This window comes from Panthera pardus, unplaced genomic scaffold, assembly GCF_024362965.1.
Source record: "Panthera pardus isolate Hobbes unplaced genomic scaffold, ASM2436296v1 HiC_scaffold_8, whole genome shotgun sequence".
NCBI lineage: Eukaryota > Metazoa > Chordata > Mammalia > Carnivora > Felidae > Panthera > Panthera pardus.
Window position 1 is genome coordinate 121,288,375 of NW_026527013.1, and position 144,179 is coordinate 121,432,553.

Here is a 144,179-nt window from a genome sequence, read left to right on the forward strand (position 1 = left end):
ACTATTCAGTGTATCTATTTTATTTGGGTAAGTTTTGATAGTTTGTTGCTTTTGGGGCGTTGGTCAGTTTCATCTAAATTGTTGAATGTATGTGCCATAGAGTTGTTTGTAGTAAGTATTATCCTTTTACTGTCTGCTGGGTCTGTAATGTCTGCTGACATCTCCTTTTTCATTCCGGATGTTGGTAATTTCTCTTATCTCTTTCTGGTAGACATGAAAATGCTGTTATCCATTGTGCCCATCTCTTTTAATTCATGTATATAAACTGTTTACATTTAATGTAATTATTGGTATGTTAGGATTTAAGTCTGCTATTTTATTTTTCTGTTTCTTTCTTCTGTTCTTCATTGATCTTTGCTGTCTTTCTGTGAGTCACCTGAAGACTTTTTAGTATTCTGATTAGATTGATGTATAGTGTTGATAAGTCTATCTCTTTGTATAATTTTGTTAGCAGTTACTGTACATTTGCATATGTAACTTATCACAGTCCAGCAATATCAACCTTACTCCACTTCAGATGAAATGTAGAAGCATACCACTGGATAGTTGGGATTTTGTTTCCTTTTTGTGCTAAGGTACCTATCAAATGAGCAATTTGCCCATGTCAGATTTCCCCAAAGTGACCACTGCTATAATACCTAATTGTCCTTGATGCAATTGTGCAACTTAGGAAGTTGTATGCAGGATTTAGCAGTATAACAGTATATCATGAAGGAAAAATTATTTGGTCTGACATTGAATGCAGACTTAGACTAAAAAGACCTCATGAGCATCATTGCACTGATAATATGTTGTGCAGGTACATAACCTCCAAGAATCTGGCCAAGGACCAGCTGTAGCCAACTGAGAACTCATTTAAAAACAAAACAAGAACAGTTCTAGGAAGATGAAACTAAAAGGAGTAATTCTTTTTTTTTTTTTTTTTAATTTTTAAATTTAAGTTTTAGTCAACATACGGTGCAATGGTGGTTTGGTTTTAGGAGTACAATTCAGTGACTCATCACTTACATACAACACCCAGAGCTCATCACAACAAGTAGTCTCCTTAGTATCCATCACCCATCTAGCCCATTCCCCCACCCACCTCCCTCCATCAACCCTCAGTTTGTTCTCTATGGTTAAGAGTCTCTTGTGGTTTGTTTCCCTCTCTCCTCTCCCCCCACCCCATATGTCCCTCTGTTTTTGTTCCTTAAATTCCACATATGATTGAAATCATATGGTATTTGTCTTTCTCTGATTGACTTATTTCACTTAGCATAATACATTCTAGCTCCATCCATGTTGTCGCAAATGGCAAGATTTATTTATTTGTTTGTTTGTTTGTTTATTGTCAAGTTAGCTAACATATAGTGTATATGGTATGCTCTCGGCTTCAGGAGTAGATTCCCATGATTCATTCTTCTTGATGGCTGAGTAATATCCCATTGTGTATATATACACCACATCTTCTGTATCCGTTCATCAGTCAACGGACATTTGGGCTCTCTCCATAGTTTGGCTATTGTTGATATTGTTGTCAGCATTGGCATGCGTGTACCCTTCCGAATCTGTGTTTTTGTATCCTTTGGGTAAAAACCTAATAGTGCAATTGCTGGATCGTAGGGTAGTTCTATTTTTAATTTTTTGAGGAACCTCCATACTGTTCTCCAGAGTGGCTGCCCCAATTTGCATTCCCACCAACAGTGCAGGAGGGTTCCCCATTTTCCACATCCTCACCAACACCTGTTGTTTCTTATGTTGTTAATTTTAGCCATTCTGACGGATGTGAGGTGGTATCTCATCATGGTTTTTATTTGCATTTCCCTGGTGATTAGTGATGTTGAGCATCTTTTCGTGTATCTGTTAGCCATCTGGATGTCTTCTTTGGAAAAGTATCTATTCATGTCTTCTGCCCATTTCTTAACTGGGTAATTTGTATTTTGGATGTTGACTGTGATAAGCTCTAGTATAGATTTTGGATACTAACCCTTTATCAGATATGTTTGCAGATGTCTTCTCCCATTATGTAGGCTGCCTTTTAGTTTGGTTGTTTGCTTTGCTGTGCAGAAGCTTTTTATCTTGATGAGATCCCAGTAGTTCACGTTGGCTTTTGTTTCCCTTGCCTTTGGCAACGTGTTAAGTAAGAAGTTGCTGCGGCTGAGGTCAAAGAGGTTGCTGCCTATGTTCTCCTCTAGGATTTTGATGGTTTCCGGTCTCACATTTAGGTCTTTCACCCATTTGGAGTTTATTTTTGTGTATGGTGTAAGAAAGTGGTCCAGGTTCATTCTTCTGCATGTCGCCGTCTAGTTTTCCCAACACCATTTGTTGAAGAGACTTTTTTCCATTGGACATTCTTTCCTGCTTTGTTGGCTATTCATTTCTGGGTTTTCTGTTCTCTTTCATTGATCTGTGTCTGTTTTTGTGCCAGTACCATACTGTCTTGATGACTACAGCTTTGTAATATAACTTGAAATCTGGAATCGTGATGCCTCCAGTTTTGCTTCTCTTTTTCGGGATTGTTTTTGCTATTAAGGGTCTTTTGTAGTTGCATACAAATTTTGTGATTGTTTGTTCTAGCTCTATGAAAAATGCTGGTGGTATCTTGATAGGGATTGCGTTCAATGTGTAGATTGCTTTGGGTAGTATAGACATTTTAACAATGTTTGTTCTTCCACGGACATGGAATACTTTTCATTTCCTTCTGTCCTCTTCAGTTTCTTTCATGAGTGTTCTATAGTTTTCAGAGTGTTAGATCTTTCACCTGTTTCATTAGGTTAATTCCTAGGTATCTTACTGGTGTTGGTGCAATTGCAAATGGAATCAATTCCTTCATTTCTTTCTCTGCCGCTTCATTGTTGGTGTATAGAAATCCCACAGATTTCTGCATGTTGATTTTATATGCTGCAACTTTGCTGAATTCATGTATCAGTTTGCACTTTTGTGGTAGAGTCTTTTGGGTTTTCTACATAGAGTACCAGGTCATCTGCAAATAGTGACAGTTTGACATCTTCCTTGCTGATTCGGATGCCTTTTATTTCATTTTGTTGTCTGATTGCTGAGGCTAAAACGTTCAGTACTATGTTAAATAGTAAGGGTGAGAGTGGACATCCTTGTCTCGATCCTAACTGTAAGGGAAAGGCTCTCAGTTTTTCCCCACTGAGGATGATATTAGCAATGGGTCTTTCAAATATGACCTTTATGATGTTGAGGTATGTTCCATCCATCCCTACTTTGTTGAGGGTTTTTATCAAGAATGGATGCGTCTATTGAGAGGATGGTATGGTTCTTATCCTTTCTTTTATTAATGTGGTGTATCATGTTGATTGATTTGTGGATATTGAACCAGCCCTATAGCCCAGGAATAAATCCCATTTGATCATGGTGAATAATTTTTTTAATATAATAAAGAGTAATTCTTAAAATACCTTGAAAGGTGACTGTTGTGGGTAAAATTGTTTTTCCAAAATGTTATGTTGAAGTCCAAACCCCAGGTACCTGTGAACGTCACATTATTTGGAAATAGGGTCAAGTTAAGATGAGGTCATATTGGATCGTGGTGGGCCCTAAATCCAATGACTGGTGTCTTTATTAGGAGAAGGAGGTTTGGAGATGCAGAGACCACAAAGAGGGAAGTAGGCCATGTAATGACAGCAGCAGAGATTGGAGCACTTGCTGGTACAAGCCAAGGAGCACCAACTAGGTAGGATTAAAGCAACTACCAGAAGCTGGGAAGGATTTTCCCTTACAGCCTTCAAAGTGGGCATGGCCCCGTTGCCACCTTAATTTGAGACTTCTTGACTTCAGAATTACGAGAGAATCAGAATCTATGGTATTAAGCGACCTAGTTTGTGGTAATTTGTTGTGGCAACCCTAGCAAACTAAGAGCGACCCAAGGCAAAGTCTACTCTAAAGATGCAGGGCTGATGAGATGTCCTGAACACCTTGGCCATCAGGACCGGCCTCACTGACAGTTTATCTGGCCTGTATCCCTCACTATAGGCGTTTCTCTTACAGACGAGTGACAGTTAGGACAACAGACAACCAGACAGATAATAGGAATGCTGAGTTAAATGCTTAGAAGCAAAATTTCACCAAAGAACAGTGCAAACTGATCAGAATTCAAAAGCCCTAGGAACGAAATAGAGACCAAACAGTGAAGGGCTCAACAGATTATTTGGAGTTCGTACTCAGCTGCTGTCAAACAAGGTGAGGTTTCTTGGGCTAGCTGAGGAACCCAAGGGGGCGTCCCTGTAAGAAAATTGGACAGGCGTGCAGGTTTGGACTCGTCCTAGGTGATTCAAAGAAGGGTTAACGGGAGTGGAGACCAGTCGTGATTTGGGGCTATTTGATTGTGTACCTTGGTAATTTTCTCTCAGAGGCCGTACCTTTAAAGCCCAGCTAGAATCCTCACTGGCAAAAAACTGTGTCAGAAGAGTGGGGGTTATAATTACATTTGGAGCGGCAGTTCCGTTGGTTCAAATGTGCTCACAGAGTGGTTGTGCTCTATCTTGGTTCATTAGAGCCGGGTGGAAATGTTACAGTCTTCCTATTAGCTGCCAAGGCCATTTTTCACTTTCTGAGGGCCCGGCCTGGAGAGAGCACATAGCACTTTTCGCCTACAGTCCCTTAGTTAAAATGCAATCGTGTGGCCACATTAAATGCACAAGAGGCTGGAAAGTAGACTTTGGCTGTGTGCTCAGAAAGAAATGTGAACCAAGTTTTACAGTTACATAACCATACTCTTCGTTTTGGGTTTTTCATGGTTGTTGTCCCTTTTAAATTATGTTTTGCCTTTGTCCCCATTCCCACTCCCGCAGACCTACACCCTCGTATATTTAACATATGCCCTTCTGATTGACCTTCTATATATTAATTTGAAGTTATGAATCTCTGAAAAATATATAATTGCTTTGAATATGTTTTTAAATGTATATAAATGTTTGTTGTCTGTATGTCATTCTGATTATTCATTTTTTCACTATATGTTTTTGAGATCTATCCACGCTGATACCTGTAAACCGAATTCTTCCCTCCTGATTGCTTCAAAATACTCCATTTATTCATATTATTTCAACATTTTATTCTGCCATGTACAAAAGACAAAAATGTTTTACTAACTTAATAATGTCGTATTTACTTTTTTTTATTGTTTTTAAAATTTTTAAATGTTTTTTTATTTTTTTGAGAGAGAGAGGGAGACAGAGTGCGAGCAGGGGAGGGGCAGAGCGAGAGGGAGACACAGATTCCGAAGAGGCTCCAGGCTCTGAGCTGTCAGCACAGAGCCTGACACGGGACTCGGACTGATGAACTGCGAGATCATGACCTGAGCCGACGTCGGACACTTAACCGACTGAGCTACCCAGGCGCCCCTAATAATGTCATATTTATTCTTTATTTTATTCTCAAATGCTCAATTTGGGCTGGGATTGCAGGGACAGTTCATCTCTGCTCCATGCATTATCAGCTGGAGCTGGCAATGACTCAATGGGTTGGGGTCAGAATTAGCTGAAGGCTCGCTCTCTCACACGTAGTGGTCAGTGTTGGCTATTGGTTGGGACCTCAGCTGGGGTTGTTTGGTGGCACACCTATACATGACATGTCCGTGTAGCTGCACGGCTTCCCCGTAGTGCAGTGGCTCAGTTCCAAGAACTGTTGTCCCAAGAGGGCAATGCAGAAGTGCGTGAGTTTCTTGTGACCTTGTCTTGAAGTCACGTGGAGTCACTTCCATTGTACCCTGTTGGTTGAGGGGGACACAGGGTCTTCCCAGGTTCACAGGGAGAAGACATAAAGCCCACCCCCCAATGGAAGGAATGTCAGTGTTACATGGTTAAAAAAAACCCAAACAAACATGTGGGAATGTGGGATGGAGTATGTTGTGGCATCTATCTTTGGATAGGACAGTCTGCCACATTTGTGAAAATAAAAAATCTGATTTGGATATGACGACATGATTTGGATACCAAGGCTGGTTAGCAAAGCTTTTTAATTATAAAAGTTATATTCCAGTATGCTCTTTCTTTTTGGACAGAGTATTAGACTGTAGTCAATAATTGCTTGCTTCCTGTATTCTTAGACTTTTGTTCTAAGATTATCAACACCTTTCCCCTCAGTCCTTATTTTTTATGTGATCGATATAATGAGATCAACCAGTTCATAGGACATGATGATGAAGAATGTAATACAGAGAAATTGATTTTTTTTTTTTTCTTTAAAAAATACATCCTATAGTGAAATGATGGCAATCATCTTTCAGGACTGACCTGCGATGAAGAGAGTACCCATTGCCCACCACTTGGTTATTTAGGGGGAAAAAGCTTAGAAGAAAGAGTAATAGCTAGTTCTCAACCTCTTTTTTTTTTTTTTTTTTTTTTTTTTTTTTCCTGGAGCTTCCCAGAGAATCTCTTAGGTACTGGATATTCTGATTAGATACCCTTAATGCACATGTGACTATTCTGAGCTGATGGTCTCCATCGCTAGAAAGTAGGTCTGTAATTTTTGTAGTTCTCATGCTTGCTTTCTCCGATCTGTTCTCTCCTGAGACTCTGTTAAATATGATGGTGCTTAAGGACAACACTGCCAAGATCGCTCTACCTTTCTTAAAGAGATACAATGTGAGAAGAGTGGGGAAACGTTCTCGCAATCAGCAAGGCCAAGAAAAGGTTATAGTTGAAATCATCCAACCCTGTGCTGATGTCTGTGTATCACTTTAGCCATTTCTCTCAATCCAGAAAAACCATGGCCAATCAGATGGCAGTGGTGATCATGGCAGCATTTCCCTTTGGGTACACAGAGTTTTCACCAACGCAGAAAGTCACTGCTTAAAAAATGTGACGTATGGTGGGCCAGTCAAGTCTGTCCCTCCTCCTCCTTGATTCTCTAGGTCAAGATGAGATCAGTCTTGGGCTTTTGTTTTATTTGGTTTGTTTGTTTGGTGGAAATTTCCAAATGTATACAAAAGTAGAGAGAACAGTATAGAGAACTCCCATGTACCCATCCCCTAACTTCAGCAGTTACCAACTCAGGGCCAGTAGGACACGCTTTAAAAATATAACCATAATATCCTACATTTGAAAGTTAGCAATTTTTGAGGCTGTTGAAACATGCAAAGGTGTGCCATTGGAGAGAATGAAGCAAAGATACAGGTAAGTGGCATATAGCATGACAAAGGAAAAGAGCTCCAATCGCTGAAGTCTTGGAGAAGGCTCCAGTTTGGCAGGTCTCCCCTTGATGTGAAGAGCTACGCCCTGTTATTCTATCCTAATAAATCCCCTCCTCCTTTTTTTTTTTTTTTTTTTTTTTATAACATTGGTTTGAGTTAGACTTTCGTGACTAATGTTACTGCTATCTAGATAGCTTAGTGTTACTCCTCTCCATGTTCTTTGATTTTTCGCACCACTCAGCTTAGTTTAGCAATGGTAATGCTAACAGCTACCATTTATTGAATGCCTACCGTGTGCCAGACCCTCTTACCAAGTACTTAACCTTCATTCCTTATAAGGACCCAGCGAAAACAATTATTTCCCTGTGTTGTTGATGAAGAAAAGATTTACATGGCTTAGGTAGTCTGTGCTCAGGTTACACAGTTAGTAAGCACGGAACCAAAATCCTGCTCAGATCTTTCTAACCCTCAACCTCTGTTCTCACTGTGCCATGCTGCACGTGACGGACATGATTTTTATTTTCTAAAAAGCTAACCTAAGTCTGTAGCATTAAACCATGAGGTCGGCAGACCGTTGCCTCGCCTTTCTAGGCACACAGCTAGACTCCTTTGCATTTAGGGTTGGCCTTGTGGTTGGGCTCTACCTTTGAAATGTGAAGAGAAGAGACGTGCCCTGTTTCATGACTGGGCCCATAAAGCTTCCCGTTGGCTGCCCTCTGTGCTCTTTCTGCTTCTGCTATCTGGTTTACACTGCCGAGGGTGACCTTGGCGACCACATGTTGAAGATGGCAAAAGCTGACAGCCTGGGTCCCTGAGTGACTATGCAACAGAGCTTTCTACCACCAGTCTGAAACCTTCTGGAACTGTTTATATGAATCATAAAGTCCTACTGTATTTAAGCCATTGTACATTTAGGGGTCATTTCTTAACAGCTAGCCTTCCTTAATTTTTATGTACTGTTTCGGTTATTCAGTATTTACCTGTGAGAGAGAGGGAGGGAGAAATGGATGGATGGATGATGGATGGATGGGATTTCTCAGCTCTGCCTAAGACATTGCAGAGGTCAAGCCCTTTGAAAAGAGCCCAATATCTTCTGGAATTACTCTGGGGTAGTGAAGGAGATAAATGAGCAGGATAATGATGGGGGAGGTAGGCACCCTGGGGTGAGCAGAGGCTTGATTCTGTTTCAAAAGGGGAATTGTGGACATGGGTGGGTCCCTTGGAGGCGTTGTGAGGGTGGGGGAATTAGGAAGTGAGAAAGGGAAGTGGGACAACAGCAAAGGCGAAGTTGGCCAGCCCCAGGCTCTGCCCAAAGGCCTGGTAATGGTCACAGAAGTGACCTTCAGAGCTCTGAAGCTGCTGGCGCCAGAATGCTCCAGATAGGAATGACCCCTGTTAGGACAGACTGTTCTCCTTTTACCATTAGCGGTTTTTAAAGCAAACGCAAGCAATGTTTTTGCACAATGATTAAAATTGTTATAGGACAGATTAAAAAAGTGACGAGAAAGAATGAGAATGTTAGAGTTGTAACTACTAAAATGTATTGTACTGGAAGATAAATAATGTGTAAAAAGGCAACTGGTAGGTAGGGTGGTGGTGGGGTTCTCGGAGATGGCAAGGGTAACAAGAATCATCTAGGGTTTGACTGGATCCAGCATTCTCACCCAGGAGGATATCGCCCCTAAGAGGGTGAAAATTGGTTCATGGGGGAGCAAAAAGAACTTGGATATTCAGTGGTTTGTGGCCCTCCAGGGGGCCATAAAGAGAAATATATCTGTGGTGTTAGCATTTCATGGTGGGAAGGGGGAATTAGGAAAAAATGTCTAAATATCTCCTTAAAGGGGTGATGATGAAAAAAAAAGGTTGAGGCACACTGGACTAGATGATTCCAGTGGAGGAATTCTGTTGACCATCCATGGGTCCTCCTGGGAAAATCAATTAGAAATAAGTGCATTATCTTGACGGAAGGAAAAAGACCTTACACATGGCCTAGGAATGTGGGAAATATAAAATCCACGGGGAAATATAAAAGCAGCAGTGGGCAGCTGGGCCACCCCCACAGCTGCTCAGTAGATGATCAACTGCTCCCTCCGTAAATGTCAGTGTCCAGGACGCTGGGCTGAGGGCCTGAGACACACGGGGCCATTTCCCAGACAAGGCGATAGGAGGGGACAAGGCAGGGTGCAAGTCAGGATTCAGGAATTAACCCGCCCACCTCCCACCTTCCCGATTTGTTTTGTTTTATTCCCTTGTCTTCTGCCTCCTTCCCTGTTCTCTCAAGACGCCCATCATTCATTTTCTACAGGCTGGGGAATCAGTAGCAATGTTAATGAGTGAAAGAAAAGAATGCTAGAAACAGCCGCAGGCTGACATCAAAGAAATGAACTTCAGCCCTGTGATTGTCATGTGGAAGGCCTGGAAATACACGCGAACATCTGTGAAATCAAATCAAAACGCAGACAGGCTTTTGGCCTCCCTACTCCATGTTTCCAGATATGATTTGGATGCACAGTTCCTTAACAAAATAAAAATGAAGGACCATGTCAAGTATGGGGAATGGTTCTCATCCCACGGGTGTTCAGCCGTGGAAATGGCTTCTGGCTCTAGGCTGCTTGAAAGTCTAGAGTTTGCTATCAGTCTGAAAATAGCGATGTTGTTTCAGAGGGGCTCTGAAGGATGGAAAGGAGGGCCCAGCACAGGCCACTCTTTTCTCTTGCCTTCTCCCTGGTGCTCATTAAGGAAAAGGTTCTGATCAAACAGTAAGAGTTACTACTTCTGGAGCCCTTACTACAGGTCAGGTAGTTTTAAGTGCTTTACATATATTAATTTACTCCTTTAACCAAACAGCCCTGTGAGGGGAGTACTATTATCACAATGGGAAACTCAAGCTCCGAAAAGCTAAGTTGCTTATCCAAGGTCACACAACTACTGGTGGCACTGAGATTTGAGGCGATAGGAGCCCTGGGGCCAACTCTCAACTTGTCAATGATGTCTTTGAGCACAAGAGTGAATGGGCTTACACTGAAATTGCTTTTGACATTACATCCTTGGTATGGAGTCTTATTTAATATTTTTAAGTCTACATTCAAATTAGCATATAGTGCAACAAGGATTTCAGGAGTAGATTCCTTCATGCCCCTTACCCATTTAGCGCACCCCCCCTCCCACAACCCCTCCAGGAACCCTCTGTTTGTTCTCCATATTTAAATGGACTCTTAAAAACTGAGAATAAACTGAGGGTTGATGGGGGGGGGGGTGGGTGATGGGCACTGAGGAGGGCACCTGTTGGGATGAGCACTGGGTGTTGTATGGAAACCAATTTAACGATAAATTTCATATTAAAAAAAAAAGTCTCTTATGTTTTGTCCCCCTCCCTGTTTTTATATTATTTTTGCTTCCCTTCCCTTATGATCATCTGTTCTGTGTCTTGAAGTCCTCATATGAGTGAAGTCATATGATATTTGTCTTTCTCTAATTTCGCTTAGCATAATACCCTCCAGTTCCATCCGTGTAGTTGCAAATGACATAGAGTCTTCTTTAAAGAACAGTGTGTCAATCAGCAGGCCTCTGGCGCAGTTGAATCCTTGGGGGGCACTGACAGGATGGACTAATTGCTTACCGGACACATCTGCCCTCTTGTGATGAAAATTATTCAAATAGGATCTTCTCCAGGTCTCTGGAATGCACCTACTTAGTCCTTTGGTCTAGTTCCGTGGTTGAAGGATGGAGGATGGGTAGCCAATGAGGAAGCTGACTCAAGAGTCAGACTTATGCATCTCCCAACCTTCTCCAAGATGTTCCTAGCTTTGTGACTCTCAGACAGGCTTATAAATGTGACTCCAGAGTCCTGTAACTTTTAGCACCAGGGATAAGGGGGAAACCGGTTAGGCTTCCTGAAGAGTCCCAGGGATACTGAGACCCCATCTGTGTCCGTAGGGAAGGAGTTTATTTTGTTTAAGTGGCCCTAGTGGATTAGGACCAGATGTACAAGACTTGGCAGAAAGATGGCCAATTGCAGAATGAACTGAAAGTCACAAACTATCAGAACAGAGAGGAAACAGAAGCAGACAGGCCCGTGTTCTAGTCCGTGCTCTACCGGTGACACGCTGTGTGACCTTGGGCAAGTTGCTTTTGTTTGGCACCAGTTTCCTCAGCGGTAGAGTGACAGAACTGAACTACATGAGCTCAAAATCTCAGGTGTCGCCAAGTGCGTCTTTCAACATTCACCAAAATCCCTTTCCTGATGGGCTCCCCATCACACACACATTTTTATGCACATTATGATTAGTAAGACAAGATCCACACCCATCGTCACCGGTTTTCCTCATTCATGAAGTAACTCCTACTTCTCTGGGTTGTTGGGAAGTCGTTTCCATTTGATGCAGTGTTAGGGGGTCCCGTCAGACTAGGTTTGTTTGGGCGAAGCAAGGACACATATGCACAGCTATATATTTTTTTAAGTAAGGAAAACTGATTTTGAAGATACTGATGCCTATGCTGATGAATTATTATGCTGCACAGTGCCAGCTTCAAACAGAGGCTGATTTAGGGATTATTCATTCTCCCTGAAATTGTGGTGATTACCAGTGCCAGCCTGTAGCTCTAATCTGTAGCGTGGGGGTCCAGGGTCAAAGGAGAACTTACTGGCTTCACTTTACATTACAGATTATGTTCTGTAACTTCCATCTGCTTCCAGACCATTTAGTTTACCCCTAGACTTCATGGGCTGACATAGGTTAAAAAAGAAAGAAAACTTCATAGCAAAAATCTTTGATTGATAATCCTACTCCAAAGAAACAACCCTAAAGAATGTTCTACGTCCACAGAAACGTCATATGAAATAATCACCACCACAACCAGTCTGGAAGACTGGATCTCTAACATTTGGAACATAAGTAAGCAAATTCTCTAACCAACAGAATTCAAACGATAATGATGAAGCCTATGTAACAATGTGGGAACATGTCTGATTGAAAGAAACCACAAACGTCCACTGTGATCATAACCATGTAATTTTCCAGAAGGAAATCCTGACGCATGGCTACAGCATGGATGGACCTGAGGACATCATGCTAAGCGAAGTGAGCCAGTTACACAAAAAGAAATGCTGTGTGATTCTACTTATATGAGGTACTTAAAATAGTTAGAATCCTAGAGACAGAAAGGGTGGCTGCCAGGGGCTGGGAAGAGGGGAGAGTAGGGAGTTCTCTCATGGGTCTAGAGTTTCAGTGTTCTAAGAAGAGAATTCTAGAGATGGATGGTGGTGATTATTGTGCAACATGACAAATATATTTAATGCCACTGAACCGTTCACTTAAAAATAGTTAAGATGGTGGGGGCGCCTGGGTGGCTCGCTTGAGCATCCAACTTTGGCTCAGGTCATGATCTCACAGCTTGTGGGTTCGAGCCCCGTGTTGGGCTCTGTGCTGACGGCTCAGAGCCTGGAACCTGCTTCAGATTCTGTGTCTCCCTCTCTCTCTGCCCCTCCCCCCCTTGCTCTGTCTCAAAAATAAACATTAAAAAAATTAAAAATGAAAATAGTTAAGATGGTAAATTTTATGTATATTTTACCACAATAAAAACAGTTGGGAAAAAAATGTCATGAAGTAGGTAGAACGGGAAGATGGGATGCAAAAATGAACTGTTACTATTGTGTTCTGTATTCGCATTATCTTTAAAATTTCCTTTAATATAGCAACACTACTGCTTTCATAACAGAAAGCACTGACAGAAAAAAAAAATCAGGGGAAAAATTTTTGAGATCTTTGGGTAGTTGTTATTTGCCCCAGGAAGTACCCAGGTAGTCATGGGAAAAACTTGCTTAACATCCTCGCACTTACTTTATAATTTGCTATTGTTTTAAAAAATTTTTTACTACAGATCATTGGGGGCCCATAACCTTTCCAGTTTTAGGTTTTAGTTTAGGTTTACGTTTTAGGCCGGTCTTGGGTACAGTCCATTCGATTTTCAGGCTGAGGGACTTGTGCCGGGATGGCCCCCAGGGCCCCGCAGCTCTCCGAGAAGCGCATCTGTGTGGTCACAGGAGCCCTGGCCTCCTCACCAGCTTATTCCATTTGCACGAAAACTCCTCCCCATGGACCTGGGATAGTGATCCTGGTTTTGTCTTTCAACTCCAGGGCAAGGGTGGTTTTTTTTGTTTTTTTTTCTGTAAGTGATCAATTAATCACTAGAAATAGACATGTGGAGCACCTGGAAGTGGACCAAAATATCCGGGAGCCAAATGCTTCCAGTCTGGCAGCAGAAGGGGACGCCTGGCGAAGGCTCGTGGGCCCAGCTTGGTGTGGAGCAGGAGACGGGGGCTCCTGCTCCCGTCTCGACTGTGTGAGGAAGACCTGGATGTGCCTCCCGCTGTTCAGTGAGTGACACTTAAATGGGTAGCGCTGTTTGGGGATAACGATGAAAACTAACGGCTATGCTTTTCACTGACAGAGCTAGACTGTTCCAAGAAGCTTGAGGTGGACTATTTTTGGACTTGACTTTGAGAACTTCCAGGCCCATATTTGACCTTGTTGGGAAGTTCCCTAAGCCCAAGCGTTGAGAAGAGAACCACCTGGGCGGTCCATCGTGAGCTGAAATGAGCAATGTCGGTTTCACGATAACTGGCGTATACTGAGCAGGGACCCTGCGCCGGACGTTGCTGTGCTGCTTACCATGCGTCAGCACGTCTGGTCCTCGCAACCACTCTGTGAGCAGTACTCTAGGATTCCCATTTTTCAAAAAGCAAATTAAGATTCCGATAGTCTTAGGTGCTGGCCCAAAGCCACCTAGTGACTTGACCTGGCTTTTTTTTTTAGAAGTTCCAAATCAGCACAGACATGCCATAAATCCAGGTCTGAAATATGGGAACTGTCATTTCCCTAAACCAACCAAAATGTCCTGTGGGAGGAAACAGTCCTAAGTCTGTGGCTTTTTTTTTTTCCAATTTTCAATGGATTTCTTCTTCTTGATTAGGAAAGGTCTCCTCTTCTTGTGCAGAAACTCACCAGTGAGTAATGGAGAACCTTTCCAGCAAATTAGGAGACTTGAGAAATAGAAAATCCTTCATTTACCGTTGGAAGACCAGAGCATTTCCAAATAGACTTTAAGCCAACACTACATAAATTCGAATTTCCTTAGAGGCAGCAGTTTTAATGTTGATAATCTCTAAGAGCAGTACTATTGGGTGGTTTCTGAGTAAACTTTAGACTCTCAAAAGTTTAGTTTTAGTGGTTTAATAAGACCTGAATCTGTATAGTTCTTTTAGTCGGCAAGTCTGAGGTCGAAGCACCCCTGGCCATCAGCTCACCACGCTCATTCCACATTGGTTGCCCAGAATCTCTGGTAGAGACAGTCACCCCGTGAAGCAGCCACTCTTAGGTGAGTAGTCGGGTCTGGGGTGAGGGCAGAGGTGGGGGGCAGCTACCAAAGCAGTGCCTTAGGGGGACGGCCACCACGTGGCTGAATGGCTGGATAGGATTTTCAGAGTTAACTTCCTAAATTGTACTGGGGCTGCTGTACAAAGCCAGACTGGGCCTCCGAGAACTCAAAGGTACTGTCAGTAGGCACCCCCCTCGCTTCCCCTCTCCTGTTGGATCTTTATCTTGCCACAGTGGATGAAAGGTCCACCTGGATCTTCCCCGCAGCAGTGAACAGACCCAGAAAGGAGTCCGTGTGGAACATGGCCCGCCAGGGCCCACTAGAGCGCGGGGCGAGGGCCCAGGGGCCATATCCTAACCCCAGCCACCCCTGACCAAGTCTGTTCCTCTAAGAAGCCAGCTGTGTGGATTCACAGGTCAGATGGAGGGAAAGGCCTCAGTTACTTCCTCGGCTTTTCTTCGTCCCTCGGTAGGTGGAGAGGCCTGCGAAGGACCATACCGATGACTGCTCTGGCCTCCCTCCCCGGCCTCTTCACAGCACCGCACCCCAGGGCCCTGTCTCTGAAGGGAGTCAGGCATGCAGTACAGGGATCCCAGGCTGAATCCCTTTTAAAAACCCCAGACTCGGGCAATTAGAAGGAGTGTTTTCAATATTTTATTAACAAATAAATTGGTAGAACAATTTCTCTGGTAATCTCACCGCCGCCCCCCCCCCAACCCCCATTTAACGTCCAGCATGTGGCCGCCATGATGGTCGGTGTCTAACCTGCTCTGCTAGCTGGGTTCTCAGCAGCCCCCTTGGCCTAGTTCAGTCATCCTCCCAAGGACTTTGGGGCAAAGAGAAAACTCCCCTCCTCAAGAGGGCGAGAGAGAGACAGAAGCTTCTGCTTGGAGGCCAGGGCCACAAAGGCAAGCCAGGCCTTATTCCTTTTGGAGGAGGGGCACAGGTTCTTCTTCCTAGGGCAGAGCACTTGTGCCCGCGCCCATCCGCCTTCCTGAGGAGGTGAGCCCAGCGTGAGAAAGCCCTGAGCGGAAACTCAACGTTACGAGGACACCACTCTTTTCTCTTAGACCTGCTAAGAGGGCACCCGGTGATCTCTGTCAGCAGAGTGAGACTCCAGGACGAAAACAAAAGCCTAGGAGGAGCCCTTGCCTTGGCAAAACCTTGGGTGGATCAAATCGCAACACTGCACAGACCTAGTAACTACAGCGGTGAGGTGAGCAGACCGTCAACCTGTCGGGGAGTACGGAGGAGGAAGAGACTATTCCAGGTAAAACACTTGGTCGTCGAGCACCTTTTCTCCAAGAAGTTTGGCACTAACTCTATACCATCAATTCTTCCACGAAGATAGCGTGACCAACTCATCTCCGGGGTCCTCAGGGCAGGTGTTTGAGCTCAGTCTTCTTCCTCTAATGTCCGATAAAGATAACCCTACACATGCATTACGTCTCTTCATAGTGTATTTACAGTAAGTAAAACGGCCTGCCAGGCACACTCACGCCCTGCAAAATTGTAACAGCTGCTCAGGGATGCTCGTGCCCGTCACCAAGGCAGCAGGGTCCCCTGAGACTCCGAGAGGGGCGAATGCACGGGGCGGCTGGCTCTGCTAGTGGGCCGCCCGGGGCCCACACCCCGTGCACAGCAGCGGCCTCTCAGAAGCAGATGATCCGCTTCTCGTCTTGGAAGACTTTGGCCTCCTCTGGCTTTATCAAGTTTCCATTTAGGCTGTCGGGGAGAAACAAAGAACACAAAACATTAGCGGTTTGTAGGAGCCTTTCCGGGACGTGTTCCCGACACCCTCCTGTTCTTCACGTGGCCCAGAAGTTCCGGAACGTGCTCCATTCAGACACTTGCTTGGTAAGATTACTCCCTTCCAGCTGTCGTCGCTCTATGAACTGGGTCTCACTAAGGTCACCAATAGCCTCTAGGAGCCTGAACTTAATGACCTTGTCTCAGGCCTCGTCTGTCCCGTCCTTCACGGGCGTTTGGCTGTTCTCTCCCCTGCCTCCTTGAACCACCACATTTGCTCGGCTTGATTTCTTGCTCTCTGGTTTTCTCCTGTGTCTGCCACTCCACCTCCGTCTCCTCTCCCATGTTCTCCCGTATGTGGCCTCTAGATACTGGATTTCCTCTAGACTGGGGGCTTGGCCCTTTTCCCCAGCTGACCTCATCCCTACGTGAGTGGACCTGCGGCCCAGACTCTCCCGTGTGGCTCCACTTACTTGACATCTTCACTTGGACGCCACCCAGGGACCCTGGCTCAGTGCACGGGACCACTCTTTATCCACCTGTGCAAGGTAGCGACCTGGGGGTCGGCCTTGACCCCCTCATCTTTGTAGTCTATCTATCACAGAGTTCTATCTTATTCCCTAAACATCCCCGGAGTGCCTCCCTGGGACCTTTCCACGTCCTCACCACCACCATGGTGGTCTGAGCGCCATCGTCTCTTCTCTGGAGCACTGCAGTGCCCTCCTGCCTGGTCCCTTTACATGTACTCTTCTGGTCTCTTCAAATCCATTTTCCTGGAGGAGCCAGAACGGTCTTTGTAATGCAAATCTGATCATATCCCTCTTTGCTTCACACCCCTCCACGACTTGCCATTGCTTTTAGGATACAGACCCGAATACGTGGCACGACCCACAGATCTCTTATGGTCTAGTCTATCCCCTCTCCTCTGCCCCCTGTTGCCCCTTCTCCCGCGCCTTCTGAACCCCAGGGCCCACGGACATCTTGCCGTTTTTCAAGGGCACCAGGCCCCTTCCTGCCTCCGAGCCTTGGCATTATGCTATTCCCTCTACCGGTCAGCCAGTCAGACCTTCACATTTACTCGGCTGAATTTTGTGTAACAGACTTGGTGGCAGCGTTGGGATCTGAAGCGAACTTCCTCCGGCCTCCGGGGCCAAGGAGACCCACAGGCAGGGCGCCCTGCCAGCGCGCTTCTGAGTTCAAGGTCAGCCTCGCCTGTTTCCCCATGTTTCCGGGGTGCCACCGGGGAGTCCCTCTCCATTCGTACTCCCCTCCTTGCACCGGAGCTCCTGCCCTAACAGGCTTGTCAGTCTAGGGTTAACGGGTCAGCACAGAGCAATGGGGGTGGGATGGGGGGTGGTTCTCACAGAGCGCCAGCCCTTACCCTTGGGTCAGCCCGCCAGTTCACGTAGGAATTCATCCTCAGCTCCCATCCGCAGTCCCCATTTCCAGTCTGCAGTCTCCGTAGTGGAGACCAGTGGGTGGGTCCGTGCTGGGAATGGCTGGTAGTAGGCATAGCCTTCTCTCCGCCAGCCCAGTCCGAGGTTAACAGGTTTTGGTTACCGCTGGCGTGTGAAGGTTTGGGTTGTTTGGTGTAAACAAAGGCTCAGCTAACGGGATCCTTAAATTTTACAGACATGCCACCTTCCAGCCCACCTGCCCATTTTATGTCTGATCACGATGGCGCCAGGACCTGTGAATACCTACTGAAATGGCAAAACGTTACCAAAAACCACCTAGAAGTACAACGGCCACTATGGGGAACGTTCCCATTAGGCGTGAGGGCATTTAGAAGCGCATCTGAGAGCACGGCTTCCCCAAGTAAAACGCATTGGGATACCTGCGTAAATTGCTGCGTAAAGCAGCAGCTCTGAAAGGTTTCACGATTCCAAAAACAGTTTCATTAAAAGGTTAATTAAAAGATTTAGCAAGAGACTAAATACGACACCACAAATATTAGTAATGTAGGGTCTTTGCATCTGCGTGTTTGTATGTACGTTATAAACACGACATATTGTCCCACCTCTGGATGGCACTGCTGACGTTAATTTGTAAAAGAGCTCTAGTTAGTTGGTTTTATAGGGGCCAAGGACAGGCTGCTCCAAAATGTGCTGCGCTGGCATCCTGAAAAAATTTGTCGTAATGTTTTCCTTTCTTTTTGGGAGAGAGAGAGAGAGCACAAGCAGGGAAGGAGCAGAGAGAGAGGGAGATACAGAATCCGAAGCAGGGGGCTCGAACTCATGAACCGTGAGATCATGACCTGAGCCAAAGTCGGATGCCCAACCGACTGAGCCACCCAGACGGCCCCATGGCATACTGATTATTTTAAATAAAACTTATTTAAGAGACAGCCTGCGCAAGAAGGGCATTCGGACCCTCCTCTGTCCCCTGGAAGCAGGAAGTAAATCTCCCATCTGAAAGATTACCCTCCCTTTACCAGGGAGGTAAAGAGACCTTATTACCAGATAGGAAATTTAGAGGCAAGAAAGCTGTATAAACACCCCTTGTTAATTTTTACTAATATATATCACACCCCAAATTCTGTCGACAATTCCTTACTAATTGGAACTCCTGAAGTTAATTGAGTTTTCTTTGTCCTGCGGATTTTTTTTATGTTTATTTATTTATTTTTTAGAGAGACAGGAGGAGACACAGAATCAGAAGCAGGCTCCAAGCTGTCAGCACAGAGCCCGACGCGGGGCCTGAACCCATGAACTGTGAGATCATGCCCTGAGCCCAAGTCGGTCACTTAACCTACTGAGCCACCCAGGTGCCCTGACCTGTCAATTCTTCATGGATTCATTTATTGTCTCTTTGTCTACAATGTAGGAAAACTGCCTGCCTTGGCCATTTTGGCCCACTGTGCACTCATAATAAAACTCTGTGGTTTTTTTCCCCTGGTTAATCTGTTTTATGCAAATTTAACTCTTAGCCCAGCTGGAAGACCTTGAAGGGTAGAGGACGAATTTCTCCTTCCCTTTGGTTGGCATTATCGGCAGGATACTAACTCACGGGACAGGTGCTTGCCTGGTATTGCTGCAGCTGAGATCCTGGGACATCTGACGTGCAGCCAGCAGAAGGTGAGATTTCTGACCACGTCGGCCTCCAGGCACCTCTGCCTGCGGGGTCTGGTGGAACGAGTGTGGTAAGAATCCTTCTGTCTCCAGATTTAGTTAGCAGGAGAAAATACTGTAGAACCAGTTCCTTGGGTGTAGCCACTTCCGGTAAAAACGTGGTAGAATACTCCTTGGCTACTGATCATTTCCTCCCAGAGACGGTCACTGTTTTGTCTGTGTCTTCTGTGTTGAGTGTCACGGAGAGGAATTATCGTATGACAGAACACAGGTATGGGCCCTGTAAACCCGCCGCTGGGGCCCGCCTCACAGACCAGCGAGGTCCCAGTCGCATCGGACCCGTGGCCATTTACACAAACTTTGCTGTGGTTAACGCGCACATGGGGTACAGGCTGTTGCTAGGAAACATCTTGGAAGCCAAAGCCACGAGTGGTCACAAGTCAGGCACCTAAAAGCTGTTAGAGTGCTTGTCATCTAACTCAAAGAACCCCCAGTAGGAGAAATTGGTCATGGAACGGGGTAGATTAAGCAAACATCTGGGGGGCAGGGTACACTGTAAAACACCGAAGGCACATCTCTCCTACGGATTAGTTTGGCCCCAGAGACCCAAGGTGTAGGCGGGGCTGTTAATATGAATATAAGAGAATTTTGCTTTCATCTTGTTCTGTGTCCTAAGAGCTTGGCTTTGTGACCTTTCTCTGGTTTCTGTCACGTGGAGGGCACACCTACCAGGGTGCACCGTGGTGGCCAGTCCGACAGACCGGGGACCCAGAAACACAGTTATAAGCAGCGTGCTCTGTCGGGGCCATGCCGCCTCCCAGGAAAGTGTCAGGAGAGGTCCGAGCCCATAAGGGCCTCTGTTGCCTCAACCGCTTGCTTGTCAAGTGCTGGGAAATGCCACTCCATTAGCGTCTGCCTGCCCCAGATGAGCCTGGAGGTGTCTCACATTCTGGGGAGACCGGAGACACGGCACACGTGACCTCATTCTTCCGGCCGGCACAGTGAAGCTGTCTGCTTTCTCAGCCTGGTCCTGGAAGTAAACTTTTGGGTCACGGGGGCTGCCTCGTCTCTGCCCCTCTGGGACACACCTCTTTGGAGTTTTCGGTTAAGCCGCTTATGGTTTTGAGTTGCTACTGAAATTAGTAACATCCTATTTATCAATGGCCAGGTACCAGATCGTTTAAATTGGCTATTGGAAAAAAAAAAAAAAATTCTTTATAAAAAGCTCTCAGTTATCTTAGAACGGCTAGCCTTAGGGATTCCCTTGACAACATAAAAGAACAAAAATTAGACTTAAGACGGGTAAGTGTCCACCTCTGATGAAAACTCCCCTCTTAACATCCAGCCTGACCTCTAGGTTCAAAGTATAAAGGCTACTCTTTATATTTACTCCTTATATTTACTCTTTCAGTAAATGCTGAAAGCCAGAAAGTGACTTTAACAGAAGCACCAAGCACCTACGACGACACAGGAGGGCTTAGTTTACTGTAATTGACCTCTGTCGGCCTTAGACTTTTTTGGACGATTGCCTTTGCAGATGTCTCCTGCCCCAATTCATGCCCCCCAAACGGCAGGAAATCTTCTACAAAGCCCTTTTTCCTCCACTTTCAGAAGATCCTACCAAATTTAGAGAAACATTAAAAAGATTTGACTATTCACCCACCTCCCCTTCACAGAGGAAAGAGATGACCAATAACATTTCTGCTTGGCCTTCTGACAAATGATCAGAGGAAGGCTGGTGTTCAGAGGCTAATAGAAGCCAAGGTTGACGTGTGTAACCGTGAAGAAGGCTTTTTGTTAAAATGCTTTGTACCATTCTGTTCATTCCCATTAATCCCCCTGATATATAGAAGCAAATTTAGGGGCACCGGGGTGGCTCAGTCAGTTAAGCCTCTGACTCTTGGTTTCAGCTCAGGTCATGATCTCACAGTTTGTGAGTTCAAGCCCCACATCGGACTCTGTGCTTACAGCACAGAGCCTGCTTGGGATTCTCTCTCTCCCTACCCCTTCCTGGTTTGCTGTCTCCCTCCCTCTCCCTCAAAAAATGTATAAAAATAATTTTTATTTTTAAAAAAAAATTTTTTTTTTTTTAATGTTTACTTATTTTTGAGACAGAGAGAGACACAGAATCGGAAACAAGCTCCAGGCTCCGAGCTGTCAGCACAGAGCCCAACGCGGGGCTCGAACTCACGACCTGAGCCGAAGTCGGCCCCTTAACCGACTGAGCCACCCAGGCGCCCCTAAAAATAATTTTTAAAAAAAGAAGCAAATTTAGTTAAAAAGGTGGGCCTGTCTCTTGACATTCAGGCTGGAATCTGGTTCTTTGGAATCGATCTTTGTCTTACAAATCTCTACAAAACCAGACGTGCAACTCCGCAAACAAATCAAAACCCACCTATCTTTACCAATCTCCAAACCTCTCTGGTTCCTCTCAAAATTTTTGTGGACATCATCAACGGTCAGGATATTGGGACAAAATTGCCATGTACTTAAGGAAAAAAGAGTACATTTTTTCCCAGATGAATCAAGCATTTTATTTAATTATAACCAAGTACTCATGTATTCTCTCTTTAAATGCTGCATGTAGGCAGAAATAATATTCAGGCCCCTATTGAAAATACTGCCCTACCAGTTTCCAGAACATAATTCACCATTCAGGACCCAAGGTGCTGAGACTTAAAGTCACATTGGGCAGTGTACCACAGGATGCTAAATAAACAAGACTTCACTCATATCACTTTGAATTTCTTGATATCTTGCCCTGTGTTCTATCACCCAACAGAACAATTAATTCGGCTTCCTAGAAACATTTGAATAATAGGGGCGCCTAGGTGGCTTAATAGGTTAAGCGACTGACTCTGGATTTCGGCTCAGGTCATCATCTCACTGTTCATGGGATTGAGTCCGGAGTCGGGATCCTTGCTGACAGGGTGGAGAGACTGCTTGGGACTCTCTGTCCCTCCCTCCCTCTCTGCCCCTCCCCTGCTCACTTGCTCTCTTTCTTTCTCAAAATAAATAAGTAAACATTTTTTAAAAATTAAAAAAGAAACATTTGAATAATAGATATATGCCCAATAACCCCTCCATGTTTTCAAAAGTGAAGAATGTTACTAGCGCAAAAAAGAAGTCTTTGCATTCTTTCTCTGTCCCTTAATAGGTCTTTGAAATGTAAACACAGAGGTCTTCTTAAAATACAAACTGCTGGGGCACCTGGGTGGCTCAGTCTGTCAAGCGTCCGACTTTGGCTCAGGTCATGATCTCACAGTTTGTGGGTCTGAGCCCCGCATCGGGCTCTGTGCTGACAGCTCAGAGCCTGGACCCTGCTTTGGATTCTGTGTCTCCCTCTCTCTCCAGTCCTCCCCAACTCATGCTCTGTCTCGCTTGCTCGCTCTCTCAAAAATAAACAAACATAAAAAATAAATAAAGTAACATGCAAATTGCTAACAGGGATCTTGTGCCCAGACTCCAGCACCTCTGGTAACAGGCAGATAATGCTCCAAATCACCTCGGACAAAACTTAGATACGTTCTCTATAAATTTTCTACCCCCATCTTCTCTAGCACCTAAGAGCCCTTCTTTGAAATGCAAACTTTAGAGGGACGTTGTTCACCAAAAAGAGAGAGAGAGGGACGTACTTGGAAATTGGGCCCATCATCTGTCTACAAACATTAGTAAATCTGAAAGCCATAAGAATTTGTTTGCATCTGTTCTGTGTATTTGTATGTATGTCCGTGTATGTTGTAAATGTGTGATATTTTCTCTACCTCTGGATGGTATGGTTTGAAGGGAAGCGCCAGTAAGGATGGGGCATTCTAAAACTCAGAAAGCTAGACAGAAAAAACATTTGGGTTAAAGTGAGCTGGGAAAATATTTGGTGTTAAAGCTAATTTAAGGTTATTGGTTTAATTAAAATAGACCTGTCTTTAGAGTTATCAGCATTTAAAAAAGTTTTTTTTCTAATGTTTATCTTTTTTTTCTAATGTTTGTTTCTTTTTGAGAGAGAGAGACAGAGCTGAAGCAGGGAAGGGGCAGAGAGAGAGGGAGACACAGAATCCGAAGCAGGCTCCAGGCTCTGAGCTGTCAGCACAGAGCCTAACATGGGGCCTGAACCCACAAACTGCAAGATCATGACCTGAGCTGAAGTTGGCCACTTAACCAACTGAGCCACCCAGGTGCCCCTGGAGTTATCAGCATTAAATATGAAACTTTTATTCTGCTTTTGTTTACTGAAAGTCAGATTAGTTTCATGATATCTCTGTTGCAAAATCTGTCAGAAAAAAAAGAAAACTAAACAGAATAATGGTTGAGTTTGCCTATGAAGTTTTATGGGTACTCCACATATAATTGTTAAGAACAAGTAAATTAAATAGATGTAAATAAGATAAGAAAGTTTATAAGTAAACTTTTAAATAGCTTCCAAATTCTTTTTTGGTGGTAACCCAAAACGTTAAAGTTTTGCTAAGTTACATGGTAAGGTAAATTCACTGAAAATCTAGATCACTTCCAAATAAGAAAACACTAAGTATTAACATAGGTTTATCCACTTTTCTCTTTAGTTTCTCTGTATGCAACAGATTTGCACATGTTAGCAAAACCTGTTTTGTGCTCTTGTACCAGGAAAAAACACATTTCTAACTATGAAATGTATTCATAAATTCACCAATCTAGGGGTGCCTGGCTGGCTCAATCAACAGACCATGTGACTCTTGATCTCAGGGTTGTAAGTTCAAGCCCCAGGTTGGGCATGGAGCTTAAAAAATTAAAATATAGGGGCACCTGGGTGGATCAGTCAGTTAAGCGTCTGACTTCGGCTCAAGTCATGATCTCGCGATTTGTGGGTTCGAGCCCTGTGTCAGGCTCTGTGCTGACAGCTCAGCACCTGCTTCGAATTCTGGGTGTCTCTCTCTCTCTCTCAAAAATAAACATTAAAAAAAAAAAAAGGCATCTGGGATCCCAATTAAAAGGGTCCTGTTGGTCACAGTCTAGAGCCTGGTGGTGATTAGGTATTTTGGAAACATCACCAGAGAAAAACAGCTCTTGAGCCCCATTGGAAAGGACCTTACAAAGCACTCCTGACCATGGACAGTGCTGCACAATCAGAAGGCACTGAGCCTGGGGTACATATCACATGGCTCAAGAGGGCTCCTCCTGAGCCCTGGTCCCATGCAGACGCTGGAGACCCACAAATCAAACTGACAAGGAAAAGAAACAGCCGCCCCCAAGGTAGACGGCTTCTGCTCAAGACACCTGATCAAGGCTTCATACATGAACTGAACATGACACGCTTTCTCCTCTTTCCTTTACTCTGGCATCGGCTAGGAAAGGTAATGCCCTTATCTTTATTTCCCAGGCCACTGGGACACCCTCTGGACTTTGGAGCAAACTTTTATTTCAGGCCGGGAGAAAATCTAACTTTTATCGTTGGTCAACTCCTGTGAATTTACACCATGAGTTGGAAAGGACCTCCCAGGAGGCTTTCATGATTCAGGACTCTGTTTGGCAAACCTCTACTTCTCTGTTTAGGGATAAATACAAACGAAGCTATGATCAGGGACTTCTCCTTAATTCTTGAAATTCTTGTCACATCGCCACTAAAGCAACAACTGCCCAACAACGATCCCTAGACTCTCTGCCCAGTGTTGTTCTTGAGAACAGAATAGCCCTTGATTATCGTTTAGCTGAGCAAGGAGGTGCCACCTGGATTACACTCCTGGGAAAGTTGAAACTCGATTACATCATATCCCAAAACAAGGCGCTTGCCTTAAGAAGATGACTCCTTCCACAGGGTCTTTTTTTGATTTATCTGATTTTGATGGCATTGGGTCTTGGAGACCAGGGCTTCAAAGCACCCTGCAAACATTGGGGAGGACCCTGCTTATCATAAGAATCTCCCTGGTGCGTTATATTTTCTTAAATGCTTTAAATGCATGTTTGAGGCCACCAACCGCTAAGCAAATGGTCTCCCTCAGACTGGACCGTCCAAAAAGGTGCAAAGAGGACAAAGTGACTTAACAGAATGTAAACCTGAGCTCGTAACCTGTGACTGTCACAGAGACAAAATGAAAACATCATGACCTGAGAATGCCACGCACAGGATCAACAAAGGCTTCGAGAACTACAGAGCACTAGCTGAGAGGGGCGCTAATGCCCTAAAGTTTGATCACAGCTCTCAGCAAAGCGGAGAGGCCGGTCCAAAAGGGGACCACTGTTTTTTATTTTTTTTTTAATGTTTATTTATTTTTGAGACAGAGAGAGACAGAGCATGAACGGGGGAGGGTCAGAGAGAGAGGGAGACACAGAATCGGAAGCAGGCTCCAGGCTCCCGGCTGTCAGCACAGAGCCTGACGCGGGGCTCGAACTCATGAATCGCGAGATCATGACCTGAGCCGAAGTCAGACGCTTAACCGACTGAGCCACCCAGGCACCCCGGGGACCACCATCACACACACAGGCCCAAAATAGCATCGCTTAGGTTAAGGCCCCAAATCGGTAAACCAGTTAATACCTAACCTAATCCAACCTAATTTTAACACCCCAGGAATGAATGTAGCCTTTAATCAGTCAGCATAGAATTTCCTGGTCAACACTAGGAAATTTACTGTCAGACCTTCCTGCTCTCCCTAGGAGGGCAACCTTGCTTACAACGATGTACTCCCTGCTAATAAATTCTTCCTTGTTGATGTCCTCTGCCTTTAAGAACCTTTCTCTTGTTTGGCTCAGCAGAGCTCCCCTCTACTTTCTGGAAGGGATGCCGCCCAACTCAGGAACTGCTTGCTAAAGCCCATCGGGCCTTCACCTTTACTCACTTGACTTTTTTTTTTTTTTAAACACCATGACCCAGGCTCCACCCTCAAAGAGCTCACAGTCTGGAGCAGACAGCCTCCCAGGAAGCTACTCCGGCGGTATGATAGATGCCGCGCAATGTCAGGGCATTGTTCACCCTGCCTCCTGTCTCTGAAGCAGAACTCACTTGGGGCATCAGACCGCAAGTTCTCATGGGACAGGGATGAGGTAGAAATCAATATCAGCACAAACAATGAGTCCCCGTGCCCCTGGTGACTGCGGACAGAGCTGCTCCCTCATCCCCACAGCCCTGGACAGGGCCGACGCCACAGGACGTCACTAAGCCTGGTTCCATGACATCACTCACACTCACACACACACGCCTCCAGGCCCTGGGTAGCACACCCTCAAGCTAAAGACACCTGGCCCTGCACACGTAGTTCCTTGTATAGGAACAGTGGTCCTTCCAAGGCAACAAATGCACATTTTTCAAGCCGGACAGAGTTAAAGCAGCTACGTGTTCTTACAACTGTCCTAATCAGCCTCCGAGAAAAGTAGAGGCCAACTGTTGTCTGCAAACTTCTGCAGCCTTGCCTGCCCCCTCCTCCCCCTCTGCCTGCTGTTCTTGAACCACAGAGTCAGCAAGAATTGACGTGCTTCTAGGGAAGGGACCACGGGCAGGAGGGGGGCTGGCGATTAATGCAAACCAGAGTTCCAACAGCTCCCACATGCCTTGCGGACTCAGGAGCGGGCACAGGGTCACACGCACCCAAGCCCCAGCGTCCTCCGTCAGCCTTGCTGGAGCTGGGCTCTCCCCTCTAGGACAGAGTCTTCCAAATGTTTTTTCAAGCACGACCCAAACGAGAATTACATTTTACGTCTTGAACCAGCATCCACGCAGGCACACATACCCACATCTGACCCAAGATTATAAAATACTTCGTTCTGTGCACGGTGACTTTTGGTGTTCTGCTCGACCTCGTTTTCCAAATAATATGCTGGTTGCAACCCGCCCAACTGATTTTATGATGCACTAACAAGTTCCAAAGCAAAGTTTAAAAAACGCTGTGCTGGGAGCCCAGGTCAAGGAGCTGTACCTCAATGTACTTTTTTTTTGGCTGGGGAATTCTCCCCCGGCAGGACGAAATGAGGTAGTTGATGAGTAACTACCCCCTGAGCTGAGGGTTTGAGTTCACGGGGAGGCTGCTCCTTGGACCTCAGGGAAGCCACGGGAGAGCGTGAACCCCTCCTGTGGCCCGTGTCCTCAAGGGAAATGTGGCTGTGCCCCCCACCCCGCTAGGTGCCCCACATGGTCACGCTGCAGGGCTGTGTCAGGCTGAGGCTCACGGCACACTCCAGAGCGCCGGGGAGCCTGCTCAGGGCCCCCTGTCCGCAGCCCCGGTGAGCCAGTGCTCTCAAGCCATCAGGACCCTTTCCGTCCGCCTAACCGCCACATCCCCAGCACCCAGGCCGCTGCCGCACCTGTCACTGATGGGAACGCCCCCTACCCTGCCCACACAGTCCACAGGCCGGGACCCGCTTAGGGGGGACGATGTATGGGTCTTATGAGGCAGTAACGAAGTGGAGTGGGCTCAGTGTTGTAGAAGCAAAACAATCCAGCTCCCTCCCACTAGCATAACAACTCCTCCAAGCAGAAATAGGAAGAAAGAGCACAAGTCGGAGCAAATCCAGCAGGGAAGTGTCTCCTCAAGCCCGGCAAAGCCCAGAAAAGGAGAAGAAGGGGCCCCAAACGCCAGCTACCCCATCCACGTCTCAGCCTCCTGAGTCCCCGAGTGACTCACTCTCAGCAGGATCCCTTTCCTGGGCCATCTGCCCCGTGCATAGCGGGGAGGTAGAGGAGGGCAGGGCGCCTACGAGGGGAGCCCCGGCCACAGAGTCAGGCAGCCTGGACCAGATTCCAGCTTCTCCTCTTAGGTGGCACCTTGGGCAAGTATTCCCTCACTGCTCTGGGGCTCAGTTTCTGCCTCTGTGAAGTGGAAACACTACCAGCCTGCTTTCCGGGACTACTGGAAACATGAGGAATAAATGGCACATGCTCTACACTGTGCCTGGCGCCCAGTCAGGGTGCTGAGTAGACAGTCACTGTTCTCATCACTACGACTGGCGCATGTGTCTTACCAAATCTCCATTATGCCAGTGTTCCTCTGTAATGCGTCTGCCAGCTGGGCAATCCCCTTGGCCGTGATCTGGTTCTGGATAAGCCTGAAAGAAGAACATATCTTGTATCAGATACATGATACTGGATTAAATCTGCCCCCTCCGTTAAGGAATGGTAAGGGCATGGTGGGCATGAGACGGGGTCCGGGGAAGCGCTGTGTCCACGTGACGTTTAATCTGGCTGAGGCTGTCCAGATCAGATCTCCAGGGCATCTTTTAAGACGTTTAATTTTTTGGTACATTTCTAGAGTGAGCCTAATAGATCTGTGCACTCACACGTAGGTAATTTAATACACGAACCCAGATATGTATGTGTCGGCATTTTTCCCATTTTTTCCTGCGGGGAGGGAAGATGACGATTCTCCTGCTTCCACTCGTGGGTCCCAGTGGGAAAGCATCGATAATGGGGCCTCTAAGGGCGCACCCCATTATGTCTAGTTGCAGTGATCCAAATGAAACCAAGGTTTCCAATAGAGCTGGGGAGCCCGGGCGATCTCTGAAGTGCTCCCCTGAGCAGCTATGCTTCCGACCCAAGAAATACACCCAAGAAATTCACCCAAGGCACTGAGGTGTCTCTGCTTCATCACAGGCCCACTCCTCACTCCTGGCTATTGGTAGAATAAAAGCCTACCGCTCAACTTGACCCTAAGAAATCCTGGCCACTGACCCAAGAACACAGCCCCACCAGGAAGACAGGGTTGCCCTGTCATGATTGATGAGATTATAGAAATTAGGCGAGAAGGGGCCAACCCTATGAAGAGGCAGTCAGTGCAGTGGTTCAAAGCTCCCCTCCTACACACACACCCTCCACCCCCTACTTCTCAGCCACAGAGCCTTGAAGAAATAAGCTTACACTATCTATGCCTCGGTTGCCTGATCTGTAAAATGGGAGTAACCGAGGTTTCAGTGGGAGGATGTATAAAGGAAGTAGTCCTCACAGTCTCTGCCACAGCACCCGATGGCAGGGAGCGCCTGTCACCATTACTGCCCGAGCACACGGGACTATGGCTGTGCTGTGGAGGGGCCCCAATCTCCCAGCCACATGCCCCAAAGGGGGGCACCTGGGCTCAGTGGCAGAGGTGATGACTCCCTGGTAAGAACGACCACAATGTAACTTGGACATTTTTGCAAGAGGAGCAAAGATAGAACCTAGAAGTGAGCAGAGAATCGTGCATTCAGCCAAACTCTGCTGCTTCCTAATCCCCTCCTTCACGATTGCCACCACCACCACCACCTACACTTTGCTGGGTGAGCTGCTTCCAGCCACGACCTGGCAAGGGAGCCAATGAGTATGGCAGTGCTCAGGCGCACCTGTCCCCTGGGGCCACCTTCGAAGACAAGGGCCAGTGTGATCTGTGCACCACCCAACAGCCAAGACTCGCTCTCTAGCCCTGTTCTAGCTCTGTTCTCCCTCCAGGCTGGGCCCCAAGGGAAAGAGATAAAAGAAAGTCTACAGGCCAGAAAAACAACAGCAAAACAGACATAAAAGTAGCACAGTCTGGCTGTTTTGCAGAAATTAACAAGGTTATCTAAAACTCATACAGAGGGGCACCTGGGTGGCTCAGTCGGTTAAGCGTCCGACTTCAGCTCAGGTCATGATCTCGCGGTCCGTGAGTTCAAGCCCCGAGTCGGGCTCTGGGCTGATGGCTCAGAGCCTGGAGCCTGCTTCCGATTCTGTGTCTCCCTCTCTCTCTCTGCCCCTCCCCCATTCATGCTCTCTGTCTCAAAAATAAATAAAACGTTAAAAAAAATTTTTAATAAAAAATAAATAAAAATAAAACTCATACAGAAGCACAAGCGACCCAGAATAGCCCAAACAACCTTGAGAAAGGAGGACAGAGTTGGGAGACTCACCCTTCCTGATTTCAAAACTTACTGCACAGTTAGAACAATCAGGACAGTGTGATCCTGGCATAAAGACAAACAAACGGATCAATGAACTAGAATAGAATGTCCAGAAATACACCCATACATTTATGGTCAATTGAGTTTTGGCAAAAGCGTCAGGGCCATTTAACAGGGAAAGACAGTCTCTTCAACAAGCGGTGCTGGAACAGCGGGACATGCCAAAGAAGGAGTTTGGACCCTTTGCCTCATATCACACACAACAGTTAACTCCAGAAATTAGCGTTTAGGATCAAAGACCTCAATGCAAGAGCAAAACTATAACACTTAAAGGAAATCTTAGGTGTCAATCTTTGTGACCTTGGATTACGCAACAGTTTCTCAGTAAAGTATCTAAAGCACAAACAACCAAAGAAAAAATAAATTGGACTTCCATCAAAATGAACAGTGTTGGTGCTTTAAAGGTCACTAACAAGAAAGTGGAAAACCCCACAGAGGAAATACATGCAAATCATGTATCTAGTAAATGTCTAGTATGCAGGATGTTATAAAGAACTCCAATAATTCAGTAATAAAAAGGCAGATAACCCAGGGTGGTCAGTTGGTTAAGCGTCTGACTCTTGATTTTGGCTCAGGTCATGATCTCAAGGTTTGTGGGTTCGAGCCCTGTTTCGGGCTCTGCGCTGACAGCGCCTGCTTAGGATTCTCTGCCCTTCCTCTGCTCGCACGCGTGCACCTGCTCTCTTCCCGCCCTCCCTCTCTAAACTTTAAAAAAAAAAAAAAAAAAGGGCAAAAAAATTAAAAATGGGCAAAGGATGTGGAGACATTTCTCCAAGAGAGACACACAAAAAGATGCCCGATGTTAGTCATGAGGGAAATGAAAACCAAAACCACAATAAGACACCACTCCACACCCACTAGGATGGCAAGATTCGAAAAGATGGACACTAACGAGTGCTGGTAAGGATGCGCAGAAATGGGAGCCTTCCTACGTGACTGGCGGGGACCTAAAGTAGAGCAGCCACTCTGGAAAACACTTCGGCAGTTCCTCAAAAAGTTCAGAACAGAGTGGCCATTTGCCCCGGCAATTCTATTCCTAAGCATATACCCAAGAGAAATGAAGACGTATGTCCACACGCGGACATGCACACGAATGTCAAAGGCAGCATTATTCACAACAATCGAAAAGGCAACGTTATTCACAACAACCAAAAAGTAGAAACAACCCAAATGTCTACCAGCTGATGAACGGACAAAATGTGGAATATCCATATAACGGAGTGTCAGCCCTACGGCACAATGAAGTTCTGACACGTTGTAGGATGTAGATGGGCCTTGAAAACCCACGTAAGTGAAAGAACACAGACAACGAGTCACACATTGTAGGATTCCATTTCTAGGAAATGCCCAGAACAGGCAAATCCACAGAGACAAAAAATAGATTAAGGACTGGGGGAGAAGGATGGGGAGGCTTAATGCACACTGGTATATTCCAGTGGGGGCGGTGGGGAGGTAAAACTCCCCTACAACTAGATCGTGGTGATGGTCGCACAACTTTGTGAATACGCTAAAAACCACTGACCTATACATTTTATTGTCTTTTTAAGATTTTATTTTTTTAAGTAATCTCTACACCCAGCGTGGGACCGGAACTTCCAAACCTGGAGATTGAGAGTCATACACTCCACTGACCAAGCCAGCCAGGGACCCCTGACCTGTACATTTTTAAAGGGTGAATTTTATGCACGTCCATTTTATCTTACAAAGTATCTTTTCTTGGGGCATGTGGATGGCTCAGTTGGTTAAGCATCTGACTTTGGCTCAGGTCATGATCTTATGGTTCGTGAGTTTGAGCCCCGCGTTGGGCCCTCTATTAGCACAGAGTCCACTTCAGATCTTCTGTCCCTGTCGCTTTCTGCCCCTCCCCCACTCTCACTCACACGTTCTCTCTCAAAAATAAGTAGACTTTAAAATATACGAAAGAGAGAGAAATATATTACTGAGACAGCACATGCGTGCACATACGCAAGCATGAGCTAGGGAGGGGCAGAGAGAGAGGGAGAGAACCCAAGCAGGCTCCATGTGACAGCACAGAACCCAACATGGGGCTCGATCTCTCAAAAATTGGGAGATCATGACCTGAGCTGAAATCAAGAGTCGGGTGCTCAACCGACTGAGCCACCCAGGCGCCTTCAAAAAATATTTTTGCATTTAAGATTTCATTTTTTAATTTTTAAAAAATATTTATTTTTGAGAGAGAGAGAGAGAGAGGATAAGCAGGGGAGGGGCAGAGAGAGACACACAGAATCCGAAGGCAGGCTCCAAGCTCCGAGCTGTCAGTACAGAGCCCGACGTGGGGCTCAAAGCCACGAACTGTGAGATCGTGACCTGAGCCAGTCAGTCGCTTACCTGACTGAGCCACCCAGGCGCCCCTTAAGATTTTCTTTTTAAATAATCTCTGTACCTAACACAGGGCTCACACTTACAAAGCCAAGATCAAGAGTCGCATGCTCTATCGACGGTGCCAGCCAGGCACCCCATCTCAAAAAATATTTTTCAAAAGTAGAACAGGAGAATTACAGGCCAAAATCCCTCATGAAACTAGATGCAAAAATTCTCAATAAGATACTAGCAAATCAAATTCAACAGTACATTAAAAGAATTATTCACCATGATCAAGTGGGATTCATTCCTGGGCTGCAGGGCTGGTTCAGTACTCGCAAATCAATCAATGTGATACACCACATTAATAAAAGAGAGGATAAGAACCCTATGATCCTGTCAATAGATGGAGAAAAGCATTTGACAAAATACAGCATCCTTTCTTGATAAAAACCCGCAAACAAGTTGAGATAGAAGGAACATACATTAACATCATAAAAGCCATATATGAAAGGCCCACAGCTAATATCATTCTCAATGGGGGAAAAAGCTTTCCCCCTGAGATCAGGAACATGACAGGGGTGTCCACTCTCACTACTGTTGTTCAACATAGTGTTGGAAGTCCTAGTCTCAGCAATCAGACAAAATGAAATAAAAGGCATCCAAATTGGCAAAGAGGTCAAACGTTCACTCTTTGCAGACGACATGATACTTTACCTGGAAAATCCAAAAGACTCCACCAAAAAACTGCTAGAGCTGATACAGGAATTCAGCAAAGTCACAGGATATAAAATCAATGTATAGAAATCGGCTGCATTTCTATACACCAATAATGAAGCAACAGAAAGAGGAAGCAAGGAATGGATCCCATTTACAACTGCACCAAAAACCATAAATACCTAGGAATAAACCTAACCAAAGAGGTAAAAGATCTGCATACTGAAAACTATAGAAAGCTTATGAAAGAAAGTGAAGAAGACACAAAGAAATGGAAAAACATTCCATGCTCATGGACTGGAAGAACAAATATTGTTAAAATGTCAATACCACCCAAACCGATCTACGCATTCAATGCAATCTCTATCAAAAGAGCACCAGCATTCTTCACAGAACTAGAACAAACAATCCTATAATTTGTGTGGAACCACACAAGACCTCGAATAGCTGAAGTAATGTTGAAAAAAGAAAACCAAAGCTGAGGCATCACAAACACAGACTTTAACTTTTCCTACAAAGGTGTCATCATCAAGACAGTATGGTATTGGCATAAAAACAGACCACAGATCAATGGAATAGAATAGAGAACCCAGAAATGGACTGACAAATATATGGCCAACTAATCTTCGACAATCAGGGAAGAACATCCAATGGAAAAAAGATGGTCTCCTTAGCAAATGGTGCTGGGAGAACTGGACAGCAACATGCAATGGGCCACTTTCTTACACCATACACAAAAATAAATTCAAAATTGATGGAAGACCTAAATGTGAGACAGGAAACCATCAGAATCCTACAGGAGAAAACAGGCAGCAACCTCTTTGATCTTGGCTGCAGGAACTTCTTACTTAACATGTCTCTGGAGGCAAGGGAATTGAAAGCAAAAATGAACTATTAGGACCTCATTAAGATAAAAACCTTCTCCACAGCAAAGGAAATAATCAGCAAAACTAAAAGGCAACCAATAGAAGATATTTGCAAATGACATAACAGATAAAGGGTTAGTATCCAAACTCTATAAAGAACTTATCAAACTCAACACATGAAAAACAAATAATCCAGTGAAGAAATGGGGAAAAGACATGAACAGACACTTTTTCAAAGACATCCAGAGGGCTAACAGACACATGAAAAGATGCTCAACATCACTCATCATCAGGGAAATACAAGTCAAAACCACAATGAGATATTATTTCACACCAGTCAGAGTGGCTAAAATGAACAACTCAGAAAACAACAGAGGTTGGCGAGGATGCAGAGAAAGTGGAACACTTTTGCACTGCTGGTGGGAATGCAAACTGCTACAGCCACTCTGGAAAACAGTGTGAAGATTCCTCAAAAAATAAAAAATAGAACTACTCTACAACACAGCAATTGCATTACTAGGAATTTACCCAAAGGCTACAAAAATGCTGATTCAAAGGGGCACACGCACCCCAATGTTTATAGCAATGCTATCAACAATAGCCAAGTTATGGAAAGAACCCAAATGTCCATTGACTGATGAATGCATAAAGAAGATGTACAAACATAAAATGGAGTACTACTCGGCAATGAAAAAGAATGAATCTTGACATTGATAACAATGTGGATGGAACTGGAGGGTATTATGCTAAGCAAAATCAGTCAGTCAGAGAAAGACATATACGATTTCAGTCATATGTGGAATTTAAGAAACACACCAGATGAACATAGGGGAAGGGAAGGAAAAAATAAGATAAAAACAGAGAGGAAGGCAAACCATAAGAGACCCTTAAATACAGAGAAGAAACTGAGGATTGCTGGAACGGGTGGGGTTGGGAGGGGGATTAAATGGGTGACAGGCATGGAGGAGGGCACTTGTTGGGATGAGCACTGGGTGTCATATACAAGAGATGAATCAGTGGGTTCTACTCCTGAAGCCAAGACTACACTGTATGTTAACTAACTTGAAGATGGAAGGAAGGAAGGAACGAAGGAAGGAACGAAGGAAGGAACGAAGGAAAGAACGAAGGAAGGAACGAAGGAAGGAACGAAGGAAGAAAAGGACTCAAAAAGAAAAAAAAAAGGAAACAAAACAGATGAACATATGGGAGGGGGGAAAAGAAAGAGGTAAGTAAAACAGAAGAGACTCTTCAGCATAGAGAACAAACTGAGGGTTGGTGGAGGGAGGCGGGTGGGAGATGGGCCAGGTGGGTGATGGGCATTAAGGAGGGCACTTGTTGCAATGAGCTCTGGGTGTTGTATGTGATGAATCGCTGAATTCTACTCCTGAAACCAATATTGCACTGTATGCTAACGAGTAAAAATTTAAAAAAAACTTGAAAAGTAAATCATAAATAAAAGTAGCACAGCCTGAAATTCTGAGGTTCTCTGAGTTACCATAAATGTTTCAACGTCTGGTTGACTTTCAGCATCTCTGCCAAGCTCTCTGCCACTTCATCATCGAGTTCATTTTTGGTGAGCCTAGAAAAGAAAGCAAGTGTTTACTCAGGGGAGCCCTACCTGGCACACATTTTTAAATGAGTTCTCAGAAGTGGGATCCCAGCCCAGATCTCTCCAGCTCATGCTGCTAATCGCTTGCTGAACTGAGCAAACAGCCAGGCCCCAATCCCAGCCTCTGAGCCCCATAGACAATAAATAAGGCTCATTTCTAGTGCAAATCCTGTCCCCAAGCTCCTACTCCTTAGTCCTGCTGCCACAGAGGAGCCCACGTTCCCTGCCCATCTTTGCTGCACCCTCCGTTCTCACAGAAGCTAGGGGCTAAGGCCCACTTCCCAGGCTTCCTCCAGCCCCCAAGTCTCCCTGAACACCCCTGACAGCACGTTACCAAAAAGTCTGTCATATGAAGACCTAGAAAAGCCTGCCAACTGCACGTTAAAATGTGCTCAACGCTTTGCTCTGAGGCCAGTTGCGAAGGACCCAAGTTCAGTGAGTCAAGGTTCAGGAAGCCTCTTAGTTGTTCCTAAAAGCAGCAGTGGTCTGGATAAAGCACTCAGGGCTAGAAGCTCCCGGCTGTAAACAGGATTGGACCCTGTCACGCCAGTGGATAAAAGAATAAATAAGGAAAAAGAATGACATAGAACATTAAACAATCGTTCCTCACAGGGCAATTTGGTAGCGCCTAGCTGAATTTTAAATGTGTTATACTCTGAGTCAACGATCACACTTCCGTGTGCAAAGATGTACGCACAAGGATCTACACATGCAGTACCGATCGCCGCGTTGCACGGTTATACCGTGAAATGTGAACACATGTAAGCATCGGCAGGGGCTTCTGGGAAACTAAACTGCAAACACCCATTCAATGGGATGCTGTGCAGCCCTTCGAGGGAACGAGGGATAGAGAGAGTGAGGCAGAAGATGACGCTATTTAAGAGCGCTCCGGAGCCAGACATGCCGGGCGTGTGTTGCCTACTGGCACCACAGCCTCAGGCGGGCGGCTTAACTTCTCTGGGCCTGGGTTTTCTCACCAGAGAAATAAGGGTGAACAGTCACGGTACAGACATTATGGGGTGGCTATGAGTCAACACGTATAAAAGGCAGAGAATAATGCATGCTGTACCATCAGCCCTCGAGAAATGCTGGGTATTGACATTCTTACTATCTGTGTAGAGTAGTGGTTCTCAGCTGGGTGCTTTCCCCTCCAGGGGACATTTGTCAACATCTGGAGACATTTTTGATCATCACAGTTGTCGGGGGGAGGGGGGGACGTACTGCTAATGGGTAGATGCCTGGGATTCTGCGAAACATCCTATAATGAACAGGACAGCCTCTTACAAGAAAGATGATTTGGACCAAAATGTCAATAGTGTCGAGATGGAGAAGTCAATAGTCAATAGACTACTGACTCCGTCAACAGACGGAGAAATCCTGACATAAGAGGACACGTAAAATGCGGACACTACACGGTTGAGATGTTTTTTTAAAGTCATTTGCTAAATGCGATTCCATGTTGTAAGAAAAGCGATATACACACAAGCATGCATTCAAGTGCTAGGAGGCTAGAAGAGAAAGGTTCGGTCTGGGAAACACAAGGGAGGAAGTACTTTCACTTCCGACTTTTCGAGTTTCTTACAGGTTTTGTTTTTTGTTTTTTTTTTTAGATATTTCTTTTAAAAACATTTTTAAGGATTTTGTTTAGAGGAAAACCATTGAAAATGCATCTAATGGCCAGCAGGTCTAATATCAGAACTCTCAAGATGATGAGACTGTCATGCTGAACCAACTTCGCTGATAGCTCACGTGCACTGAGCCCAAACACAAATCCCTCCCTTGGAAGGCAAGTAGCGAAAGTACAAAGAAATAAAATTGAAATAGAGCAAATGAGAAAAAGGAAACCAAAACCAAAAAAAAAAAAAAAAAAGCACTGTCAGAAGGCAGCATACACTAAATGAGTACGAAGAGGGGTGAGGAACATGGGCTTCCGGGGAGAGGTGACAGGTGGGCTGGGACCTGAAGGCCAAATCGTGGTGTGGCTACTGGAGAAGGAGGAAGCAGCATGAAGAAGGCAGTTTAAGAGGAGGTAGGGAGAAAAGTGTGAGCCAAGTGCATGAAGGTTGGGCTCTGCAAGGCGTATCTGAGGGTCTCGTAAGCATCATCCTGACAGAATGGCCAGCCTTCGGGTTTTCCTGAGGCTGAGGCTGAGGCTGAGGCTGGCAAAGGCAGCTAAGGTGGAACCCATGCTCCTGGGGTCCCCGTCCCCCTTCTGTACACCTGTCTGTGCTTCTAGGAATGGCTGCTTTCTATTCTAGGAAGAAATTAAAACTATCAACCCAACACTGAGGAAAGGCCTAGAGACTTTTCAATTAAAGGCGGCTTTTCAGTTAGGATTCCAGGCTGTGCAGTCTCTGGAAGAGTCCCTGAGACCCAGCCTCTCAAAATGGCTTTGCTTATTACCAGAATATTCTCAGAGAGGTGTTCCACTGCAGGGCCTGGGCGAGGCTCTTTCCACCCTCCGTAGAGATGCCGTTGAATGCAAGACTAGGAAGGAAAACACTTGGGGTCAATTATCAGAGACACGTCTACACTTGGCTTTGGCTTCAGTGACCGAAACACCCGGAAGATGCTGCTGGGAGGTGGCTCCTGACTCGAGGCAGGAAGCAGAAGTGCTCAGCCTTGCCTGCTGTTGTTCCAGAGCATACTCCCCGAGCATCAGGACAGGCACAGACCTGTCAAGGAGAGTCCAGACAGGACATGGAACACCAGTGACACCTGGTCACAGGCAGACGGGGGCGCTGGGAGGGCTCTGCTTCAGGTGGCTGACGTTTTCCAGGTGCCCATCGATGAGACCTGGAGAAGTTTCCTCTGTTCTCATAAAGAAGAAAGTCTGCTACTGCCCCCACTATGTTGGACTCTCTTTCAGTGTTAGGAAGGACCCGAGCAACACGGAGATGCCCAAGGCTCTGAGATTTGGCCCGAGGCCTCCAGGAAGGCCAGGGAGGAGGATGTCTTTACTGAGATGAAGGGTCCCCCTCTGTCTCAGCACTGTCCTGTGAATGCGGAACAGATGGCATCCCTTTCAGTTTTGTCTGGACTTAAGAATTCCTCCCTACTTCCAACTCCCAAGGGACCCGGGCAGACTGCTGAGAGGTCTCTTCCCCGCCATGGCAACGGCCTAGGTCTTAATCTGGGTGGTGGTTACGCTGGTGTGTACATTCGTCAAATCACCAAGCTGAACGACGAACAGTAATGCCTCTAACGTGTCAATAAAGATGTTCTTTAAAAAATCCCACACACGCACACACAACTACCTTCTCTCTTAGGAAAGCCAACCACCCGCATCCCTTCGGCTCCTCCCTGGCAACCACGAGGTACAGCCGAGTGACCAGGTTGGACCCTGGGGACAGCGGGTCTTGGAAGGCAGCGCTTACCTCAGGTTGGTCAGGCTGGGGTGGTTCCTCAGAGCCTCTGCAAAGGCCTTTGCTCCTTCGTCACCGATTCTGTTGCCCCACATCCTGAGGGCAGAGGCAAGACGGTGAACGTTAGCCTGCGCTCACCACTCACTTTCTGCTGGTGGCCGAGCCCACCGGACACTCACCGGCAGATGTCTGTCCTCTGTCCCTGGAGCCGTGGCCTGGAGCAGATTCCCACACCAGCCCCTTAGTGAGCTGCTCTCGGTTTCCAATTCAAAGGGAAATGTAAGGGTAAGAGCAGCAGAAGCCTCGGGAACAGAAGCCCATCAGGTACTTGCACAATTAGAGACTAAGTTCACGCCGCTGGGCTTTCCGAGAGGCGTGGGGGGGGGGGGGGGGGGCGCAGGGAGGTGTCTGAGCACAAGGCAGTCCCAGACGCCCCTCGCGGAGGATACAGGTTTGCAGAAGCCTAAACAGGAGGCCTGTGGAATTGCCAACTCCAGCATCCATTTGGCTCGGTGCCGGGGCGCGAGACATTGGTGAAGACACAGTCAGTCTTCCGGGAAGCAAAGATCAGGAAGCACCCTTGGAAACCTCACCAGCAACGCTGCTTTTCCGGAAGAGGACCCTATTACAGCGTGCTGGCGGGCCGATGTGGTCTAGGGGGGAGCTGCAATAATGAAGCCTCGCCCCCTCCTTCCCCACAGCGGATAACCTGCGAGGGTCTGCGCGGCAGGATGCTGGGCTCCAGAGCCACACCGCTGGCCTCCCGTTTTAACTGGATTTTTATCTGGATTTAAGGTTCACTTGGGTGAATGATATAAACTCTTGGATCTTTGTCTCCTCATCTGTAAAATGGGGCTAATAAGAAAATTCCCCCTAGAGTTGTTACCAGGATTAAGTTAACATATGCAAAGCCCTTAGAACAGCACCTGGCCTATGGTAGGCGACAGCTATTTTTATTAGGCTGAGGGCACTGCCTGCCCAGCCCATGCACAGCGGACCTGGGGCTGCCTGGGCAACATGCCCTGTGCCCTGCCACCATCCCTCCTGGGGACGCTAAAGCCCTGGAATGAATTCTCAGTGTTTTGTACAGAAAGTGTGTGTACAGGAGGAGGTGGAGAAAAGGGGAACCTCTTAACACTGCTGGTGGGAACGCCAACTGGTGCAGCCAGTGTGGAAAACAGTATGGAGGTTCCTCAAAGAGGTAAAAATAGAACTACCCTGGGAGCCAGCAATTGCACTACTAGGTATTTACCCAAAGAGTACAAAAATACAGATTTGAGAGGGCACAAGCACCCCCATGTTTATAGCAGCACTATCAACAATAGCCAAAGCATGGAAAGAGTCCCAATGTCCCATTGACGGATGAATTCATAAAGCAAATGTGGTAGATATATACAACAGAATATTACTCGGCCATTCAAAAGATGAAATCTTGACACTTCTACCAATGTGGACGGAGTTAGAGTGTATTATGCTGAGCGAACTAAGTCAGAGGGAGTCAGAGGTGGCTCAGACGGTTAAGCGTTCAACTCTTGGTTTCAGCTCAGGTCATGATCTCACAGGTTGTGGGTTCCAGCCCCACGCTGGGCTCTGCCGCTTACAGTACAGAGCCTGCTTGGGATTCTGTCTCTCCCTCTCTCTCTGCCCCTCCCCGCCTCGCTCCCTCAAAATTAAATTTAATAAATATAAAATAAAATAGGCACTGGCTGTGATGAGCACTGGGTGTTATATGTAAGCAATGACTCACTAAATTCTACTCCTGAAACTAATATTATACTATATGTTAACTAACTGGAATTTAAATAAAAACTTGAAACTACAAAAAAAAAAAAAAGTATGTGTACTATACGATTGAACGATATCAAATTTTTAATGAAGGGGAAAACTACTCATGAGATTAAGTGAAAAGGAATAAAATTCTGTACACATAGCCTGACGTCTACTAGAGTTTAAAAAAAAATATATTTTTTAACGTTTATTTATTTTTGAGACAGAGAGAGAGCGTGAATGGGGGAGGGTCAGAGAGAGGGAGACACAGAATCCGAAACAGGCTACAGGCTCCGAGCTGTCAGCACAGAGCCTGACGTGGGGCTTGAACTCACGGACCGCGAGATTATGACCTGAGCTGAAGTCGGCCGCCCAAACGACTGAGCCACCCAGGCGCCCCTCTACTAGATTTAAAAAAAACCAGTGGCGAGCACACACTGCATGAGAGAACACGAAAGCTTAAGTGACCTCAGGTGTTGACAATATTTCTGAGATGATTTTTATTATCTTTTTCGTATTCGTCACAGTTTCCAGATAAAGTTATCGGTGTTTCTTTTGTAATCAGGTAAAAATTATAACGCTATAAAAAGCTCTTTTAAAAAGCCTCTGGAGTCCAAACCATAATGAGATACCACCTCGTCCCTGTTAGGGTGGTTACCATCAAAAAGAGCAGAAAATGACAAGTGATGGGGAGGGGAGGGCACGGAAAACCTGGATGCACTGCTGGTGGGAAACAGTGTGGTGGGCCCTCACAAAATTAAAGACAGAATCGCCAGGGGCGCCTGGGTGGCTCAGTCAGTTAAACATCCAGCTTCGGCTCAGGGCATGATCTCGTGGTCCGCGAGTTCGAGCCCCGCGTCGGGCTCTGTGCTGACAGCTCAGAGCCTGGAGCCTCCTTCCGATTCTGCGTCTCCCTCTCTCTCTGCCCCTCTCCCACTCGTGCTCATGCACTCCCTATCTTAAAAATAAACATTAAAAAAAATTATTTTAACATAGAATGACCAGGGGCGCCTGGGCGGCTCAGTCGGTTAAGCGTCTGACTTCGGCTCAGGTCATGATCTCACGGTCCGTGAGTTCGAGCCCCGCGTCGGGCTCTGTGCTGACAGCTCGGAGCCTGGAGACTGCTCCCGATTCTGCGTCTCCCTCTCTCTCTGCCCCTCTCCCACTCGTGCTCACACACTCCCTATCTTAAAAATAAACATTAAAAAAAATTATCTAAAAATAGAATGACCAGCCGATCCAACAATTCCACTTTTGGGGACACAGCCCCCAGAAATCGATGAGTCATTTGAACGCCCACGTTCATAGCAGCACTGTTCACGGTAGCTAAAATGTGGAAGCCACCCAAGTGCCCAGATGAATGAACAAGATCTATCCAACGAACCGCTACTCAGCCTTAAAAAGGAAGGAAATTCCAACACGTGCTACAACACAGATGAACCTCAAGGACCCTGGGCCGAGTGAAGGAAGCCAGTGACAAAGCGACACATGCTGTATGACTCCACTTAGGTGACGTACTCACGGCAGTCAAATTCACAGGGACAGGTAGCAGAAGGGTGGTTGCCAGGGGCTGGGAGGAAGGGAGAAGGGGGAATTATCGTCTAACGGGTAGAGTGTCGCTTTTTTGCAAGATGGAAAGGGTTCTGGAGATGGATGGGGGTGATGGCCGCACGACTACGCAATAAACAAAACAAAACAAAACAAAACAAGCCCGCGGGGGCACCTGGGTGTCTCAGTCGCTTAAGCGTCCGACTTCAGCTCGGGTCATGATCTCAGGGTTCATGAGTTCAAGCCCCACATCGGGCTCCCTGCCATCCGCACAGAGCCTGCCTGGGATCCTCTGTCCTCCTCCCTCTCTGCCCCTCCTCCACTCCCACACATGCTCACTCGCTCTCTCTAAAATCATAAATCTTCTTAAAACGCCTTCCCAAGATGAAGAACATCGGCCCGCAGAGGCTTACCACCTCGGGCTAGAACGGCACCCCCTCCGTTTGCTGGTGGCCATCACCGACTTGTGCAGCAATGAAATAAAAGTCTGCACAGCTGAGGTTGCCGGCAATCCTGGGCCTTCCCCAAACGGTTCCCGGTCCCCGTGCAGAAGCCAGAGGCGCGCCGGGGAGGATGCCCTCTGCAGCCTCCCCACAGCCGGCCCCAGCGGCCCTCTGGGCGCTCTCGCGCCCAGGACAGGCTCAGGTGCCTCTGCCTCTACTCACCCAACTTCGAAGATGGACTTGCTCTTCTTCACAGCCAGGGCGAGACACTTTCCTCCTTCACTCGTTATTTTGTTCTCCCCCAGCCTGCAGAGAGAGCCGCGCGCACGTCAGCTCCCAGCTGTGAGGGGACTCCGCCTCGGCACCCTCGTCCCCAGCGCGGGGCCCCTCTTGGGAGGTGTGGGCTTTGCCCTGGGACCCGCGGCACCCATGCCCTGGGCTTCCTCTCGAGGAAGGACCCAAAGCCCTAAGGAGAGCCACCGGATTCCTCTCCAGGAGGTGGTCGCGGTCTCTGCCGAAACTTAGGGACCCGTAAATAACCGCCTTTAAACGTCCCTCATTTCCATCAGCAGGCCAGGGAGGCGCCCCGTTCAAGTGCGAGTGGCCAGCCTGTGTGTGTTCCCGGCCCCAGTGCCGTTCCAGGGGCTCCTCCGGGCCTGGCGCTCCGTCACCTTTGGCAGAGCATTTCTGTGACGGGACCGAGGATCAAGCCCCTGCTTGCAACCAGATGGGTGCTAGGTCTGAATGGCTGTGTTCCCCCCCAAATCCATATTCTCAAATCCTAACCCCTAAGGTGATGGGATTAGGAGGCAAGGCCCTTGGAGGTGATTTAGTCGTGAGGGTGGAGCCGTCACGAATGGGATCAGTGATTTATTAGAAGAGGCCCCACAGAGCTCCCTTGCCAAGATTTCCCCCCAAGGTAGGTGGCCCTGCCTCACCCTCAGGGCGTGATTCCCCCCTGCGGTCAGCTCTCCTTCCCACACACAGGTCTCTCAATTTGACCCACGTGGCCTGGGGCAAACGGAAGGCTTTAGGGCGAGTGCACCTTCTGGTGACTTATATTCTGGGTCTGAATGATGAAGGGGTGACCCACAGGGGCTCCCGAATAAGCTGCCACACCCAGCCCACTCACTTCAAGTGCGTGAGGCCCTTGCACTCGTCCAGGATTCTGGCGATGTACCGGGCTCCGACATCGGTGATCTGGTTGTTATACAGGCTTGGAGAGAGAGCACAGCGTGAGACTTTGGGACCCCCGGCGTCGGCTTTTTTGGTTTTTTTTTTTTTCTTGGTACAGTTGACACAGTGTTGCATTACTTTCACGTGTACAACATAGTGAATCCACAGGTTTGCGAGTTATGCTACGTTCGTTACAAGCGTGGCCACCGTCGGTCACCAGACGATGCTCTCACAGTATCACCATGTTCCTTGCGCTGTCTGTCCCTTTTATTCTCGCGTCCCCACGGGACATTTTTAAGTGGGTATGTGCTGGCTGCCGATACCTGAAGTCTGGGCTGAAAGGAGAGAGGAAGGGCACACAGAGAGCAGTTTGGGGCTCGGGGGTCTCGAAGGCCGGGTGCAGAGCCAGCTCCGCCACTTTCCCAGCCTCTGCTTCTGCTTCTGCCTCTGCGATGAGGAGGAAGAATCACTGTGCCCCCGCGGGGTCATTAGGATGATTATGTGCGACCAGTCAAGCAGCAAGTGATGGGTATTTTTCGATTAAGGTCACAAGCAGCAGCTTGAGGGACAGTGAGTGTCGGAAGCTCCCGTCTCCCTGTTAGTCATTTTACCGCCTCGTACCAATTCAACAAGAAGGCAGAAAAAAGCGGAAAGTGGTAAACAGACAGGTTTCAAGTGCTCAGCAGTTTGGCCACTGATGTGGAGCCTTTTGTGGGCTTTATCCCAGCTGCTCTGAATATTCATACGTTTTGCTGCAGGTAGATTCAATTACTTGAAACCCGGGTAATGCTCTCGACCTCACTGGCCATATCACTTTTACACGGCACATACACTGACTCCAGATTTGTGTCTTTCGCTCAGGGCTCTGGATGAGGGACTGTGGATCCACAATCTAATACGTAAACAGCATCTGGCATTTATAAAAGGCAGCCCGAGCCACCCCTCAGCAACCCCCAGTCACAGCTTGTAAAATACTGGCCTGGATTAGGATCTCAATAGACAAGTGAAAGACACTTCTGGGCTTGCTCAAAGAGTGGGCTGCTGGCCGAGCCAAGAGCAGAACCCAAGACTCCTGGCCCCCTGTCCAGGGCTCTTTCTGGTGGCTCGGCCATCCTTCCAACCCTCCAGTGAGTCGCACGAACGGCAGTTTCCTGCTCCTCTGTATTATTACCACACACCTGATCTGGTGCTGTTGAGGCATACGTACCCTAAAAACGTCAGAATTTTGTATTTGGTCAGCTCTTCACATAACACCTTTACCCCGCTGTCAGTGATCTGGTTTACGCTGAGTCTGAAACAAAACAGCAAAGGAAGTTGAATCACGGCAGCTGCTCACTATGGAGGAGTATGAAGGCCACAAGATCCAGAAGCCTGTAGGTCCTGGAGTTTTCCCAGCTATAAACGCTCCCCTGAGACAGTGGCCATGGCAGTCAGCCACAGAGCTCCTAAAGGATCTGGGTGTCGTGGGGCCAACAGACCCACGCGGAACTGGCCCGTCAGCAAGACTACAGCAGAGCCCTGATTCGACATGAGGGCTACGAGAGACACACAAAGGACACGTGAGGCCGGTCACCTCTGACAGCCTGCATTTGCGGGTGGCCTACGTGTCGGTCAGGCCTTCTCTGTGGCTCTCACAACACAGCAGGGGCTGTGGATTTGGAAACGTGTGGAGCGGCTTGTAGTGATGGCAAGGCTCGGGGAGGGAAGGCCCCGCCACCTGGCAAGGGGGGGGCCAGAGCTATCAGGTGGCCTGCGAAAGGCTGGACAGTCCCCACAAGAACTGTCTCACCCGCAGCGGCAACAGCCTCCCCATCTGGAGGTCACATTTACAGATGGGGGCAGGAAAAGAGAGCCTTCGGGATGATGGATCTCTCCTGCACAAGGGCCGGCCATTCACGGGAACTGTTCTGCACAGTCCCTGTACTAACAGGATATTTTGATGTGGCTAATATGTGAATTTTTTTTTTTTCTTACTACCAAGTAATCTGTGTAACAAACTACCCTAATTTTCTCAATCCTTCACCCCGTCGTTTACATGAGGCTGAGGGACAGAGGAAGGCTCAGGGATGGAGGAGAGTGAGGGAGCAGGGGTGGGTGAGACAGTAATCCAAGGGTCAGCAAACTTTTTCTGTAAAAGGCCACAGAGCAAATATGTGAGGACCATGTGGCCTCTATTGCAATTATTTGGTTCCATAGTATGAAGCAACTGTGGGGCACCTGGGTGGCTCAGTCGGTTAAGCGCCCGACTTCAGCTCAGGTCACGAACTCATGGTTTGTGAGTTCGAGCCCTGCATGGGGCTCTGTGCTGACAGCTCAGAGCCTGGAGCCTGCTTCCGATTCTGTGTCTCCCTCTCTCTGCCCCTCCCCCACTCCTGCTCTCACGCTCTCTCTCAAAACTGAATGGTAAAAAAAAATTTTTTTTATAGTGTGAAGCAGCTGATATGTAAACATATGGGTGTGGTTATGTTCCAATAAAACTTTATTTACAAACACAAACCCTGGGACAAACTGTGCCAGCAAGCTGACCTCTCTAATAAGTGAAAGGCTGAACACGTTTGATTTTTAGGCCACGTCAAAATGATCAGGTCAGCTACTCAGGGCCCCTCCTCCCAAGGTGCCCACCTTGGTGCTGGGGCACAGTGTGTACACACACTGCGTGGCCATCCCAGGGTGGCAGAGGCTGCTAGTCACTTCCAATATCTGTGCTTTCTTAGAAACAGAATCCCCCATTTTTTGAAGTGGGCACATGATTACGTTTGCCCCTGTAAAATGTAAGCAGAAGTCTCATTAGCCATAGCTGACAAGTTCTCAAAAGAATGAGGTATGTCCTTCTTTGCTTGCCCCTTCTTCTTCGTGGAGGCTGGAACGTCAACAGAATGGCTGGAACTAAGCAGCCATGTTGGGCCAAGAGGTGGAAATCAGGTAGTGAGGGCAGCAAGGCCACTGTAAGGCTGAAGACGGCCTGGGCTCCAAAGATAGCTACTTGGGGCAGGAGCACCACCTTGGAGCACTCCATCTTAGGAGATGAGCACAGGGAGGCCACGGTGTGTGAGAGTGCCCCAGGAGGAGAGCACAGGCCTGGGCTCCCTGCATCTCACTGCCCCCACATAAAGTACACTCTAGCATTGGTGTAACAGGTACCCAGAACCCGTTCCAAATCCCCTCTCCCCATCAGAAATGCATGAGCCAAGTTATGGAGAACTGATACCGTCAGAGAGATTTACAAGCTGTCTTTTATACAGGAAATGCTAACAGGAGAAAGCAGACTGGCCTCCTTCCTCTAAACCATCAAACAGGAAACCACTCGAAAGTGAGCATTCTGTACTAAGATCCCTGGCAGCTCAGGGCAGCTGGCTTTGATTGTGGAAAGTAACAGAGGCCAGTGAGCACACAGTCTGCTCTTTATGCAATCCCAAAAGCACCCACGTGCCAGAAACCCCTCACTGGCTATCTTTGAGCCTCCCATGAATCTCAAAAGATTTATTCTTTAGGATTCTGCCTCTACCATGGCCCTGCTGTGTGACCTTGAGAACATCTCTGTGCCTCCACACCCTCGTTTGCCAAAATGAAGGTAAGAGTCCCTACCACCTTAGAGGGTTGCTAAGAGGATTAAATCAGATAAAGTCTGCAATGCACTTCACCCTTTCTCAATAAACGCCGGTTGTTATTACTGTAATTGCCAGGATACCAGCGTCTCCTTCTTCCAGATGAGGGCTCAGAGAGGCTAAGCAACTCACTCGAGGATGCCCAGCCAGGGCCGACCCGGCTCTGCCCGCTGCGGAGGCTTCTCTCCCAGCTGTCTGCCACCGTGAGATAGAATAGGCTCGGGTGTCCCCAACACCAGGGGTCACGAATGCCAGGGTAATTCAGGAGCTCCTACCCCAGGAGGCTCCTCCTGGTGCTTCCCCGAGCTCGGCCCGCCCCGGCCCCCCCTGGGCTGCTCCCTGTGCCCGGCGGCCTCACCTGATGACCGTGAGGCGGCTGAAGCAGGGCTGCAGCTCCCGCACGCCGTAGTCGTTGAGGTTGTTGTTGTCCAGGTCCAGGGCGAGCCGCTTGCGGAAGTGGTGCAGGACGAACGAGAGGGCGCTGCAGTCAGCCGAGCAGGCGTTGCAGTAGGTCAGCTTGAGGTAGTTCGCACAGATGCCCTTGGCCGCCAGCCGCCCCACCTTCTCGCTCTGCGTCTCGTAGATGCAGCGCAGCATCCAGATGAAGGTGGGCATGGCCTGCACCTGGTTGTAGCCCTCGTACTGGAGCCGGGGCAGGCTCTTCAGGTGGGCCCGCAGGCTGGCAAACAGGTGCGCCCACAGGGCCTTGCGCTTTCTCCGCAGGACCGCCGCGGGCACCAGGTGCCGCAGGAGTTTCTGCTTGGCCTTGGACAACAGCCCGCACAGGAAGAGGTTGGTGAACTGGAAGTGATCCCTGTTCTTGAAGAGGTCCTCCCCGGCCAGGCCGGGGCCCCGCAGACACCGCACAGGGAGAAAGGAGGGGTAGCAGGACTCCACGGCCGCCTCGCCAGGAAGCCCACACTCCCGGAAGAACCTGAGCAGCTCCTGCGTGCCTACCTTGTCGTCCGCCACGAGAAAGAAGGCGGTAAAGAAGGCCTGGAGGGTGACGTGGAAAAACTCATAGGCCTGCTGGTCACCCCCGAGGCCCTGCTCTGGCACGGCCCGCAGGAAGCCCAGCTGCAGCTCTCCGTCCTGCACCTCGGCGGCCCGCACGTCCTCCTGGCCAAAGACAAAGAGGTTCTTCTCCATGCCCTGGTGGGCCACCCGCCCCAGCGAGCGCAAGGCGGCGCCGCCGGCGCGGAAGGTCTCCGTCCGGCTGCGCGTGTTCCGCTGGACCAGGCTGGTGGGCTGCGTCCTGTTCAGGTGGACCTCGGTGATCAGCAGGAAGACGTCGGTCAGGGTCACCGTGCAGTCAGGCAGCTGCGTGGAGATGTCCGCAACACTGTGGAAGTGCTGGAAACAGCGGAAGACGATCCAGCAGAAGAGGGGCACGGCGCACAGGCTGCAGAGGTTGGGGTTGGCCTCCAGGTGGGCCAGCAGGCGGTCCCGCACGGCGGGCTCAGGGAACACCCTCTGGGTGTAGGCCCGCAGGTGGCTGGGCGAGAAGCCCCGCAGAAACACCTTCTTGCGGAGGAGCTGGCGCGGGATCTCGATGCCCGTGCGGGCCGTGAGCAGCTTGGCGGCGCCCTTGAGCAGCTTCCCGCTGAGCAGGTTGGCCAGCAGGGCCAGGGGGTGGGCGGGCTCCCAGGGGGAGGAGGTGTCAGGCACGCTGCTCAGGTCGAAGTCCGAGTGCAGCTCGTCCAGGCCGTCGAAGGTGAAGAGGGCCGTGTGGGGGAAGCGCAGCAGGAAGGCGAACACCTCATCCGGGTCCTGCTCCGGGTAGCAGTAATGCTTAAAGAGCAGGTCCTGCAGGCACAGCGCGTCGTCCTCCTTGAAGCAGCTGAACACGCGGCAGCGGAAGTGGAAGAAGAACTTGAACTCCGCGTCCAGCAGCCCCGCGGCCCACAGGCCCTGCAGCCGCTGAAGCAGCATGGACTTGCCCACACCGGCGTCCCCGAAGATGAAGATGGTCTCGCCCTGCTCGCTGAGGACGCCGGTGGAGTGGTCCAGCAGGCAGGCCAGGCTGCCCAGCAGGCCCAGGCTCTCGTTCCTGAAGCCCACCAGCTCCACGATGGTGTCCGTGTACATCTCCTCCAGCAACAGCTCCTCCTTCTGGGCGTAGCACAGGATGAACTTGGAGTCGAGGCCCAGTTGCTGTCGCAGCTTCTGGGTGTACCTGCTCACTGGGGGGGGGGGGGGGGGGGGGGGGGCGGGGGGGGAAGACAGCCAGTTCCATTGAAACTCTTTAAGTAATCTCTACACCCAACATGGGTCTCGAACTCATAACCCCGAGATCAAGAGCCTTATGTCCCCCTTGACTGGGCCAGCCAGGCATCCCCTGAAACTCCTATTGTTGAGGCAGAGATTGCCATAACCATTCTTTTGCTTATCACTCTGCTCTGAAAACAACGGGTAGTCTTACAAAACTACATGCCAATACTTTTGGTGAGAAAATACATTTGACATTAATCCCGATTATAAATGAGCTGTGCCAAATCGCCAAAACGGAGTAAACTGAGATGAAAACTAGCCTTTTTCAACCTGAGGGTCACTGACTTAGCGCCTGCCCACAGGGGAGCTGGCAGTAACATGCTCTCATGGGCGTGGACTTAAGCAAACCTGAGCTAGAGATGGGCCTTACACAGAGAGGGAGGTGGTCCTTCCCCAGACAAGAGGCTGTTCAATAAATGCCTTGCAGATACTTTGGTGGGTGGGGGGCTAGGCGGTTAGTGGGTTAAGCTTCCCAGTTGGGCTCCGGTCAAGATCTCACGGTTCGTGAGTTCAAGCCCCGCACCGGGCCCCACGCTGGCGGCACAGAGCCTGCTTGGGATTCTTTCTCTGCCTCTCCCCCACTCATGCAGGAGAGCTCTTTCTCTCAAAATAAATAAACTTTAAAAATACTTTGGGATTTTAATTATAATTCAGGTACAAAAATGAGACATACATGCCCATTTCCAAATTCACCTATAACTTTTTCCCATCAACTTAGACCAACTTGGCTGCCTGCTTAAAATTTGTGAATTACATTTTTTATAGCTTTCGTAAGGCATAACTTACATACTATAAACTCACATATTTTACAATAAGCATTGTATACTACTCAACGATTTTTTACTCAATTTGCAAGGTTATGCAAACACCGCTACAATCCAGTTCTAAAACATCTCCATCATAAGCCCACTTCTAGCCAATCTCTGCCCCTGGCCCTAGGCAACTACCAATCTTCTTTCTGTCTCTATTAGTTTGCCTTTTCTGGACATTTCATATAAACAGAATCACGCAATATATAGTCTTTCATGTCTGGCTTTGCAGAGTGACTCATACTTTAAAAGCAATACTAAAGTAGCTGGTTAAAGGAACCAGTGGAGACATCTTTTGAAAGAATTATTCATCACAGGCAGGAACATTTTTCTTTTCTCCTGTGGAAGGAAACAGAATGAAGCAGAAAGGAGCATTAAGTGCTAACAGTGGCCACAGGTATCTGCCAGAGCTTGGCCCTGACATTGCTGGTTGGCCTGGTTTCCCCTAAACACACATCTGATTTTTCTGGGACTTTGTCCTTTTTTTTCTGTGTTCAAGGTCAAACTAGGTTCTTTAAACATCAGAGTCTGGGACCCTGGTGTGAGGATATTTTCAACAAGTGTCTCAAACTAGAGAGAGTGCAGGCATGGAGAGAAGACTCCCTGGTTCCCAGACCAGATCATGGCCCCGATTACGTGGGCTCACTGCAGCTTGAACTGCTCTTGTCCTTATCACCATGCGCAAATACACATTTTTGTGATTACCTTCACTGGCCTCTGAGCTCCCTGAAAACAAGAGCTACGTCTGATGTGCTCCACACGGAACCCGTGGCACCAACACAATGCCTTTGCCCATAGTGGGTACATCATTAATACCTGTTGGACTAATGGATTAGCTAATGCAGTACCACTGTGCTTTGGAAATAAGGATTGTCAAGTGGAGGTGACAGAAGAATAATTTGCCTAGAATAAATCCCCCAACGAATAAGAATCCTGGGCCAGATGTCTTCCTACAGACCATGTGAAGACGAGTTAATACCTATTCTTCTCGAACTGTTCCAAAAAAAATAGAAATAGAAGGAAAACTTCCAAACTCATTCTCCAAAGCCAGAATTGCCTTGATCCCAAAATTAGACAAAGACCCCAGTAAAAAGGAGAAGTATAGGCCCATATCCCTGATGAACATGGATGCAAAAATTCTCGACAAGATACTAGCAAATTGAATTTGACAATACATTAAAAGAATTATTCACTGGGGCACCTGGGTGGCTCAGTCGGTTAAGGGTCTGACTCTTGATTTCAGCTCAGGTCATGATCTCACAGTTTATGAGCTTGAGCCCCGCATCAGGTTCTGCGCTGACAGTGTGGAGCCTGCTTGGGCTTCTCTCTCTCCTTCTTCATCTCTCTCTGCCCCTCCCCTGCTTGTGTGCTCTCTCTCTCTCTCTCTCTCTCAAATAAATAAACTTTAAGAAAAAAAAAAAAAAGAATTATTCACCATGATCAAGTGGGATTTATTCCTGGGCTGCAGGGCTGGTTCAATATTCACAAATCAATCAACGTGATACACCACATTAATAAAAGAAAGGATAAGAACCATACGATCCTCTCGGTAGATGCAGAAGACGTATTTGACAAAATCCAGCATCCATTCTTGATAAAAACCCTCAACAAAGTAGGGACGGATGGAACATACCTCAACATTAATTGTTGCCATTAATTGTACCCCAAACATAAAGGTCATATATGAAAGACCCATTGCTAATATCATCCTCAACGGGGAAAAACTGAGAGCCTTTCCCTTACGGTTAGGAACAAGACAAGGATGTCCACTCTCACCCTTACTATTTAACATAGTACTGAAAGTTTTAGCCTCAGCAATCAGACAACAAAAAGAAATAAAAGGCATCCAAATTGGCAAGGAAGAAGTCAGACTTTCACTATTTGCAGGCAACATGAAACTCTATGTTGCAAACATGAAAGACTCACCAAAAAAATTGCTAGAATACATGAATTCAGCAAAGTCACAGAATATAAAAACCAACATGGGGGCGCCTGGGTGGCTCAGTCGGTTGAGCGGCCGACTTCGGCTCAGGTCATGATCTCGCGGTCCGTGAGTTCGAGCCCCGCGTCGGGCTCTGTGCTGACAGCTCAGAGCCTGGAGCCTGTGTCAGATTCTGTGTCTCCCTCTCTCTGACCCTCCCCCGTTCATGCTCTGTCTCTCCCTGTCTCAAAAATAAATAAACGTTAAAAAAAAAATTAATTAAAAAAAATAAATTAAAAAAAAAACCAACATGCAGAAATCTGTTGCGTTTCTATACACCAATAACGAAGCAGCAGGAAAAAAAAAAATCAAGGAATCAATCCCATTTGCCATTAATTGTACCCCCAAACAATAAGATACCCAGGAATAAACCTAACTAACTAAAGAGGAAATCTTTGGAAAGATTTTAAAGAGGAAAAAAATTCATTCTTGAATTTGTGCAACCATTAAACGTCTATATATGTCAGGACAGTAAGTAACCAAGAGGTCACGAGAGAGGCCGTTCCCACAATTGCACAGGCCTCTATACAGATCAGACCAGCTATGTGTGCTCGGTTCAGTCACAGTCCCCAGGCTTCCCTTGGACAACAGGGAACACAACACTGGGCCTACTACCTGATGTAGAGGCCAGGGCTGACCGTGGTGGACCACGCTTTCATGCGCTGCTGGGCCCACACACCGCAGCATTTCCAAACCCCCGGGCCTTGCTTGCTTAGTGTCTGCAGTCCCCCTGGGGAGGACTCGTACCTGGGTCGGTGTTGACGACAACTCTGCTCCGAATGAGCTCGGAGGGGGAGAAGCCAGTCTCCAACAGCCAAGGCCTGAGATCCACGTAAGCATCTGCAAGTTGCTGGAGCACGTAGAGGAAGAACTCGGACACTTCCTCGCCCTTGCTCTGTACCAGGTCCAGAATTTTGCGAACCTTAGTAAGAAATTAGACCACACAGCTCTAAGAAACCAGGAGGCTTCCATGAACCCAAAAGTAAAAAGGTCGGACTGGCCCAAGAGGTGTGCCCACCCCCAGGATTCCTCCTGTGTCTCCTTGTCCCTCTTCACCTAACACTACTGCCGGCCAGGAATGAGTGTTGCAGGGAGAAAGTTACCTCTTGGGCATAATGAGGTGGGTGCTGGGCCACACAGCAAGGGGCTAACAGACCCCCATGGAAGTTACACCCTAAAAAAGGCTTTTTATATTATTCAAAATGCACGAAAAAATCATGTAAGTCAGTTACTGTGCTTCCCCCAGAAGCCCTCTGTCTCCTCAGAGCCTGGCAGGATCACATGACAAACAAGTTCTGTCACTCCTTGACCCAAAGAGTGTTCAGTCTTGCAATTCTCTTTTTCAGGAGATGACACAAAGCTAAAATGAAACTAAGGGCTGTTAAGACCTCCTCCAGTGGCGTATGGAAAAGTCTTTACTGTGGACCCAGCCTGGGACACAGTTGTTCCCAAATCAGAGGCAAGGCCATTCTCAGAGCCTTACCCAGCAGTGAGCAGCTCTCTGGAGTCTAAAGGCACTGAATGAACATCACTGCTAAGGTGTGAGGTGGTCATTTTCTTTTTCTCTCCTCCTACTCGAAAGTGGATTGAAATCAACCAGTTTGGGAAGCAGTACACAGAGCGAGGAGAGCAGAGACGTAAGAGGAGTCTGCTCTCAATGCGCACACAAAAAGCAAAATGTGCAATTGTGTAACCAGCTGATAACCCCAGCGTTTCTGTTTTATCAACGACCCCAGTGGGAAATTCCGCCAATGTACTAAACTCCCAGAGGTCCTCACTCAGACCAGCGGGAGAAGCCCCTTCTGGCTACCAGCCCCTGTCACCCGCACCTTGTCAGGCTGTGTGGGGCAGGCACACACGATCTCCGCATCTTCAGAGGAGAAGTAGTCATTCTTCAGCAAGTTGTCCACCAGACACTGGGTGTTGCGGATGTGAGTGACCAAAAATTCCCGGTTGATTTTCAACAACTTAACGTGGGAGTGAGACTCTGATGGAATGATTCCCATCTCACCGTGGCCCTGCTTTTCCATGGCTAAAGGAGCAAGCAGCTACTTTGCCCAAATTCATCTTTGGCTACACGTATCTTCCTGGCAGAAGGGCAATCAGGATCCAGGGCGCCCGCCTCTCTCTCCGTGATGCCCCTGAAGAGACCAACGAAGTCACCAGTGAAACCAAAGCCATGGGAAAGATCCCTCCCTGCCCTTTGGTCCTGGAATTTCTCTACTTCAAGCAGGAGGAGTCATGCTTAAGATGGTGATCTGAGATGTATTAAAGAAAAAAATCTTAATTGAATGGCTTCCGCTTGTGGGTTACATGCCTAGAGAGAGTGACCAGAAATATATAGCAAATATACAGCAAAACTTGTTTATTTCCTTTTGAATAAAACAAAAGTGTGCTTCAATCCTAGCCTGGAATAGGGATGGAAAGATATATTACTTTCCATAAAAAGGTTAACCGGGACTGGAGGTTTCCACATACCCCAAGAGGGGAGCACCCAGAATTGGGAGCAAAGGAGCCACGGGGTGGGAGGGGTTGTTGTGGGGGGCAGGGTCTGAGCGCAAAATGGCCTCAGGAGGGAGACAGGCAGCATGAAGTCTCCTGTGGTAGCGAAGCCTCCAGGAACCTGGGCACAGTGACGTCTCAGTCATTACTGCCCATCCTGGGTTGTGCCGTAGCCCTCCTGCACCCCTGCTCTAGCTATCCTCATACCTCCAGCAAAGTCTGCCATATACAAGCACCTCAGGCAATGAAGGAGGAGCAATGGCCGTGTGTGGAATGAAATGGGGCAGGGGGAGGGCAAGAAGGAAGGTGACATGGACTTCAAGTGGCAGCTGACCAGGAAAGGCCATCTCCCTGGAAACCCTTGAAACCCTTGTGCACCTGCTGAACCTTCTGTCTGGGTAGAAATAGGGACCCAAGCCATTTTATGTGGGTATTAAAAACTAACTTGGGGGGGCACCTGGGTGGCTCAGTCAGTTGAGCGTCCGACTTCGGCTCAGGTCATGATCTCACGGTTTGTGGGTTTGAGCCCCGCGTCGGGCTCTGTGCTGACAGTGTGGAGCCTGCTTGGGATTCTGTTTCCCTCTCTCTCTGCCCCTACCCTGCAAATGCTCTCTCTCAAAAGAAAGACAAACAAACATTAAAAATTTAAAAAAAAAAACAAACACAACTAACTTGGGTTCACCTGAGCTAGATGAGATAAATAAACCTTAGAAAAAAATTTAAAAACCTAACTTTAAAACATAATTTGAGCTACCCCAAATTGCGCTGATTATCTTTCTTGTTCCCTAAGATCCTGTGGCCACTTCTCCACTCATCCTTGTGTATATAAAATGGGTCATCATCTTAGAAGCAGAAAGACCCTGACCTGGCCACTCAGTCCCTCATCTAGGTAGGAAAACTCACAGATTTCAGACAGTTTTTAAACTTTTTGTTGTGCCCTGCCCGCCCTCTGCGCACCCCCCCCCCACAGCCACAAATGACAGACCTGTAAACACAGCATCATTCATGTTTTACGAGCCCACGTCCATTAACATTCAAGTCCAGCGGTTCTCAGCTTTTTTCCCCCAAGTCACACATGAGGCTCCTGGTCTTTGACACACTTCCAGTTTTCCTTATTTTACTTATCAATTTGCTAAACATTGCAAGCCTTCCAGAGATTTCCCAGTGGGACCCCACGCAATAACTTTCCTTTTATAACCTGAGTGACTGAGCAGGACAGACTACACTTGAACACTCTAAGCAGCAGGAGGCCAAGACATCTTTACCAAAAAAAACCAAAACACAAAACCTTTCAGGGATGGAAATGATTGGTTAGTTACTGTTCTAGTAACACGCTCACCTCTTAGATGTTAATGCAGCCTTTTCCGCTGAGGTCAACTGTATGCCCCATTTTAGGATCCACAGCTTTGGGAAACTGGTTCCCTCAAGGGACACCAGGTGATAATATTAAATTTATATTAGGGGTTAACGATACCTTTTCAAGTTTCTGGCCTTATTCTTTGAAGTAAGTCAGAATATTTTAGAACAACATTCTCTCCTTAAATCTTCCATTTCCAACTTCTTTCTGGAACCTGCAAAAAAAAAAAAAAAAAAAAAGTTTTCCTTGAAAATACTATTGCAATGAAGGGCGAACAAACAAATGAAATTGACGACTAGACAGTTTCGAACCCAGAACTCAAGGATGCTGGGTACCACCTGGAGGGTCTTCCTCAGGGCCATGTTTTCTACATGTCATTCAGACAACACACTCACCTTTTTTTTTTTTTTTGGCCATAATTGAGTCCTACCTGTACTTTATTTGCTTCACTTTGTGCTTTAAATTGACTGTTTTATTCTATTTTTTGTTTTACTTCTAGTATAGTTACTAAACAGTGTAATAGTAGTTTCAGGGGTAGAACAGATTGATTCAGCACTTCCATACGTCCGTCACCTGTCACCCAGCGCTTATCACAGCAAGTGCACTCCTTAATCCCCATAAATAAACTATTTCGAAACCCAGATTAATTTTTTTTTTTTTTGAGTAGGCTTCCCACCCAGCACAGAGCCTAATGTGGGGCTTGAACTCATGACCCTGAGATCGAGACCTGAGCTGAGAACACTAAGCCACCCAGGAGCCCCAACACTCAGATTCATTATTTTATTTATTTTATTTTATTTTATTTATTTTATTCTTTTTATTTTATTTTATTTTATTTTAATTATATGAAATTTATTGTCAAATTAGTTTCCATAACAGATTCATTTTAATTTTTTTTTTTAATGTTTATTTATTTTTGAGACAGAGAGAGACAGAGCATGAACGGGGGAGGGTCAGAGAGAGGGAGACACAGAATCTGAAGCAGGCTCCAGGCTCTGAGCTGTCAGCACAGAGTCCGACGCGGGGCTCGAACTCACGGACCGCGAGATCGTGACCTGAGCTGAAGTCGGACGCCCAACCGACTGAGCCACCCAGGCGCCCCATAACAGATTCATTTTAAAGGAAATTTTATACTGCCATTGTAAGTGAAAACTATCACTTTCGATAAATAGAAAGTTACACAGAAATAAATCCGTCGGAAATAAAACCATGCTGTTGGATTCCAGCTCAACGGTGCTGCCTGGAGAGATCCGAGGTCTGAGGCCTGAGGCCTGTGTGCTCTTAGAAACATTTGAGGCCATTAAAGACACAGTAGGACAAAACTGAGCCTTTTTCCCCCCTTTGGTGATAATCCTAAATCTGAGAGAACTGGAAAGGAAACTGCCCACTTCACGATGCTGTATTTTGCCGGCCACCACTCCTGCCGAAGGCGGCTTGAGATGGGTGTTACCTATCATCTGTTCAAACCTAATCTGCATCCATCTGCAATAAGGGTCCAGTTTTACTCATGGCTCTAGCCTCTTCTGAGCCTACGATTCCCACAAAACCAATGATCTCTCCCCTCAGGCTGCCCCATAATAGTCCCTCAGACATTTCTACTGCTTACCATCAAAGGCAGAAACTTCAGTCGCCTGATTTAGAGCCACTTAGGCAAAGCAACAAATTATGTGCCAGCCAGCTGGCAAGGGGGCTATTGTACTATAATTTCCAAAGCCCTGGTTTGAGATTTAATCAGATTTGCAGAATGAGCTCAATTCAGCAGGAACTTATGGTAAAGAAAGCTGAACCTGCCCAGGTATACAGAATCCAAGGGTAGACGGAATATATACCATAGGACACGATAGAGAAATTCAGTTCACAGGCATCTGGAATACCAAGCAGAGTCAGGGATCTCCTGGCCCCAACAGGGCACCCATTACTATCTTCGCCTGGTAAAAGGTGGGTCTGGCTAATGAGGCCAGTCTAGTTGTCACTTCCAGGCAAACAGAAGACCAAGGTTGGCCAGGGTCAGGTTTGGTGAGCTGGGCCTGCTCTGATGGGTGGGGCTCTCCCGGGCAGTGGTGCAGAGCCAAGAAGACAGAAGGTGGAGATCCTGGTGAGGCATGTCCAAGAAACAACCATAGAAAACATGAAGCCAATGGAGGTGGCCGGAAAAACTAGACAGACCCATGGCAGAATAAAAGAGGAAGATGAAGCAGAGGAACGAAGCAGAAAAGGTCAGGGAAGGGCCAGTCTCCCACCTAAAGCCATCTCTTGTGACAAAGGCAAGCGGGGGTGGAGCCTATTGGTGGGGAGGGAGCCTCTTGGGAGCTGAGGGCTTTAGATGGCACCCCCACCCACTCCTCTTCTTCCTGGCTTTCTGATCTGCCCTCAGAGAGGTTTAGTTCCCAGGTAACAGAATGCCAGGGTCCATCCACCACCTTAGGCTCCTTATGGAAATCTGTGCCCAGGTCCCATCTTGGAATTTGATCTTCTAAGCTAAATATAAAGTCTGCAGAGCCAATCAATCAATCAATCAATGGCTCAGGGAAGCTTCTCTGAAGAAAACAAAGCAAGTATTGGGGAAAGGCAAGCATTCAAAGGAAAAAAGAGGTAGAGACAGGAGAGAGACATTCTGTAAGACTATACAGCAGATGGTTGACTAGAAATGAAACGCAAGCCACATGTGCAATCTAAGATTTCCTAGTAGCCACATTAATAAATGTCAAAAGGAATCAATTTTAATGTTTTATTTAACCCAATGTATTAAATATATTATTGCAATATGTAATCAAGATAGAATTAAGGAAATATCTTACATTCATTTTTTTTTTCACACTAAGACTCTGAAACCCAGTGTGCATTTTATACTTAGACCACTTCTCGGTTTGGACCAGCCACACATCAAGTGTTCGCCAACTACATGTGGCCAGGGGCTACTGCGTTGGCACAGCTGTAGAGGAAGCACTGGATGCTGGCGTAGGAAGACATCAGAGCTCCTCCCTGTCCCTGTTCCATTTTATTTTTTTTTATTTTTTTATTTTTTCAAAAAAATTTTTTTAATGTTTATTTATTTCTGAGACAGAGAGAGACAGAGCATGAGTTGGGGAGGGGCAGAGAGAGAGGGAGACACAGAATCCGAAGCAGGCTCCAGGCTCTGAGCTGCCAGCACAGAGCCCGACACGGGGCTCGAACTCACGGACCATGAGATCATGACCTGAGCCGAAGTCGGACGCTCAATCGACTGAGCCACCCGGGCACCCCTCCCTGTTCCATTTCAAATACCGATGCCAGGAATGACTGAATTGGCTTTTCAGCTTAGTTTCGCAGAAAGTCAGTGAGGCAGGTAGTTAAAAAAGTGAGGTCACTGATAGTTCTGCCAGCTCAGAAAGGAAGTAAGTACTGGTTTATAGACCTACTGGTTTATAGTCGGTGTACAATTCCTTTCAACTATCACATACAAATTTACAGCTTTTTATGCTTCCAAAGATTAAAACTAAGAACTATTTTTTATCAAAGCATTTTTGTGAGGGGCGCCTGGGTGGCTCAGTAGGTGAAGCGTCTAACTTTAGCTCAGGTCATGATGTCCCAGTTTGTAGGTTCGAGCCCCGGGTCAGGCTCTGTGCCGACAGCTCAGAGCCTGGAGCCTGCTTCGGATTCTGTCTCCCTCTCTCGGCCCTTCCCCGCTCACACTCTCTCTCTCTCCCTCCCTCTCAAAAATAAATATGAAAAAAATGTGTTTTCAAATGCTATAGATAGTATAATGAGACGTTCACACACCATGGGTAGGAATGTACCCTAGTGGAGAACATCTGGGAACCCATTTGACAGCACATATGAAGAGCCTGTGAGAAGTTCGTTTTAGCGATTTCCCATTCTAGAGACCTGTCCTCTGCAAATATTTCCTATTCTAGAAGTCTGCCTTCTGAAAAGATTCAGAGGCTCTGACAATTTTGTGGGTTTTTTTTTTAAACAGTTTTCTTCTGCTTCTAGCTGTAATACAGTAGCTTATGACTCCCACAGAGGTCAACTGCAGGTGAAGTGATCAACAAATTGGGGTATAATCATACAGTACAGCGCTATTCGATAATAAATATGAATGATACAACACGAATATCACAGATATTATGCTAAGAGAAACCAGACTCAAAAGACTCTGAATGATTCCATTCATACGATTCCAAAAATCTGACCTAGAAATCAGAGCAGTGGTTCCCTGGGGTGGGGGGTGGGAAGACAGGAGAAACTGCCTGCATAGAGAAACACGAGAAATTTCTGGGGAGACAGAAATGTCCTTTATCTTTTTTTGATAAGTTTTTTTTTAATGTTTATTTATTTTTTGAGAGAGAGAGTGAGTTCTGCAGCTCTGTGGAGGGTAGGGAGCCATTTTGGCAGAGACAGGACAGAGAGAGAGAGGGAAAGTGTGGCACATGGAGATTGCACAAGAAGAGCACTTCCCCTGGAAAGGAGCTGGACGGAAAGAGTGCAAACACTCACAGGGCGCTTGACAAGAAATCTGTCCCCCAAAACCATTGATGGGTAGGAAGGAGAGGGTTTCAGTTCTACCAGGATTCTATAAACAGTGGAGGGCAGAATCTGAAGGTTCAGAGCTCATTAACTGGTGGCGCTCCAGTGATAGAGTAGGGCAAAACCCCAGGAGTGGGCAGCACAGTCTGAGGGTTCCCTGTGTCTGGTGGGGAGAAGCTGTTCCCCTGCTTGGAGTACATGTGGTAGAGGCCATATGGCCTCCTCACAGGCAAAGTTTTCAGTGGACCCCAGAGAGAAGCCACGTTTGCTGGTATTGGGACAAAGACTTTAGAGTGTGGCAAATTGGCACTGGGTAGGTGTTGTGATTTGCCATAGACTTTTTTTTCCTCTATTCTATCAAGCTTCTTTCAACAAGCAGACTGAAACACACCTAGGATCAAGCTTCCTTTTTTTGATTTTGTTTTTAATTTTTACATTTTTATTTTTTATTTAATTTTTTTCTTCCTCCAAAATGACAAGATGGAAGAATTCACCCCAAAAGAAAGAATAGGAATACATGACAGCCAGGGATTTAATCAACACAGATGTAAGTAAGATGTCTGAACTAGAACTTAAAACCATGATTATAAGAATACTAGCTGGGGTTGAAAAAAGCATAGAAGACACCAGAGAATCCCTTTCAACAGAGATAAAAGAACTAAAATCTAGTCAGGCCAAAATAAAAAATGTTGTAACTGAGATGCAATCTTGAAGGAATGCCGCGATGGTAAGGATGGATGAAGTAGAGTGGTGAATCAGTGATATAGAGGATAAAATTACGGAAAATAATGAAGGAGAAAAAAAGAGGGAAACGAAGGCAAAAGAATGATATAAAACTTAGAGAACTCAGTGACTTATCAAAAATTAATAACATTTGAATCAGAGGAGTCCCAGAAGATGAAGAGAGAGGAAAAGGGGCAAAAGGTTTATGCAAGCAAAGTATAGTGGAAAACTTTCCTAATCTGGGGAAGGACACGGATATCAAAATCCAAGAAGCACAGAGAACTCCCATTAGATTCAACAAAAACCAACCATCACCAAGGCATATCATAGTCAAATTCACAAAATACACAGAGAAGGAAAGAATTATGAAAGCAGAAAGGGGAAAAAAGTCCTTAACCTACAAGGGATGACAGATCAGGTTCACAGCAGATCTGTCCACAGAAACTTGGCAGGACAGAAGGGAGTGGCAAGATATATTCAACGTGCTGACTCAGAAAAATATTCAGCCAAGAATTCTTTATCCGGCAAGGCTGTCATTCAAAATAGAAGGAGAGATAAAGACTTTCCCAGATAAACAAAAACTAAAGGAGTTTGTGACCATTAAACCAGCCCTGCAAGAAATTTTAAGGGAACTTTTTGAGTGGAGAAGAAACTAAACAAAACAAAAAAGACCAAAAGCAACAAAGAAAGGACCAGAGAACATGACCAGAAACACCAATTCTACAAGCAACACAATGGCACTAAATTCATATCTTTCAGTACTCACTGTAAATGTAAATCGAATAAATACTCCAATCAAAAGACACAGGATATCAGAATGGATAAGAAAACAAGACCCATATATATGCTGCCTACAAGAGACTCATTTTAGACCTAAACACACCTGCAGATTGAAAGTAAGGTAATGGAGAACCATCTATCATGCTAATGGACATCAAAAGACAGCTGAAGTAGCCATACTTATATCAGACAAACTAGATTTTAAAACAAAGGCTGTAACAAAAGATGAAGAAGGGCATTATATCATAATTAAGGGGTCTATCCACCAAGAAGGTCTAACAATTATAAATATGTATGCCCCCAGCTTGAAACAACCCAAATATATAAGTCAATTAATCACAAACATAAAGAAACTCATTCATAATAATACCATAATAGTTAGGGACTTTACACCCCCATTTACATCTAAGCAGAAAAATCAACAAGGAAACAATTGCTTTGAATGACACACTGGACAAGATGGGCTTCATAGATATATTCAGAACATTTCATCCTAAAGCAGCAGAATACAGATTATTCTCAACTGCACATGGAACATTCTCCAGAATAGATCACACACTGACCGGGTCACAAATCAGCCTTCAACAAGTACAAAAAAACTGATATCATACCATGCAGATTTTAAGACCACAGTGCTATGAAACTTGAAATCAACCACAAGAAAAAATTTGGAAAGACCACGAATACTTGGAGATTAAAGAACATCCTACTAAAGAATGAATGGGTTAACCAAGAAATTAAAGAGGAAATTAAAAGGTACATGGAAGCCAATGAAAATGAAAACACAACAGTCCAAAACCTCTGGGACGCAGCAAAGACAGTCATAAGAGGAAAGTATATAGCAATCCAGGCCTTCCTTAAGAAGGAATAAATGTCTCAAATATACAACCTAACCTTACACCTAAAGGAGTTGGAAAAAGAACAGAAAATAAAGCCCACAACCAGCAGAAGAAGGGAAATAATAAAGATTAGAGCAAAAACCAATGATATCAAAATCAAAGAAACAGTAGAAGAGATCAACAAAACCAGGAGCTGATTCTTTGAAAGAATTAACAAAATTAATAACCCCCTAGCCAGATTTATCAAAAAGAAAAAGGACCCAAATAAATAAAACCATGAATGAAAGAGGAGAGTTCACAACCAACAACAAAGAAATACAAACAATAAGAGAATATTATGAGTGATTATATGCCAACAAATTGAGCAATTTAGAAGAAATGGACAAATTCCTAGAAACACATAAACTACCAAAACTGAAACAAGAAGAAATTGAAAATGTGAACAGACCTATACCCAGGAAATAAATTGAATCAGTAATCAAAAATCTCCCAACAAACAAGAGTCCAGGGCCGGAAGGCTTTCCAAGGGAATTCTACCAAACATTTAAAGAAGCGTTGACACCTATTCTTTTGAAGGTGTTCCAAAAAATAGAAATAGAAGGAAAACTTTCAAACTCCTTCTACAAGGCCAGCATTACCTTGATCCCAAAACCAGACAAAGACCCCACTAAAAAGGAGAACTACAGACCAATTTCCTTGATGATCATGAAGGCAAAAATTCTCAACAAGAGACTAGCAAACCAAATCCAATAATACATTAAAAGAATTATTTACCATGATCAAGTGGGATTTATTCCTAGGCTGCAGTGCTGGTTCAATATCCACAAATCAATCAACTTGATACATCACATTAATGAAAGAAAGGATAAGGACCACATAATCTTCTCAATAGATGCAGAAAAAGCATCTGACAAAATACAGCATCCTTTCTTGATAAAAACCCTCAACAAGGCAGGGATAGATATAACACACCACAACATCATAAAGGCCATATACCAAAGACCCACAGCTAATATCATCCTCAATGGGGAAAAACTGAGTTCCTTCCCTCTAAGATCAGGAACACAACAGGGATGTCCACTCTCACCACTGTTGTTCAACATAGTGTGGGAAGTCCTCGCCTCAGCAATCAGACAACAAAAGAAATAAAAGGCATTCAAATTGGCAAGGAAGAAGTCAAACTTACACTCTTTGCAAATGACATGATATTCTAGGTGGTAAACCCAAAAGACTCTGCCAAAAAATTGCTAGAACTGATACATGGATTCAGCAAAGTATCAGAATATAAAATCAACGTACAGAAATCTGTGGCATTTCTATATGCCAATAATGAAGCAGCAGAAAGAGAAATCAAGGAGCCGATCCCACTTACAACTGCACCAAAAACCATATAATACCTTCAGATAAACTTAACCAAAGAGGTAAAAGTTATATATGCTGGAAACTATAGAAAGCTTATGAAAGAAATTGAAGAAGACACAAAGAAATGGAAAAACATTCCACACTCATGGACTGGAAGAATATTGTTAAAATGTCAATATTACCCAAACCAATCTACATATTCAATGCAATCCCTATCAACACCACCATTCCTCACAGAGCTAGAACAAACAATCCTAAAATTTATATGGAACCAGAAAAGACCCCAGATGCCAAAGTAATTAATTTCCCCCAAAAGGAAAAGAAAAATCAGGTATATCCTCACCAAGAAAGAGCTGGCATAGCTACATTAAAATTAAATAAGGGAAGAAATGTTACTAGAGGTAGAAAAACATTTTATAATGATAAAATGATCAATTTTAAAGGACAATACAAAGATTTTAATTTGTATGCACCTAGTAACATATTTTCAAAATAATAAAGCAAAAATTGGGGCACCTGGGTGGCTCAGTCAGCAGATAGATCCTCTGACTTCAGCTCAGGTCATGATCTCATGGTTTGTGAGTTTGAGCCCCACATCAGGCTCTCCGCTGTCAGTGCAGAGCCTGCTTCAGATCTTCTGTCCACCCTCACCTCACTACCCCTACCCCTGTTGCACTCTCTCTCTCTCTCTCTCAAAAATAAACACTTAAAATAATAATAATAATAATAATAATAATAAAGTAAGAATCGGCAATCCTAAAAGGAGAAATAAACAAATCCACAATCACAATGAAGTTTTTTTTTAAGTTTATTTATTTATTATTGAGCGAGAGCGAGAGCGAGAGAGAAAGCACACAAGCTAGAGAGAGGTAGAGATTGGAGACAGAATCCAAAGCAGGCTCCAGGCTCTGAGCTGTCAGCACAGAGCCTGACGCGGGACTTGAACTCATGAATGGTGAGATCATGACCTAAGCTGAAGTCAGACACTTAACTGACTGAGCCACCTAGGTGCCCCACAATGGAGGACTTTAATACATGCTTCAGAGTAACTGAAAGAAAACACCACAAAAATTAACAGCCAGTAAGAACATGGAGAATCTGAACAGAATAACAAGTCTTCTAACTGACATCTATAAAACATGTACCCAACAGCAACAGAATGCCTCACATTAAACTGACATATCATAAAGCAAGTTCTTAACATATTTTTTTTTAAATGTTTTTATTTATTTTTGAAGGAGAGAGAGACCGAGCATGAGCAGGGGAGGAGCAGAGAGAGAGGGAGACACAGAATTTGAAGCAGGCTCCAAGCTCTGAGCTGTCAGCCCAGAGCCCGACGCGGGGCTCGAACTCACAAACTGGGAGATCACGACCTGAGCCAAAGTCGGACGCCTAGCCTACTGAGCCACCCAGGTGCCCCTTAACATATTTTTTAAAGTTTATTTATTTATTTTTTAGAGAGAGAGAGAATTCCAAACAGGCTCTGCACTGCTCCAATGCAGAGCTCGAACTCAGAAACTGTGAGATCATGATCTGAGAGGAAGTTAAGAGCCAGATGCTTAACCGCCTGAGCCACCCAGGTGCCGCTTAGCACATTTTAAAGGACTGAAATCATTCAGAATATATTCTCTGACCATAGTGGAATCAAGCTAGAAATCAAAAATAAAAAGACACCTAGAAAATCCCCAAATCAACTGGTCAGAGAATAGAAATTAGAAAATATTTTGAACTGCATGATAATGAAAATACAACACACCAAAAATACAACACGTGTGGGATACAATTAAAGAACTCATAGAAATGTATAGACTTACATGCACATATTAGAAAAGAAAAACAAAAATTCTATCTACAAAGTGGGTTTAGGGGGAACATATGTCAACCTAACAATGAAGGTCATATATGAAAACCCCACAGTGACCATCATACTCCATGGTGCAAAACTGAGAGCTTTCCCTTTAAGGTCAGGAATTTATTTAGAACAACAAGCAGATGAGGACAAGCACGTGGTCAATGCAGGTTGCTGTGTTCTCTAGCTGCCCCCACACCCTCCTTCACTGGCCAGCGGCCAGGAGAAGCTGGAGGGGAAGTGGGTCTGGAGTGGCAAAAAGCTACACTTTCCAGAGAGTGCTCCTGTAAGTCAGTCTTACTGCAAAAGGGTCAGCAGGGCGCCTTCCCAGCTGAGGAGCACAGTGAGAGTGAGCAGGCCTCCTGGAGAGTGGAGACCTCCGTCCATTTCATTTGTTCATTTACACTCATCTTGCACAAAGGCAACTGGACCCCTGCCCTCAAGGGGGCTCACAGACAAGAGAAACAGCACAAACAGAAATCTAGCCGTTCACCAAATGCAAAGAAAACAAACTAATAGAAGAACGGAGGAAACAAAGCAAAGACTTCTGCCTGAGGTAAAGTTGGAACCCTAGAACGGAGTGAGGTCTGTGCTAGCCAAAAGTCTGCAAACGGCAAGCAAGGCCCGGGGTGCTTAGAAGAGCCCTGCGACCGACCTGCTGTCAGAAGGCATGTGATGAGGTCACAGGAACACATTGGACAAAGTATCACTTAGAAAGGAGCCCCACTTGGGGGTGCCTGTGTAGCTCAGTCCATTAAGCATCCCACTTCGGCTAAGGTCATGATCTCCCGGTCTTCTCCCATCCGTGAGTTCGAGCCCCACGTGGGGCTCGGAGCTAACAGCTCGGAGCTTGGAGCCTGCTTTGGATTCTGTGTCTCCCTCTCTCTCTGCCCCTCCCCTGCTCACAGTGTTTCTTTCTCTCTCTCTCTAAAAATAAATGAACATTTTTTAAAAATTGAAAGAAAAAGAAAGAAAGAAAGAAAGAAAGAAAGAAAGAAAGAAAGAAAGAAAGAAAGGAAGGAAGGAAGGAAGGAAGGAAGGAAGAAAGGAGTCTCACCTGGGGAAAGAACAACTGGGACTCACATGCAGAGACTGAGCGACTTCTGTTCCCCTTTCATCCCGGAATCACGGGGAGGCCCTTCCCCTACATTCAGTTTCACTTTCTAATGAGGGATTTTGCCCAGTCCTGTGGCTTTCTTCCTTTTCTACTATCCCAAGAGACCCTGAAAGTAAATGCGCACTCTTTGTAACTAAGATAAAAACATTTTATAAAGATGCTCATCTCTATAGAGGTTTCTTTTTATGTTTGAATAACTTTCCCCCAGTAGGAAAGCAATTTATCTGCTCACTGTGGAAACTTTGGGAAATGCAATAAATAAATAAATAAATAAATAAATAAATAAATAAATAAATAAGAGGGGAAAAAAACCACATCACCTACACCACTGTTAACATTCTAGACTAACCTTCTACATTTTGGCATCATTTTATATATATGCTGTCCCTTTACCATTATCTTGTGTTTCTGTGTAACCACCAAGGCCCTCTCTTGAGCTGCAGAAGCCAGTTTCTGACAGATGCTTTACTTCCCCGGTTTTTATTTTATAAAGAAAAATAAGAGCCACCTGCCACTCTTTGATCTTTTAAAGCCCGTAACTGAGAAATTCCATGTGCCAAACAAAGGATCAAACATGATGCCGGCTGGTGACACCTCCGCTGGCCTGGCCCTGCCTGCCTGAACCCCCACAGCAAATCCAGAAGCCTCCATCTGTGGCCAATCACAAGACAACACAGTATTGTCAACAGGACCTGCAGATGGGCCGCCAGGGAACAGGCAGGGGAGGGGCACCGGAAAGACTCCAGGATGTCGGCCTCCCGTGTCCTTCTCCAGAGGTCGGGTGTCACGGGCTGCACTGCGTGGTGGCTCCAGCAGGGCACAGAAGGACCATCACTAACACTGAGTAAGCACTTTACTAGGGGCGCGGCATCCAGCCAAGGCTTTCCAGGACCTGCGAGAGATACAGTAACACAGGGCTAGATGTGGTCTCTAGAGCCAGCCAGGCCGAGGGACTGAATTTAAACCCTGTTCCCTTACTCATTAGCAAGCTAGCCGCAGCTTCTCTGAGCCTCAGTTTCCTCACAGTGACAGCCCCTGCCTCAAAGTGTTGCTACAAGGACTCAGTCATTATTCAAAGTGTCTAGACTGGGCATCAAGTAAAAATACTCAGTGATTATCACCTAATTTAATCTTCTCTATTATCTCCCTCAATTCTTCGGACAACCCTAGGTGGCAGAGGCCATTGTTATGGCCGATTCACAAATGAGAAAGCTGAGGCACACAGAGGTTAACTATCTTCCCAGAGTCACCGAGTTTATAACCTGACAGGGCAGACGGACAGAACACAAGATTTCAGTGTGGTGAGCACACCGAGTGAGAAATGAACCAAGAGTGCCAGTGAGATGTGCAGCGGCCCGCGGGCCTTCCTTGGGTCCCACTGGAGCCCTCTGCAGTGGCAGGTGGCCGGGAGACGTGCTCAGAGCCCCTGTCTCTTAGGAGCGTGAATGTGAGACACACTGAGACCCAGGAAACCCCCAGCACATGAGGACTGGGTCAGGGCTGCCCACTGCTGAGGGACACGATCTCCACAGCCACCCAGGGGTCATACTCCTTAAATCCCGTGTATCTTTATAATAAACCTCCGTGCACAGAGAGGACCTCAGTGTTATCTCCGAGTGAGATCGTGAGTTACATGCAGCAGCTTTGCCCTGAGCAGAATCACGGAGCAGAGCCCGGGGGCAGAGGTCACCCTGCCCACAGCATAACTGTGCATGTCAGCTACCAAATTTGGCTTCTACCCCCACTGACAGGGCCTCAATCAAGAACAGAAGCCTCAAGAAAATCTTTCCCCATAATCTACACTGATCCCATGATTTCACTCTTCGACACTCTGCTGCTGGGAATTCATCCTGTGCCTGGAATACTTGTATTTCAAGATAAATGACACAGCTTTCCACAAATTGGTGTTGCAATACCAGGCAAGATGAACAGATCCGAAGCCTATTCCTTCCAACATTCTTCAACAATGTAGCAGATGCAAACTGCTACATTGTGTAGTCGAGCCATTCTACAGGCATTTCTGCTGCTGTCCCTTTCTGTATGGAGGCTGGGAACACATACTAACAGAAACAAAACCAAAGCCAGCTTTGCTGGTATCCAGCTGCTATGGAATCTGGCCAGGGCTATGAGCTCCTGTACCTATGCTGACCCCAGCGCCACCTACATCCCTCACTGCCCTCCCCCCCACCCCCAGTTCAGTTCATTTCTCTGAGGTTATTTTTGTGAGAGAGAGAGAGAGAGAGAGAGAGAGAGAGAGAGAGAGTGCACGTGTGAGAGGGACAGAAAGAAGGAGACAGAAGATCTGAAGCAGGCTCCACACTGTGCGTGCAAAGCCTGATGCGGGGCTTGAACTCACAACCATGAGATCATGACCTGAGTAGAAATCAAGGGCTGCTTTGGGGGTGGGAGGGAGGGGAGGGTGGGTGATGGGTATTGAGGAGGGCACCTTTTGGGATGAGCACTGGGTGTTGTATGGAAACCAATTTGACAATAAACTTCATATACTGAAAAAAAAAAAAAAAATCAAGGGCTGCTTAACCGACTGAGCTGCCCAAGTGCCCCTGTTCATTTCTCTAAATGTGAGTTCTCAAACAGGCTGGTGCTCCTTGAAAAATAGACACAGTGATAGAAGTAGGTGGCTCATTAAATAGTTTGGATTCTTGGGGCGCTCGGCTGGCTCAGTCAGTAGAGCGTGCAACTTCTGATCTCGGGGTTGGGAGTTCGAGCCCCACATTGGGTACAGAGCATTACTTAAAAATAAAATATTTAAAATACATAAATAAGTAGTTTGGACCCTCTTCCTAGGTACCAGGGAGGGTTACACTTCCCTACCCCCTTGAAGTCACTTGCTTTGAATCATGACCCACCAATAATGACAACAGGGACTGCCTCCTGCCACATTGGGACAGGCACAGTATGAGCAAGACACAAACCTGTTGTTTGAGCTGCTGAGATTTTGGAATTATCTGTAACCCAGCCCAGCCTGAGGGAGACCACGCTTTTGGACAAGAACAGCATTCAGCACGTTGCGAAACTGAGGCCCAGAGTGGAGAAGTGGGTTGTCAAAGTCCAGACAGCTAGGCAGGGCTGCATGCACACCACGGCTCCCACCCTTCCTTCACAAGACGGCAGTTTCTGGAGGACAGGACCCCGGGACATTAAAGGACCACGCATAGTAAAGAGAAGTTGCTACAATTTTTTTTTTTTTTTTCAGATACCATAAAACTGACTGTATTTATGGAGTTCAGGGTTAGGTTAAAATAAAACACCACTCTCCGTCTCGCTCTGACTTACGGTCATCTATAAAAGAAGATACTAACGTATGAAGCAGAAAAAAGGCACACGAGCAAGTCCTGCATATCCTTGATTTCTACCGCAGCGGCCGCATCTGCTTGTTGTGGTCCCACATCCTGTCGTTTCACCCAGCTACCTGCCCGGTGCCAGAACCGCTGCACCTCAGCCCAGTCCACCGTCACCACGTCAGGACTGTCACGTGCGAACCATCGTCAGTGACGAAGACATACGTACTGGCACAGAAAGGTCTTCCAGACCTATCATCACTTGAAAAACACACACTGCTGGGGCACCTGGGTGATGATCTCGCGGTTCATGGGTTCGAGCCCTGCGTCCCCATCCAATGAAGCGACAGGTCATGGAAACCAAGCAAACTCAGAGGAGATGCTACGACTCTTTCTGGGCACCTGTGAATAAAAGAAATGCTCTTTCTGGTTTGGTGAAATATCACAGTCAAGCTGACAGGTTTGTGGGAGGGAACAATTTTATTTTGTCTTCAATTTGGTAGGAGGTTGTCCACTCATGGTATTGCCACTTAACTCCGGTTTGAAATAAGGAATCAAAAGTGAAAATATCAATCCTCACGAAAAAAATTACAGAGCAAAAGAATGAACAAAACTGACTTGTAAGTAGATATTTTTCAATCTTCGGACCTCAAGCAATACCTTATTGAAGAAATGCTCCGTGATTATCAAATATTTCATTTCCTTTTGTATTTTCCGCTTCCTTTCATGTAACACAAGCCTCTCAACGGTTTAAAACAATATCAGCTCATTTGCCTTCCGTGGAACATCTTGCCCCTGAGTGATGTTTGCATTTTGATGGAGGACTGCCGCAGGAAGCTCACATTTTCCCACCCAATATCCGCTCCCCACCCAAAAGGTACCGTTACCAGTGAAACCATTTGAGATTCTTTCCCCTCTCTGTTAAAAGCACATCCTATCATGAATGTCAAACCAACAAATACCATCTCAGCAAAGTCACAAGCTGCCACACGCACTATGGGTTTCCAAAACATTCTCACTCCCACAGCCCTGAACAACAGAAATCGATCATTGATATCAGATAATAGATAACTGGTGTTTATTTATTGAATTCAGATTTAAGAGGAGCTCAAGAAAGCCACCATTCCCGGCCTGCCTCGGAGATATTCCCCAGATTATAAAATATCGATCAGAATGGACTCTGCCAACCTGAACATAGACCCCCAGCGAAACCCACACATGCCCATGAGGGTCGATGATTACACCTGCAGTCTCCTCAAGGAAATTTCTCCTCTCTTGAAGAAGATTCATTTTGGTGAATAGGACCCACAGCCTCCTCAGACCAGTCTTAAAATGACGAAGATAATTATACTGTGTCTATTGATGTGGACTGGTTGGAGTGAGGATTTTTTTTATTTTTTATTTTATTATTTTTTTTAACATTTTATTTATTTTTGAGACAGAGAGAGAGAGACAGAGCATGAATGGGGGAGGGTCAGAGAGAGGGAGACACAGAATCTGAAACAGGCTCCAGGCTCTGAGCTGTCAGCCCAGAGCCCGACGCGGGGCTCGAGCTCACGGACCGCGAGATCATGACCTGAGCCGGAAGTCGGCCGCTTAACCGACTGAGCCACCCAGGCGCCCCTGGAGTGAGGATTTGAACAGCCTGGCCCCACCATTCTTCAAGGTGCCCAACCACGGGGTGGGTGGACTAACCCATCCCAACAGCAAGCTCACAGAAAGCGAGTGCCTAGCATATGTTTACACAGTATCGGCAGTGCTGTGCAGAGAACACGCACAATGGGGCAACTCAAACTGGCTCCACTTTCCCTGCTGCGTAATCCACAAAAACATTAGCTCAGTTATGCTCCCAGGCTTCTGACACTAGACAAATGCAAACTGCCATTCTTTAATGGGCCTACATAGAACTCTTTCTCTCGCTCTCATGGGCTGGTTGTTGTTGTTGTTCCTATTAATTTTTCTTACATTGTTTTCAATTTCTTATCCTGGGACACAAGCCCACTCCTGTATGCCTCTATCATGCCGGAAAACTACTGACAGTTTCCTCTGGAGAAAACGTAGCAGATGGGTGAGGCTACAGTTTATTATTTGAAGCTTTTAAACTCCATTAACACTCGTTCGCTTTAAGTATCTGAAAGCCCTTAATCCCTCAGAATTTCCAAGCAGATACAGAAGTCGATCTCCCATCATCTCTCTTCTGTGCCACTGCCCCCGCCCCCTCTCCTTCTATCTAGCTTCCTTTTCCATCTTCCTTTCTTGGGCAAGTGCCACAGAACTCCAGATGCAGACGCAGCCAGCCACCCTGCCTACAAAGGAAGGAATGCTGCCCCAGCTGATGTAAGCCCTTGGGAGGGGATGGAAGCTGACAGAATGCAGACCTCCTGTCGCGGGGCCTTCTGGGAAGTCCAACTTCTGACTCCACATGGCTCAGAGTCAAGCCTCCTGGTTGAGATACACTGCATATAATGTATGCAGAACCAGCCCCTTGCTTTTCTGCTGGAACCCTGGGGCTTTTTTTTTTTTTTTTATCATTTATTTTTGAGAGACAGAGCATGAGTGGGGGAGGGGCAGAGAGAGAGGGAGACACAGAATCCGAAGCAGGCTCCAGGCTCTGAGCTGCCACCACAGAGCCCAACACGGGGCTCGAACCCACAAACCAGGAGATCGTGACCTGAACTGGAGTCGGCACTTAACTGACTGAGCCACCCAGGCGCCCCTGGAACCCTGAACTTCTTGAGTGGAATAGAATGTTGTCCAAGGCCCCCATTTTCGAGGTGAGGAAACCCGAGGCCCTGGGCAGTATGGATCAACCAGAACTAGAAGCCAGGCCTCCTGGCCCTGAGGCAAAGGCTTCTTTTGCTTCCTTGTGATTAGAATAGCTGCCTGGGTGGGCAGAAGCATACACCCTCCCCCCAGGGTAGCGATGGACAGACACCTTGTTCTTCCCCTCAGCCCCCCTCTCTCCCCCCCCCCCCCCACTTAGAACTCCCGCTTCTCTCAGAGGACGAGGTACTTCACCTTCTCCCTTCTTAACTTCTCCCTTCGTGCTGATTGATGGTGGCCATCAAGGGCCAAGCAAGACTCTAACACCAGGTTACCTGATTCCAATCACAGCAGTGTGATTTGGACAAATGACACCACACCCCCCCTCTGTGCTTCAGTGTTCTTCCCTAGAAAACGCAGACAAGATTAGCGCCTACCTCCTAAGATCGCCGCGAGGGTTCAATGAGTTCATACACACGCGGTGGTTAGGGCAGCGCGGGTCACGCTGCAGGCACAGACCATGATGGAGAAGGCAGACGAGCCCAGAACTTGTGCCCCGTTCATCCTTGAGGTCCAGCATTTGACTGCGAGCGAAGTCACTGCACTCTAGAACACACTCTAGAACTGCACTAGTCACTGCACTCTAGAACACAGTGGATAGTCACTGCACTCTAGAACACAGTGGATGCTAGATAAAAAAAAAATTACTGAGGGGCGCCTGGGTGGCTCAGTTGGTTGAGCGTCCGACTTCGGCTCAGGTGACAATCTCACCGTTTGTGAGTTCGAGCCCCGCGTCAGGCTCTGTGCTGACACTGAGGAGTCTGCTTGGGATTCTCTCTCTCCCTCTCTCTCAAAAATAAACGCTTAAAAAAGTTGTGGAGTGAATGAATCTGGCACAACACACTGCTTAGAGCAGGGGCTTCCTTACTGTGCACTGAATGAATATGCGAATACTTAGGGGAAGTTGCTTGCTAAGGTGATTGGTGGATAAATTCAAATCTGAGGGCAGGAGTATCTTCTATTGCTCTAAGGCATTTATATCAGCTGCTGCGCTGAAAAGGCCAACCTGAGCCCAGCTCTCAACTTCTAGGACATTGTCTATCCATGCACCCAGGACAAAATCACTTGTGCTTTGTGACAGTGCCCCCCCCCCCCATGGTGCCTTATGGGGGCTGACATGCAATTATTGATTGACATTTTCCTGGTGTCATCCAGGCTTTGAAAAACGAAGTTCCCAAAACACCCTGCCTGGGATCCATCTCGGAGGGGCCAGTAAATAAAAGTAGCTCAATAAGGAAAGAAGACTGAAGACAAGAGACGCTTGAATCAGAAACTCAGATCTGGAACTCTGTAAGCGGGTTTAAGCACTTAGGCGGAAGGAAGTGCTCCAGAAGCAACAGGTCTGGGACATCTGGGGGTGGCACTGAGAACCAACACAGAGAATGTCTGGGGCTGCTCAAAGGAAAGGCGTTCCACCAGAACAGAATAAGTTAGTCACTTCAGAGGCTTGAGTTGAAACTTGACCTTGAGTAAATAAACACTGCTGACTGCTGGCCAAAACACTTAGCTGGAGAGTTTTATTCACCCCACTTGAACATGATGCCACAGTCAGAACCACGTGGGACCCAAGTCTACCCAGGAGCTCGGCTGCAGGGTATCCGGGACGTGATGCCGAGTTCCCCCAGATGCAGCACCACCCTGGGCCTGGGCCCTCCACAGCCCTCAGCCAGTGTGGTCCTGTGGTAGGGAGCAGGCCTCCCACCAGCCAAAACACATCGCCTCCGACTCTGTCACCTCATGACAACATCACAGAAGTATGGAGAAAGAGGGCAGTGTAGATCCCCCCAAAGCAAGCTGGCATGCCATGGTGAGGTCTCAGCCCCCTTACGGTTTGGAGGCTTTTCCTATGACGTGAAAGCTCCAAATAAAGAATTTGGTTTTTTTCCAAACCCTGTGCCTTTTAAAGGTATGCCATTCCCCCGGCTAATGAACAGGGCAGAGAAAGCACCTCTTTCAGGGCTTTAGGGCAATGCCAGATGAGAGCAGACTCGTATGAAAAACTATCCGATGTCCCTTCCCTTGGCCAGGGAGGCAGGGTTCCCAGGATTTGGTACCTGCAGATCCTGACAGTCTGACACCCATACTCCCCACCCTGCCTCTGCTCATTAGGTCCTTTGGTTCCTGTTTCCAAGGAGCCAGAAAGGACTGATCCGCCCACCTCCATCCACCAAGGCTCCTGCTGAGGGAATCCTGGCACCTAGGAGGCCCGCACACGTTTACACATCTGCCCCAGAGAACCACGGAGCCAGTGCTGTGGTTAGGTGGGTCAGGCTCCGATGTCTGATTCTGCCATCTTTTACTTTAGTATGGGCTTCAGCTGTTTCATTTAGAAACTGAAAACCGAAATTTCCGCCTCCAGAATTGTCTCACACATTAAGACGAGGTTTCTAAAGCTTAATAAATAGGGGTTAACTATCTTTTTCTTGTTCATTACTAAGCAGAAAAAGCATTCCGCCTCCAGAATTGTCTCACACATTAAGACGAGGTTTCTAAAGCTTAATAAATAGGGGTTAACTATCTTTTTCTTGTTCATTACTAACAGAAAAAGCAGGGGTTGGGGTGGGGGGTAGGGATCTCCTGAAGCCCCACCCCACGGCCTTTTAGAATAAAATTCCAAATCCTTCCCAGCCCAGGAAGCTGGGCGTGGCCTGAGTTTGGTTCATTCTTTAGCTCTCTGGGCACATTCCCCAACACAGCCGGTGCCTTCCCGCCTCTGAGCCTTCAAACATGCTGTTCCCTGCGTTTGGCTGCTCCAACTCCTTCTCATCCCAAGTTCTAGTTGAAAAGGCTCATTCTTGGAAAAGCATATCTCAGACTGCCTTAATCCTGGTGCAGCTCTGATGGTCTGTCTCATGGCATACCATTGTTTTCAACTTACGGCGCTTACCACAGTTTCAAACTATGTGTTTGTGTGTTACACCCCTTCCTCCTCCAGGATCCTGCAAACTCCATTTGGCCGGATGCTGGGTCCAGTTCATTCACTGCTGTATCCCAGTGATACAGATAGACTCCTGGCACTAGCAAGGCCTTCCGATAATATTTGTTGAATTAATGTGTTGAAGAATTGAATCTCCAGCGAGCCAGGAGGAACCAGGAGCTACAAACAGCTTTCTAACAGCCCTCAACACCAGACTGGGGAGCCAGTGAAGCACTCCACACTTTCTGTTTTCCCAGAAAACAATCGCCACCTCATTATCTGAAAGGCTGAAGCATCCTCCATTCACTCAATGGAGAATGTGCGTAATCTGGGCCCGTGTTCCACTGGCTCGGGTCGCCTGGAAGATTGCTAGATCTCCAAAAGAGGCAAAAGCTCCTGGGGTGTAAAGAAGAGGGACGGGGAGGAAGGAATTTGTGAAAAGGCAATCACCTTGGACCAGGCACTTCACTTTCGATGGCATGCTGTTTGAACACTGTGCCCAGCGCAGCCCCACCTGGAACTTCCAGGCCTGCTCTTTCCGCACACCTGTCTGGGTGAAGGTAGGTTTTATTACACCCAGGCTGTCTCAGTGCACTGAGATGACATTCTCTCAAATAAACATCATAACCCACTCTAAAAACATCAGTCAATAGGAATATCAGGGCTCCCCCAGCCCCACCACACCCAGGGGATGTTAGATCAGCCAGTGGAAGCAATTGTTGAGGCTTAAAAGCTGCAAGTCTGGGGTTGAGGCGGGGGGGGGGGGGGGGGGGGGGGGGGGGGGGGGAAGTGCCCCTTTATAAGCAGGCAGTTCTTTTGCCGCTGGGGCCCCCGTGTCCAGAAATACGGGTCTTCAAAGAGCAGAAGCACGTCTGCGGGCCAATTACAGAAGGCAGGCATGGGGAAGTGGGGGAGGTGAGCAGAGGCAGGGGCACCCACAGAGTGCAGCTTCAGTGGTTGATAACAGGGTTCCGCTTCAAATCCTGGGTGCAGCCTTTACTATTTGTTCTCTTTGGACGAGTTCTTTCATCTCACTGAGCTTCAGTTGTCTCATCCGTAAAATGGGATAACCAGCACAGAGGGTTGTTGGGAAGATTAAATGCGCTAAAAAAAAAAAAAAAAAAAAGGCACCACCACCACCACCAAATCCTGAAGCCTTTAGACCAGGGCTACACACAGTTAAATCTATGTAAGTGTTTGCTATTATTTAGGGTCTTTCAGATCAGATGCATCATCATTTCATTCCATCAAGCCTCAAACCAATGCTTCCACATAAGGTAGAGTTATCCATCCCCATTTTGCAGATACAAAAACTGAGACTCACGGCTGTTAAGTACGTTAGCCAAAGCCACATAGCTCAAGGGGTGGCAAGACCAGCACTCTGACCCCAGTAATCTGCGTACTCATTATCACAATAATTGCATTTCCTGAAAGCCAGGTGGCTTATATCAATTACCTCATCAAATACGCAAAACCACTCGGTAAAGAAAGAATTCTTATAACTACTTGACAAAGGAGGACACAGGGTGAAGAGGTTAAGTATCTTGGCGAGCTCACACAGTTAAAGAACAAAGTAGGAGCTTGAGTTCAATTCTGACCCCCAAACCAGTTTCTTTCATTTACATCCTGCCTGTCTGTATTTGTTACAGATCTCATGTGTCCACTTGAAACATGGATGTCCCTGAATTTGTATTAAATGTAAAACACCTCCTTGTTAAACGGGGGTCCATGAGTGGCTCCATCCCAATGAAGGAGCCCACTGTCATGAACTGTAAGAAATAAGGATATCCCCAAAGAACAGCCTAGCTTTCCACCAACTTCCTTCTAGAAGGTTTGGTTTGCGGTCATAGATAGCAATTGGGGAATGTGTTAAAACGGAGTATGGGAAGTTCTTAGCCATCTGGCTTTAATCTTTCGGGAATTAGAACACCACAGATATTTTCTCAAGTTAGTCATCACCTGCCACGGAAGGGTTTTCCCTAGCAACGCATGACTGTCCTACCCAGTTGCGTGTGCCTCTGAAAAACTCTATGTCCTCCCAACTCTTTTCTTCCCTTAGGTGAAGACACGTAAAGAGGCCAACTACCAACATCCTGAAACAAACAGAACAGTGGTGACTTTTCATGTTTTGTTAAAATACCGACCTACTAAAACCTGGTGCTAATCTGGTGCTCACTTTGCAATTATCTGGGCCCTTATGTTGACCTGTTTATTAATACTTGAAACTATAGTTTTGTGAAACAAATTCCAAAGTGGCAGTTTACTAGGCTACCTTCCGTTTTTAACAAAGTGCAGTACAAAACTGCCTTGCTGGCTTTAGAGCAGCCCCTTGTTAGGGCACTGTGCCCAGCAGAGGGCCAGGACGCCCCTCAGAGTGACCGCACCCAGCCTGCCTGACACAATGGCTCCAGAGGCTGGGGCAGGGGCGGGGGGATGACGAAGGTAGGGGTGGTGGTGAGCTTGGCTTGGCCAACTCTGCAAAGTGATCTCTGCCCACAGTTTGGTCTGCGGCAGTTCTAGATAAAACGCAGGGATAAAAATTCAAGCCAGGAAGTCTGGCTTCGACACACTTAACGGCACTGAGTAAAAAACCATAAATTAACTGAAATGGCAGGGACTACTCCTTTCTTACTACAACAGGCAAGTGTGGAAAAAAACACTTGCCCTCAATGAGCATTATCTGATGGCACCAAAGACTTTTCCTCAAAACAAAGTTGAGACTTTGTGGATGGATGGAAAGAGGCCCTGTGGGTGGGACACAATTGACGTTGCCCAGGCGGTAAAAGAAAACAGGGCTTCTAGAAACGTGCAAAATATCTACAGCTTCTGCATGACAAAAATTCAGCACAAGTACAAATTTTAGCTTTTCTAATTTCATCTTGCCTAAAGTCATCCCAAAAAAGAGAGCCGTAAAATCAACTGGAAACGTAAACCTCAAATCCCAGGCTTATGTCTTAAGGGTTGGAAGAAATAGTGAACTCTCCGGCTAAAAAGAGACATGAATTCGATAGTCTCACATAAGCAAAAGTCAGCGATTGCACATATACGGTAAAAACACTTGATCCTAGTTTTCACATGACATCACTGTGCTGAACGCAATTGTCCAGTCTAAACAGTGCTATCGTCACTACAAGCGATCGTCAGGGGCACACACAGCGGGCCCCAGGGTGAGAGGTTCATCTGGGATGCAGCATCGACAGCTGTAGGATCTGGGTCCCCCTTCCCCAAATTCCTGTTCTTGGTCACTGAAGGACGATGCGTTGTCCCTAAGCCAAGAGGCAGAGGCAGAACAGAAGCAGCCTGGGTGTAGTCTGGGCATGCTGCCAGGAGGAGAGCCACGTGTGTGTGCCCACATCAATTCTGAGACCCTACAGACAGCACAGCTTTCTTAGGAGCCCATTTTTCATAGAGGTGGCAGCGGGGTGCAGAAGTCTTAGGATTAAGGGCTGCTTTTTTTTTTTTTTTGTCAAGAAATTCATTCCCGTCACATGCATTAAAGCTGTATTCCAGACCCATCAATAAACCCTGGGGGAAGGGGGTGGAGGGAACCAGTGGCTTGAAATTCCAGACCTCAAAGCACCCAGAGGCCCAAGAGGAAAGAAGCCTTTCCCTTAGCAGGGCCAGACAAGAGCAGGGGAATGGAGCGTGGAGGGAGACAGTTTCTACACAAACACCCCACCCCCCACTTCACGGCTGTGTCAAGTAAACAGCAGCGACAGACAGCAGACACGAAGCACTGCCACTGTGCCTCATGACCACCACTCACAGAGTACCTGCCATACGTCACCTGCCCTGCCAGGCATTTGCTACGCACTATCTCGCTTAACTATAAGGGTCCTCATACAGCTGTTATTTTTACCCCCAGTTTTCAGGTAACTTCCCTATGGTCACATATCATAGAAGCGACAGAATCTGAATTTGGGCCCAGGTTTGTTGGGAGTCCGAAACTCTGAACTCACTTCTCCATTCCACAAAAATTAAATGTACTCTTCTTAAAACCTTTGAAAGGCCCTTCTTCTACCTGTAGGCTGTTGTTTGTTTTCAACCCACCTCTTAAAGCCGCCCCGCACGTGGGGTAGAACTGTGCGTCTTGCCCAATGGCCCTGCTTCTGGGATTACAGCTACTTGCCCACCAACATCACCCCCACGGTGAGGAAGGGTCCATCCTGTGAAATCCACTCCTCTCAGAAACCCACAGGAGAGGCACCCCGCCCTGGACATGATAGCACCCAGACAGGGGCTTTTGGAAGGACGGACAAACCCAACCCTGTGGCAACACCCGGCCTCATCCTTAAATCACCCAGAAGTCGCGGAGGCCGCGGGTTTCCTGGTTTCCCCCAACTTCATTTCCAAGGCAACAAGGGAGCAATTTCCCAGACGCAGAGTCAAGCGGGGATCGTAACCAGGCACGCCTTCTGTTTTTCACAATGTGCCAAAACACTGATGAACATAAGAGGGTCTCTTCAACACGCTATTCGCCCTGCCAAGCATAGCCTCGTTCCCCTTTTGGTGGCTCACAAAGCCTGAGGACCACACAGGACACTGGGTGCTGAGGGATCCGTCTGCAGCTGGACTCCATCAAGGCCCCTGTGTGCCTTCCCACCTTCCTCAGCAGCCACGCTTTCTTCCGTCATTGGCTCCCAACCCTGGCTGCACATTGGAATCACCTGGGGAGTTTAAATGCTATCGAGGACTGGGTCCCAGCCCCAGGGATTCTGATGTAATGGGTCTGGGATGGGGCCAGGGCAGCTGCATTTTAAAAGTGCCCAGGCGATTCTAGGGTGCAGGCAGGATTGAGACACCCTAAGGAGGGAATCAGTGATTCTGCAGATGCTCAAGTTCGTCCCTCTGAACTTTCTCTGCATTCCTCAAACTGTCTGCACTTTTCCGACTCATTTCACCTGTAGCTCCTCTGTTACGGAACCAGGCTGGAACGCTGGCGGAGAAACCAAGCAGCACTCGGAGATCTTGGTAGATTGGAGATTTATTTAGCACCGGCGGGCCCAGAGGAGACCGTTTCTCCAAAGATCTGAGCCCCGAATGCAGGTGGGAAGGGCAATTTATAGCTGTCAGCTTCCGTATTCGTGGCGGGTTTTCGAGCGCGTGCGCGGCAAACAGGGCAAGAAGAACCCGGAAGAGGGGTCTCTAAGCCAGAGACCAGAGCTTGTTTTAGCCCCATCGGCCATCTTTGGCATACTTTATTCACTTCTCCAACATTCCCCCTGCTTTGATGCCTTTTAAAAAAACTTTTAGTAGTCATCACCTTTCAGTTTTACAGGTTGGTACTCTCGGAAGGCTAAGATACGTGTAGTAGTTTGGCAAGCAACAGTGTTTTCAATAAAACGTACCACGGCATTCAGTATACAGGGCCCGATGGATACAAGTAAAATTATGGAGAGGAGGGGCCCCTCCAAGGGCAGGAAGCCAGGATGCCCAATCTGTGAGATTCCATCCTTCTTATTGATTGATACTTTCCTGTTGTCTACGTTGATTTTTTTTTCTTTTTTTGAGTTCCTTAACCTTAGTTGTAACTGTTCCTGATTGGTTTACGAAATAGCAACATTCCTCCCCCAGAAAGATGCAGATCCCTCTTTTTTTCTGAAGTGACGAGGTGGAGGGACTTGCCGATTTTGGAGGGTCACGGCCGCCAGAGAGTTTATTTGGCTTTGTAAGGTTACCAGAGAATCTGCCACCCGTTCCATGTCTTCATTTATCTCTTGAGATAGTCTATGGTATAGTCCTACGGATGAACCTATGCCCCCAATTCTGGTTCCTATTCCTGTCGCAATTCCTGCTCCTATCAGAACGGGTAGCAGGATTGCCTGTTTAGCCAGGGACTTGGGGCTAAAGGCTGTTAGGAACTGATCTTCAGTGTATACGGATACCTCTGGGGTTAGGAAGACGGAATAACATATCTGAGTCCAGTTGGCCTCTAAGCATTGGTAGACCGAATTAGAACACAGATAGAACACCCCAGGGGTTGAACATAGGGTTCAAATATAACCTTCTTCTTTAAAGTTATATTTTTTGCACATAGAGAGGTACCATTCATACCTTCAGGGACTGTACAGGTTAGATTGTCGGTATTTGTGTGACGGACCCCAGTGGCCAGGGGTCCAATTAAGACAGAGGTGTTGGTTTTGAGATTTTCAGGAGCTTCCCAGGTCAAAGGGATGGGAGCGGCTAAGTGAGCCCTCCGGCTGAGGGGCAAGCACATCCAACAGGTTTGGGTGTGATTATGTATTTTATGGAGGACTTGTAGTGTTGGCCCAACGCTGGAGTGGGGAATTGGTAAGCATCTGATTGAGGGCTGAAAGGTTCAAACCCTGGTAGGCTGCCCAGGGAGCGGTTGCCTTTACGGCTTGTATTACCCCATCCTGGCTATCCTTTATAACTTTTTGAAGGGCCCTGTCTTGCACCCCTCCCCCGTCCGAGATCCCCCACTGAGGAAGGTAACTGTAGCAAGCTCGCTTCCCTCTCTGGAGGCCCTTGTTGTGACGTGGGTTCCTGATATTTTGGGTTATCTCTACAGTCCAATACTTAGCCCTTGGGGCACTGGGTGACCGACAGAGAGTGGGTGTTTCTCCCTGGTAGCAATCTTTGTGGAGGGAGGTGAAGGTGCTGAATGCCCTTGACCCCCTTATTGTCATATAACAATCCTGGGGGCAAAGTGGGTAAGCGGCAGTTGTGAGGGTGAGAGACGTTATCATAATATACAGGCAATACTTAATAATCTTCCCATCCAGAGGAGGTATGTGAGACCCAGCATGCATCTTTTGTCCCATGTCTAGCTTGTTGATGCAGTCTCTATCAGCCCAACAGTAAGAAGTAAGATCAGGGCTATGACACCAGTAAGGGGCTAGGGCTGGCAGAGTTTCATCTGAACCCCTGGGCTTGGTCCATGGGTTGATTTCTCAAGCTTCTGCCATGTACAGGCCAGCCAGCTTCCGGGCTGTGGCTGGAGCAGGGCTGGAGGTCTCAGGGGCCAGTTTCCCTTTTGAGGGTCAGTTTAAGCAGGTTGACTGGATCTGGATCACTTCGCAGGTTGGGGGTTCTTCTGAGTTGGCCTTCTTAACTCTGGAGTGATAGACCCAAGGGGTGATACCTGAAACTTTAAGGGCTGTAGGAGTTGTTAGAATAACAGTATGAGGCCCAGTCCACTGTGGTTTAAGACGTTCCCTCTTTCAATCTTTGACCCATACAGAGTCTTCTGGCAGAAAGGGGTGAACGGGGGTCCCTAAGGAAATTGGGGCCTTCTCTATGGTGTATCTCTATAACTTGTTTAGGACTGCCCCCAAGGTCTGGAGCTGTTCTCTTATTCCCTTGTCTTCAATCTGGTGTAGGTCTCCTGGGAGTTTTTTTAAACATGGGGTGGGGGTCGCCCATATAATAACTCGAAAGGGGAGAATCCTAGTGCCCCAGGCGTGCATCGGGCACACAAGAGGGCCAGTGGTAGAAAATCTGTCCATGGGAGATTAGTCTTTTGGTGGAACTTAGCCAGGGTTTCCTTGGAGGGTGCGATTCATCTTTCCCTGAGCTCTGGGGTAAGCAGGTGTGCAGTTTCCAGGTAATGTTGAGGGACTTTGTCAGGGTTTGTATAATGTCTGCCACAAATGCAGGTCCCTTATCACTGTGTATGGTTAAGGGTAGGCCAAACCGAGGCACAATCTCCCGTAGAAGAGCTTTGGCCACCTCGCGACTCCGTTCCGTTCTGGTCGGGAATGCTTCGACCCATCCCAAATATGTGCAGATTATTACCAGAAGGCACCTGAATCCTTTATTTGGTTGTATGTCAGTAAAGTCCACCTCTGAGTCTTCGAAAGGGGCGGCCCCCATCCTTTGTGGGCCAGGCGGGGGCCGAGGGGCAGACTGAGCATTGTTTTTGGCACACGTTACACATTGTTCACGGACCGCTCGGCATAATGCCGGCAGCTGGCTGATACAGTAGGTCTTTTTGAGGAGGGCCTCTAGAGCAGTTTTTCCTTGGTGCCTGAGTTGGTGATATTCCTTCACTAGGTGTCTTCCCATAGATGACGGGACAAAGATGTGCCCATTTGGCATGACCCACCATCCCTCTTTGTTTAGTGTGCCTCCTTCTGTCGAGGCCCAACTTTTCTTCTCATTTGTATACAGGGGTGGGGAGACTTCCCTCTGGGGTGCGAGAGTCATAGTGTAGGTAGGAGCTTCGCCTGGGTCACCACAGGCGGCCACGCTCGCTGTTTTGTCAGCCAGGTGATTTCCTTGAGTTCTGGGGTTGTCTCCTTTCTGATGTCCCTTACAGTGTAGGATAGCTACCTTGTCTGGCAGCCATACAGCCTCAAGAAGCTTTAGTATTTAGTATTTTTGATAGTTTTCCCTGCAGCAGTAAAGAGGCCTTTTTCTTTATAGATGGCCCCATGTACATGCACAGTAGCGAAGGCATACCGGGAATCAGTGTAGATGGTAACTCATTTACCTTTGCTAAGGATGAGGGCTCAGGTTAAGGCTTACAGTTCAGCTAGTTGTGCCGACCATCCTCCGGCAAGGCCTTGGCTTCCAGAACTTCGGTGGTTGTGGTTACTGCATATCCTGCTCTACGGCTGCCCTCTTGTAAATAGCTGCTCCCATCACTGACCAGGGTGATCTCCGGGCTTGTTATAGCCTGGTCTTGGAGGTCCAGGCGGCTGGCGTAGACTTCATCCACTACTTGGGAACAGTCATGGTCAGGTTCTCCCTCCTCCGTGGGAAGGAAGGTGGCTGGGTTTGGTGTTCTTACTGTTTCAAGAGTGACCCTTGGGTTTTCATAGAGAAGGCCTTGATATTGTGCCAGCCGAGAATTGGAGAGAAAACTAGATCACTGGGTGTTCATCAGGGACATGACCGCGTATGGGACGTTAACATTAAGTGTTTGTCCCAGTGTGAGTTTTTCCGCCTCCTTGATGAGCAAGACTGTGGCTGCCAGCACTCTGAGGCACGGTGGCCATCCTGCAGCCACAGGATCAAGTTTTTTTGATCCAGGTAGGCTACTGGCCTCTCTCCAAGTTTGGAGAGAAGATCCCAGCCCAGGAGAGGAATCAGGCAGCCAGGTAAGTAGAAGAACTCATGTCGGACCTTGTGACCCCCAAGTTCACATTGTCGAGCTTGACAGAAGGGCTATTGTATTGCCTGTGTCCTAGTAGCCCCGAGCATGGTTGCTGTTTTTTGGCTGAAAGGGGCCACCAGGGAAGTGACAACCAAGTGTTGAGCCCCAGTGTCAACCATGAAAGTTATTGTTCGGCCCCCTACTTTTTTTTTTAATTTAATTTTTTAAATTTACATCCAAATTAGTTAGCATATGTTGCAACAGTGATTTCAGGAGTAGATTCCTTAAGCCCCTTACCCATTTAGCCCATCCCCCCTCCCACAACCCCTCCAGTAACCCTCTGTTCGTTCTCCACATTTAAGAGTCCCTTATGTTTTGTCTCCCTTCCTGTTTTTATATTATTTTTGTTTCCCTTCCCTTATGTTCATCTGTTTTCTCTCTTAAAGTCCTCATATGAGTGAAGTTACATGATATTTGTCTTTCTCTGACTAATTTCACTTAGCATAATACCCTCCAGTTCCATCCATGTAGTTGCAAATGGCAAGATTTCATTCTTTTTGATTGCCGAGAAATACTCCATTGTATATATCTATACCACATCTTATTTATCCATTCATCCATCGATGGACAGGTGGGCTCTTTCCATCCTTTGGCTATTGTTGATAGTGCTGCTATAAACATGGGGGTGCATGTGTCCCTTTGAAACAGCACACTTGTATCCCATGGATAAATACGTAGTAGTGCAATTGCTGGGTCATAGAGTAGTTCTATTTTTAATTTTTTGAGGAACCTCCATACTGTTTTCCAGAGTCGCTGCACCAGCTTGCATTCCCACCAACAATGCAAAAGAGATCCTCTTTCTCCACATCCTCACCAACATCTGTTGTTGCCTGAGTTGTTCATGTTAGCCATTCTGACAGGTATAAGGTGGTATCTCATTGTGGTTTTGATTTGTATTTCCCTGATGATGAGTGATGTGGAGCATCTTTTCATGTGTCGGTTGGCCATCTGGATGTCTTCTTCGGAGGAGGAGTGTGTATTCATGTCTTTTGCCCATTTCTTCACTGGATTATTTATTTTTTGGGTGTTGAGTTTGATAAGTTCTTTATAGATTTTGGATACTAATCCTTTACCTGATATGTCATTTGCAAATATCTTCTCCCATTCTGTTGGTTGCCTTTTAGTTTTGCTGATTGTTTCCTTTACTGTGCAGAAACTTTTTCTTTTGATGAGGTCCCAATAGTTCATTTTTGCTTTTGTTTCCCTTGCCTCCAGAGACGTGTTGAGTAAGAAGTTGCTGCGGCCAAGATCAAAGAGGTTTTTGCCTGCTTTCCCCTTGAGGATTTTGATGGCTTCCTGTCTTACATTTAGGTCTTTCATCCATTTTGAGTTTATTTTTGTGTATGGTGTAAGAAAGTGGTCCATGTTCATTCTTCTGCATGTCGTTGTCCAGTTTTCCCAGCACCACTTGCTGAAGAGACCGTCTTTATTCCATTGGATATTCTTTCCTGCATTGTCAGAGATTAGTTGGCCATATGTTTGTGGGTCCATTTCTGGGTTCTCTATTCTGTTCCACTGGTCTGAGTGTCTGTTTTTGTGCCAGTACCATACTGTCTTGAGGATTACAGCTTTGTGGTACAGCTTGAAGTCTGGGATTGTGATGCCTCCTGCTTTGGTTTTCTTTTTCAAGATTGCTTTGGCTATTCGGGGTCTTTTCTGGTTCTATACAAATTTTAGGATTGTTTGTTCTAGCTCTGTGAAGAATGCTGGTGTTAGTCTGATAGAGATTGCACTGAATATGTAGATTGCTTTGGGTAGGATCGACATTTTAACAACATTTGTTCTTCCTATCTAGGAGCATGGAATCTTTTTTCCATTTTTTTGTGTCTTCTTCAATTTCTTTCATAAGCTTTCTATGGTTTTCAGTGTATACATTTTTCACCTCTTTGGTTAGATTTATTCCTAGGTATTTTATGGTTTTTGGTGCAATTGTAAATGGGACTGATTCCCTGATTTCTCTTTCTGTTGCTTCATTGTTGGTGAATAGGAATGCAACCGATTTCTGTGCGTTGATTTTATATACTGCAACTTTGCTGAATTCATAAATCGGTTCTAGCAGTTTTTGGCAGGATCTTTTGGGTTTTCCATATAGAGTCTCCTCCTGGGTGGTCTGGATGACTTTTATTTCTTTGTGTTGTCTGACTGCAGAGGCTAAGACTTCTAATACCATGTTGAATAACAGTGGTGAGAGTGTACATCCCTGTCTTGTTCCTGACCTTAGGGGGAAAGATCTGATTTTCCCCATTGAGCATGATATTAGCATTGGGTCGTTCATATGTGGCTTTTATGATCTCGAGGTATGATCCTTCTATCCCTACTTTCTTGAGGGTTTTTATCAAGAAAGGATGCTGTATTTTGTCAAATGCTTTCTCTGCATCTATTGAGAGGATCATACAGTTCTTGTCCTTTCTTTTATTGACATGATGAATCATGTTAATTGTTTTGAGAATATTGAACCAGCCCTGAGTCCCAGGTATAAATCCCACTTGGTCATGGTGAATAATTGTTTTAATGTATTGTTGGATCTGGTTGGCTAATATCTTGTTGAGGATTTTTGCATCCATGTTCATCAGGGAAATCGGTCTATAGTTCTCCTTTTTTAGTGGGGTCTCTGGTTTTGGAATCAAGGTAATGCTGGCCTCATAGAAAGAGTTTGGAAGTTTTCCTTCCATTTCTATTTTTTGGAACAGCTTCAAGAAAATAGGTGTTAACTAAATGTTTGGTAGAATTCCCCTGGAAAGCCATCTAGCCCTGGACTCTTGTTTTTTTGGGAGATTTTTGAGTACTAATTCTATTTGTTTACTGGTTATGGGTCTGTTTCTATTTCTTCCTATTTCAGTTTTGCTAGTGTATATGTTTCTAGGAATTTGTCCATTTCTTCCAGATTGCCCATTTTATTGGCATGTAATTGCTCATAATATTCTCTTATTGTTTTTATTTCTGCTGTGTTGGTTGTGATCTCTCCTCTTTCATTCTTGACTTTACTTATTTGGGTCCTTTCCTTTTTCTTTATGATCAAACTGGCTCGTGGTTTATCAATTTTGTTAATTCTTTCAAAGAACCAGCTTCTGGTTTCATTGATCTGTTTTGTTTTGGTTTTGGTTTTGGTTTTGATAGCATTAATTTCTGCTCTAATCTTTATTATTTCCTGTCTTCTGCTGGTTTGGGGTTTTATTTGCTGTTCTTTTTCCAGCTCTTTAAGGTGTAAGGTTAGGTTGTGTATCTAAGATCTTTCTTCCTTCTTTAGAAGACCTGGATTGCTATATATTTTCCTTTTATGACCGCCTTTGCTGCATCCCAGAGGTTTGGGGTTGTGGTGTTATCATTTTCATTGGCTTCCGTGTAGTTTTTAATTTCCTCTTTAACTTCTTAGTTGTCAGCCCCCTACTTTCATTTTGACTGTGGGCTCATGCAGCCCAGAGAAAAAAAGCCCGGTCCCCCTCAGTCCGATTCTATCCTGGCCAGACTAACGAGGTTCTCTCCTCGAGGTTCTTCCCGATATTGGCTGGGTTTTGAGGGCCCCTTCCAATTTGGACATTCATTCTTCCACTGTCCCTTCTCTTTGCAGTATACACATTGGTCCTTTGCTAAGGGGGCTCTGGGCTTCCCCTCTTTTGGTGGTTGGGGTCTTCCCATCTTTGCAGTGTCTGTTTCTTTTAGTGTTGCTGCGAGAAGAGTGGCCTTCTCTTTTAGTCTTCTGCTTCTCTTTCGGCTGTGACTTCTCTGTTTACGAAAACTTTATTGGCGACCTCTATCAGCTGAATGATATTCATCCCAGCAAAGCCCTCTAACTTCTGGAGTTTTCTTCTGATGTCTGGGGCAGCCTGTGCCACAAAGGAGGTATTTACCATTTGTTGACTTTCTGGTGCCCCATGGTCAAAAGGGATGCATGCATGGTATGCCTACATAGTTTTTTGCAGTAGTCTCTGGGAGACTCCCCAGGCTGCTGTGTGACTGACGATATTTTAGTCACGTCCAGGGGCTTTTTTGTTCCAGATCGGATTCCCCAAAGGAGGGTTTCCTGATATCACCAGATATGGCTTTGTCCTTCTTCTGTCGTGAAATCTCATGTTGGGCGTTCTTCAGGCACAGCAGCTTGAGCCCAGACAGCAGGGTCATTGATCCCTGGAGGTGTGTGATTTTTTAGATACTGTCGTGTTTCTATTCTTCTTCTTTTTTCTGTATTAAACAGAGTATGGAGTAACTGTTGACAATCTTCCCAAGTCGGTCGGTGGGTCTGGAAGAGGGACTCCATCAAGTCGACTGTTGCTTGTGGCTTCTCAGAGTATGATGGAGTGTTGTGTTTCCCATTGAGGAGGTTGGTTGTAGAGGAAGGTTGATAATACATCATGGAACGGCTGACTGGACTGTGCCATCCTCATTCTGTCTTTCAGGCTCTCTCGTCTCCCTTACAGGCATTTGGAGAGTGTCAGGTCTGGGTCTGGGGCACAGTCTGGCTGCTGGCCCTGGTTGGGGAGGGTTCTCCGGGTCTGGGAGTAGAGGAGAGATGGGCGGCATGTCTGTCCTTCCGGTGGAGGAGAGACAGACAGAGGAGGAGTTTCAAGCTTAGGGTCAGCGGGGAGGGAGCCCAGTGAGTCATAAGGTGGTGGAAAGACGGGATCTTCCTCCAGGTCTCCTGAAAACACTAGGGGAACAGTAGGTTGCTTCTTTGGTTTCCTGGGTGAGTCTCTTGATAAGGCAGCTAAAACCTTTGCCTGACTCTGCTTGCTATGGATGAATCGCACCCAAGGCGGAGGATTGGGCAATTTCAAGCCAGAAGTCAATGTATGGAAATTGATCAGGGTGACCTGGGTTCCCAGTGACCATCAGCCAAACCCGCTGCGCCACTGGAGTATCTAATGTCCCTTCCGGGGGCCATCCTACATTGAACACGGGCCATTCTAGTTCACAAAAGGTCCTTAACTTCCTGGGTGTCATTTTCACCCCATAATTGCCTGAAAATCCCTTTTAAAAATGTTTTCAGCATGACCTCTAAAATCATAGGCTTATTCTGTTTTGATCCCATTATTAATTCCTTGCTTGTGTTCAGTGTGGAGGAGACAGACAAAGGGAGGGTATCCCGTGAAATGAGAGGACCAATCAGATACTCCACTGGTCACGTTCAGGAGGGAAACTTTAGGTGAGGCTTGGCCGAAGTGGACTCAGCTTTGTGACTTGCGATCAGAATCTAATCCAATGCCACCCTGGACGTTATGCCTTTCACTGCCACACAGGTGAGCCCACTCAGACTCCATAGACTTTTGGGGACCTTAAGCGTGCCTGTCAGTGGAGCTACAAACTCGAACTCAACTGGCAAGTCTGGCCGAGCCACACATTCACACACACATACACACCAGAGGCTATTACATTCCCTCCCACAAATTTTTCTACCTGTGAGACCACTAAGGTCTCTGGGGAGTGATCAGGTCCCCCTTCCATCCTTTTGGGTGGGCCTGACTACTTTGGGGCCCTGGCCTTACCGCTTCCAACATCCTGTCCAGGTCCTCACCTACCAGGTCTCTTTGAGTCCCACGAGAATGAGGGAGCAGGCCGGCGGGAGGCGACCAAACAGGAGACTGCCGAAATCCAGGCAGGACGCCCATTCTCCTTTGCGATCCCTCGTTCCATCACCGCCTAGCCGTTTTCCCAAACCAGTGGCAACAACGGGCCAGAGCAGTTGGGTTTCCCAGTCAGGGAACCAAATATGTTACAGAACCAGGTTGCAACACTGGCAGAAAAACCAAGCGGCACTTGGAGATCTTGGTGGATCAGAGATTTATTTAACACCAGCGGGCTCAGAGGAGATCCTTTCTCCAAACAGCTGAGCCCCCAGTGCAAGTGGGAAGGGTAATTTATAGTTGTCAGCTTCTGTATTCCTGGCAGGTTTTCGCGCCCGCGGCAAGAAGAACCCAGAAGAGGGGTCTCTAAGCTAGAGACCAGAGCTCGGTTTAGTCCCGGTGGGCCATCTTTGGCGCGGTACTTTATTTATTTCTCCAACACTTCCAGGGGAGCTTTGCATACTGCCCACAAACAGTACCCCTTCTCTCTGAGCCTCCTCGCTCAAGGCGCGCAAGATCCCCAGGAAACTTCCCTGAGCGAAGCACCCCCAGCCGCGGGAACTTACTTGGGTTCCACGTGTAGAGACTTCACAACAGCTGGGAACCGGGGCGAGAGCCAGGTGCGCAGGGGAGCGCCGAGGCCGGGGAGCCACCAGCCAGGAGAGCGCGGAAACCCGGGAGCGGCGAGCCGGAGGAGCGCGGAGACCGGGAAGCCGCGAGCCGGGGGAGCGCGGAGACCCGGGAGCGGCGAGCCCGGGGACCGGAGGCGCGGAGACCCGGGAGCGCCGGGGAGCTCACAGCACCAGCAGCTGCGGGAAGCGCTGGGCGGGTGCAGCCTTGCGCCCCGGCCCGGAACGGGAACTGGACGGGAGGGCACTTGCGGCCGCGCCCGCCTGCCTCGCCTGGCAGAGCAGAGGGGCGGAGGCGGTGCCGGCCGGACGGGGCGGGGTCGGCGCTGGGGCCGCCGGCTTGCGGGAAGTCTGGAGACGCGGCGCACAGAAAAGTGGCCGCGGGCAGCCCCAAGGCGCGCTCCGCGCGGGCCGAGAGCTGCCAGCCGCGGGCAGGGCCGAGTGGGCAGGCGGGAGAGTTGGCCCGGGGATGACACTCTTGGGAACTCCTTGCGCCACGGTGGCCGCGAGTCCAGACCCTCCCCTTAATAGTATCCAACCCAGAGCCTGCAACCAGAGGCAAATCCTGGGCAAGACGGTGAAACTCTCGTTAAAATGGGACACGTGCGCCTGGATGAAAACTAGCTTGGAAGAATCAAACTTTTTACGACAGAGCATATACGTAGATTTATACTTTAAAAATTTTTTGTTTATTTATTTACGTATTTAATGTTTTCTTTATTTTTGAGCGAGACAGAGCATGAACTGAGTAGGGGCAGAGAGAGGGGAACAGAGGATCCGAAGCAGGCAACGTGCTAACAGCAATGAGCCCCATGCGGGCTGGAACTCGGGAGTGAGATCATGACCTCAGCGAGGCCTGGCCCTCAAACGAGCCACCCAAGCGCCTCTAGATTTATACTTTTTAAAATCTAAGTCTTTCTTTCCGTTCTTAAATCTATTCTTGACGGTGTACATTTTATACTGTATACATTAATCAGTGATGACTCATAAAGGAGTTTTTAAACACACTAATAAGTTTCCAATAACATATTTTTAAACGTTTTAAATGGAGAACGTCTACATAAAGCATACCTATAAAAAGTGGTCATTCACATTAATATACATTTGGCCACGTGACCACAAATATGCATGAATATTTAAGTTCCTATCAAAAGGCTGCCTTCTGAGAGAAGTATGTTCATAACTCAAAAGTAAAACTTCGCAGGGTCGCCTGGGTGACTCAGTCGGTGGGGCCTCCGACATGGGCTGAGATGGTGATTTCCCAGTCAGTGAGCTGGGCCCCCAGACTGGCTCTGTGCTGAGAGCTCAGAGCCTGGAGCCCTGCTTCAGATTCTGTGTCTCCCTCTCTCTCTGCCCCTCCCCCACTCAGGCTCTATCTCTCAAAAATGAATAAATGTTAAAAAAAAAAAAAAAAAGTAAAACTTTGCAAAAATAAAATTGATGGGATACAAAGTACAACTTGTAAGGACCAACATGAAGACAACATACTAATCCTTTCAGTTTACCCTTGTTGTAACCTCTGGTAGAAAATTTTTAAAAATTCTCTGTTCTTCTCCGATTCTGATATGTATCTTCCATGACTTTTAAACTCTCGTATTTCCCATATACTGCTTCTGTGGCTGCATTCTGAGTAACTTCATTTCTGTCTTACCATTCCCCAATTATTTTGCAGATATTTTGTAGAGGTGTACAGACCTCGCAAGAGCTGGGAGCCCATCTGCTCTTTAACCCATTTGTGGTAGGCAGAATGGTGCACATCCCTCCCACCCCCCCCCCCACCGCCCCCATAATGTTCACGTCCTACACGTGGAAACTCTGAATATGAAAAGCAGAATTAAGGTAGCAGATGGAATTTAGGGTGCTAATCAGCTAACGTTGAGCTGGGAAAATTACGGTGGATTATCCAGGTGAGTCTTACGTAGTCATAGGGGTCCATAAAAATGAAGTGGGAGACAGAAAAAGGAGAATCAGAGAGATGGTAACCAGAGAAGGATGTGGCCTGATGTTGCTGGCTTTGAAGATGGAGGAATAGGGTTCTGAGCCAAGGACCAAGGTGGTTTCTAGAAGCTGTAAAGGCAACAAAATAGATTCTTCCATTGAGCCTCGAAAGGAACAGTCTTGCTGACACTTTGATTTTGGCACAATGAGACTCATTTCAGACTTCTGACCTCCAGAACTGTAAAATAATGAATTTGTGTTGTTTTAAGCCACTAAATCTATGGTAACTTGTTACAGCAGCAATAGAAGACCAATATACCATCACTTAAGTTCTTACTGTTAACAATATATTTACTTTCTCAACATCATGGTTCTATTTCTAGTACTCTTGGTCATTTTTTAAACCTTTTTAACGGTTATTTTTTTGAGAGACAGAGAGAGACAGAGCCTGAGCAGGGGGCAGAGAGAGAAGGAGACACAGAATCTGAAGCAGGCTCCAGGCTCCAAGATGTCTGCACAGAGCCCAATTACAGGGCTTGAACCTATGAACTGTGAGATCATGACCTGAGCAGAAGTCAGAGGCTCAACAGACTGAGCCGTCCAGGCGCCCCTCTAGTTTTCCAATAGTCTCCTGTTCTTTGCTAATTCCATCACTTGTTCTTTCTTTTCTTTCCTTCCTCCCTTCCTCCCTCTCGCTCCCTCCCTCCCTCTCTCTCTTTCTCTCTCTCTTCTTTCTCTCTCTCCTTCTCTCTCTCTCTCTCCCTCTCTTTCTCTCTTTCTTTGTTTTCTTTCTCTCTCTCCCTCTTTCCTTCCTTCCTTCCTTCCTTCCTTCCTTCCTTCCTTCCTTCCTTCCTTCCTTAGTGGTGGGTTGGGCAGAGGAAGAGAAAGAATCCCAAACAGGCTCCATGCCCAGCACAGAGCCCAATGTGGCTCTCCAGCCCACAACTGTGAGGTCATGACCTGGGTGGAAATCAGAAGTTGGGTGCTTAACTGACTGGGCCACCCAGGTGCCCCAAATGCCATCACTTTAAAAAATACATAGTTATTTTTTGTTTTGTTTTTCATTAAAATCTTTATTTTGAGATAATTACAAATTCACGTGCAGCTGGAAGAAATAATGCAGAGAGATCCATTTACCCTTAACCCAATTTCTCCCAATGGTAGTATATTCCAGAATTACAGTGCAAGATCACAACCAGGGCATTGGCACTGATACGGTCAAGATACAAAACATTTCCATCATTACAAAGATGCCTCATATTGCATTAAATCACCATTAAATCACCTTTGCACCTTTCTGTGGGTCTGGTTCTGGGTTCTGTTCCATTGATCTATGTGTTTATCCCTTTGCCAGTACCATATAGTCTTGAAATGATTCTTCTCATTTTATTCTTCTTTTTCAAAATTGCTTTACCTACTCTAGTTCCTTTGACTTTCTACATAATTTTTTTTGTTTAATTTTTAATTTTTTTATTTTAGACAGGGGGAGGGGCAGAGGGAGAGAGAATCTCAAGCAGACTCCATGCCCATCACAGAGCCCAACACAGGTCTGGATCGCATGACCATGAGATCATGACCTGAGACAAAATCCAGAGTCAGACACTTAACTGACTGAGCCACCCAGGTGCGTCATAATAAATTTTGGAAAATAATCTGGCTGGGACTTTTATGGGAATTGTTTTAAACCTGTACCAGAGAGAACTGACATCTTTACTGTGTTGAGCCTTCCAATCTATGAACATGGTATGTCGCTCCATTTATTTAGATCTTTGATTTCTTTCATCAGTGTTTTTTCGTCTTCAGCATATGAGGCTTACATATGCTTTGTAAGATTTACACTTAAGTATGTCATTTTTAAAAAAAATCAATTGTATATGTCGCAGGTAAGAATGTAAAACGGTTCAGCCAATGTGGGAAATAGTTTGATGGTTCCTCAAAAGGTTAAACAGAATTACCATATGATCCAGCAATGCCACTCCCAGGAATAAACCCCCCCAAAGCTGAAAAAAGATACTCAAGTTCTTGGAAAATAGTGGACTAAGTGAGATCCTAAGCTTACCTTGTCCCATGGGCACACCTAGAAAACAGCCACGTCAGTGCATCCAATCCAGAAAATGACCTGAAGACTGAGAGAACAGACATTCCACAGTTAATTGTAGAGATGATACATCAAAAAAGATAGGAGGAGCAGAGACAGGCTTGAGAACCAAAGTCCCAAGGAAACTAACCATAAATAGGAGGGATACCACAAGCATGGAGAACGGAAAGAAGCAGACCCTACCTTAGGTACTCTAGATATGGGGGACCTGCACTTAGAAGATGAGTTCCCATAACATTTGGCTTTGAAAACCAGTGGTGCTTAACTTCATGAGTCTTTATAACCAAAGGGGCTTAACTCCAAGTACTTTAAAAATCAACAGGCTGGAGGGTGATAGGAAACAGTACTCACTCTTAAAGAGACAGCATAACAAGAAGCCCCAATGAGACACAGCATAGAAACAGCAATTTGAAAAGCACCTGGGGTGTGCCCAAAAGAGGTTGATTTACTCATCCTAGAAGGTGTGCTGGAGGGGCAGGGATCTTTAGACTTCTCTAAGAACCAAAGAGCTGGCAGGAACCATTTCTCTCCACCTTCCCTTCAGTCTAGATAGCCAGACATCAGCAGGAAATAGCACCAACACTCTCCATCTACCTTGTTCATACCACATGACCCACCCCTACATTCTCCTGCAGATCTGCCCCATCCAACCTGCCCCATTAGGTAGGAGTCTCTCCAAAGAAGCTCCTGCTACATCTCATCCTGAAAGCAGCCCCTGCAAGACCATCATCACTCCAAAGTGACTCCTGCCCAGAGAGAAGGGAAGATAACAACACACACCAGGATACCCACAATCCCAGAAGCCCAACATTATAACTGGCAGTGTAGAGAGAGTGCCCCACTGATCAGCGCATCTGCAGCCCCTGCAGGCATCTGGCTTGATGTCTGGCCAACCCACCAACAAAAGCCTCTCATGGGATGAGGCAAGAAAACGCACCTTGCAGTTTGGTGCTACTGCAGCCCCAGAAAATGGGCTGAGGACAGGCATCTGGTCTGATTGCTGCCACCACCCCACTACAAGCCCATGACAGTCTCAGACTGACCCCTTAACAGCACAGTGATCAAACCTGGCCCACAACAGACAAGGTGACAACTGGACTGTAGGCAAACAAGGATCTGCCACAATGATAGAGCACACAAAACTCACACAGGAGACACCCTGAAGTGCTTGGTTCTGGTGAGGAGGGGACATTGTGCTATAGGGTACTACAGGAACTCTTCTTCATAAGGTCACTCCTTTCAAGTTCAGGAGATGTAACTGACTTTCCTAATACATAAAAACAAACATGAGAGTTAGACAAAATGAAGAGACAGAGGAATATGTCCCAAAGGAAAGAAAAGGACAAAACCACAGCAAAAAAGCTAAATGAAATGGAGATAAGCAGTATGCCTGATTAAGGATTCAAAGTAATGGTCATAAAGATACTAGACTTGAGGAGCCTGGGTGGATCAGTTGGTTAAGCATCTGACTTTGTTTCAGGTCATGATCTCATGGTTCATGGGTTCGAGCCCCACGTTGGGCTCTTTGCTGACAGCTCAGAGCCTGGAGCCTGCTTCACATTTTGTCTCCCTCTCTCTGCCCCTCCCCCCCCCCACACACTCTGTCTCACTCTGTCTCTCAAAAATAAATAAATATATTTTTTAAAAAAGATACTTATTGGACTTGAGAAAAGAGTGGAGGACCTCAGTGAGACCCTTTACAAAGAGATAAAAATATAAAAAAGAACCAACTGGAGATGAAGAACTCAATAACTGAAATTAAAAATATACAAGATGGAAACAATAGTAGAGTAGAAAAAGCAGAAGAATGGATCAGCAACCTGGAGGACAGAGTAATGGAAAACAATCAAGCTGTACAGCAAAAACAAAAAAGAATAATAAAAAAATGACAATAGGTTAGGGGGATTCAGAGACACCATCAAGTGTAATAACATTCACATTATAGGGGTCCCAGAAGGAGAAGATAGAGAAAAGGGGGCAGAAATTTTATTTTTAAGAAATAATAGCTAAAAATTTCCCAACAAAATCAACCCAAGGAGGTCCACACCAAGACAGGAAATAATGAAAATGGCAAAAAGCAGTGATTAGGAGAAAAATTTTAAAGCAGGAAGAAAAAAGAAAACAGTTACATATAAGAGGAACCCCATAAGGCTATCAGCCGATTTTTCAGCAGAAATTTTGCAGGACAGAAGGGAGTGGCATGACATATTCAAAGTGCCTAGCATTGATAGCAAGCTTATCATTCAGAATAGAAGGAGAGATAAAGAGTTTCCCAGACAAAGAAAAGTTAAAGGAATTCATCACCACTAAACCAATCTTACAAGAAACATTAAACAGAATTATTTTATTTATTTTGAGAGAGAGAGTGAAAGCAGGGGAGGGGCAGAGAGAGAGAGAGGGAGAGAGACCACAGAGCCTAACGTGGGGCTCGAACTCACAAACCATGACATCATGATCTAAGCCAAAACCAAGAGTAGATGCTTAACTGCCTGAGCCACCCAGGCATCCCTAAATGGAATGTTTTTTAAAAAATTCCTTAAGTAATCACTATACTCAACATGGGGCTCTAACTCACTACCCTGAGATCAAGAGTTGCATGCCACCGGGCACCCCTAAATGGATTCTTTGAGTGGAAAGAAAAGGCCATAATGAGGAATAAGAAAATTATGAAAGGAAAACATTTCACAGGAAACTACATACATAATAAAAGTAGTAGATCAATCACATATAAAACCACTACAGAGGTAAAAGGACAAAAGCAGTAAAATCAATTATATCTATAAAAATTAGTCAAGGGATTCACAAAACAAAAGGATGTAAAGTGTGGTATCATACACATAAAATGGGTGAGGGGAGTAAAAATACAGTGCTTTTAGAATATGTTCAAATTTAAGTGACCATCAACTTAATATAGACTGCTATATACATAAGATGTTATATACGACCCTAATGATAACCACAAATCAAAGAAATAAAGAGAAAGAAATCCAAGCACATCACTCAAGAAAGCCATCAAACCACAAGTGAAGAGAGCAAGAGAAGAAAGGAACAGAGAAGAACTGCAAGAATGACCACAAGACAAGTAACAAAATGGCAACAAGTACATATCTATTAATAACTACTTTGAATATAAATGGACTAAATGCTCCAATCAAAAGACATAGGGTGATAGAATGGATAAAAAAGCAAGGCTTATCTATATCTTGCCTATAAGAGACTTGCTTCACACCTAAAAAGACATGCAGATTGAAAGTGAGGGGATGGAGAGGTGCCTGGGTGGCTCAGTCGGTTAAGCATCCAACTTCGGCTCGGGTCATCATCTCACAATTGGTGGGTTTGAGCCCCATGTCAAGCTCTGCACTGGCAGAGCCTGCTTGGGATTCTCTCTCCCTCTCTCTCTGCCCCTCCCTGCTCTCTCTCAATCTCTCTCTCTCTCCCTCCCCCTCTCCCTCTCTACCCAAAATAAATAAATAAACATTTAGAAAAAAAAGAAAGTGAAGGAATGGCAAAATATTTACCATGCAGACGGAAGTGAAAAGAAAGCTGGGTTAGTAATGCTTACATTGGACAAAACAAAAACTGTAACAAGAGACAGAGAAGGAGTGATGAAGGGAACAATCCAACAAAAGAATATAACAATTGTAAATATTTATGCACTCAATATGAAAGCACCTAAATACATAAAGCAACTATTAGCAGACATAAAGGAAGCAGACATAAAGGAAGAAATTGACAGTAATCCAATAATAGTCAGGGACTTTAACACCCCACTTACAGCAAGAGATAGGTCATCCAGATAGAGAATTAACAAGGAAACAGTGACTTTGAATGACATTTTGGACCACATGGACCTAACAGATACATTCAGAACATTCCATCCCAATACAGCAGAATACACATTCTTTTCAAGTGCACATGAAACATTCTTCAGAATAGATCACTTTTTAGGCCACAAAACAAATCTCAATAAATTTAAAAAGATTGAAATCATATCATGCATCTTTTCTGACCACAGTGATATTTAACTAGAAATCAATCATAAGAGGGGCACCTGAGTGGCTCATTTGGTTAAGCATCTGACTCTTGATCATAGCTCAGGTCTTGATCTCAGGATCATGAGCGAACTCTGTGTTAGGCTCCACAGTGCACATGGAGCCTACTTCAAAAAAAAAAAAAAAAAAAAAAAGCAATCCAAGAAAAAATCTGGAAAGAACACAAATACATAAAGACTAAATAACATGCTACTAAACAGTGAATGGGTCAATCAAGAAATCAAAGAGGAAATCAAGTCATGAGACAAATGAAAGTAAAACCACAATTGTCCAAAATCTTTGAGATGCAGCAAAAGTTAAGAGGGAAGATTATAGCAATACAGGTGTACCTCAAGAAGCAAGGAAAATCTCAAATAAACAACCTAACCATATACCTAAAGGAGCTAGAAGAATAAGAATAAATAAAGTCCAAGGCCATTAAAATGAAGGACATAATAAAGATGAGAGCAGAAATAAATGAAATAAAGATTAAAAAAATAGAACAGACAAATGAAACCAGGAGCTGGTTCTTTGTTTGTTCGTTTTTAAGTAAGCTCTAGGCCCAATGTGGGGTTTGAACACATGACCTTGAGATCAAGAGTCACATGTTCTACTGACTGAGCCAGCTAGGCATCCCAGGAACTGGTTCTTTAAAAGATCAACAAAATTGATAAACCTTTAGCCAGACTCATCAAAAAGAAGAAAGAGGACTCAAATAAATAAAATCACAAATAAAGGAGGAGAAATAACAACCAACACCACAGAATTACATTTATTATTTATAATATTCTCTTACAAAGGATTATAAGAGAATATTATAAAAAATTATATGTCAATAAATTGGACAACCTAGAAGAAATGGATAAATTCCTAGAAACATATAACCTCCCAAAACTGATTCAGGAGGAAATAGAAGATTTGAACAGATCAATTATTAGTATTGAAATTGAGTCAGTAATAAAAAAAACTCCCAAAACACAAAAGTCCAGGACCAGGTGGCTTCTCAGTTGAATTCTACCAAATATTTGAAGAAGAGTTAATACCAATTATTCTCAAACTGTTCCAAAACATAGAGGAGGAAGGATAGCTCCCATATTCATTTTATAAGGTCAGCATTACCCCCAATCACAAAACCACATAAAGATATTGCAAAAAAACAAAACTACAGACCAATACCTCTAATGAACACAGGTGCAAAAATCCTCAACAAAATATTAGCAAATGGAATCCAAAAATACATTTAAAAAATCATTTGCCATGTTCAAGTAGGATTTCTTCCAGGGATGTAGGGATAGTTTGATATTCACAAATTAATAAATGTGATACATCACATTAACAAGAGAAAGGATAAAAAAATTATGATCATCTCAGTAGATGCAGAAAAAGCATTTGGCACAGTGAAACATCCATTCGTGATGAAAACTCTGAACAAAGTAGGGTTAGAAGGAATGTATCTCAACCTAATAAAGGCCATATATGAAAATCCCACTGCTAACATCACATTCAAAGGTGAAAAACTGAGAATTTTTCTCTAACATCAGGAACAAAAGACAAGGATGTCCAGTCTCACCACTTTTATTAAGCTTAGAAATGGAAATCCAAGCCACAGCAATCAGACAAGAAAAAGAAAAAGGCATCCAAATTCATGAGGAAGAAGTAAAACTTTCACTATCTACAAATGACATGATACCATATATACAGAAAACCCCAAAGACTCCACTAAAAAACTACTCAAATTAATAAATGGATTCAGCAAAGTTGCAGGACACAAAATATATGCAGACATTGGCTGCATTTCTATACCCTGATAATGAAGCAGCAGAAGTGAAATTAAGAAAGTATTCCCAATTACAAATGCACCAAAATGACAAGAAGAATAAACCTAACCAAAGAGGTGAAAGAACTACACTCTGAAAACTATAAGACATCAATGAAAGAAAGTGAAGATGACACTTCAACAAATGGTATTGGGAAAACTGGACAGCTACACGTAAAAGAATGAAACTGGGTGATTCTTTCATCATACACAAAAATAAAGTCAAATGGATTAAAGACCTGAATGTGAGACCTGAAGCCATAAAAGTCCTAGAAGAGAGCACAGGTAGTAATCTCTCTGACGTCAGCCGTAACAACATTTTTTTAGATATGTCTCCTGAGGCAAGGGAAATAAAAGCAAAAATAAACTATTGGGACTACATCAAAATAAAAAGTTTCTGTACATTGAAGGAAACAATCAACAAAACTAAAAGGCAACCTAATGAATGGGTGAAGAAAGACATATCCAATAATGTGTTAGTATCCAAAATATATAAAGAACTGATACAACTCAATACCCCCCAAATTCAAATAATCCAATTTAAAAAATGGACGGAAGGTATGAACAGACATTTCTCCGAAGAAGACATACAGACACATGAAAAGATGCTCAACATCACTCATCATCAGGGAAATGCAAATCAAAACCACAATGAGATATTACCTCACACCTGTCAGAATGGCTAAAATCAACAACATCAGAAACAACAGGTGCTGGTGATAATGTGGAGGAAAAGGAACCCTACTACACTGTTGGTGGGAATGCAAACTGGAGCAGCCATTGTGGAAAACAGTATGAAGATTCCTCAAAAAGTTAAAAATAGACCTACCCTATGATCCAACAATCACACTACTGGGTAGGTACCCAAAGAATACAAAAACATTAATTCAAAGGGTTACATGCAAACCCTGTGTTTATGAAGCATTATTTATAATAGCCAAGATATGGAAGCAGCCCAAGTGTCCATCGATGGATGAATGGATAAAGAAGATGTGGTATGTATATACAATGAATGTTATTCAGCCATAAAAAAGAATGAAACTTTGCCATTTGCAACAACGTGGATGTTGTTAAGCGAAATAAATCAGAAAGACAAATACCATATGATTTCACTCATATGTGAAATTTATGAAACAAAACAAATGAGCAAGAGGAAAAGAGAGAGAGAGCTAAACCAAGAAACAGACCCTTAACTATAGAGAACAAACTGATGGTTATTAGAGGGGAAGTTGGAGGAGGGAAGATGGATTAAATAGGTGATGGGGATTAAGAAGTGCATATGTGATGAGCACCAGGTGATGTATGACATTTTGAATCATTATATTGTATACCTGAAACTAATATAACACTGTATATTAACTAACTGGAATTAAAATATAAGATTCGGGGTGGCTGGGTGGTTCAGTCGGTTAAGTGTCTGACTTTGGCTCAGGTCATGATCTCATGATTCATGAGTTCAAGTCCTGTGATGCAGCATGGAGCCTGCTTCGGATTCTCTGTCTCCTTCTCTGTCTGTCCCTCCCCTGTTCATACATTCTCTATGAAAAATAAATAAATACACATTAAAAAATAAACAAAAGCTAAAAAAAAAAAAGAAAACAATCAAGGTCACCTGGGTGGCTCAGTCAGTTAAGCATCTGACTCTTGATTTGGGCTCAGGTCATGATCTCATGGTTTGTGAGATCAATCTCCACATCAGGCTCTGTGCTGATAGTATGGAGCCTGCTTGGGATTCTCTCTGCCCCTCCCTGCTCTCTCTTTCTCTCTCAAAATAAATAAACATTAAAAAGAAAAGAAAAGAAAAGAAAAGAAAAGAAAAGAAAAGAAAAGAAAAGGAAACAATCTCATTTCCAATTGCACCCAAAGGAATGAAATACCATAGAAAAAACATAACCCAAGGAGGTGAAATATTGTACTCCAAAAACTATAAAACACTGATGAAAGAAATTGAAGATGACCCAAACAAATGGAAATATATTCCATGCTCATGGACTGAAAGAATAAACATTATTAAAGTGTCCATCCTACCCAAAGCAATCTACAGACTTAATGCATTCCCTACCAAAGTACCAACAGCATTTTTCACAGAAGTAGAATAAATAATTCTAAAATTTGTATGGAACCACTAAAGATCATGAATAGACAAAGCAATCTTGAAAAGGAGGAACAAAACTGAAGGTATCATGATCCCAGATTTCAAAATATACTACAAAGTTGTAGTAGTCAAAACAGTATGGTATGGCACAAAAATAGGCACATGGATCCATGGAACAGAATAGAAAACCCAGAAATAAACCCACATTTCTATCATCAATTCCTCTCTAGAGTGCAAATACAATAGGGAAGATATTATCTTCAACAAATGGCGTTGGGGAAACTGGACAGCTATATGCAAAAGAATGAAACTGGACCACTTTCTTACACCATATGCAAAAATAAACTCGAAATGGATTAAAGACCTAGATGTGAGACCCAACACCATAAAATTCCTAGAAGATAACATAGGCAGTCATTCCTTCGTCACTGGCTATTGAAACATTTTTCTAAATATTTCTCCTCAGGCAAAGGAAACGAAAACAAAATTAAACTACTGGGACTAAACCAAAATAAAAAGCTTTTGCACAGTAAAAAGCAAGACAAAAAGCAACCTACTGAATGGTAGAAGATATTTGCAAATGATCTACCTAATAAAGAGTTAATTTTCAAAACATATAAAGAACTGATACAACCCTGGGTGGCTCAGTCGGTTAAACATCCAACTTTGGCTCAGGTCATGATCTCACAGTTCGTGAGTTAGAGCCCTGTGCTGGGCTCTGTGCTGACCTCTCAGGGCCTGGAGCCTGCTTCAGATTCTGTGTTTCCCTCTCTCTCTCTCTGCTCCTCTCCTACTTGCACTCTCTCTCTCTCTCAAAAGTAAATAAATGTTAAAAAAAATTTTTAAAATAAATGCAATCATCTATACATTAAAAAAAGAAAGAACTGATACAACTCAACACTAAAGAAATAAATAATCTGATTAAAAAATAAGCAAAGGACATCAAGAGACATTTTTCCAAAGAAGACAATGGCCAAGAGACACATCAAAAGATGCTCAACATCACTAATCATTAGGGAAATAGAAATCAAAACCACAATGAGATAAAACTTCACAACTGTCCGAATGGCTAGAATCACAAAGATGAGAAATAATAAGTGTTGGCAAGGATGTGGAGAAAAGGGAACCTTTGTGCACTGTTGGTGAGAACACAAATTGGTGCAGCCACTGTGGAAAACAGTATGGAGGTTCCTCAAAAAATTAACAACAGAATTATCATATAACCTAGTAATTCCACTACCTGGTATTTATGCAAAGGAAACAAAAATACTAATTCAAAAAGGTATATGCACCGTTAGCATTACTTACGATAGCCAAGACAGATACCAATATAATATATATATATATGTATATATATATGTGTGTGTATATATATATATATATATATATATATATATATATATGTAATACAATAGAATATTATTCTTTGGTTTTAGTACCAGGGTAATACTAGTTTCAGAAAATGAATTGGTAAGGGTTACTATAATGCCCCCGTCTCTGATAATTTTCTTTGCTTCAAAATCTACTTTATCTGATATTAATATAGCCACTCATTCTTTCTTTTTTTATTAACGTTTGTAGCATATATATCTTTCCATCCTTTTACTTTCAAACTGCTTATATTGTTAGTGAAGTGAGTTTCTTGTAGACAGCATAAGGCTGGGTCATATTTTTAATCCACTCTGCCAATTTCTGTGTTTTAAATGGTGTATTGAGATTTATTGAATTTAATTATTGATATGTTAGGGTTTAAGTGTGCCATCTTTTTTTTTTTTTTCTATTTGTCTGGTTTTCATTTCTGTTTTCTCTTCTATGACTTTCTGTAGGTTGCTTGAACATTTTTTTTGAATTCCATTAAAAAAATTTTTTAATGTCTATTTATTTTGAGAGAGAGAGAGTGCATATGTGTGTGTATATGCTCACAAGCAGGGAAGGGTCAGAGAGGAGAGACAGAATCCCAAGCAGGCTCCGCGTCATCCACACAGAGCTTGATGTGGGGCTTGAACTCCCAAACCATGAGATCATGACCTGAGCCAAGATCAAGTCAGACACTTAACCGACTGTGCCACCCAGGGACCCCATTGAATTCCATTCTTATTTATCTATAGTGTTTTTTTTTTTTAATTTTTTTAAACGTTTATTTATTTTTGAGACAGAGAGAGACAGAGCATGAACAGGGGAGGGGCAGAGAGAGAGGGAGACACAGAATCTGAAACAGGCTCCAGGCTCTGAGCCATCAGCCCAGAGCCCGACGCGGGGCTGGAACTCACAGACCGTGAGATCGTGACCTGAGCGGAAGTCGGACCCTTAACTGACTGAGCCACCCAGGCGCCCCTATAGTGTTTTTAAGTCTATCAGTTTGTATAACTTGTTTTAGCTATTTCTCTAGCTATTACTATATATATATATATATATATATATATATATATATATATATATATATAATTTTTCAGTCTACTAGTGTCATTTTACCAGTTCAAATGAAGTATAGAAACCTTACTTCCCTTTACTTTCCTCCTATTTTAAATATTACTTCTACATATATTTAGAACATTATAATTTTTGCTTCAACCACTATTTCAGAAACTCAAGAGAAGTCTATTGTTTTTACTCATATTTTCGCTTACCATGTTACTTTTTCCCTTTCTGATGTTTCAGTTCCTTTTTAAAATGTCTTCCTTTCTGCTTAGAAAACTTTCTTCAGCTATTGTTTTAGGGTAGGTCTGCTAGCAACAAATGTTTCTAGTTTTCCTTCATCTGAGAATGTCTTAATTTTCTCTTAACGGCTCCTTAATTTTCTCTTAATAACTCTCACAAGCTATTTTCACTGGATTCTGATTTGACAGTTTTCTTTCAGCACTTGCAAAATGTGCTACTTCCTTTTGGCTTTCACGGTTTCTGATGAGAAATCTGGTGTCATTTAAATGGTTTCTTCTGCCGGTGAGGTGTCCTCTCTCATTCGCTGCCCTCAAGAATTTTTGTAGTTAGTTTTTACAAGTTTGACTATAAAGTGTCTGGTGTGGATTTCTTCGGGCTTGTTGGGGTTCATTCAGTTCCTCCTTCACCTCCTTCTAATGTTAACTACTGCTTACTAAGCAACGGCTGTATATCAGACATTGTGCTGGACATTTTATGTACACTCTTGCTAATTGCACCCACAAACTTGGGAGTTAGGTGTGTTAGATTGAACCACATGAAACTGTCATGGCTTCACTCAGCTTCTCGAATCTATAGGTTTATGTCTTTTGCCAAATTTAGTACATTTAAGATGTTATTTCTGTGGGTACTTTTTCAGCCTCCCCTTTCTCATGTCCTTTTTTTTTCTCCTCTCCTTCTGAGAGTCCCATGACATGAATGTTAAATCATCTATTATAGCCCCATAGGTCCTTGAGGCTGTTAATTTTTTTCTGTTAGATAGTACAGTTTCTATTGTTCTCTCTTCCAGTTCACTGCTTCTTTCCTCTAACATAACATAATTGTTTTGACATCTATCAATGATCTTTTCTCAGTTTAAGATCTTCCTGGCTCTTGGAATTGATTTTCAACTAAAACCTGGACATTCTGGAAATTATAAGGCTCTGCATCTTATTAAGATCTACTTTAGGAGTGCCTGGGTGGCTTGGTCGGTTAAGCGTCCGACTTCGGCTCAGGTCATGATCTCACGGCCCGTGAGTTCGAGCCCCGCGTCGGGCTCTGTGCTGACCGCTCAGAGCCTGCAGCCTGTTTCGGATTCTGTGTCTCCCTCTGTCTCTGCCCCTCCCCTGTTCATGCTCTGTCTCTCTCTGTCTCAAAAATAAATAAATGTTGAAAAAAAAATTAAAAAAAAAAAAAAGATCTACTTTAGTTAGTTTAACCTGAAACCACTCCAGTAGAAGGCAAGGGTCATTGCCTTGATATTGCTAAATGGAGGCTGAAGTTCAGGTTCCCACTTAGCTACTGTTGTCACCCAAGGGTGTATCTTGTTACTGCTGAGTGCAAGTGGAAGTTCCAACTCCCCAGTGAGCCTCCACTGGTCCTTCCCCAGCTCCTAGGAGTGAGAATGTCTTATTACTGCCCACTACATGGCCTTCACTAATATAACAGGGAAGGGTGGCGTTTTTACCACTGGGTGGTGATGAAAGTCCTGACCTACCACTTGGCCTCTGACACCACCCCAGCAGAGAGGGAGGCACCTTGTTACTGTCAGATGGGCAGTTGGAAGTCCAGGCTCCCTGCATGGTCTCTACTAACACTATGGTGAGTGGGGGGAAGAGGGAAGGCCTGTTATGGCTGGGTAGCTTCCTACTCAGCCTTTTCTGACACCACCCTGGCAGTTGTGGTAGGGGACAATGTTAGGGTGCCCCATTACAGCCTGGTGAGAGTGTTAAGTCTAGGCTCCCCTCCTGACTTTTCCTGGCATGTGTAGAGATGGGGGGGGGGACCCACAATTTTTCTTTGTGGTATTTGGCTGGAGAGTATTTTTATTCTCTGAAAGTTTCATTTTGCTAGATTGTCTATTTCCTATTCCTTTGACTACAGAGTAGGTTTTTCTTGTTTTGCTTGTCTGAACTCATTGGTACTTTCAGATTGCTGGCTTCTTCAGCTACAAGCCTGAGACAACCCAGTACCAAGTTGTCTTGGGTCCTGAGGTCCCTGGCTAGTCTTCCTCTCCCTCTTTTAGAGTCTTGTTTATTAGTTGTACTTAACTAAAGGAGTAAGAAAGAGTATGTCTACTCCATCTTTTCAGAAGTCAGTCTATATACTTACACTGTTTTTGATCAGTATCTCAAAACCTTAGGGATCTAGATGATTTTTCTGTTCTCACTTATATCATTTTCCTTATCTTAAAATTTTTTAGGTGGAGATTCTGAGGACCTAAATTAGAATTGCCTTCTTCAGAGAGAATTTGCATTTGCCTCTGCTGGAAGCCACAAATCTTACTAATTTAGGGATTTTAGTTCTCTTGAAGCATCCTAGTTTCATACAGAATTCTCAGGTTGTTTTCCTGTCCTGCAGCAGGATTTCTCAAGGGTTAGTAGTCAAATTCCAGGGCTATAATTGGCATTTGTATGCAAAGATGTCAGGTACAGTGCTAGAAAAGAGTTTATCTTCTTTGTTTTTGTGGGAAAGGGATTGGTATGCCTTGAAGATTTTCCTTATTTTCTTGCAAGCCCAGAAATGCTTTTCAAAAACTGTTATAGTTTATCCAGGAGATGGTTGTATTGTAGATGGAGGGCCAAAATCACTGGTAGAAATGCAAATCCCTTGTTTACGACATTTGGTAGTACTTCTTTGAAAACGACTGGAAAAGCAATATTCTTCATGATTATCAGATTTTTGTCAAAAAGCCAGACATGAAGGTTTTATTGAGTTTCAAATTCCTTAATTAAAATTGTCATTTTAGGTGGGTGAAATAGATTACTAGAATAATCTATTTTTACATCAAAACTGAGCCTTGCTCACTTTATTACCATAGCTGAGTTCCAGGTACTGACAAACTTGGTCTTCCTGGGAGGAGTTAAGAACTGGAGAAAACTAGAATATTGGAGGGTATACCTGAAAACAGTGAGGTGTAACAGCTATAAAACATGATCTAACCTGAAGTCTATGGTTCAGTTCCACTACAGCAGCTGTAGCTGAAAAGTTATTTTTCCTAAGAGAACAAACCAAATCTTTATGTTCCTGCAGCTAGCTCACTTCATTCCAATAACCTGTTTCAAAAGTCCAGCTCGCTGCATTCCAGAGATCTGATTTTTTAATAACCAGTGCTGTTTTATTCATGACTCTTCTTTCCTCCATTTGTTCAGTAAATAAATTTAAGAAGCCAAGAGTCAAATTGGAGCCTCCATAAAACGTGTTCCCTCATCATCTTGACTCTTCTACTTTAAAATACTGTTCCAAGGATGGCTCTGTATAAACTTAATTCTTTAATAAGAACATTAGTGATTTCTAATACTTATTATGCGTCAGCCTCTGTTTGAAGCTCATTACATATATTTACTTCTCAAAACAATCCTAAGACATAGGTGTTTCACCTGCCCTCACTCTATAGATGAGGAAACTGAGGCACAAAGTAAAAAAACCCAGTCTCCCAGCTAGAACGTGGTGGAACTGATAACTGATCCTAGGCTGTGTGGTTCTAGAGTCTATGCAATAATCCTCTAGTACGGACTGTGTAGAGCCAACGCCAGACCCAGTATGTGTGATGATAGGAGTCTCTTAAAGTGAAATCGAGTACTTTAGTAGGGAATACAGGTTCAACCACAAATACATTTATTTCTCTAAGAACAGTATGCCACTTTTAAATTAAAAAAAAAAATTATCATCAGCTGTCTCTGCAGTTTGCTCGCTCTTTATTAAGCTGATAAAAAAAATCCGAGAGCAGAGCAATTCACCAGCACGATCATTAAATTGCAAATCTCTTTGTCACAGAGCAAGGATACACTCAAATGCAGAAAATAACTTTGTTCATAGGAGTACCTGCATCCATTTGTCATGCATTCCAGTGCCTCACGGCCCCCTTTTCAATCATCTAATTCCTAACCTAGTTTCTTTTTATGGTCTGAAAACAAGGAATCACCTAAGTAAGATATCCTTTCAGAGCACTGTTGAACACAGAGATACCTCAGATTCCTGTTCTAAACGTTAAAAATATATTAGCACATACAGAAAATATCTGTAGATCTATTCTGTTATGTTCTAGTGAGTTTTTGTTTCTCCCTTTTTGATAATGTCTTCAATTTCTTCTGAGACTTCTCCTTTGTAGTCATTTGGTTCTATTGCATTTAACTTCTTTTGATACTCCAGTGGCAAACCATTTTCTTTTGCACCTAGGCAAATGACCTAGAAATGGTTAAACAAACAAACAAAAAACCTTTTAGTTAGGAACATAATTTAATATACCACAGCTTCATGTGCTGTATCAAGTGTGAAATATTAGCTTTCAGATAACTCTAGGATAAATAATTATAGGACAAAATACAGACACAGAGTCATTCCCCTCAAAGTAAGCACGAATGTGCTGGGAGTTTTCAAAGTCACATGACACATCCTCATTGAATTTCAATTTTACTCAGTAACATGATTTAAAATGTTTTTAAAAGCTGAAGTATAATTAACATACAATGTTGTATTAGTTTCAGATACACAATATAATGATTCAACAGTTCTTTACATTACTTGGTGTTCATCATGGTAAGTGTGCTCTTAATTCCCTTCACCTATTTCACCCATCACCTCATCCACCTCCATTCTGGCAAGCACCAGTTTGTTCTCTGTGTTTAAGAGTCTGGGTATTTTTTGTTTGTTCATTTGTTTTATTTCACAAATTCCACGTATGAATGAAATCATGTGGTATTTGTCTTTCTGTCTGACTTATTTCACTTAGCATTATACCTTCTAGGTCCATCCACGCTGTTACAAATAGCAAGATCTTTTTTGCGGCTGAGTAATAATCCATTGTATATATATCATGTACATGTACACACACACACACACACACACACACACACACACCTCATCTTATTTATCCATATTATTGACTATTGATGGACACCTGGGTAGCATCCATAATTTGGCTATTGTAAATAAATGCTGTGATAAACATAGGGGTGCATATATCTTTTCAAATTAATGTTTTCGTTTTCTTTGGATAAAAACGCAGTAGTGGAATTCCTGGATCATATGATAGTTCTATTTAAGTTTTTGAGGAACCTCCACACTGGTTTCCACAGTGGCTGCACCAATTTGCATTCCTACAAGCAGTGCATCAGTGTTTCTTTTTCTCCACACCCTCACTAACATTTGTTACTTCTTATGTTTTTGATTCTAGTCATTCCAACGAATTTAAAATATTTTTATATTAAGACAAAAAATTATTGTATGAAGTTGGCATGATCTATTAAGAAAAAACACAATTCTTCAAAAAAAAGTTATAGTTTGGGGTGCCTGGATGGCTCAGTTGGTTGAATGTCTGACTTCAGCTCAGGTCATGATTCCATGGTTTGTGAGTTCGAGCCCTGCATCGGGCTCTGTGCAGACAGCTTGGAGCCTGGAACCTGCTTTGGATTCTGTGTCTCCCTCTCTCTCTGCCCCTCCCCTGCTCGTGCTCTGTTTTTCTCTCTCTCTCTCTCAAAAATAAACATTAAAGGGGCGCCTGGGTGGCACAGTCGGTTAAGCGTCCGACTTCAGCCAGGTCACGATCTCGCGGTCCGTGAGTTCGAGCCCCGCGTTGGGCTCTGGGCTGATGGCTCGGAGCCTGGAGCCTGTTTCCGATTCTGTGTCTCCCTCTCTCTCTGCCCCTCCCCCGTTCATGCTCTGTCTCTCTCTGTCCCAAAAATAAATAAAAAACTTTGAAAAAAAAATTAAAAAAAAAAAATAAATAAACATTAAAAAAAATTTTTTTTTTAATTTATGGCTTATAGGGAGCAGTTTTAGTTTAATCCTAGAGCCTACTCTACCTCTAAATTACACATGAGGGAATAAATAGCAACTATGTTCAGTCGTACTTCCCAGATCCATACCAGGCTAACTCTAGACAATTCCAGATTAGGCCCAGGAACTGGGTCATCCACTCCAGGTGCTATGTCCTGATTAGGCCTTCCAATAGTACCTAAGTTTGGGTTTCTAAAAAGGGATGGTGGGGTTTCTATCCCACATTCTTTTTCTATGCTTGTGGGAGTGGTTTCTCTGATTTTGAAAGACAGTGTGACTTTTTTCCCTCCATCCAGGGATGGAAACATTTCAGTAGTAGGAAATATATTTTTTTCTCCATAAAAATAAATCTCGGTGCTATGAAATACTGGTTTGTGGAAGAAAAAAATGATTACAAAAGCCTATGTATAGAATAAATTTACCAAAAATTTACATATATGTGCTATTTTCTACTTTAGGAAAGAAAATACATGTCTAGAATTATGGCTCATGTATATTTCTAAAAGTTTTTTAAAATAAATACATGTTAGGAACATGGTTCTATCGTTACAAATAAATCTGAACACTTTCGATTTGCATTTGCATGTTAGGTAAATATCATATTTGCATTAAAAACATTTTGATTAAAATGAAGTGTTCATGTAGAATTTAACACACACAAAGTCTTATTAAAACAAGGTATTTTTTAGCTTAGCTCAGTGAAAATTAAAGAGCAATAGTCAAAAGTCTTTCTAAGTAGCTTACCTTTTTATACTGGGGAGATGGGGGAGCACTCTCATAATTTTTCATCTGATAACTTCGACAAGTTATTTCTTTTCCTTCTTGAGTATAAACATTAACTTCTATTGGGACATATGTTCCACTTTTAACTCCTTCTTGCCTGAAACCAGAACAGCCAAATTTTAACATACATGACTTAGCCAAGTTAGTTTACTGAATTAAAAATTTAACTGTATATGGATGTATGTCCTCCCTATGTATTTGGGGATACAGTAGAACATATTATAAAATTACCACATCAAAAGTAAACTTAGCATTCCAATTAGAAAGCCTCAGCCTTACTATTACTTGGTATACTTCTAACAGATCTCTATATTTATTCCATTGGAAAACATGCTTGAATGTAGTTATTTCAATCTTTGTACCCCTCAACATTGTTCTCTAGGCTACTAAGCAAGAGAATATCCACCCAGAGAAAAGTAGAGAGAATGGTTCACTCTCATTCACCAGTGACATAAAGTATGAAGCATGTCAGATAATCTGTTCTTATCAAGTCCTACCCTATTCTGCCAGCTTTCTTTGTATACATGCTCTACCATACAACTCTTGAGTCCTAGTTATAAAAAGTATCAAGGCATTTCTGATATGTTATCAAAGTTTTTGCAAATTATTATTACTTTTTTACTGATTCAACTGCTCCCTTAAAGAATTGTTTTTTAAAAACTGACTCTAATAAAAATTGAACTGCTTTGAAACCAATTAAGAAAATGCAATAATTACAAACATCTTTTTGACTTTTCACAATACGAAACTGCAAAGAGATTTTTTTTTTATAAAAGATAAAAAGAACAAAAATAAGGGCTTCCATTTTTTGCAGAAGAGATTATAAACATCTTCCCCAAATCTTAATCAGAACGTGTGACCCCTGGGCGCCCGGATGGCTCAGTTGGTTAAGTGTTCAACTCTTGTTGATCTCAGCTCAGGTCTTGATCTCAGGGTTGTGAGTTCAAGCCCCCCATTGGGCTCTATGCTGGGCATGAACCCTACTTAAAAAGAAAAGAGTAGGGGCGCCTGGGTGGCTCAGTCGGTTAAGTGTCTGACTTCGGCTCAGGTCATGATCTCACGGTCTGTGGGTTTGAGCCCCGCATCCGGCTCTGTGCTGACAGCTCAGAGCCTGGAGCCTGTTTCAGATTCTGTGTCTCCCTCTCTCTCTGACCCTCCCCTGTTCATGCTCTCTCTCTGTCTCAAAAATAAATACACGTTAAAAAAAAGAAAAGAAAAGAAAAGAAAAGAAAAGAAAAGAAAGAGTGACCCTTCTAGGCCTTTTTTTTTTTTAATTAATGTAAGCTCTATGCCCAACATGGGGCTTTAACTCACAATACTGAGATCAAGAATTGCACACTCTATGGGCTGAGCCAGCCAGGCACCCCTAGCTTTTCTTTTTAGGAAATGCATAATATACCTTTATATTAACCCTAAAGTATAAAGAATATAGTATATGGTTTGAAAAACCAATACACATATATACATCTTTGCATATGATCCACTTTCTGAATTAGTTATTATTTAACTTATAATTAGAAGCCACCTACTCATCCAGAGAACTTAAATTGCTTTTGTTCATTTTCCATACTACTCCCCATACTTCATCGCCAGGACTTTGAAAAATGGTGGCTATACCTCCATGCCAAGTTTCACTTGTTTTGCCTCGGGAATTGCCAAAGTCAAGCTTAAAATCCTACAAAGAAAACCAAAAAGACAGGATCAATATCCACTTGAACCAAAATTTCCCTCCTCAAAATAAAAAAAAAAAATTTACCTTGAACTCCATAAATTAAAACATAAACTTTGAGTCCCTTCTCTGCGTAAGAAACTGTAAAAAATACAAAGATATACAAGGACCCAGATCTTGACTTTATTTTTTCATATTCTTCTTTAAAAATGAAACACATGCTAAATATATTAGATGTATACATATCTTACCATAAACAGGTTTGAAGGTTTAAAAAAAAACCATAATCCCAATGCCTTAACACAACTATTTTCATTTTTGAAAATTACTTCCCAGTCTACCTACATACTCATAGATTTTAATTTAGAGGCACCCATAGTACACATAATTGTTGAAGATGAGTAGCTGTGTAGGGGTTATAACCTTTTCTCTACTTTTATGTATGTAGAGAGTATCCTAACAGCACATATCACTACGTCCTCAAGGAGCTGGCATTTTGAGGGTGATTTGGATACTTATTCATCTAACATTCACGAATTGTACTATTATAATAATCGTAAGAGCAGCTAGCACTAGAACTTTACTAGGTTATATACACTGTGCTATGAGCTTTACATGGACTCTCATTTTTATCCTGCCAACAACTTTATTTTACTAATTCAACAGCAAAAAAAAAAAAACCTGTAGTTTATAAAGATCCAGTAACTTGTCCAAGATCTCACAACTAATAAGTAATGGAGCCAGGTTGTTAGTTTTGCTTATTCCCTGTTAGGGATGGGTAATCAGAGGAGATAATCCTGAGGAAGACTAAAAACCCTTCCTTGGTTGTTTGGTGTAGGAAAATTTCTTTCCATCTTTCCAGAGCTTAGTTTCCTTAATAATAAAATTAAAAAGGTTGGACTCGATATTAAATCTAAGGTTAATAATTAATCTTTATCACCTTATTTTCTTAAAAATGTCAGACATCCAGGAAAAAGGCTGCTTTGAGTGACCAGTACCTTTAGTTGGTATACTGGATGTTCTAGAACCAAGTAGCCCTGGCAGGACATCAGGACAGCTGTTAACAAGTTACAACCACACTAGGTACTAGCTGTCTATTACTAAATCCAAGTTCCACTTTTCTGCTGCTTTTGACATAGTTAACCACCCTGTCTTGATCAGCCTCTTCCTGACTTTCAAACTGTTTCCTGCTCTCAATTCCCTTTGCTAATTCCTCCTCCATACCAGGTCTTTAAATGTTAGAGTTTCTAGGGCTCAGTTTAGGCCCCTTTCTCTGTTCATCAGCAATTTGCTCAAGATGATCTATCCCCTCCAATGACTTCAAATACCATCCAGTATTACAATTCTCTTTTAATCCAGCCCAGATCTCTCTTCTAAACTTCAAGAGTGCTTAGAACAGGGCCTCCCAGACAGTGAATACTTAATCAATGATCACTAATATTTTTCTGCTCATTTGGATGTATAACCAGCATCTCAAACTCAGTATGTTCAAACTGAGCTTAACTTTCCCGCCAAAACTGATGCTCCTCTTCTCTTTACAAGCATCACCATCATCCATGCTATTGCCGCAAAAACCTTAGTTGCCTCCTCCTCCCTTCACAATCAGTCACCAAGGCTTAACACTGTTATCTCCTAAATATCTCCCAAACCCATCTACCCTTGACTGCTACCACTCCAGTTCGAGGTGCGATTATCTTTAGCATGAATTGCTTCAGAATCTTTCTAACTGGGCTTCCCACGTTCACTGTTGTCTCCCTCTTCCAATCCATTTCCCACTGCAACCAGAAGGGGCTTTCAAAGTTGTGAATCTGATCTCTCATTTGCTGAAATTCTGCAATAGGGCTTTTCATTGCTCTCAAGATAAAAACCAAAGTCTTCTGTGGTCCTATAACATGCAGCCCTTTTCCTACCTCTCTAGTCATCATTCTTTATCCTCCTCACACACTAAACTCCAGCCATAGTAGCTGGATGATCTAGCTTCTTCTTTCCTGAGGACATTTGTACATGCTGTCCCTTCTATTTTCTTTGCCTCCCCCTGCCCAATCATTCAGGTCTCAGCTTAAAAGTCGTATTTTCAGGAAGAGCTTTACTGAGCTCTTAGGTCGGGACTCCAAGTCATACATACACTTCCATGGCACCTAGTACATCCACCCTCCCCCACCCTTTTTTTAAAGCCTTCATTTTTCTTTTTTTTTTTTAAAGATCGGTTTTAGGGGCGCCTGGGTGGCTCAGTCAGTTAAGCGTCTGACTTCGGCTCAGGTCATGATCTCGCAGTTCGTGAGTTCAAGCCCCGCGTCGGGCTCTGTGCTGACAGCTGAGAGCCTGGAGCCTGTTTCAGATTCTGTGTCTCCCTCTCTCTCTGACCCTCCCCCGTTCATGCTCTGTCTCAAAAATAAATAAACGTTAAAAAAAAAATATCAGTTTTAGGAAGGTAAACCTGAGAGGAAGGTACAACATGTCTCCTTTTTAAAGTCACCATATCTGTAAATGAATAATCATTTGCTTGATAGCTCTTCCATTGGTCCCAACTATAAGCATCTGAACTTCTTTTCCACATTTCGGCAATTCCCTACCTTCTGAGTCTGGGGGATGGGTGGAAAGTTCTGTAGCCCACCTCCCATTTTTGAAGCTTCAAATGCCAACAGCTGGTTCTCCCAGCTTTGCTGGTAGTCAGGGCATGGGCACTAGCCAAGAGTTAGCCGGTCAGGACACCCATGTGGGGCTTTGAATCAGAAGCTGGTGCTAGTGCCCAAGGACGGCAGAAACTACACCCTGGAGGTGGTGGCCACACTTAGGTTTCAGGAACTGCAGGGGTGTAGTGGCGGCAGCCCAGGCAAGGTCCAGAGCAGGTGGTGTCAGTGATGCACATTGCAGCGTCCATGTTTACCAAGGTCAGCAGTGTTGCACCAGCGCCCTCCTGGGCTGGTTCTGTCTGTGATACTGACTGTGTTATGGTGGCTGTGGTTTCCTTTATGCCTGCCTGTGTGTGTGTGTGTGTGTGTGTGTGTTTCTAAGTAGGCTCCACAACCCAAAGTGGGGCTTGAACTCACCACCCTGGGATCAAGAGTTGCATGCTCCACCTACCAGCCAGGCACCCCTGTGCCTGCTTGTTTTCTCAGCTCTGTAGTCCTACCTTCCTGGTCATTCATGAGCCCTCCAACAGCCTTTCAACACATTCTTTTTTCTGCTTAAATCAGCCACTTTCTGTTGTTTGCAAATAAGAACCCCGACAACAACAGCAGAGACCATGCCTAATTCAACAATGTCAAAAGGTTTGGCACAATTTTCCTTCTTTCATTTCTTTCTTTTTTGCGTGTTACCTCCTATAGACCTAGAGGTCCTCAAAGTAGCCAACTTTACTCAATCACCTTTGTATCTGCAGGGAAGAACATCTACCAAATGAAGGAATGGACTGTAGTGAAGAGCAATGATTTTTACCAAGGTGGGTTATGGTTCATCCAGACACTGGACTTAGCTGAGCTCAGCACTCACTACGGATGAGACTCCCTGCCAGCTTTCAGGACCTCTCCAACCGCGAGCAAGAGGCGGGTGAATGGAGTTTTACAACAGGTGACAAGTCCTGCAGCGAAGGTGTGGGAGGGAACAGAAAGGAACCGATTCTCTGCCCTGGGGTCGGAGAAGGCGTCTCAGGCACCAAGCGAATGGATCCTGTGAGCGTGCCCATTCAGCAGGTGGGCACGAGAGGGGTGGCCGGACCTGGGCAGAACGAGCAGCCTAGGGAAAGTTAGGAGGGGACTCTAGGAGACCCAGACGGGCTTGCTCAGGAGGGCAGAACCCAGACGGCGAAGAGAGCCCCGACGTACTCTCATCAGCGAGAGGTGGATTCCCGGCCCTGAGGAAGCGACTTCTGGAAATCCTGCTCCCTCGTCCGAGGGGTGGGCACGACGCTGCAAGGGCCGCGGGCAGCACTGACCTGCAGGCGGGCCACGCAGCAGAACACGGCTGACGGGTTTCGGAGGTGGATCCGCTCGGTCAGCAGATTGCTACCGTAGGCGAAGTACAGAAAACTCTCCCCCTCCTGGCCCCGGAGGTCCTCACAGCCCGAATTCGCCATGCTCCACCCAGACACCTGCACCGCAGCGGTGTCGGCGGCAAGACCGTGAGGAGAGGACTGCGAGCGTCCCAACTTCAGTGACAAACCGGCCGGCGACTCTAGGGTTAGGGGAAACGCGGGACGCGTGGGCGCGGCGAGTCGGATGCGACCGCCCTTGCGATTGGCTGCCGGTCACAAATGTTGAGTCACCCCATCTGATTGGCCAAGCCCATCACCTCCTCTCAATTCTCCAGTAAGGATTCTGAAATACTCAGACCTGAGGCGACCGGGAGCCGACTCCTCATTGGACATGATCCTCTTGTTGTCCCGCCCCGGTGTTCAAGCCTCCCTCTGATTGGTGAGTGGGCCGGCACTACGCGGAGGTGGGTCAGGTCTGGCGGGTTCGGTTTAGGGGGTCGCTCGGCGAGCGTCTCAGCCTTGTTTTTTCAGCTTCAGGTGGCGCAAGCGTGCTTCCCTGGCTGTGGGTGCATTTTAGGTAGCTCTGGGCACCCCTGAAGCGAAACAGCTGCCCTGGCCGCGCCCCCCACGGTTCCCTCACCTGGCAGCTCACTCCCGTACCGCCCTGCCGGTTTGGAGCAGTCGGTCACTACGGGTCTCTTCCCCTCACAGGCTGGGTCCGGCTCACAGGCTGGGTCCGGCTTCCCCAGCCCTGATCATCTGCGTGGAGAAGCCCCTCCGAAAGTCTGGGATTCCCTTCCCCGACGGAAGTAGCGAGTCGGGTTCAAATCCCGATGATGCCATTTACTGGCCACCTACTCTTGGGCAGCTCTCATCTGCTTCCTCCTTTTAAAATAGAGATTTTAATATAAATTATGATCACAGTTACATAACTTATGATCCCTTATCTCACAGGGTTGGTTTAAGTACTCAAAGAATAGTTTTGTTAATGTTATTAGGAGCAAAAACTCCAGTGTAAAATAAGATATAAAAGCCTAAGAACAATGAAATAAAACCTTGTATCCTTAAACTTTGAAATGCAAATATTAATTTAAACTCAGGGGAATGGCTATCCTTGGTACCCAGATTTTGATTCCTAAATACCACTCTCCACCAAAAGGTATGAGGGATCGTCGGAGAAATTATTTATGCCAGGTCAAAAGCTAGGAATGAGTAGGAGCGGTTGGAACATCTTGTGACAGAAAGTCTGGAAGTATCCAAGAAAAATGAGGTCCTTTCAGAAGGACATGGGACCCAGCTTGAAGGAATGCCCACTGGCCAAAAGTAGAACAATTTGAGAACCAAAAATAATGACTGCAATTGATTGAAAATGTCAGACAGAAAAGTCCCACCAAAAGAGTAAACCAAATATAAAAAACAATTTTTAAAAACCTAATTTGCCATGGTGACTATTACAGCAGCTCTTTACTCTGAAAAGTGGTAATTTATTTTTTTTTTTAATGTTTATTTATTTTTGAGACAGAGAGAGACAGAGCATGAATGGGGGAGGGTCAGAGAGAGAGAGGGAGACAAAGAATCTGAAACAGGCTCCAGGCTCTGAGCGGTCAGCTCAGAGCCTGATGTGGGGCTCGAACTCACAGACGGCGAGATCATGACCTGAGCCGAAGTCGGATGCTCAACCGACTGAACCACCCAGGTGCCCCTGAAAAGTGGTAATTTAAGAAAACAATTTAAACATTTATCCTGCCCTTCTACTTGCAGCTGTATTTCAGGGGTAACCAAATAGTCCCAGTTAATGAGGAAGCAGTTCTCTTTACAAAAGTGTGCCAGCTAAATAATGCAAAATGAATGATAGAATGAGAAAATCACCATTTTGTAGCCCCTAATGAAATAATTGATTTTTGCCAGGATCATCAATGAAACCATTTGGTGAAAGGGTGATGGGGAACAGAATACTCGCATAGGGCCAAAGTATCCCCAAGGATTACTCGTTGTAGTCAGAAGGAAAACATAATGACAGTGAAGAAATCTGTTCCCTCCCACCATAACCTAGATCAAACTTATAATCACTAAAAATGTACCAACCTGACATTACGTCTCTCCTGATGTGATACAATAGGAGGCACCAGTATGGTCTATGAAGTATTATTTCCCAAACTCTTTCACTTCTATACAATCAAGCATAAGCAGGAACTACAAGGATAGAAGAATAGAAATGACACCAAGAGGAAACAATCAGAAAAATCCTGAACAAATGGTGGGGCATCCTGCAGAATAAATGAACAAATGGCTGTCTCTTAAATTAAGTCAGTGTAATTAAAAAAAAAAAAAAAAAAAAAAGGCAGGACTGAGCACAGGCTGTTCCAGGTTAAAAGAAACTAAGAGACATGATAACTGCATGCAATGGCTTGTCCTTGGTTGTAGCTCAATAAACCAGATATAAAAGATATTTTGGAGACAATTAAAGAAATCTGAATACAAAGTAGGGGATGAGATGATATTAAAAATTGCTTTCTTTATTAGTTTTGATAATAGCATTGTGTTATGTGGAAAGGTATCTCTATTTTTAGATATACATATTAATGTATTTAGGGGTAAAATGTTTGCTATCTATATTTACTTGAAAATAATTCAGAAAAATTGAAATATGGAAAGTTAAATGTTCAATCAACTGATGTGGATATGGATGTTCATTTTATTATTCTAGCTATTCTTTTCTATATATTTGAACATTTTCATGTTAAAAAGTCAAAAAGGGAAAATGGTGATATTTGTGAAGCACTGGGCAGACAGTGAGCACTCAGTAAGCAGTAACACTGTTGTTAGATAATCGGAAAATAGGAAGGTCGGTCCCCTCCCCATCCCCCAATCAAGGTGGAACTTGAAATGCAGACTTGGGAACTTCAGTGAGCAAGTTGCTCTTGCTAGCAAGATAGTGCTCTATTGCATCAGAATTCTCAAGGCCTCTGCTTCGGAGCATCCCCACTTAAAATGTCCTTCTGCATTTTAAATTGCTTTTAGACATTCTAAATGTATTTATTATTTAATGATTTTCTAAGTCTTTGACTTTTTTTCTCACCCTAGATTTCTCACTAATTGCTTAATTTTATGGTTATTGATTTTTCTTAATACCCTTTTACAAAAATTTTCTGAAGCACCGCTGTTTCCTCAAACACTGAAAAATCTTTTCTTAAGCCCATGAAGCATTTTATTTAGCTTCCCCATGTAGATTGCTGTGTGCTGACCCCTGTTGGCCAAGGCAGTAGATAGCAAGCTTTTTTTGTTTTTCCAAATTTAACTAAAGCTTGGTTAATACTCGTTAACATTCATTGAACACTTATCAAATGCCAGGCACCAACCTAAATTCATATATATTAGCTGATTTAATCCTGAAAATAGCCCTATGCAGGAAGTGCTAATACTATTCTCACCTTACAGTTGAAGCTGAGGTAAGTTAACTAATTTGCCCCAGGCTGTAGCTAGCAATGACTAGCCAAGCACTCTGATTCTAGAGTCATTACGGGGTACTGCTTCCCAAATTTCTCAAGCTGAAAAGCCCTGGTGGTCTAGAAAAAACTGGTTATTAATAACCCTCTTTCAAGTACAATCTCTACCTTACCTATAAGGATATTATAAAATAATAATTCTAGCTTTCAATCACTTGATAATGAGTTAATGAGGTCAAATTTCTTTCAAGGGCCATTATTCAGTCTAGTGGTCTTTAAAGTTTTTTTATTGTATTATTAAAGTTTTTTATTGTATTATCAAGATTTTTGAACACACACACACAATGTATATGGTATACTACTTACAAAACGACAATTTAAAAATAATTCTTTAATTGTCATGTTAATGCAAAACATACATTTAGGGTCAAGTTAATTACAAATAATAGTGGATAGAAATCCATATTTCAAATAGTCCTCTTGCAAAATTTTTTGGCTGACCGTGTCAGATCTTATCAGATCATCATTGTTTTTATACCATAATGTAGGTGATAAAGAGCTTATACCAGAAGTCAGGAACGTGAGCTTGGTACCTTTCTTTTTCACTTGTGCTTGTGATTTCAGTAAGAGCTTTAGTCCAGTTTTTTACAGAAATCGTTTTTTTGTGAGAATTAGTTAGTTCTCTGTGAGTCCACTTAAGCAAACACCAGTGAGTTGCAGTAGGTCACAAGACACAGCAAGTGAATGAATGAGGGCCATGCCACCATTACCCCTCCTCGGGAAGACACTCCCACCTGTCCTCTAGGATACTGCACCTCTTACGAGATATAATAACTATCTGACTGACTCTGGGGTCTAGTGTCAGAGTAAAGCTAAATTCTTTATTAGGATATAAGCGTATATACTACATATAGTAAAATACAGTAAATCGAAATTATACTATTTTAGCTCACAAAATAGAATTTTGTTTTCACACCCAGTAGATCAACTTGCTCACCCACTTTGAATAATTGTTATCTTATTTTTTTATTTTTGAGACAGAAAATGTGAGTGTGAGCAGGGGAGGGGCAGAGAGAGAGAGAGAGAGAGAGAATCTCAAACAGGCAACACAAGATGCGGGGCTCGATCTCATGACCCAAGCCAAAATTAAGAGTTGGATGCTCAACTGGCTGAGCCACCCAGGTGTCCCTAACATTTTATATATTTATTTACTTACTTATTTATTTTAGAGAGAGAGCATGAGCAGGGGAGAGGGGCAGAGGGAGAAAGAAAGAATCTTAAAGCAGGCTCCACTCTCTGTGTGGAGTCTGACCCAGAGCTAATCCCTCGATCCTGGGATCATGACAGACACTCAACCGACTGAGCCACCCGGGCAGCCTTAGCATTATCATTTTAAAAAGAACACTTCAGGGGCGCCTGGGTGGCTCAGTCGGTTAAGCGGCCGACTTCAGCTCAGGTCATGATCTCGGGGTCCGTGGGTTCGAGCCCTGCGTCGGGCTCTGTGCTGACAGCTCAGAGCCTGGAGCCTGTTTCAGATTCTGTGTCTCCCTCTCTCCGACCCTCCCCCATTCATGCTCTGTCTCTCTCTGTCTCAAAAATAAATAAACATTAAAAACAAAAAATTTAATTAAAAAAAAAAAAGGACAGTTCAATGTCAAATATTTGCACATTATGGCAAGTTTGAAGAGTTGTATAGTAAGAAGACTATGTGTCTCCTGAGTAAGGCCAAGCTGGCTGCTTAGGCAAGGTCATTCAGGGCAGTAGTAATATAGTGGGACAGATAGGACTGGTTCTCATGAATCTGTTTCTTAGCTCTGTGGATTGGAAAATTCAGTCTTGGCTCTGGGAGCAGATGCACACTAACGAGACTTATAAGAGATAGATGTACACATCAGAATGCCAATTAGTTGATATGTGATGAGAGCTGTAACAAATAAACCAGATTCGTGTGTTCACTGATCAATGCATTTTCTTCCATTAGGAAAATAAATAACACGAGAAGTCTCCAGACATGAGTTTAGCATGTTTTAGGAACTACAGGTCAGGTGGTTAAAGAGGAAGGAATAAGAGGAGTGACAGGAGATGAGGCTGAGAGACAGGCAAGGGCAAGCTCACATAACGCCTCGAAGGCCATGTTAAGGAATCGGGATTTTATTCTAAGAAATGAAAAGCTGTTTGGGCAGAGATACGATCTGACTTACTTTCCAATAGGATAATTCTAGATGCTGAGTGGAGAATCAATTCCAAGGGGATAAAGAGGATATTTAAGAGACACATAAAGAAGCTGTTGCAGAAGTTTTGACAAGAGTGGATGGTGGCCTTGGACTCCCTAGGGTAGTGGGAGTGAAGCGAGAGAGAAGAGGACTGATCTGGGGTGCCATTTATGGTAGAGAAGATTGGACTTGCTGAAGATTGGAGGGGTGATTCCATACCTACCAAACAACTTTCCAATTCTAGTCTGTGTCCTTAGTAGATTCTCCTTCTAGAAGGAAGCCTTGATCAGAGATCACAGGGACGTGATTTTCCTGCTAATTCCAATTTTCTTTCCTGAGAATTTGAACTTGAGCCTGGGAAGGGTTAGGTTACTTTCTGGGTGCTGAGACTATAGCTTGTGATGCTCTGAGCTGGTGTCAGCCACGTTTGCACAGATGGAATGCGAAGAGGAAGAAGGTGACCTGAGTGACAGAAAAGAAAGCAGACCGCACCTAAGGAGAGAATGGTGCTAGAGAAATCCAAGTCCTGAGCTCACTGAAGTGTCTGGCTCCGGCTGTTACCAGACCCAGCTGAGTTTCTCACGTTGTTTTTCCCAAGATAGTCTCATAAGCCTTATTCTCCACACTGGTAATTAAATGATTCTATTAAATGCACATAGGTTATGAGGAATACAGCATATTTAATCCTGCCACAATTTTATTTTATTTTATTCTATTTTATTTTGAGAGAGAGAGAGAGAGTGAGAGCAGGAGAGAGGGGCAGAGGGAAAGACAGAATCCCAAGCAGGCTCCATGCTTAGCATAGAGCCTGACATGGGGCTCGATCCCATGACTCCAGAATCATGACCTGAGCTGAAATCAAGAGTGGGATGCTTAATCAACTGAGCCACCCAGGCGCGCCCCCCCACAACAATTTTTTAGAGTGCGTTTTGACGATTTCTAGCTCCCAAAGTAAAGTATTTTGCTATGCCTGTATTATTTTAAATATATATTAGTGATCTAAAGTACAGAGAAATCATTAATCATATGTGGTCCCAGGCTACACAGGCAGTATGAAATAAACATGAACCTCCAAAACTGCAAGGATGTGGAATAAGCAGGTATGGAGAGAGAATTGTATTTGCTGCCTAAAACCTAAAATGAGTTACCTTTGACTCATCTCTTCCTTTCAAACCCTATATCCTATCAGTCAGTAAGATCTGCTGCCATCAGCTGTCCTCTGCATTCTCATACTTTCCACCCTCTCCCTGGTGGCATCATCTCACACCTGGATTATGGCAACAGCTGCCTAGCTGTTCCTCCTGACTCTGCTTTTCTCTGGAGATGGGGTAAGGTTGGGGATCACATGAGGGCAGCCCGGAAGGGGTTTGGAGAATGGTAAGTTGTTCAATTTCAGTAGAGCAAATAGGTTCATATTAGGGAGTGGGAGACAAGTCTGGAAGGAGACTAGCATAATTTATGGGAGGGTCTTGAATTTTGAACTAAAAAGCTCAGACTATTTGGTGGTCAAAGGGGAGATATTTTTGACTTTTGAGCAGACAGTAACCCTCCTGCACCTTTGGAAACTCATTTTTGTGGCTGTGTGTAGGATGGCCTGGGAGGGAGTAGGATGGGGAGATGGTTGAGTACTGGACACAAATTCATTGCAATAGGCCAGGTCATAAAAGTCAGAGCTAGGGCAGTAATTACAGAATGGAAATGAAGGGATGGGAAGGAGTGAAGACCTATTCTTTTAATTTGCTTTTATGATATCACTCCTTTGTGCAGAAACCTTGTGAGGCTGTCTGTTGTCTATTTATCAAGTTCAAGCTCTTGTGCAAGCTTTTTGTTATCTGATTCCATTCTGCCTGGCCAGTCTGATTTCTCAACTGATGGTAAAACCCTTTGGAGGCAGAGACCACACCTTATATTTCTGTACACCTACAGCGCTTATTACCACAGCATAGATGAATAATAAATATGTGCTAATTAATCAAGCCAGGCTCAAAATCTCCCCTAGCCTATACACAGGCTCCCAAAGCCTTTTTTCCTCTATGATTTTTTTCCCAGCTTTCCTTGACTTACTGGGAGGCATTTGTCCTTTACCTCTGATTTAAGATTTAAAAATTTATACTGATGCTTTAGCATCCAGGACTCTGCATACATTTTATTAGCCATAGTGGTATTTATATCTCCTCCCAGCTTATGGCCACATGACTGGGAAGCATGCCAGAATAGATGAAACCAGAAATGTTCTGGAGGATAAAAAGAGTAAAATTCGGGTAGGCAGTAATTTGTCAGGATGTTTGACAGATAATCTGTATTCTTGTTTTGAGATTAGCCCTGGAAAGTAGTTCCAATACAGTTTTTTAGTGCTCAGTAAATGGTCTCCTTTGTTATCTCTCTATTTATATGTATTTATATCTATAACCATACACTGTGGAAAGGCACACACCAAACTGCTGACAATGTTTACCCATGGGAAGGGAAATGGAGTTGGAAGGGTGGGGAGTAGGGGAGAGGGTTGGACAAAAAGCTTTCATTGTTTCCATTCTGTATTTTTCGGTATTTTTTGCATCTTTGAGCATGTATTCTTGTATTACTTTTATTATTTAAAAATACCTTATTAAGTTCACATCCTATGGAATTTTAAGTCCGTATCTAGAGATCTAGTGTCAGGAGGGTAGAAAGAGGGTGATGACTAAATTAATCGTTCAAAATAAAAACAGATGCAGCAAACACATTTCCAGGTAGGTCTGCCTTTCGACACATCAGTTAATTAGGCCAGAGTAGGTCAGTCTTGCTCTGTGGAAGGAGGCCTCTGGGAGGCCCGCAACTGCAGGATCTCAGTGCGTCTACCGGGACGAGCGCTCTTGGCCTTGTGAGGTGCCAGCGGACACAAGACCCTGTATATTTCCCCAGTCTGGTTTAGGAGAAGGCCACACATATAGTCTAGGACAATGGCCTGCTATATCCTACTGCCAACCTTAAGTCACTTCCAGAAGGTTCTGGAAATATAGCAATTCAGCTATCTCCATGTCATTTACCACAGCTACATTAGATCGAGACATACCAATTCCAAGATTGACTACCATTAATGTTAAAGTCTGACAAACTGCTTCATAATTAATATGTCCACCTCCTCATTGTATATGTCCACGTTATTTGTAACATCTTAAGTTCAACTGAAATTAAAATGTAAAGCAAGAATATTGCTGCATGTTTCTACTGCCAAGAATAGAGGGAATATAAGCAATAACACTTTAGAATGTAGATTTACTTAAGTGAGAATCCCAATGTTTCCCTTGGCGATAGACCTCATTCTTTTCTCCTAGAAGTTTATACTCAGTAAATTCTAACTATCGTGTATAATAATTAGATGAGAGCCGAGGTTTTCTCAATGTCCCCATAGGAAGCATGGCTTTGGAATGAGGCCTAGTTTAAGCATTTGGAAGCATTTATGGAAAGTGAGAACTGTGCTTGAATTCTCTGCTTAATTAATGTGCTTGGATTTCATGTTTTCAGTCTACTCAACAATATTTAATCAACAATTAACACTTCTCAGACACATACACTCAAATGAAGCATTTTACTTGACTATAAAACAACTCTGGATGTTTGGAAATCTTTCCAGAATAGCTGATCTAGTGCTGGTGTCAACCTTTTTTCTTCTGCATTATTTTCTGCTTTCACACGAATACAACACATCCCAATAATAGAGCTCCCAAAAGGCATCTCTACTTATTGTCTTTGTTAAATGCTTATTGGCTGAGAAGACAACAGAAACTCTAGATAGCTGAGTAACAGAAACTCAGATAGCTCGCTGAAAATGACAGTCATTCATGGGAGAAATAGGTATGTTTTGTGCGTGGAGAAGAAACTTCCTTCCGTAAGTCATTCTCTAAGATTCCCGAGGGTAGTGCATTTTTTTAGGTGCCTTAAAAACTATGTCTCTCGGGGCCCCTAGGTGGCTCTGTCGGTTAAGCGTCCGACTTTGGCTCAGGTCATGATATCACTGCCCGTGAGTTCGAGCCCCGCGTCGGGCTCTGTGCTGGCAGCTCAGAGCCTGGAGCCTGTTTCAGATTCTGTGTTTCCCTCTCTCTCTGCCCCTCCCCTGTTCATGCTCTGTCTCTCTCTGTCTCAAAAATAAATAAACGTTGAAAAAAAATTAAAAAAACAAAACAAACAAAAAAAACTATGTCTCAAGCTAGCCAAATCATCTGAATTTTATTAGCATTCATATATTTTAGAATTTTATTTCCATGATCCAACAATTCCACTCTTAGCTACATACCCAAACAAACTGAAAACAGGTACTCAAACAAATACTTGTGCATGAATATTCACAGCAGCACTATTCACAACAGCTAAGAGGTGGAAATAGCCCAAAGTTCATCAGCTGATGAATGGATAAATAGAAGGTAGGATAACCATACAATGGAATATTATTCAGCCATAAAAAAGAATGAAGGACTGATACTTGCTACAACATGGATAAGCCTAAAAAAAAGCCACACACACTATGGAAACTGAAAGAAGCCAGACAGAAAAGGTCACAGATAGTATGACTCCAACTATATGAAATATCCAGAACCGATAAACCTATAGAAACAGAAAATTGACGGGTGGTTACCAGGGGCTGGGGGAGGAGGAGTACGTACTTCATGGGTACAGAGTTTTATTTCGGGGTGATGAAAAGATCTTGGAACTAGAAAAAGATGGTGATTGCACAACATTGTGAATGTACTACACAATGCTTGGTTGTTCACTTTGACGTGGTTAATTTTAGGTTATGCGAATTTCACCTTAATAATTAAAAAAAAAAAAAAAGCCAAAAAGCCCTTGTTTCCCAGGGATATCAAGTTCCTCTGATTTGAAGCGAGGGTGAGGAGTTTTACTGATTGGACATGTCTCCCTGAAGGTCACTCCTGTTCCCTTATATAATACACTGGAGGAATGTGATGCCCTTACTATTCTTCAAGGGATGATGGCAGAACCTTTGCCTCCGGTAGGTGTTTGGTAGATGCTGTGGGAAGGGAAAATCAATCGTTACTAATATGCTGCTCCTTCTCTGGTGTGTCCCTATAGTGTTCGGTGCTCCATTAACAGGAGGGGGATGTTCAAGAATAGCAGTTCTACTTAAACAGCAATATTTCTCAAGGTATGATTCTTGGGAGACATTGGCCCCACTAGATGGTCCTCCATCCAAAAACAGCTCTGTGGTCAAATGAACTGGAAAACAGTATATTCTATATTTCCTCTTAGAGATTCACCATATCTATTACCACTGGAAGGAATTGAAGAATGCCTGTAGTGAAGAAAACTGGTGAGCTGTTTGTCCTGACTCTCCCAAACCTTTTTGGTTGTAGTACCCCTTTGATGTGGGAAGCATATTACTCAGAGTGTGGAAAATGCTGCTCTGTATTGATAGGCTAACCTTGATTTGTTTAGAATGACTGTTTAGTTCTTGAAGAATCATATTAAATAAAACCCTAAATTATCTAGAAAATGGCAGACAAGCAATGGTGTGTTAGCTAGAAAGGGAGGATTCTAAATCTTTGTATTGTTCTGGTTTCCCACTGCTTGACTTGGTGGGTGATAACCTTTTATCATGGATTGACCCATTGAAATGTTCCATGGCTTTGTTGGCTAAATACCTGATAACCAGAAACTGCAGAGTTATGTGTAAAAATAGCCATCAGCCATCAACTTCTATTAAATTCAATAATGGATGCTGGGGCGCCTGGGGGGCTCAGCCGGTTAAGTGGCCGACTTCAGCTCAGGTCATAATCTCACAGTCCGTGGGTTCGAGCCCCGCAATGGGCTCTGTGCGGACAGCTCAGAGCCTGGAGTCTGCTTCGAATACTGTGTCTCCCTCTCTCTCTCTGCCCCTCTCCTGCTCATGCTTTGTCTCTCTGTGTCTCAAAAATAAATAAAAACATTAAAAAGATTTAAAAAATAAATTCAATAATGGATGCAAGCTGGTGAAAATAAGAATGTGATTGCAAGGCTGCAAGTCAAAGTGATAGAGTCCAAAATTATCAAACTGGGAAAGGATTTGGTTCCTTGGCTCTATTTCCTACCCTTCTTATTTTGCTCTTTCTCAGTTCCTTTAAGATTGTCAAAGAAGTTTACAGGCTTAATAAAACAGGTTAGACAACTTCATGGAAATGTACCTAATTACTATTGGTAACAGTGGCAGATCTTGTTAGGCCAGTAGCTTCTTGAAACAAAATGCTTGAGCTTACTCATTAAAACATTTTAGTAAGTGTCAGTATTGATTCATGTTTCCTGCTGCAAATTAGAGTTCTTTCTAAATTCCCATTTGGAGGAATCTGTGGGCTTAGCAAGTTCTACTCCCTAGTGTAATACGATTTTCCAAGCTGTCACGCAATTAAGAATTTTCTCAATATGTATAATCACTAATGAATTGATAATGACAAATTAGATTAACTGCATTTGGCTGTTGCAAGTCCTGCCAATCTGGTTTAGTGTGTTCAATATCTGATGTTCTTCAAAGTGAGCAAATAACAGTAAACAGGGGTGTGGCATGGAACAGGGGTGTTCCGTGGGTTCTCAGCCAGGTGTCAGGAAGGTTTGGAAGCAACAGGGAGACCATTTTTAAGAAGAATATCTTCCCTCTGGCTTAGAAATGAAGATATTTCTCAGGAAGAAACTTAGAATACATCCTTTTTTTCCTTGAATTAATTTCATCCACTCTGTCAAAATTAATCTCTTTTGTAGAACTGTTTTGAATCTTACTTTGCCAAGCTATCCTGCCTAGGGAACAAAAGCAAAAATAAACTCGAATGACTGAAACCCAGCAAAATATTGGTTAATATTTACATTAGCAAAGTAGGACTGGACTGGAGTGAAAGAAACCTGCTAAAAATAGGCCCTGCGGCACCTGGGTGGCTCATTGGCTTAAGCATCCAACTCTTGACTTCAGTTGAGGTCACGATCTCACGGTTCGTGGGTTCGAGGCCTGCATCAGGCTCTGTGCTGACAGTGCACATTCTCTCTCTCTCTGCCTTTCCCCAAATCTTGCTTCCTCTCTCTCTCTCTCTCAAAATAAATAAATAAACTTAAAAAAAAAAAATCTGTGCACATAATTTCATCCTGCTTGCAAAGAGTTGTCCTACTTTCCTGGAAAACTCTTATTTGTTCTTCAAGATCAAACTAATGTTGCCTCCTGTATCACACCATCCCTAACTTCTAGCTAGATACAGTCTTCAATATTTATAATACTTGATTGATTCCTTTACTCTTGCATTAAAACCATTTAAATTATTTGTTGACATGCTTCCTTCCCCTTCTAGACTAGATGCCCACAGAGGGCAAGAATCATTACTCATTCAGCACACATTTATAGAGTGCTTAGTATGGGCCAGCAGGCCATTTTGCTATTCTTTAAAACCACAACAGTCTTCTTTATTCCCAACACTTAATACATGCCTGTCTCATTATTGAGTAGGCACTCAGCAATGAGTTGCTAAATAATTAAATAACTGAGTGAGTGAAAGGATGAATGAATGAATGAATGAATGAACTCAATTATATAAGGTAGAAAAGGCACAATTTTTGCCAGGAAGTTTTAGTTTCCCAATTTGCAAACAGAATCAGTGCAGAGAGAAGTTAAGCTTCCAAGAAGAGCAGGACCTATCATTCTGCAAGGAGACCAGGGACTCAATGCCTAGTGGACCTCAGAGGTTTAAAGACACCAGGGATATCAAGAGGTATGACTTTAGGAGGAAGCAGTCCTAGCCAGGTGTCTTCTACGTGCTATATCATTTCTGAGATAAGATGGAAGGCTGGCTAAATCAGCAGAATTCCTAGGGCTCCCCTGCAAATAGCCAGAATTGAGAGAAAGAGAAAGGCAGGGGCACGGGACTAAGGAGGAAAGAATAAGCACACACGAGATTTAAAAGACTGTTTCTCCCCTTACCGCAACATGCTTGCTGCAGAATATGTAACGCTTGTTGATTTTTCTCTTACAATACTTCCTCTGATATTCTCTCTCTCTTCATAAATAATGTGCTTGGCCCTATATAGCTGCTGCAAATCATTTTTGACAGCAGGGAGTACTTTTCCAAGATGAGCCTGAGCGATTCTGAGCCTTGAACTTGCTCATCAGCAGCTTGCCCACATGGCAGTCTCTGGGGCTGGCCCAGACAGGCTACAATGCCTCTGAATTTCACACTTGAGATGAAAGGTCATTACGTGGAGTCTGACCCAGTTGCAGTAGCCGGTGTGATTTCTGTGGCTGGGTTTGGCATAAAGGAAGACAAGCACAAAAGAAAACCGTCAATCTTACGTGTGTTCCTAGTTAATTTCCTTTCTGGTTTTCTGCGTGGCTTTCAGCCTCCTGCCAGTCTTGTCAAGCCACTGTATGCTCAGGAAGTAGCACCCCTCATATTTTAATTTACAGAGAAAAAATAGACGATCAGCCATCTAGTTTCTTTCCTTTTCTGTGTCAGGCATGTCTTCACCTGTCATTCTCCAATTTCCTTCTGACTCAAAAAAAGAGGTGATAACAAACTTCTGTGTAACAATGACTGCGTAGAGCTTAAAAGAACAAAAATTATCTCATAGTTTCCATGAGTCAGGAATTTAGAAGCAGCTTAGTGGGGAGGCTCTGGCTTAGGTCTTTCACGAGGTTGCAGTCGCAATATCAGCTGTGGCTGCATTCATCTGAAAGCTTGACTGGGGCCGGAGGACCCACTTCCCAGATGAATCATTCACATGGCTGTTAGCAGGAGACCTCAGTCCCTGGCCACATGGGCTACATGCTTGCTTGCATGTTTTCATAAAATTTCAGCTGGATTCCCCCAGATTGAATGATTCAAGATAATGAGCATGGAAAATGCAGCAATGCCTTTTAAAACTTCTCAAAAGTTGCACATTACCACTTCTACCTCATTTTATTAAGGTCATTAAGTACCACCTACATTCAAGAGGAGGAGGAATTAGCCTCCATCTTTTGAAGGAAGGGGTATCAAAGAATTTGTGGCCATCTTTTAGAAGCACCTCTTGTCGAAGAGTGATCCCTATTCCTTTTTAGGGCTAATTCATCCACCTGTGAGCTTGATTCTATCATTTCCCATCTGGACTTGGCTAATCAGTTATGCTCTCTCTCAATTTCTTAATAGTAGATCCCATTTATGGAGCATGTGATATGTCCCGGCTACTGTGCCAACCACTTTATGTGGATAATCTCAATACATACAACCACGTGAGGTTGGGAACTGATTACCCCTCTTTATATGTATAAAAAAAAAGATTTATTTAATTATTTATTTATATATAGAGAAAAAGCATGCACAAGTGGGGGATGCACCAAGAGAGAGGGAGAGAGAAACAATCCCAAGGAGACTCCACACTGTCACTACAGAGCCCGATATGGGGCTCAAACTCATGAACCATGAGATCATGACCTGAGGTATAGTTGGACACTTAACCGACTGAGCTACCCAGGTGCCCCTGATTACCCCACTTTTCACATATGAAGAGATCCAAGCTCAGAAGGATTCAGTGAGATGTCCAATGTCAGATGGCTAGTAAGTAGAAAAGTTACCATTTAAACCCAGTCTGGACTGTCTCCATAGCTGTGCTTCCCTCCACTAATCTATTCTACACTGTCTTACATGGACTTCATTTTTATTATTATTTATTTATTTGTTTGTTTGTTTGTTTGTTCTTAGAGAGAGAGAGAATGAGCAGGAGAGGGACAGAGAGAGAGACAGAATCGTAAGCAGGCCTATGCTCAGCACAGAACCTGACACAATGTTCAATCCCATGGCTCTGGGATCATGACCTGAGCCAAAATCAAGAGTTGGACACTCAACTAACTGAACCACCCAGGCGCCCTTGCATGGACCTTTATTCTCTACCTCTCTGTCAGCTTCTCCTTAGTTTTTTTTTTTTTTTTAATTTTTACACAAATATTTTACTTATTTTTGAGAGAGAGAAAGCTAGGAAGGGGCACAGAGAGAGGGAATCACAGAATCTGAAGCAGGCTCCAGGCTCTGAGCTGTCAGCACAGAGCCTGATGTGGGGCTCGAACTCACAAACCGTGAGATCATGACTGAGCAGAAGTCAGACGCTTAACTGACTGAGCCACCCAGGCGCCCCTTCTCCTTAGTTTTCCAACAGGCTCCATTCTTCTTCATACAAACATTACCTTCCTTTAAACCCTGCCACATCTCCAGCCTCATCACATCTTCCCACCACCACAAATTTCTCAAAATAGTGGTCAGCATCCTGTCCCTACTTCCACAGCTCCCATTTGCCCCAGCTCATGGCCATCAGTTCTGCACTTACCAATTTCATGAAAGGGGTTTCTCTAAGTAAGGCCAATGCCTTCCTAATTTCCAAACCCAGTGCGCTCCTCTCAGCTCACATTCTGCTGTATTTCATCAATTCTACCCCACACAATTTTCCTATTTCCAAAATCAGGATGTCTTAAAATCAATGGTACTTTGTATTTGGTAAATTCAATTTCTTTACGCTTCTATACATTTTATAGCATGCCTGTTCCCTTCTCCTGGAACTCTCTGCTCCTGTGCCATAGACATCCCTGTGAACAGGCTTCCCTCCTTCCCCTCTGATAGCTCTATGCAGTTTTCCTCATTGATTCCTCTTCCTCAGACAAACCCTTAGATGATGGTATAGATAATTTGGTGGTGATCCACTCTTTTTCCTTCTGCATTGTGGGTAACCTACTTTAAAATATCTTCCATACCACTTTTGTGTTACTAACTCCTAATTTCTGCTCCAACCTCCATCTTTCCCTTTAATTAATTACTTATTTCCTATAGGTCTTACAAGTACTACAAACTCTGCATGTGCTAATCCTTAACCCCTTTCCAGACTATCTGCCCTGCTCTTTTTTTTTTTTTTAATTTTTCAATTTGCATCCAAGTTAGTTAGCATATAGTGCAACAATGATTTCAGGAGTAGATTCCGTAGTGCCCCTTACCCATTTAGCCCATCCCCCTTCCAACAACCCCTCCAGCAACCCTCTGTTTGTTCTCCATATTTAAGAGTCTTTTCTGTTTTGTCCCCCTCCCTGTTTTTATATTATTTTTGCTTCCCTTCCCTTCCCTTATGTTCATCTGTTTTGTCTCTTAAAGTCCTCATATGAGTGAAGTCATATGATATTTGTCTTTCTCCAAATGGCTAATTTCACTTAGCATAATACCCTCTAGTTCTATCCACGTAGTTGCAAATGGCAAGATTTCATTCTTTTTGATTGCTGAGTAATACTCCATTGTATATATATACACCACATCTTTATCCATTCATCCATTGATGGACATTTAGTATCTTCCCTGCTCTTATTGCCTATCTTGGATGTTGACATCACCACTGTCAAAGCATATCTCACAGACATTTAGTTTGAAGCACAGCTGATGTTTACTCATATATAGGGGAGATATAGTCATATATAGATTGTCACCAAAGAGGCAAAACAGGAACCCTTAGTTGGTGGGACAAGGACAAAGCTTTTTATTTTGTTTTGAACTTCAGCACGCTAATCGGCTGAAAACTATCAAGGGAGCAATTTGTACCCAAGCAGACGGCATTATTGCCAAGATAGACAATTTCAGTTATTTGTGAATTTTTCCCCCCAAATCCTATGATTTCAGCTGTGGAACAGATAGGAAGTATATTTATTTTTGGTATTGGCTGCTGATGTCCTGCCTTTGGTATCTATGTCATAGTTAATCTAGGACTGCCCCATTTCTCTCATTATAATTACTCACTCCCTTTTTGGGGTCAAACTCAGACCTAGGACTGTGGTTGACCATGAAGACTTTAGTATCTTCATGATGCAGTATCATCCACTAGATGTTGCCTTGAGATAATAGGTCATAGTAATATTTAAGTAGCTGGATAATCAGATAGTGGAAGAACTCACTGTCTGAGAACTCAACTCACTGTATGAGAACAATCATAAATATAATAAAAAAAACACTTGGAACCCCATTTGTAACCAAGTTTCCTAGTTGGCCTAGACCAAACCAGGAGAATAAGTCTCACATCTTTTTTTTTTTTTTTTTTCTATCCCTCATATTCCTTGAATTCCTTTGAGGCTTAGGTAGGTTTCAGTAAGAGCAGCTAGTGATTAAGAGGCCAAGGGTACAGTTAAGACATATAGATATATTAGGGAGTCTTATTAAAGGGGTCGAAAGCCACTGGCAAATCCATCCATTGGAAAAATTGGCAGCCATTGCAATTGTCTGAGATCGGTGATTTAGGAAGTTCAAACAGTTTTATGGGAAAGAAGGCAGCTGAGAGAAAGGCAAACAGGACTATGGCAGTCATTTTACAATCTCATCCTTTGACTCACACAAAGAAAAGTATATAAGTAATAAAAGGAAGAGACAAATAACAAAATATAAATCCTAACCACAGATCTTAATCTGAAAGTCTCAGGTAGAAATTGTTTACACCTGATATCATCATTTTGATTCGTACATCTTGGAGTAGCTCTCAGTTTCCAGAGCTGTGTGCTTCTAAAAGCTTTTTACTAAGCCTCAAGGTTGTATCTCTGGTGGAACTGGATGTTCAGGTTGTACAGCCCTTAGCACGCTTGCACTGGGAATCATGAATTCATGAGTACATCCCTAGAGTTTAACAGCAATATTGGCGGTTCAAAGTCTGTGATGTGACCTTTCCAAAGCTGATGTCTCCGTGTCCTTCTTGGTATACCCAGTTTCCTGGTTTTATATCATGTAGGAATGTGTTTGATGTCACTTTCAAAGTGCAGCTTGCACCTGTTGGGCTTGTGACTGAGTACATGATATTAGTTTTGACAATACTTGACAAGATTGGAACGTAATAAGGTAAGGTCTGTTGGAGAAGGAGTTAATCTGAGCCTCATCAGTCTTCTCCTTTGTCGTCCTATTTTTTTTTTTTTTTTAAGTGAACTATGCCCAACATAGGGCTCAAACTCACAACCAATCAAGAGTCACATGCTCTACTGAGCCATCCAGGTGCCCCTCATTGGTTTTCTTATATGGATTTTCTGTGGTTAGAGTTTCAGATTTTGCGGTGTAAATCACATTATAATTGGGGCAAAGGTAGACCTTTAGGCCAAGAAAGGTTAGGCTCTTCTAGAAATTTGGACAGTTTCGATTTAAAAAAATCATTAGTTAGTTTTACCCTTCTAGAACTTTAGGGGAAAAATGGACCATAAAGTTTCTATTTTATGTGAAGATTCTACATAATTCCTTAAGAATAGAAACTGAGCTCCTCCTTCCAGGTAGAGATAACAAAACCCCAAGTTTGTTTTCTTAAATCATGTAAAGCATTATCCTTTTAGCAGAAGAGAGCTTTTGTTCCAATAAGAAAAACTGCAAAAAAAAAAAAAAAGTCCATTACTGAAACGCCTTTACAATTTTATCATTTAGGGGTGCCTGGGTGGCTCAGTCAGTTAAGTGACTGACTTTGGCTCAGGTCATGATCTCACAGTTTGTGGGTTCAAGCCCCTCACTGGGCTCTGTCAGAGCCTGAAGCCTGTTTCGGATTCTGTGTCTCCCTCTCCCTCTGTCCCTCCCCAACTTGCAGTCTGCCTCTCTCTCTCTCTCCCTCTCTCTCAAAAATAAACATTAAAAAAAATTAAAATTTTATCATTTGGGCAATAGAATGAATCCACTTGTAAATGTTTAAATGAATCTTGAGGTGGGATTCTGAGCTTTGCCCTTTATAGTTTATCCTGGATTTTGATACTTATACGTAAAGGACGTTTTAGTCACCTATTGGGCCTCAGGTAAAACTTCCCAACCATATTTTTGTATTTTGGATCTTTTCATCCTGGGCATCGCAGATGCTGCCCCGTAGCTAATGTAATAGAGGTTTGTAGGTGTGCTTGGGAGCCGCCAGGTGGCCATCACGGGAAGTCCGAAACCCAATGCTCTGCATGAGAGTTTAGATACATGTATTTACTATCTTTTTCCCTCCTGTAGCGACAGATCATTATATTCAAATAAATCCTTCTGGATTGATGAAATCCTACTAAGTAACTCTCCTTATAATAACAGTTGTGGGAAGATCAGTAAGGACTGTGTGTTTTACACAGTAGATGTCTATAGCACTTCCTTTAGCTTCAAAAGTATTATTAGTATGCATTTATAGTAGTATTTAAGTAGTATTTTTGATAGCATTTAAAAAATAATATTTCTTTCAGGTGTTGTCTTGGCTCTAGTTAGTTTATTTTTTTAATTTCGTTTTTAGAGAGAGGGTGTGTGGGTGGGAAGGGCACAGAGAGAGAGAGAAAGAGAGAGAGAGAGAGAAAGAGAGAGAGAGAGAGAGAGAGAGAGAGAGAGAGAGAGAGAGAGAGAATCTTAATCAGGCTCCATGTTTAGTGCAGACTCCAATGCAGGGCTTGATCCCATGACCCTGGGATCATGACCTGAACTGAAAGGAAGAGTTGGATGCTTACCTGACTGAACCACCCAGGCACCCTTCTAGTTAGTTATTAATTCATTTTCCATTTTTGATTCAGGTACCCAAGGAATTTAGAAAACCCATTTGCTTTCAAAACATGCCAACAACTTGAATGATCCAAAAAGGCATATCTACTATCAGGGTGGGGATTTGAATTCTTACATCTTTAAAAAGACGGCATGTTCTTGTTAAGAGTCAGAGAGTTCTGAAGTTACAGTTTATGCAGCACAGAATGTACACTGATTATTTTTAAAATAAGAACCGTGAAAAGATAACACATCGGCGTTGGCCAAGGGAGTAACAGGACAGGAAATGCTGAGACTTTGAAGAGCTGTTCAGAAGTCATGAGGTTCACTTTTATCAAGAGGGGAAGTTGTTAGATTGGTTTCTTAGGTCGGATGACTGAGGTTAGAGTGGTGTTTGACAATTACATGGGAAATGGACAGTGAAAAAAACGTCACATGTGAAATGCAAATAACTATTGTGCATTGTTTGAAGCAATTAGGTTTGAACGACAAAATTTATGAGGGCAGTGGGTAAGAAGTGGAGCCAGAATAATTCCTGCTGTGGTTTAACTGTCTCAGCTACAGCAAGAAACATGGTGCCAAAACCTATCCAAGGTAGGCCATAGGCTTGTGATGTGTTGTTAGCTTTTGCATAGCACTTTAATTTTTTTTTTTTAATGTTTATTTATTTTTGAGAGACAGAGACAGAATGGGAGTAGGTTGGGGCAGAGAGAGAGGGAGGCACAGAATCTGAAGCAGGCTCCAGGCTCTGAGCTGTCAGCACAGAGCCTGATGCGGGGCTCGAACCCAAGAGCTGTGAGATCATGACCTGAGCCGAAGTCGGATACTCAACCGACTGAGCCACCCAGGCGCCCCTGCATAGCACTTTAAAAGCACAACTTTCAGGGGTGCTCGGGTGGCTCAGTTGGTTAAGTGTAGATTCTTGGTTTCGCCTCAAGTCATGATCTCACGGTTCATGAGTTCAAGCCCCACATTGGGCTCTGACCTGATGGTGCAGAGCCTGCCTGGGATTCTCTCTGTCTCTCTCTCTCTGTCCCTCTTGCTGTCTTTCTCTCTCTCTCAAAATAAATAAATAAACTTTAAAAAAAAAAAAAAAGCACAACTTGCCTTTTCAGTAGAAACAATGCAAAGCGTTTAGCATGATCAGGTTGCCTAAAATCAGGAGTTGCTCTAACGTGGGCTCAGGAAAGGAAAAGGCCTATTTAACGTCTGACTCCCAGGAGAGGGGCTCTGGAACATTTAGGTAGCTCTTGTAGTGATTCAGCTACGAGAAATATGGAAAAGCCCAATACGTCTAATTATCTCTAGTATCTCTCCTTGAAAAGGTGAAGAGACGAAAAACGGTGCAACCCAGTAGCCACCTGCAGAGTGTCAAAGTCGCAAAAGGCATCTTAATGGTTTTGCCGTCTTGAGTTAGAGCTTGAATATGGGAAATGACATAAAGGAGTTATCAGATCAGATATGAACACACATAAGGAGAAGAGCATAAATAATAGGTGCCTAAAAGGAGGAAAGTTATGACAATCTTTGTCAGGTGGACAATTTAAAAGAAAAACAGTAAAAAGCAACAATAATTCCTAAGAATCCTAACTTTCTCATAAGTGAAGAGTTTTTGTTTAAAAATGGTTCCAAAGCATGTCAAAAGCAAAATAATGGATATTCAAAGATCATCCTTTTCAGAACTATTTTTCATCATTCACAAACTTTTTTTATTAATTCACATGAATTGATATGTATGTGTTTAGACCTACACTTAAGTGATAAATTTATAGCTTTAGAAGATAAAACATATACCATATTGAATTTACCATCTTTGTTTTCTTAAAATTTTTTTAATGTTTATTTATTTTTGAGAGAGAAAGAGAGACAGAGCATGAGCAGGGGAGGGGCAGAGAGAGAGGGAGACACAGAATCCGAAGCAGGCTCCTGGCTCTGAGCTGTCAGCACAGAGCCCAACGGGGGGCTCGAACCCACGAAGCATGAGACCGTGACCTGAGCTGGTCAGCTGCTTAACAGACTGAGCCACCCACATGCCCCTGAATTTACCATCTTAATAAAACTACAGCAATTTCCTTGAAAACCCAATAAAACATATCCACCACCTTACATATTTGTATCTCTTTGCAGATACTATTTAAGCACTCATTTTATTACAGCTTTTAACCAAAGAAACTAACTTTCGTTCCCTCTCAGTTGCAGAGAAAACTGGGAGGGGAAGTAACTGAACACTTTCTGCCCCACTTAAGTACCTTAGCCTACCAGCACTCCTCAAGGACGCCTGATTGTGTACTGTAAACACACATTCCACATTCATTCATTCTGTATGTCTTTAGTGTGGAAAATGGTATCACGCGTGTTAATATGACCCAAGTGCATCACTTACTAATCTACTAACTGATAGTCACTCTCTAAAGAATAAAAGTAGGGGGCAGATATATTATAACTATGTTAGCTTGTTTTTATATTCTTGACCTTTTGGAATTTTAATCTGGTAAGAAATTGGGCATCCAAAGGTTATTTATTAATTAACTCAATTAGCCCAAGGTCTCAAAGTCAACTTAGGATCTTGGATTATGATTTTAGCTGAGACTATACAATAATGCAATCACTGTTGACATCAAAAATATTGTCAGGGAAGTGATATTATAAATTTTATGTAGAAGTGGAGTAACTGAGTCTAAATAGGTTTTAACACTGTTTTGAAATTCTTAAAGGTCAATCTTTTAAAAAGATATAATTATAACAGTGTAGTTGGACATATACATTTCTTAACATTTTTATATTATTAAATAATTAGTAACGTAAGCTTATCTGAAGAGCAAGACTAGATTTAGGAACTTCAAAGATTTAGGAACTTCAGATTAGTAAGACTTTCAATGAATAAATAAATCCAAGTCTTGCAAAAGCTAGGATATTAGTTGCCATTATTTTTTTTTCCTTGTTAAAAACAGAGAAAACATACTACTATTTTAATTTTTTTAATGTTTATTTATTTATTTTGAGACAGGGAGAGAGAGCATGTGTGTGTGAGTGGGAGAGGGGCAGACAGAGAGGGGGAGAAAGAATCCCAAGCTGACAGGGCAAAGCCAGACGTGGGGTCAATCTCACAAACTGTAAGATCATGACCTGAGCTGAAATCAAGAGTTGGATGCTTTGGGAATGCAAGCTGGTGCAGCCACTCTGGAAAACAGTATGGAGGTTCCTCAACAAACTAAAAGTAGAACCACCCTATGACCCAGCAATTGCACTACAGGCATTTATCCAAGGGTTACAGGTGTGCTGTTTTGAAGGGACACATGCATCCCAATGTTTATAGCAGCACTATTGACAATAGCCAAAGTATGTAAAGAGCCCATGTGTCCATTCATGGATGAATGGATAAAGAAGTGGTATATATATATATATGCAATGGAGTATTACTTGGCAATCAAAAAGAATGAAATCTTGCCATTTGCAACTACATGGATGGAACTGGAGGGTATTACACTAAGCGAAATTAGTCAGAGAAAGACAAATATCATATGACTTCACTCATATGAGGACTTTAAGAGAGAAAACAGATGAACATAAGGGAAGGGAAATAAAAATAATATAAAAACAGGGAGGGGGACAAAACATAAGAGACTCATAAATATGGAGAACAAAGAGAGGCTTACTGGAGGGATTGTGGGAGGGGGGGATGGGCTAAATGGGTAAGGGACACTAACGGGTAATCTACTCCTGAAATCATTGTTGCACTATATGCTAACTAATTTGGATGTAAATTAAAAAAAAAAAAATTAAATTAAAAAAAAAAGAAAGCCTAGAAAGTAAAAAAAAAAAAAAAAAAAAAAAAAAGTGCCTGAGCCACCCAGGCACCCCCATATTACTGTTTTTATTTATTTTTATTTATTTATTATTATTTATTTATTTTTCAATATATGAAATTTATTGTCAGATTGGTTTCCATACAACACCCAGTGCTCATCCCAAAAGGTGCCCTCCTCAATACCCATCACCCACCCTCCCCTCCCTCCCACCCCCCATCAACCCTCAGTTTGTTCTCAGTTTTTAAGAGTCTCTTATGCTTTGACTCTCTCCCACTCTAACCTCTTTTTTTTTTTTTCTTCCCCTCCCCCATGGGTTTCTGTTAAGTTTCTCAGGATCCACATAAGAGTGAACACATATGGTATCTGTCTTTCTCTGTATGGCTTATTTCACTTAGCATCACACTCTCCAGTTCCATCCACGTTGCTACAAAGGGCCATATTTTGTTCTTTCTCATTGCCATGTAGTACTCCATTGTGTATATAAACCACAATTTCTTTATCCATTCATCAGTTGATGGACATTTAGGCTCTTTCCATAATTTGGCTATTGTTGAGAATGCTGCTATAAACATTGGGGCACTATGCATCAGTATTCCTGTATCCCTTGGGTAAATTCCCAGCAGTGCTATTGCTGGGTCATAGGGTAGGTCTATTTTTAATTTTTTGAGGAACCTCCACACTGCTTTCCAGAGTGGCTGCACCAATTTGCATTCCCACCAACAGTGCAAGAGGGTTCCCGTTTCTCCACATCCTCGCCAGCATCTATAGTCTCCTGATTTGTTCATTTTGGCCACTCTGACTGGTGTGAGGTGATATCTGAGTGTGGTTTTGATTTGTATTTCCCTGATGAGGAGCGACGTTGAACATCTTTTCATGTGCCTGTTGGCCATCTGGATGTCTTCTTTAGAGAAGTGTCTATTCATGTTTTCTGCCCATTTCTTCACTGGGTTATTTGTTTTTCGGGTGTGGAGTTTGGTGAGCTCTTTATAGATTTTGGATACTAGCCGTTTGTCCGATATGTCATTTGCAAACATCTTTTCCCATTCCGTTGGTTGCCTTTTAGTTTTGTTGGTTGTTTCCTTTGCTGTGCAGAAGCTTTTTATCTTCATAAGGTCCCAGTAGTTCATTTTTGCTTTTAATTCCCTTGCCTTTGGGGATGTGTCGAATAAGAGATTGCTACGGCTGAGGTCAGAGAGGTCGTTTCCTGCTTTCTCCTCTAGGGTTTTGATGGTTTCCTGTCTCACATTCAGGTCCTTTATCCATTTTGAGTTTATTTTTGTGAATGGTGTGAGAAAGTGGTCTAGTTTCAACCTTCTGCATGTTGCTGTTCAGTTCTCCCAGCACCATTTGTTAAAGAGACTGTCTTTTTTCCATTGGA

At 44.4% G+C, this 144,179-nt stretch overlaps 2 protein-coding genes, 3 long non-coding RNA genes and 1 other non-coding gene across 15 annotated transcripts; 3 read left to right on the plus strand and 3 right to left on the minus strand.

The window, feature by feature from the left end:
* The first annotated feature begins 6,204 nt into the window (after positions 1-6,204).
* Positions 6,205-6,273, plus strand: LOC128775809 (small nucleolar RNA SNORD2). Its single transcript, XR_008420781.1, has one exon. It is a non-coding gene; the product is annotated as a small nucleolar RNA SNORD2 (small nucleolar RNA).
* An 8,886-nt stretch (positions 6,274-15,159) lies between these two features.
* NOD1 (nucleotide binding oligomerization domain containing 1) lies at positions 15,160-92,270 on the minus strand. 10 transcript variants are annotated; one of them, XM_019443714.2, is made up of 14 exons: positions 92,000-92,261; positions 74,215-74,361; positions 56,657-56,753; positions 54,510-54,821; positions 53,428-53,602; positions 47,978-49,802; positions 45,222-45,305; positions 43,971-44,054; positions 43,061-43,144; positions 39,093-39,176; positions 38,119-38,202; positions 35,602-35,685; positions 28,258-28,341; positions 15,160-16,240 (listed from the first exon to the last, which is right to left on the minus strand). In XM_019443714.2, exons 4-14 carry the CDS (start codon positions 54,708-54,710, stop codon positions 16,168-16,170), a joined length of 2,862 nt encoding a protein of 953 aa, XP_019299259.2. In that variant the 5' UTR covers positions 54,711-54,821; positions 56,657-56,753; positions 74,215-74,361; positions 92,000-92,261; the 3' UTR covers positions 15,160-16,167. The 10 variants fall into 10 exon arrangements, 9 of the variants coding, with proteins under 9 accessions (XP_019299259.2, XP_019299258.2, XP_019299260.2 ...); XM_019443713.2 differs by lacking the exon at positions 74,215-74,361; XM_019443715.2 differs by lacking the exons at positions 74,215-74,361; positions 92,000-92,261 and adding an exon at positions 67,682-67,740.
* On the plus strand, positions 16,839-19,166 carry LOC128775558 (uncharacterized). Its single transcript, XR_008420342.1, has 2 exons — positions 16,839-17,465; positions 18,897-19,166. It is a non-coding gene; the product is annotated as an uncharacterized LOC128775558 (long non-coding RNA).
* Positions 92,271-93,493: 1,223 nt separating the features above from the next.
* Positions 93,494-100,241, minus strand: LOC128775557 (uncharacterized). Its single transcript, XR_008420341.1, has 3 exons — positions 97,246-100,241; positions 96,060-96,126; positions 93,494-94,238 (listed from the first exon to the last, which is right to left on the minus strand). It is a non-coding gene; the product is annotated as an uncharacterized LOC128775557 (long non-coding RNA).
* Positions 100,242-108,026: 7,785 nt separating this feature from the next.
* On the plus strand, positions 108,027-119,946 carry LOC128775559 (uncharacterized). The gene is made up of 3 exons (XR_008420343.1): positions 108,027-108,276; positions 118,287-119,341; positions 119,607-119,946. It is a non-coding gene; the product is annotated as an uncharacterized LOC128775559 (long non-coding RNA).
* Positions 110,270-118,979, minus strand: GGCT (gamma-glutamylcyclotransferase). Its single transcript, XM_019443724.2, has 4 exons — positions 118,839-118,979; positions 114,765-114,910; positions 113,197-113,332; positions 110,270-110,862 (listed from the first exon to the last, which is right to left on the minus strand). Exons 1-4 carry the CDS (start codon positions 118,977-118,979, stop codon positions 110,719-110,721), a joined length of 567 nt encoding a protein of 188 aa, XP_019299269.2. The 3' UTR covers positions 110,270-110,718.
* Positions 119,947-144,179: the final 24,233 nt, after the last annotated feature.

Excerpts from the sequence above, each read along its gene's own strand:
- NOD1 (XM_019443713.2), bottom strand. The coding sequence starts at position 54,710 with ATGGAAAAGCAGGGCCACGGTGAGATGGGAATCATTCCATCAGAGTCT. Across the intron at positions 49,803-53,427 it reads TGTCGTCAACACCGACCCAG|TGAGCAGGTACACCCAGAAG; the intron begins GTACGAGTCCTC and ends CCCCCCCCCCAG. Across the intron at positions 16,241-28,257 it reads ACTGGCATAATGGAGATTTG|CCTAAATGGAAACTTGATAA; the intron begins GTAAGACACATG and ends TCTCCCCGACAG.
- GGCT (XM_019443724.2), bottom strand. The coding sequence starts at position 118,979 with ATGGCGAATTCGGGCTGTGAGGACCTCCGGGGCCAGGAGGGGGAGAGT. Across the intron at positions 114,911-118,838 it reads GCTGCGTGGCCCGCCTGCAG|GATTTTAAGCTTGACTTTGG; the intron begins GTCAGTGCTGCC and ends TTTTCTTTGTAG. Across the intron at positions 113,333-114,764 it reads AATTTAAGTTCTCTGGATGA|GCAAGAAGGAGTTAAAAGTG; the intron begins GTAGGTGGCTTC and ends TTCTGGTTTCAG.